The sequence below is a fragment of the Petromyzon marinus genome, chromosome 5, assembly GCF_048934315.1.
Source record: "Petromyzon marinus isolate PM22_M1 ecotype Great Lakes invasive population chromosome 5, UKy_Petmar_22M1.pri1.0, whole genome shotgun sequence".
NCBI classification, from domain to species: Eukaryota; Metazoa; Chordata; class Hyperoartia; order Petromyzontiformes; family Petromyzontidae; genus Petromyzon; species Petromyzon marinus.
In genome coordinates this window covers 16,550,229-16,672,124 of record NC_133671.1, presented here as the reverse complement: position 1 = coordinate 16,672,124, position 121,896 = coordinate 16,550,229, and the positions used below count along the sequence as shown (strand labels likewise).

The 121,896-nt window shown below is 41.5% G+C and overlaps 3 protein-coding genes across 7 annotated transcripts; 2 read left to right on the top strand and 1 right to left on the bottom strand.

Annotated features, from left to right (window-relative positions):
- Window positions 1-704: 704 nt before the first annotated feature.
- Window positions 705-29,483, top strand: ERCC6L (ERCC excision repair 6 like, spindle assembly checkpoint helicase). The gene is made up of 33 exons (XM_032947166.2): window positions 705-874; window positions 1,839-1,929; window positions 2,069-2,191; window positions 2,586-2,773; window positions 3,079-3,204; window positions 3,364-3,526; window positions 4,467-4,595; window positions 5,065-5,157; window positions 5,629-5,816; window positions 6,004-6,121; window positions 6,613-6,734; window positions 7,230-7,305; window positions 9,556-9,681; window positions 10,572-10,685; window positions 10,922-11,058; window positions 12,787-12,888; window positions 13,772-13,920; window positions 15,402-15,499; window positions 16,842-16,998; window positions 17,153-17,268; window positions 17,709-17,778; window positions 18,155-18,238; window positions 18,402-18,639; window positions 18,735-18,812; window positions 19,440-19,503; window positions 19,649-19,738; window positions 20,098-20,179; window positions 20,309-20,785; window positions 21,404-21,635; window positions 21,727-21,816; window positions 22,882-22,945; window positions 26,312-26,486; window positions 27,594-29,483. Exons 1-33 carry the CDS (start codon window positions 855-857, stop codon window positions 27,596-27,598), a joined length of 4,185 nt encoding a protein of 1,394 aa, XP_032803057.2. The 5' UTR covers window positions 705-854; the 3' UTR covers window positions 27,599-29,483.
- Window positions 29,484-36,584: 7,101 nt separating this feature from the next.
- Window positions 36,585-72,749, bottom strand: STK36 (serine/threonine kinase 36). 5 transcript variants are annotated; one of them, XM_032947160.2, is made up of 31 exons: window positions 72,652-72,749; window positions 69,894-70,122; window positions 69,539-69,679; window positions 68,783-68,860; window positions 68,552-68,682; window positions 67,872-68,121; window positions 67,640-67,733; window positions 60,814-60,980; window positions 60,499-60,701; window positions 60,045-60,183; window positions 58,459-58,602; window positions 57,874-58,053; window positions 57,434-57,531; window positions 57,004-57,109; window positions 56,641-56,788; window positions 55,689-55,795; window positions 55,050-55,157; window positions 52,043-52,141; window positions 51,238-51,332; window positions 50,175-50,238; window positions 49,723-49,833; window positions 49,298-49,372; window positions 48,829-49,000; window positions 47,698-47,842; window positions 46,838-47,009; window positions 46,299-46,510; window positions 45,606-45,684; window positions 44,421-44,708; window positions 43,663-43,863; window positions 42,838-43,009; window positions 36,585-41,483 (listed from the first exon to the last, which is right to left on the bottom strand). In XM_032947160.2, the coding sequence occupies exons 1-30, from the start codon at window positions 72,732-72,734 to the stop codon at window positions 42,851-42,853; spliced, it is 4,278 nt and encodes a 1,425-aa protein (XP_032803051.1). In that variant the 5' UTR covers window positions 72,735-72,749; the 3' UTR covers window positions 36,585-41,483; window positions 42,838-42,850. The 5 variants fall into 5 exon arrangements, with proteins under 5 accessions (XP_032803051.1, XP_032803053.1, XP_032803054.1 ...); XM_032947162.2 differs by lacking the exon at window positions 72,652-72,749 and adding an exon at window positions 72,522-72,650; XM_032947163.2 differs by lacking the exon at window positions 72,652-72,749 and adding an exon at window positions 72,448-72,645.
- Window positions 72,750-75,113: 2,364 nt separating this feature from the next.
- RSPH14 (radial spoke head 14 homolog) lies at window positions 75,114-90,714 on the top strand. The gene is made up of 6 exons (XM_032947159.2): window positions 75,114-75,574; window positions 76,738-76,840; window positions 77,173-77,291; window positions 86,400-86,625; window positions 88,399-88,535; window positions 90,193-90,714. Exons 1-6 carry the CDS (start codon window positions 75,373-75,375, stop codon window positions 90,429-90,431), a joined length of 1,026 nt encoding a protein of 341 aa, XP_032803050.1. The 5' UTR covers window positions 75,114-75,372; the 3' UTR covers window positions 90,432-90,714.
- The last annotated feature ends 31,182 nt before the right edge of the window (window positions 90,715-121,896 follow it).

The following is a 121,896-nucleotide window of genomic DNA, read 5'->3' as shown; positions in this document are numbered from 1 at the left end:
TATTGCTAAGAAAGCCCTGGATTTTTTTATACCATTTGTTACAACATATCTTTGTGAGCAATCCTTTTCGAGGATGCTGGACATAAAAACGAAGAAAAGGAACAGGCTTTGCTGTGAAAATGACATGAGAGTGGCACTTGCCAAGGTGAAGCCACGCATATCTGAACTGATCTCTCAAAGGCAACAGCAGAAGTCACATTGATTTCCAGGTATGTAATTTGTTGTGAGTTTATGCATTGTGTTGGTTTTATTCTTTGAACAAGGTAATGTTCATGCACGGCTCATTTTGTGTACCAGTAAAAAAACATATCTATGTCTTGAATTTGAAAAAAATCACATTTTATTTTTCACTAAAGAGGGGTTCGGTGAATGCGCATATGAAACTGGTGGGGTTCGGTACCTCCAACAAGGTTAAGAACCACTGGTCTGGAAGAATATATTTTTTCCGGGAAGTTGGGATTACAAATAAGGAATCGAAATCACAATCGATTCTTTCATCACGACTCCATACTGGAACCGACTCCAAGCGCAATGGAATCGCCCACCCCGAGTGCAGTTCTCAACGAGCCACGTCACGTGGGGGTGTCGGTGTCGTCCAATTAAATTCAAATGTTCGCCGCCCAACCCCCTCCTCCCCCCCATCAAGTATCGCGATAACTTGGGAGCCGCAGAGCAACGGGTGAAGTTCTCGCGAGATTTAGCGGGCAACGGGAGGAGGGAGGGCTCGCGAAAGGCGGCGTGACGAATTGGCTCCTTTTGTGCGAATGTTTGAATTCGTGAAGCGAGAGCGCGGCGTCTCGCTCGTCCGGCGACTTCGTTGCGAACCTTGCGCGGGAGAATTCCCTTGACCGGCAATGTCGACGAGCGACTCAAGGTACCGGTAGCTCCGTTTGAGCGCGGTATCGGCGACGTTGCGGTGCGAAATAAGAAGCGTGGCGATGAGGAGGAGGAGGACGACGTGGGGACGCCTCCGTTACATCGCCGTCGCCACCACCACCACTACTGGGGGAAGGAGGAAGGGGGTTTGGTGTGGTGTGAGGGGAGAGATGGAGCGATGAAATCGGTTTCGCGTGCAGGCGCTGAGGCGAATCGGCGGTAACTTGCTTGAGCGTCCAACAGTGGGGTGACCGCTGCCCGTCGTGTGGCCGGCGTCCAAAGCAAAGTTGGTTCGCTGCTTCATCGCGCGCTTTCAGAAGTCGCCTCCGATACGAGGAAGCCACTTGTGCGCAACTTTAAAAACAATCCCCATGGAAAACAAGTTGAAAGGGAAGAGGTGGGGGGGGAGGAGGAGGGGGCGGTGTTGACACTTTATAACGAGGAGAGAGCGATTCGACCGGCAACGATCGCGCACGACTCTTTCACACACACACACCAGCCGTAAGAACCGGCTCATCGTCACCTTCGGTGGTCGATAAATCGGGATACCTCGGCGCTGCGTGTGAGCATTTGACGGTAAATGGGACTTCCCCCCCCAAACCCATTGTTAATAGGGGAATTTACATCGCTAAGCCTCGGGTGGGTTTGGCGCTTCGAAATGCACTGCACCGGGGGGGGGGGGGAGTCGTGGTGTAAATAAAACATCGCGATAATACAGATGGGAAATATCACCATCACTGGGGGAAGAAGAAGAATAGAGACGTGGTTGCTTGCTTCCTTCATCACATCCACCCCCCCACCCGGTGCTTGCGCTGTGCCTCATAACCTTGTGGTCGGCGCTCGCTAACAACGGCAGAACTTTGTGGGCTTGTTCTAGACGTGTTTGTTGTTGAGATGTTGTGCGTGTTGTGATTCCTGGCCCTTTCCTCGCTTGTGTTGTGCCCTGCGTATTGTACGTGAAGCAATGGAAGGGAAAGGGACACGGGTCAGATGTCGTCTGGCCGTGAGATGGGAGAAGAAGAGGACAACCCAGACGTTGTGAAATACCGAAAGGTGTGGGGGAAACTATTTGCCCACAGGGGGCAGCACAGGGATGACAAATCCACACACGCGCGCACACGCAGCCCATTCAATTGATTAATAGGTTAGGTGTCTTGTTTTCAACGTTTGTGTGTGTGTGTTTTTTTGACAGTATGTCATGCGGTCCAAGGATGCTCTGCGAAGTGAAAACTTGAATGCCGCCGTGCATTACTTGAGGAAGGCATACAAGATCTATGCAAGCAAAAAGCTAGAGCTCAAGATAAAGGCGCTGGAGGTTGTGGCCGCATTTACATGCATCTTTAACGTCAGAAATGCAATCCAGCAGGCCATGTCTTTTTTTATATAATGTAATTTGCAACCGTGTTCACCCATTGTAATTATTTTGGTATTGCCTATAATATAACCATTTACGAGTTATTTATTTAACTTTTGTGCTGTTGCCTAAATATACCAAACTGTTGTTGACTCAACTATTTGCAGTCACGAAAGCTTTAAATCGAAATATTTAAACTATTTAGATGAATCTATAATTAGAATTTTACACATGCCAGTATTGGTGACAGGATATTACTTTCCTGCACATTGATGGATAGTGTTATTTGGTTATTTCCATGAATGCAGTGTTTGATGAAAGTTAAAAAAATCTGTGAAATGGCTTTACATTCCAGGAAGTGTTGAAAGCTGCTATCAGCAGTGATGATGAAGAAGATGAGTATATAAACGTCCTTGGCTCAGGATTTAATTTATACCATGAACTTCATAACCAGCTGTATTCACATCAGCTTGAGGGTGTTGCCTGGCTTTACAACTTATTCAAGAATAAGCGTAAAGGTGGTATACTTGCTGATGACATGGGGTAAGTGTACATCCAGTACACCTCCCGCAAACAAAAAAGTGACCATATTTACCGAATGAATCAAAGAATATGAATTCCTGCAGTCACGAAAGTTTTAAGTCTAAAGTGACCATTTTGTATAAATACAAGCAAGGTGTAGTGTAGGGAGTTTTTGGCGTTGAAGGTTAAGCTATCGTATGCATTGATCAAATTTGGTGGTTTTTAACGTTTGATTTATGCAAAAACATTAATTTCACTTCGTACGACATGAATACAATGTGGTAGATGGTATTCACTTGCTGGTGTTTTTTTTTGTTTTTTCTTAGGCTTGGCAAGACGATTCAAGTCATTTCTTTTCTTTCGGGCATGTTTGATGCTTCACTTTTTGGCCATGTTCTCCTGGTCATGCCCACCACTCTAATGAGCATTTGGATTTCTGAATTTGATAAGTGGTGAGTTTTTTTTAAGAATAGGCTTTTTTTTTAAATAACCGGCACGCTTTGTTACTGCTCTTAACAGTAATTGCATAATTTCAACAATTAATTTTGTTTCTTAGTGATTCGGTTAAAATAGTAATGAAGAAAACATGCTCTCTACTTTCTGCCTCACAGGGCACCAGGAATCACGATCCGAGAGTTCTATGGCACCAAAAGTGAGCGAACGAGAAACCTGCAAAAAGTTCAACGGACGCAGGGAGTTGTTATCACCTCATACCAGCTCCTTGTGAATAACTGGCATGAGCTGTCCACATACCAAGGACACGAGTTCATCTGGGTGAGCAGTTGTTAGCTTGTATTGTAATTTTGGCCTGGTTGTTTTTGGGTAATGTTTTGTTTTATATTACATCATTCATGAAAATTGCATCTTACATTCGCTGAGGAACTGTAGACCAATAAAACATCCCCAGGCAACGAGGCAGTGCCATCAATTACCCAAGTGATTCAGTCCTCTTGTTATATAAAACAATTTTGGCCAATTAATGAGTGTGTAGACATGTGTGATCAAACTGGAGCACCTGAAGAAACCCCACATCTGGGAGGGGGCAACACTTTTATCCCACACAGAAGGAACGGAAGATATTAGTCCGCACTATGCCGTACCACATTCTCCTGGAAAGCCAGGGTGTTATCACGGTGCCCACTAAAAGGGAGTTTAACAACATTTGTTTTATTTGCCAACCCTTTCCTCCACGGTTCTGGATTTCAGGCATGCTCCACCACTGCCTGGCTACTTAAAATCCATCGACAATGCAAAATTGAGATGTATTACCTCGTTTAAAGTGACCTCTGTGGCTAGCATATGGCTACTAGCTATTATTGATGGGATACGTGGCAGAAATGCAAGATGCATAAACGTGACATACTGGCAAATTTACTGTGCCTGAGTAAATGACATTCACAGGTGCAGTGTATTTCAGCTTGTCACAGTAAAATTATGTCAGTCACATGCATGTTATCTGAAGGGGTTTTTTCCCCATGGCCAGGACAATTTATACTGTTAACTTTGAAAATGTACTTTTGTAATGCACATTACATTGAACATAATTATATATATGTTTTTATCTGTTTAATTGTTATATTAAATCGGTGGTTTTATGTTTAAAATAATATGGTTTGAATACGTTGGTAAATTAGAATTCACTAAATATTACCTTGCCCTTTGTTCAATATTCTAATTATCCACATGTTTTTTTGCTCACGATGTCATTGTCTAGGATGCAATGATTCTGGACGAAGGGCATAAAATAAAGACATCATCTACCAAGACTGCCAAGAGTGCTCATGCCATTCCAGCACATTTTCGTATGATCTTGACAGGGACACCAGTGCAGAACAACTTAAAGGTTAGTGTGCAAGTGAAAAATAACTCGCTGTGTTCATCATTACTGCTGCCTTATATATTTAAAATCCAGGCCAACGTTTTGAACAATTGATTTTCAGAAAAATATTACAAGGCAGTTTTTATGACGAATGTGGTTTGTTTTTGTTTCTCAATTTTAATACCACTCCAAACACAATACACAGTATCTGTATTGTTTTATTTTAATCTGAATGTTTGTTTAAGGTATTCACTGCATGCACGTTTATTAGATATTAAACACGCCAGTCTTAACAAAACTCTATAATATAAGCAGCTGCATCTAATTATAATTCTACATTTGCAATAAAAAGGCTTCAATCGAGTCTTCAATAATTTGATCATGTTTTTGTAAATCCTCCAATTTTTAAACCAACATTTGACATTCGGCATGCAATTTATCGCTTTGCATTTGTTTTCTAACGTAATCTCTGTTTTAACCTTTACTTCTGTAGGAAATTTGGGCATTGTTTGACTTTGTGTGTGAGGGGTCACTGCTGGGCACATCCAAAACCTTTAAGATGGAATATGAAAACCCAATCACAAAGGTTTGTTTGATGTTTTCTGTGCAATGCTTAAATTACATGTTGTGTACAAATTGCAAAATTTAATTAACTGAACATTTTAATCTAGAACATGTCTGATCAAACTGTATAGTTATTAACTATATGAAATAGCCACTTGATGACTTTCCTTGTGGGATTGAGTTGTCATTTTGGGTTGCAATTAAGTTTATTTTTAGAATTGGGGTGAATGCAGCAGCCTGTAAATGGCTAGAAGGATCATTTGGACCTATTGAGTACAACATTGATTAATAAATAAAAGTATATGTGTATGCACATTATTTGGGGAATGCAATATGACGTTAAGAATTGATGTTCATGGATTAATGCACTGTTATGTAAAATGGTATATGTAAGACGGTCCTGGCTTTGTAATATTTTATTTCTGGACCGAATTGCCCTTACCCCATTACAGTTGAGCACATAGACACTGTTGAATGTGGCGTGTGGATTCAGGCACGCCAAAAGGATGCCACTGTTGGTGAGAAAGCACTGGGTACGAGAATGGCGGAAAACCTGCAAGAGCTCATTGGGCCCTATTTTCTTCGCCGAACAAAAGCTGAAGTGCAGTCGAAGGAACTTCATGCGAAGCAGCTCCGGGATAACAAAGAAAATGATCCTACAGTGGGCAACTTGGATCAGAGGTATTAATGTTTTCCTGTAGAAGTGTTTTTCTTGTAAAAATGTCATTGATATTTATGATCTTGAGATTTTTATAATTTAGTGCTATGAGAATTCATAAATTATTGCTTTGAAAAATGGATCTTGTTACCGAAACTATGAAAGCTGTATTCAATTGATTTTCCTTTTATATACATTTTTCGATGCCAGAATTCAAATAGAGATGCCGACCCTGACAAGAAAAAACGACCTGATTGTATGGGTTTACCTAAGCCCAGTGCAAGAACAAATCTATCGAGACTTCCAAAATCTGGACGACATCAAAGAAGTATGTAAGACCTGCCTGCCTTTTAGAACTAAAGTCCTTTAGAAATCCTTCAAGCAATGCACCAAGCAATTGTACAACATAACTTTTTTGTACCTTCATTTCTTGGAATTTCCCTTTGGACAAATAAAGCATTTACTTCAAGAAACACTGGTGGAGATCAGTTGCACAAAGTATGAAATCGATTTTGTATAAAATAAAAAAAAACATGAATGTGTTTTGGATACTGATATGCACATGGTTTTGAAGGAATGATACGTTTTTGTTTTGAAATGTCAAACTGATGCTTACATGGATGGAATTATAATGCATGCACTATAATATAAGATACATCTTTGCACTCGTGAAGCATAGTAACAATTAATTTCCATGCATTTGGCAATAGAGTAAAATAAACATTACAATACTAAAATTCCCTCTGGTTCACTGGCAGTCGAAAGTAAATTAATTGTTGCAGACCAGCATTACAGTTTGTTGTGGTGCTTGTCATTTAGCTGCTGGACTCCACACGCTCCCCACTTGTTGCACTTGGTATCCTCAAGAAGATTTGTGTTCACCCGCGTCTGCTGCCAGAAAGGGCCTGTGCTCAGCTGGGGCTCAATCAGCAGTTTGGCAGGTCAGTGTTTTAATATTTAACTGTTAGCAGTAATAAAATATAAATATTTTGCCACTTAAAGTAAAGAAATATGATCAGTCCTTACATAGTGAAGAAAGCTGGACGCAAGCAAAGTGACACATTGCATCACCATGCATACCATAAAAACAAAAATGAACAATGCCAATTTTGATCTGAAATCGTTTAAATGGTCATAGTTTTTGTTTTATTGGCAGTTGGGGTGGCCTGTCCATCAGTATGCGAGCCATTGGCACAATTTGCATGAGGTTTTCGTTGCAGTCTCATAGCTACCCAGTAATCTCTAAAAGGAATTCTTTGAAACGTCTTGGTTGTTTGACATTATGACATGCCACATTCTAGTATAGCAAAATAAAATATCTGAAAGATATAATTAACCAAACTAGCATTTTAACTTAATGCAATTGTTTTACTAATGTCTAAATGATCATTATTTGTAAAGCTTATTTTAAAAGTCACATGTGAATTTTTTTTCAGAATTGAATCAGAGGGTCTTCAAAGTAACTGGTTTTTATCCAGCATCAAGAATGTTCCTCCCAAGACCTTGATAGAGGTAAAGACCAAATGAGCTACATACAATACTTGACATTCGTAATAAAGGTTTTTTCTGGTTAGATCGCGATATTTAGAAATGTGTTGCAACCCTCCGCCACCTGACACGGCCAATCGGTAAAAAATGTCACGTTGACAAAAGACAAATATTTCACTTCTTTAGCGCACTGGTGTGTTGAGTGGATCCACAACATTTACAATTTGAGTGACGTTTCACTGGAAATTACATCCAGTATCTTAGGGCGATTTGCCAGAATAGTGAAACCATCCACCTGCTTCCGGTATTAAATAGTGCAGGATGATTGTTGAACCCCAGCAGGATTCGAGATCAGAGGCGGAGGAGGGGATATATGTAATTATGTAATAGATCAATAATCAGCCACTTAGCATGTGACTCACCTGTAAGGAATTGCAATATGTGTTGTATATTACTTAATAATATGCTTCTAGGCTACGCCGAGTCTATAGCTATCACAGCGATTACAATTATTTGAATTCTCAATTTCAATTGATTCTCTAACTAATCTTGGCCAGTAATAATTAGTTCTGCATAACACTTCAACGGTATCAAAATCAATTGAATGTCCTTGTTGGCAAGCATGCTCTGCCACTGCTGACAGCTGTGTTTGGGAGAATTTAATGTTCCTTTGGTGTTCTTTTAGTCTTGCGCTAATGTTATGCCCCATCTGTCCAATATAACACCGCATAAGCAATTGATCCGATATACACCTTCTGTTGATAACTTCGGTAATTCATCTTTAGTACAAGACACTAGTTTTTGAATTTTGTGTACCGTACCAAAAATCTCACTTTAATGTTTTGCTTTTGCAAAACTAGCCCGTGTTTTGCTTTTGCAAAACACGGGCTAGTTTGTCAGTAACTCCTGAGATATATGGTATTTTAATTGTTTTGATAATCTGATCACTTTTCAGCAGTATTGTTGTTCGATCTTGATTTGGCATTTAATGCTCTTAATTTGAGCATTATTATAGCCATCCAGTCTTAGTGCTTTAACATATTTGATCTCTTTCCCTAAACTTTCACTATCTGACACTGTCTTTGCCTGATGTATGAGTGTCTTGAGAGAGGATTTCTGTGCTGGGTGGTGATGTGGTGGATGGCTTCACTATTCTGGCAAATCGCCCGAAGATGCTGGATGTAATTTCCAGCGAAACGTCGTACTCAAATTGTAAATGTTGTGGATCCACTCTTCAACACACCAATGCGCTAAAGTAGTGAATATAATTGTCTTTTGTCTACGTGACGTATTTTTTAATGATTGGTCGTGTCAGGTGGTGGAGGGTTGTGACACATTGATAAATAACGTGATCTAACCCAAAAACCTTTATTATGAACTTGCTCTACTAGCCGGCTTCGCCCGGGACTTGGATCCACCACGCCTGGCCGCCTTTGTCTCCCCAGTGGCGATGTTCACACACCGCAGCAGTTAGTCGTTTGAGGCTGAGCCTACCTAGGGGACACCCAGGACCGGTTAAAATAATCGTCATCAGTGGTGACCATGAGCGGGAATCGAACTCGGGTCGCTGGGTTGATAGCGCAGCGCGCGAATCGCTACGCAGTCCCCTCCCACACACAGGAAAAAGACAAAACCCCCCCGTGTAGCCTGTAAGGAGGCAAGTGCTGTTAGCGAACACCTATGAAGGCCGGCACGGCACACGAGGGGGTGGGTGACAGCAGCACGCCCGGCCACCTTTTTCTCCCCAGTGGCAATGTTCACACACCATAGCAGTTACTCGTTTGAGGCTGAGTCGACCTCGGGGAGGCCCAGAAGCGGTTGAAATAATCGTCACCGGTGGTGGCCGTGAGTGGGAATCGAACTCGGGTCGCCGGGTTCGTAGCGCAGCGCGCTTACCGCTACCACTACAATGCGTTACGCTTCCACACAGACAGACACACACACACAGACACACACACAGACAGACACACAGACAGACAGACACACACACACAGACACACACGGACACACACAAACAGCGCGTTAACCGCTACACTACAATGCGTTCCGCTTCCACATGCGCGGGTCACGTGACAGATTTGACGTCACAGCTCACTTTCCGTGCAAAAAAATATATGTATTATTGAGCTCTCCCCCCAAAAGCCTACGTGTTAAATACTTGACATTAAACATAATTTTGTGATAACATATATCTGGGAACAGTTACATTGGAAGGCCTTTAGTAGTTTTGTACAAATGTGAATTGTGTACGTGTGATGTTCTCGTGAATTGCAGGAGTCTGGCAAGTTGACGTTTCTGATTGGACTACTTGAGCGTTTGCGCCAAGAGGGTCACCGAACGCTGGTGTTTTCTCAGTCACTCAAGATGCTGGATATAATCGATCACATCCTAAAACACCAGGTGAGATTGGGTAGTGGTATGACTATTAAAGCCTAATTTTTTTTATCGTACTGCTTTGGCAGTGGTGCAAGAACCACAACTGGCAAACTTTAACACATTGGAAAAATATTAAACAGTTGACGTTTAATGCCAATGTCCCGTAACTTGTAGAGACCAGAGCACATAGGAGGCCAATGTGCGAGATATCTCTGGCCTGTGTTATAAAGAAGGGCCATTGCCCAAAATATTGCCGATTGTCTTTTCCTTTTAAGGCAGTATTATTGATTAATGTGAGTTTTAAGTTGAAGCCAAATGTAATTTTGTGCATGCAGGATTCCCAGTGATACTTGTTCACAATAACTTGGTTACCGACATTTTATTGCAACCACCAATCTGATTTGCTCTCCAGGACTAGTTTAATTAATTCTTTGTTTTTAAATATTCGGATTAATAGTCGTCGTTCTTTTTGTAAGTTGCAGCACTTGTGGGGGAGGTTTCCATTTGAAGCTAACTTTGAGGTTGTAGATTAACTTCTATTGCCCAGTGGACAAAGTAATCTTAGGGTTTCTTTTTTCCATGGCTGGATCATAGAATCTAGTTTTCCAAGATGTGGCTAATATAATTTGTGCTATACTCTGAAGTATTCTATATCATAAATGTGCTTACAAGAAAATGTATTTTCTTCACTGTTGGTAATATTTATCAAACCCATTTTTTATAGAAGCTTTTTTTGTTAATGTATCACTTGTATCCCTTGGAATAAAATTAAATTTTGTTAACATGATTCATGTTTTGTTTACTGCAAGACTCAAAAAGCAATAACACGAATTAACATAATTTGGAATATATCACATTACCTTTCATCACTTTGCAGTGAATGCTTTTTAAAAATGTTCTGTTATGTTTTGAAGGGCTTTAAGGTGATGAGAATTGATGGAACAATAACGCATATCACTGAAAGAGAGAAGCGTGTCCAAACGTTTCAGAAGGACTCTGCATTCAATGTGTTTCTGCTCACTACACAGGTAAGTGGAGTGTTACGTGCCTTTTTTGTCGGATATACCCATAGTTGGCTTCACCTGTTTTCAAGGGCAATATCAATTCACAATTGGTGGTGGACGGTGGTGAACATCGGCCAAGGCAAATTAACATTTATTTCTTTGTTATTTGGTGGTGTTAGTGATTTGGCACTTATACTATTTAAAATCACTGAACTTTTCGATATTATTACGACTGATTCTGTACTATCTTTGCTCGCCAGGTGGGTGGAGTTGGGCTGACACTTACTGCTGCAAATCGTGTCGTGATTCTTGATCCGAGTTGGAACCCAGCAACTGATGCCCAAGCAGTGGATCGAGCATATCGCATTGGACAAACTGACAATGTCATCATCTACCGGTAGAGTAGAGTTTGAGGTCTTGTGCGAGAAAACTTAACATATGTAATCCAAGAATGTTTATTTCATATGGCTTGTGGAAAATAAATGTTTTTAAGCTGCAAAAATGTAGAATTTTAAAAATTTCTTAAGGGTAAGGGTTATTCTTGACACGTTGATCATTTATATATTTTTTATTGTGTAGCATTTTAGAGGGTAATGTCCAAGCCAAATTCATACATTTCCAGTATACTATACTCTTTGGTTCTTTCGGTCAAGTCACGTAGGTAAAAAAAATTATAGATCACGACGTTTCGATCGCAACACAAGCAATCGTCATTAGGTGAGACAACTACAGCAAGAAAAAACTGCTGAAGTAGGCGAGAGATCTTCCGTGGCATGAGGTTATATAGTAGGCCTCGGCAGTAGGGGGGGGGAAGGGGGGGGGGAAGGTGGCGGGGCAGAAAGTGGACCCCGCAGCAGCACCCTGGTCACTGGAGTAAAGTGGGCCACCACAGCAGTACTGGAGAGATCGGTTGCAGGGGGGGAGAGAGAAGGGGGGGGAGGAGGAGGCAGGGCAGAACGTATACTATTAATACATTATTAAGATAATCTAAATGGTACTTTATGTCGATCCTTGATTCTCTTGTCTACCCACCTTATCACTCAGTCTACTCAACCTGGCTCTGTATATTACTATCTTCGCCAATGCCTCTATCTCATCCGGTACCATTGTCTTAGCTCTGAAGACTGCTGTCACTGTAATCCTGAAAAAAATATACATATTTAATCCGGACATCTCTGTAATACTCTGTCTGATATCAAACCCCCCTTTACTTGGTGAGGTCCTCGATAGGGTTATTGTCTCCTTTGTAACCGAATGCCTGTTCTAACATTAATTTTCCCAGTTCAGTCTAGTTTCTGCCAGAGGTATTTACATGAAATTGCTCTCCTATGTGTGGTTGGTTAATTTTTTTTGGATTTGGATCATAGTCTTAATTATCCTCGGCCTTTGCTGCTTTTGGCACCATAAACGAACTCCCATTCTCCTTGATTGACTGAACTCATCTCTCTCGCGTCGTCGCTTTAAGATGTTCTCTTCATATTTTGTTTGTTGCAGTTGCACCCGACTCAAGAGCCACATGGCTCACAGGGCTATACCTAATAAATGAAACTTGAAAACTCTCGGCCTACCTCTCCCCTCTGATCTCATTCCACTCCAATCTATACATAGTTTACTCCAAGAACCAGACTTCCAAATCCCCCAGTCAACCTTCTCAGAGGGAGGACACTCTTTATTGTCTGCTGTTCACATAGTCTGCATTATAACTATTGCTTCCCCCAGCCATCTGTGATGTTGACTCCATTGATCAATTTCGATTTAAAGCTTTCGAGACTGCAGGGATTCATCTTCTTGGTTATTTCGGTAAAGTCACGTAGAGCTCTGTTTCTTCACCTGAGGACGGCTACTTGTGTTGTGGCGGAAACGTCGTGAGAATTTGATTTCATTATGTTTTATTTTTATTATTTTATTTTTTCCCTTCTACGTGACTTTGCCGAAAGAACCAAGAAGATGAATCCATTGATCAAGTTCAGGCTCATGCCCTTCATTTTCCCTTTGCGTATTGATGACTGTCTTTTCATAAATTAAATGTACCCATCAATGCAAACGTACCCAGTGTTTTGAAATCCAAATGGTATTGTACCCAGCATTTTATTGTGCTATAAGGTTGTTTATTCATTGTCTCTAGGCTGGTTACGTGTGGGACCATGGAAGAAAAGATCTACCGCCGCCAAATATTCAAGGAGTCTCTGATCAGGCAGACAACTGGCGATAAAAAGAATCCCTTCAGGTAACGGCTGTATTCCGTCACTAGTAGTACATCTACATCACTTTTGACCTAGAGTGTTTTTGTCACCTTGGTTGCCAAAGAATCTCCCATTTCATTTGTGATTTCTGTCTTGCCATTCAAATGAATCCAATTTTTTGACTGCTTAAAGATTGTCCAGTATACCACTTACATTTTGAATGGAATGCAATAATCACCATTTTCAATAAATATGAATTTTGTCACAATAGGACATCATCTATAGAATACCTATTAATTTCAAATGTAATTCCTGCATCTCCATTAAAATTATGTAACGATTGCCACTAGATGGCATGCTAACCCTTTTAGAATACTGTACCGTTTTATTGAATGGATAATCTTTTAATATTGCCTATAGAGGAATCAAGGTTCCTGTAAAAATATCCCACAGTAGAATCGTGGTAGAGTAGTAGGATTTCCGCAGGAATAGCTCGGCATAAGCTATTTCAAAGTTTTTTTAATCGAAGTTCTTAAAATTACAACTTTTTTGTAACACTGGTTAAAGGCCTATACGCAGATAAATGTATTGATTGTGTTGTGATGAGTACAGGGACTCGTCTACTTACGGATGTGTTAGGTTCCAAAGGTCTGTCGTAAGTCGATTTGTTCGTAAGTCCAACTTTACTCCTGTCGATTCCTCTTCACCTGAGTAAACCTTTCAGTGTTTGGGTCCTGAGACTCGAAACTTCCCGGTGCTTGACACCGAACAATCACTGCCATCTATTGTGTGGCGGTTGAACTTGCGACTCTCAGTCCGAGCAGGCAACTGGACCTACAGACCAGGTTTGTTCATACCTCTGAAAGGTCGTAAATCGAATGTTTGTAAGTAGAGGAATCCCTGTGTCTTGTTTTTGGCTGCTTTTAGGTATTTCTCCCAGCAGGAGCTCCGGGAGCTCTTCATTCTTGAAGATACAAAATCGTCCAAAACACAGATTCATCTTCAGGGCATGCATTCGGCACAGCGCAAGTCTGACACTACTCTGGACGAGCACATTGCCTACCTCCATACACTGGGTAAAACTGTCTTTGTTTACCTCTTCATAAAGTGACTTAATTCCACTTTAGATTTTTTTGCTATTTTCCTTGCAACAAATATCAAATTGTTAAAATGAGCAGATTTTGAGACGTTTATGTACATACTTTAACCAATTCTGATATTTGTGTAAGCCAAAGATGTATAAACAAACTAGCTAATTCTTTATAGATATATTTTTTTTACATGTGACCTTGAACATTCTCGCTTTGATATTGTATTGTGCATGAAAACGACTGGAGGAGCAGGGAACATTCAGAATCCACTTGGTTTGGCCTATCTTAGCAATGCTCGTTAGCGGCATGGTGTAAATTGTGGGAAAAATGTATGATCAAACGAATCCTTGACATTCACTACAGTTTATTCAGCACATATATAACTCGCAATAATGTGATACATTTACATTATTTCTAACAAAGGTTGCGATCCACAAGTGTTTTGTGAATATGCTATTTGTTTCCCTTACCTTTAACTCACATTGACGATATGTTTAAAAAAAAGTAAATGCTAAATAGGTTTTTCTCTAGAAATAAGCACTGCTTTCTTCCCAGGACTCCTTCATATTGTTGAAGCTACCATCCTACCTCTGCTTGTTTACTGCGATTTTAGCCTTCAGAAAATAGCTTCAAACACCCCTTAATACGTTAGTGTTTTTTCCTTCCATTCAGCTCTAAGAGTCCCCTTATATAACTCATCACGGAGCTATATGCTTCAGCTAATGTAACTAGTGGTTGCATAGATATCGACATTGGCTGATCTTCATCTAAAATGTTCTTAAATCCAGATCAGCTCATTGTGTTACTGACATTCTTCATCCATTAAAAACAAATCCTCTAAACATTAGATGCACTTGAATGCCTTTTGACCATTCCCACCCACATTGGAATGTCCTCAATCTTAATAATCTGCATATATCTTGAGCATATGTTAAGGCCCTGTTGCAGGTTTACCTCTGCCACAAGCCCCTGTCTGAGGCTTTATATTTACATACGTCTGGGACAAGATTTTTGACACTTAGATTTGTTTTAAAACGCTTGTTTGTTTTTGTTTGCATTAGATTTTGGCATTTCATGTACGTGTTTTTCGTTTTTGCTCTTGTTTGCACTTTTGGATTATGGTCGTCTTTGTAAAAATACTTGCTCAATGGGGCTCAGCAGCTGAAATAAAGTGAGATTTTATGTATTACAAGTAGCAAACTTTAAAAATTTATGAAATTCACTCATCTTTTTTTACAAGCATTAAATGCAAAATTTGGGACGGGAAAATGAACAATATTTATTCATTTTTTTGGACTCTATTAAACGAATATTTTATAAACTGGCTCTTGCAGCTTTGCTGCTGAATGCTGATTGAATAAGTAGGGTTTTTTACAATCATTAATGCCAGAAATCCCAAATATACTATTGGTTTTTGTTGGTGCTTTTTTTTAATCGCATGCTTTTTTCTTTTCTTTGTTTTAAAGACATGTTTGGGATCTCCGATCATGATCTTATGTACTCCTGTGAAGAAACGAATGCTGAGGATTTGGAGGAAGAAGGTGTGGACTACATTGAAAAACGGGTAAGGCTTGGTGCTTTCATCCCACTTGAAGTGAGGGAGGCCTTGTTGCTGTTTTGTGATGAAATAAAAAAGAATTTCTCTAAGTATCGGGTGAGAATATAATTTTCCTAAAATGGTAAATACAACGACTGTACATTTACCTATTCAAGGCAAACTACGAAACCATTTTTACAGGATTTGCAATTCTTCTATCAGATGTAAAAAGCAACATTTTCTCAGGTGGGATCGAGTTTTGATAGAAAGTCAAGAACATCATCGTATACAAAGTTAACTTTTGTAATAATGCGGGGAAATGTAATGCTTGGGGCAACTGTTAACGATATGTTCCATTGTTCGAGATTTGCCAAAAGTAGTGTGCTGATTGTCTTTTAATCGCCACTTTTGCATCACATGTTTACATCATCCATGGGAAGTCCTAATGCGATTTTAATTATTGCCTACTGCCGCTGGGATAGTGTGAAGCCAGGAGGTTCAGCCGAAGGATATTCAGTTTGGTTCTGATGCCAGCATGGCCTCTGCTGTTGTCCAGTGGTTGGCATGATTTTATCTTCGGTGGTGGCAGGCGGGCAAGGTCTTTGTGGATGGGGGGGTAGTGTTGTTTGTAATGGTCTTTTTGTATTCTTGCAACATGGCATTATCGCGTCTGTTCAGCTGCGTATCGATGAGATTCATGTGCAAGCTGTTTCCCCAAACTGCTGCGCAGTGCTTAGCTGGAGAGTATTTCAACTGAAGTGTTATATTTGCAGGTAAGGCCCACAGAGCTATATAGCTCTTTTTCAGAAGCGACCTGGCCACAAATCATAGCTCAACAAAGTGGCTTAACACGTGGGTGATCCTCTTCCCAGAGAAATGCACGTTTAGTGTGCTCTTTGGACATGGAACATGCAGTTGGACAGCATTGCCCTTTCTCGCATTTTCCGCTGCCAGTGCAGTAGTTGTGAGCGCTTCAGCAGGAGGCTTCTTTGCCAGACGGTGTCATAGTTGGCAGACAGGTCTGCACAGGTCACAGCCGTGTGTTTTAATTTCTGCTCGTAGCCTACTTCAACACGCAATGCGAAATGCAAACACTTTGTCACGGCATTTTTTATTTGGTTTGAACCCAGCCTTCTCGGTGGTATAACTCTCTCGTAGAGAGGGAGACACTTTTAAGAGCATGCATTGATTGCCATGTGGAATACACAGTGTGGATCTTTTTTTCAAAGGAGCCAATGGATTTGGCCGATTTTTTTTTTATAAAATGAAGTCTTAAAAAATAACGCAGTTGTGGAAGGGGGGCTCGTGTGACCTTATCGAATGCACTGTGGTGTGACTGTGTCGTTTGTTCATCTCGGTCACGGAACAGGTGCGCAAGGCACAGGAGATTGTGGCAGCAGAATCACAAGTGAACCAGCAGTTCCGCAAGCAAATTTTGGCCGGTACTGAACCGCCACGAGGCCTGCAGACACATCAAGGAACAAGCAGGGATAGTACCAGAAAAAACAAAACAAAACCTGAACCAGGTAATTCCTTGGTGGTTCTTGTCCGGTTGCACTATTGTCCAACACAATATTTTATTGCGGCTAAATGCTGTGATCTTAGTCCCCATGGGATGCACTACTGACAAACAGCTTTCATTTGAAATGTTATTAATGACACCTTATTTGATATTAACAGAGTTTGAGAATGAAATAGGATCTCATGAATCTCTGAAGGAGCCAAGCCACATTCAGGAAGAACATGACGTTCTTGTAATCAGCCAGGATATGATAGACTTGACTTTGGAGGATAAGGTAAGTAAACCAACAATGCAATCATGGATCCAGAGGTGTGCTGTAAGGGGCATAGTAACTAATATAACTTGAAGAATATTGCAGATGCATTTTATGAAAATGTAATTGGTTGGATAAAATGTTGGAAACTTAAAGACCTTTTATGCCTCATCAACTTTGTAAAGTAGTTGACAAAGATATATATTTCTTAAAGTAACATTTTTTTGTTTGACAAATGTGAATTTGTGTGTGTTAAGCTTATTTTGCATTGAATGTAGCCAACCGTGCTAATGGGACATTATTTCAATGCGCATTTTTATTTGCTTCAATGCAGAGCCAGTAAATAAAATACTATAAAAATCTTTTTTTGTAATTGTTTGGAATAATGTAGGGGTTTAAATAGATAATTTTGTTGTATTTATCAGTTAGAGACATCATTGAGCCTGTGTCTTGTCTGGCAGGCTGACCTGGCGAATCTGAGCATCTCAAATATCGGAGCACTTTCCAAAAAGTCCACTATGGAAGTTGAAGGTTTGTTGTGTGCTTCAAGTTAAACCTCATTTGTTGTCTGAAGTATTTATTATCTTGTATCGGGAGTACTACGGTCTCTCTTAACTATGGGTGTAATTGTGATGGTCTCATAAAAATTCGTTAAACACTTGTATTGGTTATGATACATGCTCATTGAAACCAATGCAATTTGATTATTTTTCAACCTGGGAACACGCTAAACTTTAACCAGGGTACTAATGTGAAAGTGCCAAAATAAACACGCAGCCCTAGACTTGTTTCTGCTTTTTGGAGGATGAGAATGAGTCCCCTTCTCAGTTAATGGGCCTGTACGTGAATAGGCTTGTTTTGGGACTTGATAGGAAAACGCCTAACAAGAGCTTATTTGCTTCCCCAGCAAGTGCATTTAACCTCGTCCTTGATAAAAGTGAGGAGGAGGAGGAGGAAGAGGAGGAGGAAAATGCTGTGGCTGTTTCTCCAGGTACAAATTATTACATGCTTTGTGTAAGATTACCTTATCTCTTCAGGAAGCTTATATCACGTAAAAATGATATTCAGAATGAATATTAATATAAAATAAACTTTTACTTGACATCTTATTACGAATATTTGAAACAATGTAATTCTCTTGCGTATTTTTTTAGCACATACCACTGGAAATGTTCATTGTGATATTGAAATCAACTCTATCTCCATGATGGAGGAGGAGTCCCAATCGGTGAAAAGCCATGCCAGCTCGCTGTCCCATGTGGAGAGTGACATCCAGAGTGCTACTTCGGAGCTGCGTTTGGCTGGACACAGCAAAGCGTCATTTAGTTCTGCATCCAGACATGAAGATGAAGATGACGAGAATATAGTATATGTTAAAAGAACACGAACAAGGTTGGAATTGTAATTTTTTTCTTTTGCATTAAAAAAATATGTTTGTCACCCTTAATATTTTTACATGTGCATTTAACCTTGCTTTTCTTTCACAGGATTCTGGAAAGTAGCGATGATGATGATGATGACGTACAAGAGGTTATGTCTGCATGCTTGAAAAATCATGAAAAAAGGTGCTCTTTTTAGATTTCCTTGGGTCAAACCATGTACAGCACTCGGTAGTTGCTGACAGATTGGATTTTTTTTTTTTGAAAAAGTTAAATTATAAGTTATTAAAATGGACCTTTTAAAATAATTCATGTGTCCAAGAAACATTAATATTGTACTGTTGTAGGGAAAGTCCTGCGTTTTCTCACATCTCCTTCATTTTCAAATACGGAAATAACAACCCCATGTCGTGTCATGTGGGTTATTGCCCATACTTCATGCCGGTCAGTAAAGGGTTACCAAAGGGGTTTGGCAGGGACAAGATTGGTTCAGGTATTACACCTTACTAATATTAGCTATGGCCGGTGATTGAACTTGAGTTTCTGTGTTATAAATGGAGTGTGCTGTTAAATACATAACAGTGCCAAAAAATAAAACGTCTTTTTTTTTTACTAAGTGTCGAAATGATATATGCATTTGAAATCATTGAGAAATTTGGTGTGCTTAATGTGAATGTCACTTTTATTCTTGCTCTAACATTTCTGTGCTTTTTTACATACAAATTTGAGATTTTTTTGCGTGTTTTAAATAAAACTAAACATTGTTTTGACTGCGGCTTGACCCGATGTTAAGGTACTTTTTTCCACTTACAGACGAAGCCATACTTCGACTCCCACACGAGCAACTGTTCATGGGAACTCTTCGCCTGCGTGCGAGGTTTGTTCAAACCAATAAGCCATTTCTTCGTAAACACATGGAATATCCAAAATCTCTGTGTATATTCATTCGTGGTGTAACAATGCCCTTAACACAATGACAACTATTGTATTATTTGCGTCATATTTTTAATGTTTTCATTCAGGTTTTGGCAGCTCAGGTTTCCTCCAAATTCAATCGACGTCGCTCGGTGTCATTTAATCTGTCCTTCGGCAAGATCTTAGCTTCTGACCAGGTACAATCTTTTACAGTGCCTATTTAGAAGAAGTGTAGAGATGCGTCAACTGAGATTAGCTTCCAAACGATGTAAATTAACAGCTCGCTCAATTAAATGTGTATTAACTTGAGTAGCATTTAGACAACTTATTGCTGATGCAATGTTGGCAATGGTGTAAAAGCACAAGTAATACAATTCAACATTTTTGTTAATAACATTGTCTGAAAGGAAAATGTATACTCTATTTAAATTTATAATCACTTGTCTGGAGAACACATGCGAGTTAATTAGCAATTTTAGTTGTCAGATTATTATAATTTGGAAGTGCATTTAGAAATGTGCATAGGTAATGCTTTTGTGTTAAATTATGTGTTTAGTTTGGCAAAGCTTTGGAAATCTCTGCTGAAGATGAAGATTCTCCAATAATGAAGATGCAGTTGTCAAACGATGTGTGCAAAGGTGACCATTTCTTTATTTTCATTTCCATCGGTCATGTCAACCAATGATTTTAAAGTAGTTGAAAGCATTAGTTTTATTAATTTATTTCACTAGGTCTATTAAATCCATGTTTGTGAATTCCCCTTCCAGATGAAAATAATCTCCACCCATGCCACCGAGGAAATGTGGTGGAATCACCAACTATTGACTCAAGTGCTGACGTCGTGAGCTATCAAGGCAAATACTTAGAATCTTCTGTCAGCGATTGCGAGTCTCGGAAAAATGGTTCCGCTACTACTGTTGATGATGAGCCGTGCTCATTAAAACCAATGCAATTAGATAAGAAATTTTCCACTGAGAAAACGCCAAACTTTAACCAGGGTTCCAACGTGAAAGCGCCAAAAGACACACGCAACCTTGGCCTTGTCTCTTCTTTGTTGGAGGATGAGGATGAGTCCCCTTCTCAGCAGCTAATGGGCCTGCAAGTGAACAGGCTTGTGTCTGAGACTCTGGAAAACACACCGCACAGCTCATTTTCTTCCTCGGCAAGTGCATTTAATCTTGTCCTTGATGAGAGTGAGGAGGAGGAGGAAGAAGAAGAGGCCAGTGCTGTGGATGTTTCTCCAGGTACAGATAAAAACATGCTTTGTGTAAGGTACATTTTCTGAGAATATTCTCGGGAGTCCTGAATTGATACATACATTAATTGATGGCAGTTTATTTTGCTCGCACTCTTCGAATGGTGTGTGTAAGAATCTGTTTCAATTTGTGTCATATGCTGTGCTTCCTGATAGCAGGTGCTATCATTAACCACGTTTTGACAATTCGTGAATTTACGAGGAGGAAAAATGTAATATATTGCTCGGTGCAGCATATTATTACTGCCAATTTAACGTGCATACCCATTTTCATGATCATTTGTTTACACCACACAACAAAGTAATGTTGTTTTAAGGTTAAAATCCTCCATAATCAACTGCTCGCTGAGGTCTCCTGTAAAATCGAGTATTCATTTGAACGTACTGCTATTGATAATAAAACCAAAAAATGTGAAACAAAGTTATTCGCTTAATATTCTAAGTACAACTAATCTATTGAAGATCAAGAATACCTCATATTTTCAGGGAGACTAATTCGCTTAATTTTTTTTTTATAAAATACTTACATCAATATAAAACAAACTTGTACTTGAGGTCTTGTTACTAATATTTGGAACGAAATGTTATTCTCACGTGTGTTTTTTAGAGCGTACCACTGGAGACGTCAATCAAGATACTGAAATCAACTCTGTGATGGAAAATTCCCAATCATTTTTGAAAAGCTTTACAAGTTCGCTGTCCCGTGTGGAGAATGACATTCAGAGTGTGTCTGCGGCTTCGGAGCTGCCTTTGTCTGTGCAGAGCCAAGGATCATTTAGTCCTGAATCCATAAATTATGATGAAGATAGCATAGTTATTGTCAAAAGGACCAAAACAAGGTTGGAATTGTTTTTTTTTTCTTTTGCATATCAACAGTATTTGACATTCTGAATATTTTCTGTGTGCGTTAACTTTGCTTTTACTTTACAGAAGGATTCTGGAAAGTGATGACGACGATGACGATTACAACGATGACGTAGAAGAGGCTATGTCTGCAATTTTGATAAGTCCAATAAAAAGGTGCTCTATTTAATATTACTCTAGGTCAGGGGTGGGCAACTAAAATAACGAGCCATTTTTTTAAAATAATTTTGAAAAAAAAAAACCCTTTCTATCTAGAGCTGGTGGTCCTTAATAAATAACATCATGAAGCAATCCTTAAAGAGCTGCATGCCGCTCCGGAGCAGAATGTTGCAGACCCACTGCCTTAAGTCAAAATCATGTACTGCATTATCCATATTCTTGGGTGTAAAGTCACGTAGATAAGTTCAAATAAAATTATAAAATGACAAAAAACGACGACGTTTCGATCGCAACACGCAATCGTCATGGTCAATAAACCGCATGGCATGGAGTTATGCTACAATATACGTGTCAGGGTATTACATTATTTACATGACGATTGCTTGTGTTGCGATCGAAACCTCGTAGTTTTTTGTTATTTTCATTGAACCTATCTACGTGACTTTACCGAAAGACCCAAAAATATGAATTCCTGCAGTCACGAAAGCTTTCAGTCAATGCATTATCCAAAATAGAGGTTTTTGGGGATATATTGGTCGCGAAAGCCTACATGTTTAAATATACTGCATTAGTAATGCTGACAGGTTGAATTCGGTTTTTATTAAACGTTAAATTATAAGTTATTAATGTTGATCATGTAATAATTATTTACCCTGACACATGTATATTGTAGCATAACTCCATGCCATGTCATGTGGTTTATGACCAAACTTTTTTCACCTCTGCCAGTCAGTGCAGGGTTCTTGAAAGGGGTTGGGGGAGGACCAGGATTGGTTCATGCTGTTAACCACGGTGCCACCGCTTTTCCCAGTGTTAAATATTTAACGCTGATTCACGTGTAGAGCACCAAAAACATACTTAATTTATTCAAGTGTCACTAATATATGGAGATGAAATTAATGAGAAACTTTGGTATGCTAAAAAGGTGAACGTCATGATTGTATTATTGATGGAATATGACGACTTTTATTTTTCACATCCATTGCATGTTTTTAATGAAATGGGAACAATGTTTTGACTGCACCTTGACCTTGTATTAAGGTACTTTTTTTCCATTTACAGACAAAGTAATGCTTCGACTCCCATACAAGCAATAGTTCATGGGAACTCTTTGTCTACAAACGAGGTTTGTTCAAGCCCTAAGCCACTTGTTTGTAAACACATGGGATATCCATAAGCTGTATATGCATCGGTGATGTAACAATGCCCCATATTCTATATTTGCACGTTCCTTCAGTGCTAATAGACATGTGGAGCAAATACCTTTTTGAAAACAGGTCATAGGATGAGTTTCCTTTGTTACGAAAAATATTTTGTTTCTTCCATCAGCACTTGCTGTGTGTTCTCACTTGTAAGAGCTGTTTATATGTTTGGATATTCTTGATTCTTTTTTTAAGTGAACACTTTCTCCAGGACAAAGAGCGCTATAACGAATTGGCATTGTATACAGGCAAAGCTTGCCTGTATACAATTGTAAAAAAAAAAACTTACTTCATTAATATTCTTGGTTATTTCGGTAAAGTCACATAGAAGGGATACGATAAAATAATAAAAATATAAAACAATACAATTACTTCATTAAGTTCAGTTTTCCAAAGAACTCCAACCTTCTGTCATGGGCCTCTTTATTAATTTAGTTTTTATATTCTTAGCTCTTTCGGTAAAGTCACGTTGAAGGGAAACAATAAAATAATAAAATATATAAACAATTTTATATATATTTTATTGTTACCCTTCAACGTGACTTTACCGAAAGAGCTAAGAATATGAATTACTGCAGTCACGAAAGCTTTAAATCAAAAATTAATTTAGTTTTCTCTACATTCAGGTGTTTATAAAAAAAATATTGTGTTTTCCAGTGATCCTTCTGACAGAAATCTCCAATTTATTGGCAAACTTTTATTTTGCTCATTTATCTTGAGCCCAGCTTCGCAATCTTTGTTAAATTCTTACATGTTTTCCTGTTACATTCTAACTGTTCATGACATTTTCCAGAAAATTTTAGATGGTTAATATTTTCCCAATTTATATGTATGCCTTCTACAATTTAATTTCCATAAAATATATTTTGTTCCTGACTTAACTTTCGTGACTGCAGGAATTCATATTCTTGGTTCTTTCGGTCAAGTCACGTAGATAGAAAATAAAAATAAAGTAATAAAATTAAAAATAATAAATTGAAAATAAGAAAAGCAAAAAAAACACAATAAAAATTAAAAAGGAAAAATTCAATTGAAAATAAAATGAAAATACAAGCAAAAAACCCAGGACGTTTCGATTGCAAAACAAGCGGTCTTCATCAGGCGGAGAAAAAAGAAGAAAAAAACATTCTTTTTTATTTTTGGTTTATTTTTTATTAATATTTAAATTTTATTTTCTATCTTCGTGACTTTACCGAAAGAACCAAGAATATATTTTGTTCCTGTAAATAACTTCAGCTGGTGTCTTCTTGTCTATCTCCCCGATAATATAATATTTTTGTAAGCATAAAGTTGTTTCAATTTTTATTTAAAGCTTTCGTGACTGCAGGGATTCATATTATTGGTTCTTTCGGTAAAGTCACGTAGAAGGGAAACAATAAAATAATTTAAAAAGGTGTTGAATTGTATTTTTTATGCTGGTAGTTATTGTGCATATATGCCATGTTTAAAGGTTATCTGCAGACTAATTTATAATGAAATATTCCTCTAATAGTATTATATTCCAGTAAACAAGTTAATCTCATACTCTTTGTGGTTATTTCGGTGGTAAAGTCACGTAGGTAGAAAGATAATAGATCACGACGTTTCGATCGCAACACAAGCAATCGTCATCAGGTGACACCAACACAGCAGGAGAACTGCTTCGTCAGCAGTCACGAAAGCTTCAAATCAAGTTAGTCTCAGTAAATATCTTCAGCACGAGTACCTAATTTAATATGTAATTACATTTATTAAAGTAGGTAGTGGGGAATATTGTCAATTTTAATTTATGAAATTAAAGTGAGATTTTGTGGCCGAGTGGCTCCAACGTCCAAATTTTCAGCTGACATTGAGATCCTGGATTGATATGTTGAGAGCTGCTCATGATTAAAACGGTATTCAGCTGTAGACGGTTGTCTCAGCCCAGTTGGCAATGACCTTTGTCGTCTTCCTTCCTCTGCTAAAGTGACCTGAACCTTTTGAGAGTTAAAACAAAACTCACTGACTTTCAACGACATTACACAGGAGACGCATCACTTTTCAAATGTGTTTGGAGTCATACCAGAATATGCATTTGTAAATTACGTTTTTATGTCCTAAATCTATGCATAAAATCATATAAATGTAAATGTGTGTCGTGAAATGAACTGCAGCCCACCTGTATTTTTTTTTCAAATTTTGAAATAACTTTTTTTCTGACATAAAAAAATACGTAATCAACATTTTATTGAATTAATGTTTCACATGTTTGCGCTTCAAAAAATGTGCTTTAAAAAAATCCGGACAGAGTAACGGACAAACTCACACTTGCTCCATTATTGTACGATTTTAAAATGGGTTCCATTCGAAGGGTAAATTAATCCAGAAGTAATTCAATTGCTCAGGTTTGATTGCTGTCTTGAAGAACATGTTCTTAATGAAAGCACTGTGATAGGTTCTCAATTTATTATCAGTCTAATATGAAAATTGAAAACTTAAATCATTCGCGTACAGCATCCAAGGTGCATCCATTCCATGTAATCTCCCTGAATACAAGTACTTGGAAACAAAGACGTTTGGGTGGAGTGCTGACCACACCATCCTCTCTCGCACTGTACCAGTCTTAATAGGTCCTAGCCAAAGGTATTTTGCCCCAGCAGTCTATCATGCTATGCAGGGGATCATTCCCTGTTGCTTATGGTATATATTTTGTTCCTGTAAATAACTTCAGCTCGTGTCTTCTTGTCTTAACTCCCCGATAATATAATATTTTTGTAAGCATAAAGGTGTTGAATTGTCATTTTTATGCTGATAGTTATTGGCATATATACCATGTTTAAAGGTTATCTGCAGACTAATTTATAATTAAATATTCCTCTGTAATAGCATTATATTCCAGTAAACAAGTTAATCTTATACTCTGTGGTTATTTCGGTAAAGTCACGTAGGTAGAAAGATAATAGATCACGACGTTTCGATCGCAACACGAGCAATCGTCATCAGGTGACACCAACACAGCAGGAGAACTCCTTTGTCAACATCCTCTTTGGTTCTTTCGGTAAAGTCACGTAGAATGAGAATAAAATAATAAAATAAAACAATAAAATTCTCACGACGTTTCTTTTGTCAACAGTGCTGTATATCTGTATATAATGCTCCTTTTTAAAGGTACCTGACCAAACATCCTCATTCAGAACTGTCTGAATCTAATGCTTTTTTTTTTTTAGAAATAAATACCATAATAGTTATGGTATTATCCTAAGCACCGTTTTATAACTTTATACAATATTTGAGAAATCGACTGTTACAAGAATACTTATTTTTTTTTACAGGAGACAGACGAGAGTAAACTTGAAGATCGTGTGAGTAAAGAGGCATTTTCAATTGGAGAATGTACAAAGATTGACCCTGAAAAGAATCGGACTGCAGAGTCTAAACATGCCGAGGCATTTGAGACTTTAAAAGACAGTGATTTGAACTTTGATTTATCAGACTTTTCTATCGAAGGTAAGCCAATTTTATTTTGATGTTGAAACTGTCATGGCTTTAGTATGACCACTTATGTGTTATTGCACCTGATTGGCAGTTTGCATTTCCCTTTGCTGGAGGGGTATGCATTTTTGCAGATTCATGTCTTGTATAGTGGACATTTTAATTGCTTTACTGGGTGTCATTAAGTCCATATTTTATTGAAATCAAAGCCATTTCGGGTAAATGATGCAATAATATGATCAGAGGTATATGTATTAATAACACTTAAGCATTGTATTCTACATGCGTACCGTCAATATCCCAGCACAGCTCATTTGTCAGCTGCATTGCGGAGTACAATTTGAGCATCTGTCGAGTTATTTTTGTAACTGTGCCACCCTTATCAGATCTTGCCGATCTGTTTGATACGCCTCTGACTTGATAAAGTTCCGTGCAACGCAATCCGAAGGGGGTTAAATCCGGAGATGGAGCTGTCCACGGCCAGTTGCCGCTGCGTCCAATCCAGAAATTTGGAAAGCGTTCATTAAGCTACTCCGGAAAAGTTTTACTCCTATTACGCGTTCTTGTTCATTCATATTCATAAGGTGCTGAAATGAAAGCTATACCATCGAAAATAGATAGGAACTTCATGGACACCCTGTATTCGTGTTTAAAAGTTGTCAGTACAATAGTAATATACAGTGAATAATAAACGATTATAATTTCTAGTAGCTGATTAAGCAGGGAAAAGTATTTGTATTTTGAAGTTGTGGAGTTGTGTTGTCATGGTAAAGAACAACACTTTAGCTTCACAAACTGCACAAGGTAATGCATTAATTGCTGGGTTTCTTCTACTTTTAATGAGTGCTTATTTCCTCTCAAGTAATGAGTATCAAAATGTTTTCTCTTCATTTAACGTTCTTCCATTAAGTGTGAATTGATATTTTACTGTTATAAAAGGAATATTGTACCTGTGTAAGTCGGTGATGGTGCCAGGTGTAATAATACAAATACAGTGTTAGCATTATTCCTTCAAGCATTAGCTGCTGTTTGCAGATAATTAAACACAAAATCACACGTACCCCTGGTGGCAGAGGTTGCGGTTAACCAATTGTTTGTTTATTATTATTATTTGTGTTTCAGGCTAGCGAGGGGAACAGGTGGAGGTTGCAAAAAAAAGACGACGATAGCTCTGCTGATTGTTCAACGGATGTCAGCATGTTACACATTTCATTTCTTGACTTATGCGTGGAATAATTCCCCCCTGCACTACACGATTAAGTATACCGTTGCTATTTAGAGGTCACGATTTGGAGTACTTAAAAGCGGACATTACGTCCAATTACTCTTCTTGATAATGTTCGGTTTACTACATTACTTAGATATTTTGTAGTGAAAGGTCTCTGACGACTTTGTCAAGTTTCGTTTGGCAACTTTCCACTGTAAGAAGGTGGCCACAATGGTGTGCATTTATTGAAACTCGGCACTGGCATGTTTGCCTTTTATTTTGAAGATTGTATTCTCCTTTATTGAAAAACTCAGAAATAAACAATCACATGACGGTGAGTAAAAAAAAAGAGCAGGACCGATGAAGCACATACTTGGCATTGTGAAGCAATGAAGTGAAAATACTGATGTACCAACAAATTTAGTGCAGCAAACCAACATAGTGGCAAGACTTAATCAAAATTCCTTTGCTCAAAGTAGAATAGACCTTTTTCTATTCATTACTGCTACATCCTCTGGCAAGGTTACCAAGAGGCATGTGCAGAAAAGGGTGTTACATCCGACTGACGGTAGCACCATATAACCCTGTGGTTTTAGTAGAAAACGACTTGTGCAATTTAAGCAATTGGCGGGACCCCGGGGTCCCATCACTGCCCCGGGGTGGGAAAACGCGTAGCGACACGAGTCTTGTTGCCTTACCGACAACAAAACTAGTGGTCAATCGATTGGCCTCGTCGAGAGCTACTCGGGGTACTAAGTTTCGTAAAAAGTTGAAAAATTATATAAACACGTTCAATTCCATGCCTGAAGGGGGGGGGCTCGCCTTGGCAAAGAAGCTGAGGATCGATGGCTGACCGGAGGGCGTTGTCGCCGCGCGCAACTGCAACGGACGCCCCCCGGGGCTCGCGTTTGGCCGGTGGGGTGGCGCCCATCGTGTCGATCGCCGCCTGCTGCTGCTGCTGCTGGCGCTTGTTGGCGCGAGTCTGGGCGGGCGGCGCGTTGCCGTCGGGATCACGACTGGGCGGACTGAACAATAATAATTGACCCGATTTTTGCGGGACCCCAGGGTCCCGCCAAATGATTCAATTGACAAAATTGTGTAAGCTAACACTTGACCTAACTGATTTACCGAGGGGAGCAAAAACACAAACTGCCTAAGTTAGGAGAGAACTTTGGTGGGGGGGGGGGGGTGTGATTGGGACCAGCCTTAAGTCTGTCATTACTCAGGGCCCACACACGCTCACACGCGCACTCTCGCAAGGACAGACGCATGCACAATTGCATACAAATATCCCACCCCGCTAGCACGCATTCATAGATACAAGCACACAAAACATGGTCTCATTCTCGTAAAGATATTCCCAATGTAAAGTAACGCACGATTTTGTCCAATTGCACAAATAAATGTACGTGAAATCATACATTTCTTAAGGCAGTCATTTGGAGAATTAATACTGGAGAACTGGCCGTTTACATATGGGTCCCAGTTCGATGCAAAATTATACAACTCAATGATCACGTGGAGAGGCATTGTCTGATAATTATTTTGTAATATTTACCACTTTCACACGTAGGCTTTCGCGACCAATATCCGTCGAGGTTTTTGGGTTAGATCGCGGTGTAGCGGGTTCAAAAACTTATATTTACGCGATCTAACCCAAAAACCACTTATGGATAATATTCACCACTCACGATTATTTTGAGTTGCGGATATAAGCACCGTACGTATTGCCTTGTTCTCAAGAGGTGTGCAACACATTGCCCTTGATTGTGGTTTTGCGATTAAATGTTGGATTGAGATAGTGATTGAACCGCGAAGCTGTTATATTGAGGGTGTCCCGTTAATACATTTTGGAGTACCCCGACCTTACCCCCCACGCCCCCAGGTTTTATGTTTTGTAAGTTATTTTACCCCACCCATATACAAATACTTCCTTTGTGGTGCGGCGAACCCACTTTCGTCCCCTGCTTTAAACCGAGATGCATCAAGTTCGGGACTGGAGTCCGTGGATTTCCTGTACCCCCCCCCACCGCGCACGGTTTGTATGGGATCTGGCAGCATCCACCTTCCTGTAGACACGCCCTTGGGAGGCTGGCTGATTTCATCCCGAGGATGCGTGAGAACTTGGAATGGCCAAACGAGTAATCTGCACTATAGGTAGGTGCAGTGGGGGGTGGAGTGTTTTGAATAATTTCACCTTTAGTCAGGAGGCTGTAAAATGACCAACTTTGTGTAAATACCGAACGCAATATATAAAAATTGTTCAATTAATGTTACGCCTGTATTAACCGTCGCTCGAGCACCCACCACGGACTGTCAATTGGATTAGAGGTGGCATCACAGTTTAGATTAAAAAATGATTTGAATTACATTGCCTGAATTAATATTCATCGGACACTTTTAAACACTCGCATGAATCGATTGTAACCTTCAATCGTGGTAGTTGCTATTAAACAATAAAATCAAACGTTTAAAACCCTTGAGCAAACCAAGCTCCCAGGTTTTCTCGAACCATTTTTCAGTTGCAGGTACAGCATTCTGGTTTAAGCGAGTCTACGGTGTTAAGTTCAAATATTAAATCCTACATCGAGCGTGTCAACGGTTGCTCAAGGAACAACACTAGTGTAATTCATTAAACGCATTTGGCTCGCGTGCAGACTAAAGCTTGTGCTGTGAGGAATTGCGTTAAGAGAATCTCATCAACCACACGGGTGCTGACGCCAGAGAATAAAATACTTATTTTCCAGAAAGTAATTTTAGAAAACAAATTGAATACGTCCAATGATGAACAAAGCGATGCATTTTCAAAACGGTTTCTGCTAGAATTTGTTTAGGCACTTGGAGGCGTGCTTTGTTATAAATTTGTCATACGAGTGGTAGTTACGTAAAAAAAGTCCATCTATGGTTATGTCTACCAAATTTAGAAAAAAAGAATTTGCTGGCTGGTCATGCTCCGCCCAGCGTGCGTAGTTTGAAATGTTTGCAAAATATTCGAACTAATAAATTCAAATGCAAATACATAGCAATTTACAGAATATAACGTTTTAAAATCGGGAAGCAATGTATAAGTAAATGTAAAGCATGCCTTTTGACATTTCTACATTGAAAATGGGACTTGTATAGCAATTGCCTTTGATAATGTCAAATGAAGTCAACTTTTGCCTTTTGGAATGACAACAGAAAATTGGGATTTTATTTTGAGGATCACTCGGGATAAAAGGATGCCGCTGTTTATAGGTTTTTTTCTGGCAACAAAACAGTTGTGTTAAGATGTTAAAACACCAAACTGAAACCTTTTGCAAGGAATCATGCCTGCATTAACCAAAATGCTTGTGGTCAGAATGCAAACAAAAATCATACTCTGATAATGTGCATTGTCTTTGAAACTGACTGGTCCACACCAGAGACGAACGGTGTTAGACGCCGTTTGAGGCGACGCTCACAAAAGAAAGCTGTCTCTGGTGTGGACCAATTAGTTTAAAGGACAATGCATATTTTCAGTGTTTTTTTGTTTTCATTCTGACCACAAGCAAAAGGGGAAAAACCTATGATCATATTTTGGTACTGGCAAAGGAGGTCCGATGATCCCGCTGTTGTCTTATAGTTAGCACGCTGCACTTGGAATCCAGATGTCACTGGTTCAATCTCCTGGCGTCGCAGTTGAAACTGAGAAGGTTTCTTAAAGCATGTCCACCCAGCAGTGTCAATGGGTGCAGCAGAGTCGATTGGCAGCTCCTGTGTGATGGGGTAAAGTGCGAGACATCCTACTTCCAAGCGGGCTGGATAGCGTGGAATCGTCGGCCAAAAAATCATTTAACGGTAGTAGCGTTTTTTAATCCCTACTTTTGGAGGTTCTGTCAGCTATTTTGAACAGAATTTTCAGGGCTGCATCTTTCCTTTTTGTCATTGAGGATGATACTGTCATCTTAAATATGCATGGTTTATCTTGGAACGTTATGGACATGCAGTTTAAGTCTTGATTTGAAGCTTTCGTGACTGCAGGAATCCATCCAAATAATATATCTACGTGACTTTACCGAAAGAAGCAGAGAATATGCAGTTTAAGATTTAAAATAGCAAAGATTAATAAGCCGTTCATATTCCCAAATGTTTTTGCATGCATTTTTAAAATCTTATAATTAAAGTTGGGTTCCATTTTGAGTCGCGCATATTTTAAACTGAGTGTTTCAATGTGCACATTTAAGTCTGTTTGAATATCCATAGTAGAGGTTTTTGGGTTAGATCGTGTAAATATATAAATGTGTTGAAACCCGCCACCACCCGACAGCCAACTAGTAAGGGTTGTCACGTAAACAGAACGTGGCCAATTCGTCACTAGTACAGCACACCGGTGTGTTGGAGATCTAAGCCACAACATTTACAATCTGAGTACGACGTTTCGCCAATAATTACAACTAGCTTCATCAGGCGACAGCCAGATTTGTGGAGAAGTCTTACTGTTTCGTTCCTTAACTAGAGGCGTAGATGTGGTGACCACGCGCAAAACACATTTACGCGATCTAACACAAAAACCTCTTACAGATGACATTGGTTGTGAAACCCTACGTGTTAAACAGCTTAAATATGTCTAATAGTATATATCATTAGCCATGATATATCCACTGCTAGATAAAGGACTCCCAAAGCCACCGCTATAGTCCAGTGATGTAATGATTCACTTGGCATCTGCACATGAACTGGTTTTATTGGTCTATATCTGCAGTAGACGCCCTCTTGGATGTGTTTCACTCCTCGGCTGCCACTCCTTTATTATTATTTGCCATTGGTCATCACATCTTGCGACATTTGCTGCCCAAACCCAATTTTCTGAACCAATTAAATTGTGCCATTTAACCTGCATATATTTTTTTACCATGTATTCCTCATGTCTGTGTATATATATACACAATTATATAACGTGGTGGTAGAATCACAAAGCTCAAAAGCACTCCAGTTCCCACAGATTCTGGGTTCATTTGATGGACTAAGAACCAACAACAACGTACGTCCTGGTAGCCAAATGGCTTATTGATTGCTTATTGTGTCTGGTCCTGTGCAAGCATTTACCCCTTTTGTCACGTTGATAAAACCCAGCAAATGTTGACTGTTTAGCCAATAGTGCACATACTGGGTGGATTGTTCGGTGCCGCCGTCCCACTGACGCTGGGAGAGGTGCTCTGGCATTGTTAGCAGTGCTGAAAGTGGCTTGGTGTTCGTCGTTGCACGACTGCTGCTAGTCATGCCTTGTAAACCTGAAAATGTCTCCGTGGCACTCTGCCACTCTTCTTTCTTGACAAGGCAAGGCTTTGGATTTAACTTCCATAGCGATGCGTTCTTTCATGTATGGTGCATGGGAAAATGCGGATCAATAATAACCACGCACTTATACATTTACTTACATTTTTTGATGGTCATTGAATCAAGTATCGTAAAAGGTTCATTACAAACGTCTGAAATGTAAAATTTCAATGCTGTATACAGTATTTTGTACAACACATTTGTTTAATGAATGTCATTATAATTTGGTGACCAAGCCACATTAGTTGAATCGTTCATTGTTGTCTCCTTTGGGTGGACCAGTGGCACAGTGGGTTAGCACAATGCGATGTGAACCCGGCCAGATACCCAAGTTCAATTACCAGCCACGGCTAACGTCAATGGCGAGTTACATCTGAACTGGTACGTTGACGAGCATGGTGAAAAGTATGGTGGGGAGAAAAAAAACAACACACTCGTGGTGTGGGAAGGCATACATCATCAAGCAGTGGATTGCAAATGACTACGCGATATATTGTTTCTTGCCTAATTTCATCATTGAGTTGTGATTGATTGTGAATGTGGCGGCGTGTATGGCGTCCATTTACATATAGAGCAAAAATGGGGGAATGTTGGGAATTAGATCCCACTGCGGTTTATAGAAAGATTAGATATTGCATGCAAACATTATCTTTCATATGGCCATTCTGCTATCACTGTTGTACTTCAATGAATATAAATTAATTTGCACTTCAAATGTACATAAGGGATGTGACCAATGATAAAAGTGTACACACTAAAGTTTTGAATAGTCCGCTCCCTCATAGTGTGCACAACCACATTAATTGAATGCGGTAGGCAGGTAAATGCAATGTACACATTAATTTTGCATGAACCCAGTTTTTTTTTTATTAATTACAGTACTGTACAGCGTTACATCGTTTTTCACGAACTTGCTATCCGCGATTTTGGCTATCACATCAGGAACTCTACACGACTGCATCGAGAGAGAAAGTGATGAGATGTTTGTTACAATGCATTTATGAAGGTAATTCAAAAGGCCAATATCGCCTGCGAAATGTGCTCATTACGAACATCTCGGGAACATGCCCATCGCGAATAACGAGGACCACCCACGTGTTTCTCGGACGCCACTGGCCACCTTCAGAACAGGTGTCCTTTCCTCCTGCACTTAACATTCCATCCTTGAGATTCGATTTATCCATCCTGCTTCACTTCACTTTTCTGCTGATGTACATTATACGCGTCCTTACATTCTTGAACATGTATTCGTTTCCTTGTCCTTTTAATTTAACGCCCCATATCGGTACGTATTTAGAAGAAATAAAGTGCCCAGATAAAAAAAAAAACTCCTTTACAGGCAACTTGACAAATGTTTTTAATTGGCTTATAATTTAAGTAACAATTGTATCACATTCTCTTATTGATTAAAATTACATTTTCAAAACCCTTGCAGTAGAAGTAACATTACATTTACATTTTAGGTTTTGTCTCGCACTGTGAAGTTTGGTGATAGAGGTGGTAGAAGCACTGCATAGTATACTCTTTGTTTTTTTCGGTAAAGTCACGTAATTATAAAATAAAATAAATCACGATTCGGGCGCAACACAAGCGTCTGTCATCAGGTGGGAAAGCATGGCCTGCTGCTGAGGCAGAGTGTTTTAAAAGGTTTGAAATGGGTGTAGCCCAAGGGTCATAAAGAAGTGGCCGGGGCTGGTGATGTTAATGTGAGAAATTAGTATGTAGCTGTAAGATCGGAGAGCGGCCTCCTCGACGAGGGCACGGAAGTGGCTATGTTAATGTGAGAGATTAGCATGATGTTAATGTAAAATCGAAGATTGGTGCAATCCAAAGGCATGAGTGCAACCCAATGGGTGAAATCCAAAGGGAATGTATGAGAGTGCAATCCAAAGGCATGAGTGCAATGCAAAGGACATGTGAGCATGAGAGATCTATGAGAGAGGCATAGAGAGAGACGCAGAGTCGGAAATAACAGCTGACATAGGCAGGTAGGATGGAAACATCACAGATAAGACTTTACCTGGTTAATAACGTCCTTCCAATGATTGCTCAGTTTGTACGCATCCTCGGTTGAAGTTGTGTCTGTGTTCATATATCTGGATGGCTTCATAAACAAATCTCGGAAGGTAGCCGGTAGGTTTGCAGAGTACCTCCGTCTTGGAAAAATCAATTTCGCTGTGAGCCTACAGTGTTGAAACATGATCGGCAACGGCAGAGGGATTGGTCCTATCGTGTTTCAGATCTGCGGATTGTACGGTTAGAGTATCTGTTCATCCTGAGGGCTTGGTGTACGTGCTCCAACTCACTGGCTAGGTGGTGCTGGTCGGAGATGCAACGGGTCCTATGGTGTAGTGTTTTGACGAGGGAATTATTCTGGGCTGGATGGTGGTGGGAGTCATGCTTTAGATAGGCATCCGTGTGGGTGGCTTTCCTGTAGACCGAATGTCCCAACGAGCCATCAGGTCTCTTCTCGATCAAAACATCCAGGAATGGTAGCTTGCCATCCTTTTTCACTTCCATGGTGAATTTGATAGACGGGTGTATGGAATTGATGTGGTTGAGAAATTGGTTCAGTGCTGGCAGGCCATGTGGCCAGATGACGAACGTGTCATCTACGTATCTCTTCCACAATGAAGGACGTAGGGTGGATGTCTGGATGGCATCTGTCTCAAATTTCTCCATAAAAACATTCGCTTCCACTGGCGATAAGGGAGAACCCATTGGGGTACCCTCATTTTGTTTGTTGAATGTACCATTCCAGGTGAAGTATGTGTTGGTAAGGCAGTGCCTTACCAAAGTTGGTACATCTGGATTCAGTCCTTGTTGGACCAAGTCTTCAATGATTGCAATGGTGTCAGATACAAGTACATTGGTGAACAGAGACGACATCGAAACTGACAAGCAAATAATCTGGAGACAGTGAGATGTCCTTCAGAAACCAAGTGAGCTGAATTTTGATTTAAAGCTTTCGTGACTGGAGTAATTCATATTCTTAGCTCTTTCGGTAGTCACGTTGACTTTACCGAAAGAGCTAAGAATACAAGTGAGCTAAGTACAGCTGAGGTGGACTTGCAAGGTCTCAGACAGAAATAGGTCCAGTTTGTAGGTGGGTGAGTTAATGGTGGAGACGATAGGATGGAGCGGGGTACCTACTTTGTGTAGTATGTTTGTTTCATAGCAAGTGCCACGTAATATATGAAATGTACTATTTAAATGTCTGAATTAGTACTTCGCGATCTTTAAAGTGAAGGCATTCCCATACTCCAACGAGTCTTAGGTTTAGTCTAATCTTGGTGACAATATTTTTGCAGAAATGTTTAATACTTGTTGCAGAAACCAGTTGGCCGGTTTCATAAAATGCCTCCATTGAAATTTCCCGTGAGTTCACACTGGTATACATTGCAAACTCCGGGGTATATAATCACGAAATATATTGAATAAAAATGACCACAGGTGTTTGTGGAATAGGCATGTATTCCTCAGATGTATTGATTCGTTGCAGATGAAGGGAGAAACAAAAATGCTTTAATCTGTTTTAAGCAATTCCACAGAAAACACGCTTTCAGTTTTCACCAAATAATATAAAAATGGCAAAAAAATGTTGACCATTCACATTGGTATTTAATATTTATTAAAATCGCCATGTAATGTACAACATTCAAATTGGAATTCTTAAATGCAAAAAATTGGCAATATTATTTTTTTTCCACAAACCTCACGAGAAAAAAATCTATACTGTATGTAGAATGTTTGCACATATGGTGTTGCGATAATTTATTTTGTTTCAACTGATCACCTCATTTGCTCTGTCTGGCACTGTTAACCATTGCATCAGTTGATGTGTATGGAAATTACAGATCTTAGGATATTTTAAAATATCACACATTAATGCTGCCTTGCAACGTAAAAACATATCAATTTGAAAATATAAAGTATTAGCCCTTAAGACATCACACGTTATAGTATTGTATCTTAACACAGGTGAAGGAAGTTGACGTGAACATTTTTAAAAAAGATCTAAGGTAAAAACGTAAAGATGCAGTCCTAGCATTCCTGCTTATGTCACTGCTGGCAGGCGGGCCTCCACTAGAGGGAGTTCTAGAGTGCTGATCTGAGGTCACTGGTCTACGCCTCAATCTAGATTTGAAGTTTTCGTGACTGCAGGGATCCATACTCTTTGGTTATTTCGGTAAAGTCACGTACGAAAGAACCAAAGAGTATGGTCTACGACTCCATCCTAAACAGACATGTTGCAAGAGATTTAAACAGAGTAGCAAACATCCAAGATGAAACAAGCTGGTGTAAACTGAAATTATGGACCAATTTGCATAATTATATAATGGGAAAGGGAAACAGTCATATTGCCAGAGTAGCAGAGGTATGTTATTGCCTTTGAGTCCACTGTTAAGCCACTTTGTAGATAAAACCACGAGCTAAAATAGGTAAGGCCCACAGATGGCGGCTGGCCACAAATGATAGCTCAACGAAGTGGCTTATGTGGAAATTTATAGCAGCCAAATACTCGAAACGCACGTCTAAATGTGGAGAGAAAAACCGGAGGACCTGGAGAAAAGTTCACACGACCACGGGGGGGGGGGGGGGGGGGACATGCAGACGTCGGGGTTGGGACGCCCTCCTGTATAACAAAATAAATGTTTCTACAATATCTATATTGGTAAAGCTTTACAGGTTAAATCCAGTGTATCTTTAAAACCATGCACATACATTATACCAATACAGGACAGGAAGAAAAAGAATTCAATTCAGTTCACCCACGTCATCTTAATTGAACATAGGCTCCTAAATTCCTCCTGGAAGTTCACGCCGACCTGCAGAGAATTAAGCCAAAAATACACACGCCCAAGCTCGTCACGTTAGATACAAAACTGAGACCGTTTCTAAAGCCATCGCATTACCTCTCTGTCGCTTAACTTGTTTGAGCCGTTTTAAAATAATTTTCTAAATTTATTCTCAAGTAATGAACCTGGATAATCTTAATAGCAGCCAATGTATTCACTTAACTTTTTCAGATGTTTTCCAACAGAGTGGGGTGGGGGGGGGGGGACGTGATACTCCTCACGAGTCTCCCGCTGCCAAATGTGTGTACAGGCACCTTCTCGCAGTCCCCCCTGATCATCACCGAGTCTTTACATGCGAACATCCGATGATATAACTGGCCAGGGAGCAGATGCTGTCCCCGTAGCTGCAGTGTGCTGGGCCCACCGGCGTGTGGACTTGTCGTGACGCTCAGCAACAGCTTCCTCTGCTCTGATGTTAAAGGAGCAGCTGGGTAGCCGGCTCAAGAGAACACATCAAGTCTCCCAGCTACCTACCCTGGCCTCCTGGCAAGAGACCAGAGGAATATAACTGCTAAGAATTCCCCACGAGTAACACTACCAAGTACGTGTTCATACCGCATCGCTCGTCGCGTGGGTTAATAAGGAGCACGCAGCCTGGTTTTTCACCGGCCAGCTTTGACAAGTGTGCTACGGTGGACAGGGACCGAAAACCTAAAACTACGCAAACCATCTCGCATCGGCACCTGGAACATCAGAACCCTCTGCCAACCAGGTGCAATACACACACGTCAAAGAACTTGAGAGGGCGAAAATCCGTATCATGGGCCTCCAGGAGGTACGTTGGTGTGGCGCTGTTGAAACCGCTGGAGGAAACCACCATCCTGTAGTCGGGGCCTTCTGATGGCTCCCCCTCTACTTGCTGGGGTGGCTATTGCCCTTGATCCGACAGCCAAGTCAGCCCTATTAGAATGGCACCCTGTCTATGACAGGCATAACCCTAGGCGATTTATCCATTGCCGTGGCATACGCACCAATGAACGAAGCACCCGACATCAAATTCCACTCCTACCAGTCTCTGGAACAGTCTGGGAACCTAACAAAACGACCGGACCTCATTATATACCTCAGATATTTCAATGCAGTCTAGCACTTTAGAGAAGGCTCCCAAACTGTGATCGGCCTACATGGCAGCGGCACCCCCAACGACAATTCTGAAAGGCTACATTTTTGCGCAGAAAATGGGCTTAGAATTTGTGGCTCCTGGTTCCAGCACCGTGACATTCACAGATTCACCTGGTTTTCAAACGACGGCTACACAGAAATAAATTGACCATATATTCATTAATTCCAGATGGAAAGCTATGCAAAATTGCAGAGCTTACTGGAGCTTGGAGTTCGACACATCATTGCCCAGTTATCGCAACCATCAGTATCAGACTCAAACGATCCCCGAGCAAGAAATTGCGAGTCTCCCCGATACATAAAAAAAAAACTGTCAGACCTGGCATTTGAACAGCAATTCAAGTGATTTTCCTAAATTTTTCTAGCAAGAGTCAAAAATAAACTTTCGGAAGTGTGCTGCATGGAACAGAGTGGCTTGACACCCAGATGTTCCACCATAGACTGCATCATCACATTGACCTCGCATACAAACAAGTAGAGTTTCGGTGTCCGTTCTGGGTAGCCTATGTATATCTCAAGGCTGCTTTTGAATCTGTCGACCGCAAAGCTCTTTGAATGTTTCTCACAAACATTGGATGAACGCAGATTGTGAATCTGAAGCTCTACACAAACACAATCAGTTGTGTTCGTGGAGACGGAGAGTTGTCCACGTGGTTCAGTATCCAAAGTGGTGAAAGGCAAGGCTGCACCTGGTTCCTTGCCCCACCGGATTGGATACTGGAGTGCATGGTCCACAAATGCCTGCTTGGAGTAACTGTAGGCAACGAGGCATTCACTGACCTGGACTATACAGATGACGTTGCCTTGCTAGCTGAAATGCTTAAAGTTTTACTCCTAGCCCTGGAGATCATGCATAGTGAAAGCCCTCCCATTTGGCCTTGAAATCAACCTGACTGTAACAAAAATACAGACCACTCATGAGCAGCCACACAACTTGCTTGAAGTGGCAATAGCAGGCAAAAATGTTGATTTGGTAAGATCGTTCCCCTATCTCGGCTGCACTATTCAACACACTGGAAGCAGCGAGATAGAAATTAAAAGGCGAATCTCAATTGCATGCGAGTGCATGAAATAGCTCCACAGACGCATCTGGCGCTCCAGTATTACAACAGCGGCAAAGATTCGACTACACAATGTATACATCCTCCCCGTACTACTGTATGCTCAGAGACATTGTCAAATGAGCAGGAAGCTGGATGCCTTCGACCAGTGGTGCCTGCGACGGTGCATCCACTTCAGTGAACACATTACCAATACCGAGGTCCGCCTTCACACAGGATGTCCGCCAGGGCATGCAACGGTTAAAGCCAGAAGACTTAGGTTCTTCAAACACATTGCCCAAGAGATCACGCCGGAGCCTTGTGCGCGATGGCCCACCATGGGACTGAATGCGCCCACGAGGCAGACCATAGCCGACATGGACACGCACGATTGAGGCCGATCTTCGACACTACGGCCTTGGCTAGTATTCACTGTGGCGGCTAGCGCAGGATAGGATTGCCTGGTGGCAGCTTGTGGGGACTGCTACGCCCCAAAGGGCATGCACATGATGCTATCAGCGTTGGAACCTAGATAGTCATACTTCTCCTTTGTGAACACAATCTTACCAGCCACATGTTATCTTAACGCTCGACATTTGTGGTTGGTTACAATGACATTCTTTATCCGCTTTTGTGCCATGCTTATGTACTGTGCTATTGGTGATTTACTTCTCAGACACTTGTGTGATTGAATATGTTAATTGATTGTTAGTGGTTTGTTGATTCCATATTTCAAGTTGGTTTGCCAACTGTTGTAACACGTTTCTTAGTCTTCCTGTATGGCAATGTATTAAAGATAAAGCTCAAGTTATTTGTTGTCAATCTCAGCGTGATTAAAAATGGGGTTTGTAAGGACCCCAGTTAAGGGGGGAGGTGTGCGATGAAGGATGCCTGTATCTTTTTGACGTACAATTATCTGCACGTTGGCACAGGCCAGGAGGAAGGAAAGCGCTATCCTATGTTCATTTTAGAAGGTTGTGTAGGAACTGACAATTCTTGGGGAAATACCATATTTATGTAAATACGAAATATTCAGTTCACCTAGCCCACCATAACATCTGCACAAAACAACTTTTCAATACAATATAAAAGGGCCTGGTAAAACTTTTTTGTGGAAAGTCTTACATCCACAGGAATTTGGCTGAGTTTCTAAAATGGGTCTCCCAAGGAATGGTTTCCTTCTAGATCAGTACATCATTGTCAGCAATCTGAAGGCCGTCCTGGAAGTTAAAATGTCTTTTAGTTACCCCATCACATTGGCTTTATTGTCCTCGTCTTCAGCATGAGTTCCTTCCAAAAAGAGTTTTGTGAAGCACGCTCACTGTGCAAGCTGTGAATTAACTTGGTTTCGGGGTTTGGATGGCAACTACCCCATTTAACACACATGTTATGTTGCATCATTGCTCCTTGTACATTATAACTCACAAGGTGCTTAATGCACAGACAGATCCTGCTTGTGCGATTGCCTTGCTTGAATTACTTGAATCTGTTTGCACACACAATTGCAGAAGGAGGAGTATGCATTATCGAAGGTCAATGACAACACGAAGCTCATTATGTCTTTAATTGTAATAAAGCAATTACGTAAACTCTATGAATAGAGCTTGTACTTGTACATACAGTAAATATAATGTGTATATGCTACACAAAGCATTCAAATGTGTAAGGAGGTGGGCAAGTGTATCCTGCATGTTGATGTATTTACGAGTTCCACAACAAAACTAAACGGTTTGCTTTGATTTAAAGCTTTCATGACTGCAGGGATTCGTATTCTTGGTTCTTTCGGTAAAGTCACGAAAGAACCGAGAATATAAATGGTTTGCTTTAGGCTCAGCAGTCTAAGTGCTTTAAGTAAATGTGAGACATATATGTGTGTGTGTATTCAACCCTGAAGGATGAAGACTACGCAGCTCCTCCGAGGCTCGTTTCTACCTCAAATCAGAGTTGACACCTCACATGTGACATGTCCGCGAGGCAAGCTGACCAGAGGTGTTGGGCAGAATGTGGCGAGTTGTATTGTTTGATCTGTGCTTGTACACCCGTGCGAATGCAGTAGCTCACATTTTCTGTGGTATTTTTGACAGCCATTTTGCATGGGCAACCATTGCTTTAAGGCAATGTCTAAGACAATGTATACAAACCGTACATATAGGTAAGTGGACATCCCATTGCCACTATCAACATTCCATTGCCATCACAGCTACCACTGTAAATACCAACACCACCATTATCACCTTTACCATTATATTCTTGGTTCTTTCGGTTAAGTCACGTAGATAGAAAATAAAGACCGCTTGTGTTGCGATCGAAACGTCGTGGGTTTTTTGCATTTATTTTCAATTTATAATTGTACTTTTTATTTTATTTTATATCTACGTGACTTTACCGAAACAACCAAGATTATCAATTCCTGCAGTCACGAAAGTTTTAAGTCAAAACTACCATTATCACAACCACCATAACTTATGTTGAATGTATTTTACACTGCACGTAGCCAACTGTGCTAATCAGAGGTGCAGGGGAAGGACAAACTAAACACAAAAATCAGTTCTTAAGAAATTAGTTTTCTATCTAGATTTAAAGATGCATCACTCCAGTGGCTTCCTAATATCGGATGCGATCATCACTGCAACCATCACCACCATCATTTCTATTTAGGATGGAAATGTGCATTGATTCATCGACGAATACCAATGCACGTACTGCATCAAGTGCGTAAGAATTGATGACGTTCCATTTGTGAATGTTGCATGTTTTGTCACGAGTTAATGTAATTAGAAGAACCTTGGAAGTCACAGATTGTGATGTCACCGGTATAATCTCAAGTTATGAACACTTACTTAAGAATCTCCTTCAGGCCTGCAGTACGTGGATGAGTTTGACACAGTGATGCGATACTGCGAGTGTACTGCTTTGGTCAGCGACAAAGCCACTAGCCGGTGCCCTGGTAATGGGCCGCATGCTGCCCATGGATGCAGAAAGTTTGTCTTGAGCTTTCATGTTCACCAGCACCTACAGTAAATGGGCGTGCAGTTACATTTAGTATCAAAACACACAAACATTTGGCGATTCATATTTAAGTATGGCCCATATTAAAGTGACTTGCAATTTTACACATCACAAATCTGTAAACTTTAGGATAATTAATGGCTTTTTATTATCACATTTAATTGATTTATTAATCCAGGATTTGTGCACAGTAGAGTTCTTACCTGTTCTATGGGATACGTTTGATGCATTTTCAGGTTATTGAATATACTATTCCGAATAATAATTTATAGCCCACTGCTAGATGAAGGCCTCCAGATGCTGTGTTAGCCATGGGGGTTGTCTGACTATACTTCACCACAATGGTCAGCAAGAGTTGGTAAAGAGATACAATTTATGTAAAGAGATACATTTCAGACTCTAAACAAGATAAAAAAAACTTACACTACTTTACCACCCTCATCAATGATGAAAACTGAAACGCAGAGGTTACATGCCTGTAATTTATGTACACGCAATATTATTCAAGGTTTAACTGGCCAGACACGTTTTCTCAATTGGACCCTCTTCTATATTTAAACATAAGTCAGTAATTCTCATTGGAAACGGCAAAGAAGAATAAGTAACTCCGGCTAAGGAAAATTTCCACAACCTGATAACGGTTCTTGAAAACAGACCTCTCGGAGCTTCTGGCTTCTGCTCATGCTGCGCAACGCAACGAGAGCAGCCTCCCGCACAGATAGGTGGACGTCATCACAGGCCACCGCCACCAACTGCTGGGGCGCCCGGCAGGACACCAGCTGTTCGCGCAGTCCCTCCACGGCTCCCAGATTCCCCAGCGCGGCTGCAGCATTGCAACGTATCCTCACCAGGGGGTCCTCGCACCGTCACACAGTGGACATGGACGTTAGCTTTTGCTTTCGTTTACAGACGTTAAAAGATGCAGTGTTAGAGAGGCCTTAGCTATATTATGTCCCGATGATATATAATGTCTGTCTGTCTATCCATCCATCCATCCATCGATTTCCCATGAACAGAATAACGACAAGGTTGTTGGGACACTGTATTAGCAACTGTGGTGGTGATCTCTCTCCATCTTGCCTTCAACCTCCGTCGTGGTTTAAGCCCATTCAGTCTCCTGTATGCTGAATCCAAGTCAGTCTCGGGTGTGATATTTTTATAGTCCCCTCAATGATGCCTTAGGGGATGGGTTTTGAATAGTTTTGCTGGCTCTATTCACATGCCCAAAAGCCCTTCAGTTTTCTTTGTTTAATGGCAGCAAGCTAAATCGTTCTGTCTGTCCTGATTCGGTGGTAATTATGCCAAATACACATTGTTAGTTGTGTGTGCTGTCTACGGGATTTATAGTAACATGACATATAATGTGCTATCACAAGGCTCAAAGATATGATATTTTTAAGTCTTGCCGAATCACCTGCAGCAGTCTGGTGATGTGGGGCACAGTTGGAGCCAGAGCTGACGCATCCAGCCCTGCTCCATGGTAAGCAGCATTCCCCAGTGCCAGGCTGGCCGAGCGCCGCACTCCATCCTCGCCGTCCGCCAGACAAGCCGTGAGCTGTGACAGGACCTCACTGCCGCCCACCGCCAGGCTCCCACACGGCGCCGCAGAGTGGCGCAGCAGGTTACCAACGAGGCCGCACGCTTGTGCACGCACTGTGCTCCTTTCGTGGCTCAGCACGCGGAGCAGCAAGCTGAAACCAGACTAAACAGCCATACGGTGACAACCTCTTACAGTCCCCGCATGATGATTTATGCACAGAGTGAAAGGTACATTGCTTGCTCAGGCCCCTGCATTGTAATTGCTTGTTCACATCCCTGGTGGTGGAAATGCCTCCAGGAGCTTCCCCTTTAGAGAGCACTTTGGCCTATGCTTCACCGCTGGCCAAACGTCTTGGATGAAGTTGGGAGTAACCATGCATTACTCCACCATACGTGACCTGCAGATTGAGGATCTGCGGTGTACCCATTTATACTGCTGGGTTGGCAGAGATGGGAGGTTTTAAGACATTTCTCATTGTGCCATTGTTATGCACAGAAAAGTGAACATAATTCTTCACACCTGGGAATTTATATTTACACAAAGCCAAGGCATATTTGACAATAGCATTCTAAAAAAAATAAACATTTATGGTACAAATCTGTGATTCAGGACGTGCAGTTGGTGGATTACACGGAGTATGAGTGTGTAAGACACCAGCGGGCATAAGTGGTGGGTTGCCTGTAAGAGACGGTATACAAAGACCCATCTGTGTAGAGACAGAGCCTAATATCCCAGGCTGTACCCTTCTGAAAAATAATCCTCAGACTGTGTAAAAATGCAATTACATATGGCAGCACAATCCACCAAATGTCATGTTCATCAAATATCAAAAACTGCAATGAACCAACAATTACTTAAATACCACATGCATATAAGTGTCATTGATATGTTTCTACCTTAAAGTGATATATTATCATCTGCACATTATTGCAAAATACGTTGTTATTTTTTTTAACAATCACAGATATATATTACGACACAGTGCTGAAATCGTTTTATTTCCTGTAAATTTACTGCATTAAGTTCATATTGAGTTTGTTAAGCCTTATGTTTTCTTACCATTTGTGACAAAGAACCGGTAGATAATTCATTTCCAGAAAACAATTTAAGGAGCTGGTCAACACACTCTGGTGTTGTTCTGTTAAAAAAACATTGCAGAAAAGGATTACAGAATCCTTCTAAATACCCACTTAAAATCATCACTGATATGCAACTATTTAAACCAATGTTTGATCTACTTTTTGTTATGCAATCATAATAAATGCTGTAACTCAAAAGTGGTAACTTTACCTCCCTATAAACGGATAAAGTATGTATAAGTTTACATGTAGGCTAAAAATATTAAATATACCTCACATTTCCCAAACCATTTATGAAAACATAAAAGCATTACCTCACGTCAGAAAATGTACATTTGTTAGTAACTTCAACAGTTAGTCTCGAATCTACTACCACATATCCGTTCACTCAAAAACAAAATTACGCAAACTAAACCCATCAATAAAATATTTACAAAAATTGTGATAAAAAAATACTCCAGGAGATTTCTGTTTGGTATTTGTTATGATTTTAAATAGTAATCAAAGAGAAAGCATTTTTGCTCTGTGCCAGTGTATACTGTCAAAAAAAAGTTATTCTTACTGCAAAGGGATATGTTTTTGCCCAATTTAAAACAAGTCGTTTAGTGATGTACAAAAATGTACACGTGTTCAAGTCGGCATCTTTGTGGGTTTCTAATAAGTGTGCCCTTACCGTGCAACATGACTGAATATTGAGAGGACGTCAACAAGCGTGGCAGGAGGGCAAGAAGGCGATGCCAGAAGGCGAGACAAATATTTTGCAGTCTCCTGTTCACTCATTAACCTCACAAACTCTGTCAAAAATTCAGCATTACTGAGCACAAGTCGAGACACTAGTCCTAGAGGAACCTCCAATTGCTTCTCTGACAGCTGGTGCATGCACACCTGCAATGGTTACAATGTTCAAGATTTGATTACATGAAATGCCTTACGGTGATTATAGTAAAACATTTAAGTTGAAGAAACTCTTCCAAATATGAAATCAACAAGCATCTGCTGCAGTTTGTAAATGCTGTGCTTTAAAAATAAACGCATCTTACAAATGAATATATTCCCACGATTTTGGCTAAGATTATTTTGTTACTACATTCGCAATTGTAAGGTAAGAAAATATATACACAAATAATATTTTTCTCAAAAACAATGGCAACAATGGAAGCTTAAAAAAAGTCACTGAAATATGCAAGACCAAATGTGATGTGAATGATGTACCTGCATCAGGCGGGTTAGAATTTGTGTGTCACGCAGCGTGGTCAGAACATCCGTGAGCATTGCGTCTTCCACGTCCATTGCAAAAGGGAAACAGAGGATTTGGCAGGTGAGCAGCACCACTGATCCAACAAGTGAGCTCAAACTCAGATCGTATTGGTCCTTTACTTCTGGGCTGAAGGGACAAATATGGAGAAAAAGCTGTTTAGTTCAGTCATTAATTTCACATATTAAGCCAGAGGATTGTATGGTCTGTTGTGTGAGAGTATGCTAATGCACCTTAAACATGTTTTTTAAATCTGCAAAGTACCTTCTGTTGTGCCAAGCCTACAACTTCAGTTAAATTTGAAATGTAATTTGCAGGTGAGGTCTGGCATGACTGTTAGGCATGGAGCAGTGATTGATTAATTGATTGAAATGTGTTAAAATTAATACATGCGTGGAACCACAAAAATAATATTAACATTTCGCATTTAGGCTGATGGGGAAAACAAACTATACAAAGGTGATAAAAAACACCAATAAATTAACATGAGATTTTTGTTTTTATAATTTGCATCGAATTGTGACCTCAAACGGTGGCAAGTCACTTAAATACTCGACAGGGGTGGTTAATTTCTACATGGTTATATACCTAATGGATATCGAGGCACGTGGTTCAATTAAACACATGAGCACATATGAATCAATGATGTACAATGAAATGTAAATTATATATTCTTCTTCATAAAATTATAATAAATCCTGTTTACTCCCCATAGCCTTAATATGATGTAATACATCGTCTATATCCTAAAACAACTTGGAAATGAGGCAGAGAATGATATAATTTGCATTGGCAAGCTAAGTGGTATAACACGTACCTGCTGAGATGAATAAGGAAATCCTGAGTAAGAAGCTTGAGCAGTACGGCCGCCACCACAGAATTGGACCGAGAGAGCAGGATAATGCAGTGCTGTGGCTCTTGAGCAAAAACAAACTGTGCCAAATTCAACAAGGCCAGTGTTCCTGAATGGCAGAAGTTAACACTGGTAAATGCAAGATTATTGAGAAACCCGGGGACGTCTGCATATTCACTGAGATAAAAATAAAATGAAAATTATGCATATTTCCATGAAAGTGAAAGAACAAAGACTGAACAAAATACAATTTATTTCAGAATTTTGACACAATGGGTAGATACTTGTTCATAATTTGCCTAACTTATATAAAACAAACCTTGCAAGATTAAAATATTAAACATAGGGTTTTTTTTAGATGGCAGATTTTTTTTTAGAAAGTGTCCATTTATACAAATATTTATTTAATATATGGAGAAGAGGATGACAAAGGATGCCAACCAAATGAGTTGTTCATATTTAAAAAGTACTTTAATCTGAGCACTAAACATATACATTATGGTATATTGCTTAATGGCATCCAGTGTTTTATTTCCTGTAAATAGTTGTTTATTTCCTCCGTTATAAAATTCTCCTCAAATATATTTCCAAAAAAGGAGAAAACCTTTTTAAAATGTACAATCTAGTTATATGGATACATGTTTACAACCAGTTTGTGGTATGTGTATTTTAACATCTCTGAAATTCATATTTTTCTCAATGATAGAAAACAAATAGTATCTCTGCATATTAGGTCTGTAAAATTTCCTCCCTCAAAGACACGATAAGGTAAAATAAACAGCCAGGATTGTGGAGAATATTCAACCATACTTCAACATGCTGATGAGTGCAGGTTGAAGTTGGGGAACACAGACGTGGAAGCACAAGAGTACAGAATAAAGGCCTTTGCTGCACTGCACTATGCTGACCACTACATAGCCACGCAGTAGCCTATGACAACCTCTGTGTGTGTGTGTGGTGGTCCCACCATCCAAGCACTATCAAGGTTTAACCGCGCTTAGCTTCCGAAATCTGAAGAGAATGGATGCAATTCCAGGTGATATGGTCATTGGCAGAAATATAATACAATGCATTAAGGTTAGTGCCATTGCATACCGATAGGAGAGATGAGGGTCCAGTCAGGAGCCAAGCCTGGGGCATCTGATCGTGGAGTGTCACCTTCCATCACAGGGCCACACACTGAGAGATGCAGACCGACTGCCAATTGGTGCCACATCAGATTCCACACTTCAGTTTCCGCAAAGCCCTGCACCAACTCCCTCTCACCCTGGAACAGAATACGTAAAACACTAAATAATTGCTAAACAATGCCATTTGTCCTCCAGATATCACACATGTATAAAACATTATAGATTACTTTCTCTCTTAAAAAAAAGAAGAAAAATATGACTGGATAATAGAACTCTCCCAATAATATATTATACATTCAATATTTTGCATACACTTTCAAGGGAAACCTAACAACACATATATAGCCAGACTGATTGCGCCAAAAATGTGTGGTTGTTTGCCAAGTGAAGCAAAGGCATGCACTCTTTTTCTAACGCCCTCGGTAATTTTTTACCTCACAAAGGAACTGCAAGAGGAGCTGGAGGAGGCCGTCGCAGACTCCAAATCCGTACGGGAACCGTATAAAAAGCTGAAAAAAATTAACTTTTAGCTTATCCATCTGTTCGAATTTAAGTAGTGTAAGCTGTAAGCAATATTGTTTCCTCGCCAAAAACTTTATTTTTAAAAGCATTCATTTTTAATGTAGAGTGGATTATTAACTTTAAAAAATAATAAATACCAACCTCATCCACTTTCTTTTTTGTCCAATGTTAAGCTTGTGCATTATAATACATTATAATATTCACAATCAAAAAGCAACATATCTACTAACTCCACCATAAAGCTCCTTAAGAATTACCAGGATACCAAAAGTATAATAAATGACTTGTGAGCTGCACATAAATATGTAGGAGATTGATCTCAAATCCCACCGTGTACCTCAATGTGGCTGGTTAGAGCAGCCTTGGAAGAGTTGAGTAAAACCTCAAAGTTGACTTCTGCAGCTGAGCCCAGGCTTGTCATCTGGGAAATTAGAATTCCTGTGGCACACTGTCAAATGTAGCACACCATGGTGTTGTGGTTTTAAAATACATCCACGTAATGTATTCCTACGTATGCAAGAAACAAACCAGTAACAGAGAATGTATGCCTGTGAAAGTTATTTTAAAAAGAAAACCAATGTATTTTGTAAGATACAATGTTAGGCATTTGTCAAAATTGTTACACATTCCTACACATTTAAGACGAAACCAAAATACGTGGGAAAAAGTTCCAATGTAAAATAAATTATAGTTTTAAAGAATAATCCAAAAATGTTACAATATTTGATTTACTTTAAGGTTATATTATCATTGCATTGTTAAAAGAATGAGAAATTAAATGTTTCTTACAATGTGGGTGATCAATTGTGAATCAACAAATATTGACCCAATATATTTCGCCATTTCTTCCAGCCTAAAAATCAACCAAAAGTGATTTTAAAACAACAACAATTCTGAAACAACTGGTTTATTTCACATCAATGGTTATGCGGTGAGGTATAAATTGTCCCCTATTTTATTCACTGTTGCCAGCATACAAAACCACTTACACCAGTTTGCATTGGTCTTAATGCACACGATAACTGCAAGCATTTAGAAAATTACTAATTACTATGCAATTTCAACATTTAATAGAGAAAGGTAGCTTTAATTGTTCATGACATCGCAAACAATAAGCTTATGATTGAGCACCAACAAGCTGAACATTTGTGTAGCTTTGGTCCCAATGCAATAATGCAGACATTACTGCCTCAATGCTTAACTAGCATGACTAACTAAATTGTATTTTTTTCTTTTAAGCACATTATAGTGAATTTTATGCAAACTAAAATGATCATTCATAATAAAGGTTTTTGGGTTAGATCACGTTATTTATAAATGTGTCGTAACACTCCACCACCCGACACGGCTAATCAGCAAAAAAAAGTGTCACGTTGACAAAAGACAAATAATTCACTACTTTAGCCCACCGGTGTGTTGAAGAGTGAATCCACAACATTTACAGTTTGAGTACGACGTTTCGCTGGTAAATACATCCAGCATCATCGATGATGCATCATCTTTTGTCAACGTGACACTTTTTTTGCTGATTGGCCGTGTCGGGTGGTGGAGGGTTACGACACATTTATAAATAACGCGATCTAACCCAAAAACCTTTATTATGAATAATATTGGTCGCGAAAGCCTACGTGTTAAACTAAAATGATAATACTAATCATGTGCAATTATACAAATTATGCTACAAGGCATTCCAAGGATTTGACTGCCATCTTGCCAGCTCTTATTCTGGCAGTCACTTGTGCTCTGTTGCAGAATATTTTTTGCCACGCTCAACCACTGTGCTTGCAATGCACCACCAAGTAATTGGCTTGCCACACACAGAGTTTGGGAACCTCTACACAGCGGTACTTACTCTGGGGGAACTTGGCCCAGCTGTACGAGCAGCACAGTGAACAGATGCAGCACCAGCTCAAACGCCTGGCTGCTAACAATGTCGGTCAGTTCCATCTGTGCACAGCAATTATTCATATTTGTACAACGGCAAAAAGAATAAATCTGTCGGCCAAATATTTAAAGTCAAAAGCAATAAAAAAAAAGGAACTTCAAAAGAGCTATTACCTCTCACTCAGCCCTCATCTGGTAACATGTAGAGATAATTTTATATTGATATTACAATGAGATTATTACACGCACAGAATTCACTCATTCTTGAAGAGAGAGAACGACTCAAGAGGCAAGAGGAACCACAGGCAAACAGGAAGGCAGTCACGTGGTGAGCAAGCACCAACAACTGCACAAGCATTGTGGGTCTTTATACAATGTGCTATTGGCCAATTAACGAGTGCTTACAAATGCAGTTTGTTATACAAATTATATTTTAAAATTACCGACCGCCATAACAGATCTAAAAAAGAACAAAGTCTACGTTTTTAACTATATATAAAAGTCAAATACACTGGAGGCGAAGGCTGAGGCGACAGATACGAGGAAGGAAGGACGATGCTGTCAGCGACATAAGTGTGGGTTGAAGCGACACAAAGAGCGTAGTGGTATTAATAAAGTGGCGACGTATTTGTGAAATGATGTAAAAGTGAGATATGTAAATCAGGGTACTACTGTATTACATAAAAAACATTTCCAAGTTATGATTAATAATCGAGTATTTTTAAACAAAGATAGTCTAAAATGATCAAAGGAGCTCAGCTGTTTAAGGGTACCTTTCCTTGCAGAATATGCAATGTGGAAATAAAGAATTTGGGTGTATCAGCCAGCACTTTACACATGGATCCACTCATTTGACAGCAAGAGTACAGCACCTAAGGAAGAGAGATCATAAAATATAAATGTAACAAATTCTCCTACAAACTGTATTATGATCTAATAATTCACTGTGTAACAATTTTATTTTTTTGTTCCTGGGTAGTAAGTGTTATTTCCTAATTGCGTATGCCTCAAAAGTACAGAAAATGGCTATTATTCCCCACAAACCTTGCTTTTTTGACCAGGTGAGTGAAATTTTGAAATGTACCTATTTTCCAGAACATTGCAGATATATTCAGTGGTGAGTAAACTTGGAGTAACTTCGAGAACATTCTAGAACTTTACAGTAATATAAATAGTAATAAAAATACAGGGGCCTTAAGCCCACCAACTCAGTTTAGTTACAACTGCCGAAGTAGATACATATCTGCATTTTTCTGAGATGGCATCAAGAGGCTGCAAACATCCGGAAGACACATTTTGCTATATCTGCGGCCAATTTATCATGACAAGAGCGAAACAGTACTCTGTGGAAGCATCTGCTAAGATGTGTGAGGCCAACAAGGCATATGTCGGCATGCCTGTCGGGGATCAAGACAAACCCTGGGCACCTCATTTCACCTGCGAGCAATGCAAACAAACTCTGGAAGGTAAGATGGACAATTGTGACTCGGAATTTTACGTCATAAAATTTGTAAAAAAAAATTGTAAAAGTTTTACATTTTCAAATGTTTTAGAGTTTTCAATGTTATTGAAAAAATATATCATATATTAAAACTATTGCTAGAATCTCTATCCCAAGAATTTGGCGGGAACCCACTAAACACTCAAGCAACTGCTACTTCTGCATGGTGGACCCTTCCAAACGTCGGACTGGCAAGAATGCACCTGCTATCATGTATCCGGACCTTCCTTCATCCATTGCCCCAGTGCCACACTGCCATGAGCTCCCCGTACCCACTCCTCCGGAGAGAAAGCAACCGTCTTTATAAGAGAGCAGCAAGTCAGAGAGCGAGGAAGACGTTGTAGATCCAGATGACAATTTCAGAGGTGGAGCTGAGGAGAGAAACCCATACTACCCCAACCAAAAATACCTCAACGACTTGATCAGAGATCTTGGTCTCACCAAGTCCAATGCCGAGTTTTTGACGTCAAGGCTCAAGCAGTGGAACTTGTTGGATGAAAGTGTGCAAGTCGCAGATCAGAGGAAGCGTCAACCTTTTTGCAGCTTCTTCACCCGCCAAGATGGGCTCTGCTTCTGCCAAAATGTGACCAGTCTGTTCGAGGCAATCGGAATTGCCTGTAACCAGAATGAGTGGCGCCTTTTCATTGACAGCTCATCCAGGAGTCTCAAAGCCATGCTGCTCCATAATGGTAATAAGTACCCGTCTCTTCCCCTGGCTCACTCAGTGCACCTCAAAGAGGATTACAACAGCATCAAGACCTTGCTGGACGCCTTGAAGTTTTTTGAGTACGGCTGGGAGGTCATCGGAGACTTAAAAATGGTGGCATTCCTGATGGGTCTCCAAGACAGATTTACCAAGTTTCCCTATCTTTGCCTTTGGGACAGCAGGGACACCAAGGCGCACTACCACAGGCGGGAACTGGCCACAGCGGACCGAGTTCTCTGTGGAGAGGAACAACGTCAAGTGGGAGCCACTGGTGGACCCCTGGAAGGTGCTGATGCCACCACTGCACATCAAATTGGGCCTCATTAAACAATATCAGAGCTGTAGATAAGCAGTCGGCAGCCTTCAAATACCTTCAAGACTTCTTCCCTAAGCTGTCTGAGGCAAAGGTCAAAGCCGGTGTCTTCGTTGGACCACAGATAAAGAAGATCTTGGAGTGCAATGAATTCCCCAAGAAGCTCACTAGTAAGGAGAAAGCAGCTTGGAACAGTTTTGTCGCAGTGGTTCTTGGCTTCCTGCGCAATCACAAGGCTGAAAACTATGTGGAGCTGTTCTAGATTTAAAGCTTTCGTGACTGCTAGGATCCATACTCTTTGGTTCTATTGGGTAAAGTCATGTAGGTGAAAATAAAATAACAGTGATTTTTTGTTATTTTATTTTCACCTACGTGACTTTACCCAATAGAACCAAAGAGTATGTGGAGCTGGTTGAGACCCTGGTGAAGAACTATGGCACAATGGGCTATAGGATGTCCCTAAAGTCCATATCCTTGATGCTCATCTTGATAAATTCAAGAACAGGGGAGCGTACTCGGAGAAGCAAGACGAGCACTTTCACCAGGATATACTGGACTTTTAACGCCGCTACCAAGGACAGTATAACGAGAACATGATGGGAGTACATTTGGGGGCTGATTCATGAAAGTGATTTCCAGTATAATCATAAAGCTCTAAAAACGACTCACTTTTAAATCTTTTGTAGTCATTTTTGTATTACTTTAGTATAAATATACATGTTAATTTTGATTCATGTGTTTTTTTCTGACTTTATGTGAACGAAAACACACACATTCGCCAGTTTTCTCATTGAAAATAGGTACATTTCAAAATATCACTGCCCTGGTCACGAAGGCAAAGTTGTGGGGAATAATAGCCATTTTCCATACTTTTTAGGATTAAGCAATTAGGAAATAACACTTACTACCGAGGAACTAAAATTGTGTTACATAGTGATATAGATAATGGACACCGATAGAAAATGGAGAGAAAAGCAAGTCTCTTTTTTCACACAAAATGAACAGAAGGATATCCAGAAGTCATCTTAAAATAACCATATCCTATGTAAAAAAAATTGTCTTTCAATGAAACAATTAATTTTATATTAAATAATGTCTAAATTCAACATTAGCATGTAATAAATCCAATTTCCATCCCATACAAATCATATGGAAATCAAACATCCTCTCTCTGGGTCTACCACCCTGGGTGGAACTGTACTTTAGAGGGTATTTATCAAAAGAGCAATTACAATGCTGGCAGTTTGGGATTGCACTAACCCGTAGAGCATTTGAGGCCTTCAGAGGATGGCTGAGGTCATTCACCAAGCCCTCTATCAGGTGATGCTGTGTTGGCTCCATCAGGCTCTCCACAATAAATTCTACCACCTGTTAAAGGAGATAGAAAAATGCATGCATAAACATTGCGCAGGCAGCCTATATAAGTGACTGAAATACAATGACATGCAAATTCTAGAAGGGAAAAAAAGACTGACAGCATTGATTGATTATTACAGGGCTCATATAGGATGCATTATAAACGGAAACCATTATAATACCACGTTGCCTCTACTGCCATCGACATATGCAATACAAATGTTTAATTTTGGACAGCATTTATTTAAAAGGTTGATTTTAAAAAAAGATGGTTAATAGGGTTTGATATATAATTTACTAAAAGAATAGGTTTCGATTGTAACTAAATTCATAGCCATTAAACATACATTGCATTTGCATCCTTCACCAATTCTTTCCAAGTCACTTGTATACATTTTTTAAGCCATTCAGAATAGTTGCGTAATAAAAACATTATTTGACAAAAAAACACACATCTATATCCATTAAATAAAACAAAGACTGTTGCAACCTATCAATCTAAAGCAGCACATTGAACAAGGGAATTTCGAAGGAATGTCCTACCTTGGTCTTGGCCACACAACATGGTTGGTTTTTAAGCGGAAAGTTCAGCAAAGCTGCCATAGCAGCCATAAAGGCACCAGAAACCTGGTCCAATCGAGCATGGGAAACTGCGGGTGCAGACGATTTATCAGGTCACCACAACGTAGCTGAGACACGTATCAATACTACTGTAATATACGTTGCCCTGAAAGCAATTCATCCTACTTTTTTCCTTCAATTACTTTTTATTGAACAGAAATAAAATGTGAGATATTCATTCATCGCAATGTCATGTCGTGAAACAAATGGCAAAAACCCTCTTTTCAACATGACAATGTCAGACCACGACAATACCAGGTCATACGTGGGTGTGCTGCCCTCGCTACTACAGTTTAAATCTGGCACTCTCAGATTTTTTATCTGATTGACCTTTTGAAGGATAGCCTATAAGAATAGCATTTCCAAATTACACTGAATTTCGAATGTTGTTCACAATTGATTGCGATGGTCGTGAACCCTTTCACAGTGATGCAATTCTACCTGTGGTCACACTGTTGACACAAGTGTACAGAAAAGGATAGCGGGCTTGCTGAAAAAAGCCAGATAATCATGATATTATAATGAATAACCAGTTAAGTAATTTTTTCATGTAATGAGAATACAAGACATTTATGTTTGTGCATCCCTCATATTTTAATAATACCCCTCGCATTTAATAACAAATCCATTCTTACTGCCACTCTGTCAACTTGTGCTGTGAAACTCGGCAATATACAAATTGGAGTTCAAATATTAATCCCACAACAACGGTATTTTTCAATATTTGGTTTAATACGTTTCTAATGCAGTGGCTGCATTGTAAAATACTAATAATATTTAGCATTCAAATTGCTGTTTATTGGAGATTTGGTTTGCGATTCTTTGGAATGTGTATATGTTTGTGTATATATTATATATATGTAAAATAGCAAACCTATTTTTTTCTGCACAGCTGGTTGAGTTTGAGTACCAAGCAGCAGAATCTGAATGAGAGCGGAGTTGTTGGAAAGCAAACTGGAGTAAAAATCTGCAGACACAGGTGATGAGTTTGCATCCATACTCTCGCACAGGTACACCAGGCACTATGTGGAGGGAGAAAAAAAATGTTTCAGAATTAGACGGGCAATTTTACTTACCGAATTACCTGCATTGTATTAGCCTATACACTATGCCCTTGAATCTTCAATTGAGTCAAGAGAATAATTATAGAGAAAGTCAATATAGATGCCTTTAAATCTATTTGACAGCAAAGAAAAGGCATATATCATATACAATTACAGAGTAGAAATATTCGTACTAGCATGGCTTGTTCTGTGAGGCGAAGATCAGTGTCGATGGACTGATTCATCAGCTTCTGCAATATTTTAATGTACTCTTCAGCAGACTTTCCAAATCTCTCATAACTGCAACATAAGAGGATATCACGGAGGTTGAGGGAAAACAATACAAGTTAACGATTGCAAATATAGCTTTAAATGTGCAAAATTAACGAGAGAACAAAAATCGTTTCTCCTTGACAAATCGAAAATAAGACATACAAAAATAGTATTCTTATTATCAACAAAGCATTTAACATACTTTAAAGATACTTTAATAGTACTTTGGGTCTCCAACAAATACATGACTGACAAGAAAACAATACAAACAGTTTACAATAAATGGAGCTCGTTCCAAATGACATGTGCAAAAAAGGTTGAAGTGATATGATATTTTTTTAAACGGCTTACCTCTCTGAACATATATTTGGATTAGTGTTGAAATCACTGGCAAAGTAAGCAATGAGTAATGCGATTAGGTCTAACAGGACAGCTAGACACCAGGGTTGCTGGAAGATGATAGAAAACCATACATGAACAAATGCACAAATACAACACATGCATACACTGTTCTTTAAATACTGCATGCATAAAACGGCAACTCATTCCTTGGACGTTGCAAGAGTTTAGATTGTTCACGTAAACACTGTATTTAAACAACGTAATTGTTTAGGGATAGGATATGACATTGTTGCAAGAGCAGCAGGCATCTAATCAAGAAATTTGTTAATATAATCACAGGGTCAATTAAGGCATCCATTTCTCTGGGATTTACGAAATTAGCATCATGCCGTCCATCACGACTGCTCAGCGAGTTACGTAAAAGCTGAAAGTGAAGATGCATTATGTACTTGTCGCACACTTGTACTGGCCAAGATCTGCTCCAGCAGCATGAGGGAGTGATGTGGAAGCTCGAGAGAGCAACAGAACGTGTACAGCAGCTCCGAGTCACACTTAGTGGCTAAAAGGTTTGTAATGACATGGAGCACAGGACGCAGTCTGGATGCTCCCTCCAGCATACCATCTAAAACCTGAACACAATCCAGCACAAATAATTAAAAATACAAAATAAATTTATGCACGTTTATATCTACTGCCTAATACGCCGTTACCTCGTTATTGTATACTGAGATTCATGCTGATATTCTAATTGCAATGCATTGGTGATGCTAACATGATGTAATAAACAAAGGTAAGGGCATAGTCAAATTAGTACAGTAAATATATTGCTTATATGTTAGTAGTAAAATCACCATCTGTATGTATCCAATATTTCAAAATATTTTTAAAAGTAAAACGTGACAGATATGATCTGCATAGACGCTTGAAAACCAAAACACATATATGAAACTAAATAATGTCATATTACTATTATGAACAGAGCTAACACGAATAAATAACAGCTCAACAAACTAATACACGTGTTGTTAAATTACCTGAGTGGATGAGTCTCTCAGCCTGGCTCGAATGCGAGTCAAAAACTCAGCATCTGACAAAAGTGTCATGGGAGTGGTCAACTGGAGGTTGGTAGGATCCGTCGCTTCAATGAAATGCTGCCACTCGTCATCGCTGTCCATCTCCTGTGAAAAGTCATTATAAGCACCTTTGTCCAAGAAGACAATAAGATACAAGAGACTGTGTGAAGAAATTAATAAAATGTGGTGGAATGTCCACTTTCTAGGTCTTTGCTTATTAAGCTCATATCTGTATTGTGTAAAGCAAAACCGTGCAATCCAAATAAAAACATTATAGCTTTAACGTATGAATCACAAAAAGTGATTCAATATGTTATTTGAATAATATTACACCACTGACTTGTTCACATGGATGTAGGATGTTTCAATATTTAAAATGGTCATATTAAACTGTGATGCCTATGCCATTATTAACATACTCCAATATCAACATAGCAGGGGTCAGAATAGGTCCTTACAAACATTACCTCAATTGTGTCAATGTTATTTTGAGCCATCCAGCCATCCAAAAACAATACATTCAAGGTGCTTCACACTGAGCCCAATCAAATTCAATTACCATCAACCAGGACTCAACACACTGCTTAATATGTATGTGAGAAAAAACACTAAAGTGTGCTGAACATGATTTTTGCCAATTTCCATAGTACCACAACTACAAGTCTGTGCACACAAAGCAATAATGTCATGGCTTAATTTAAAACATAGCTCTACATAGTCCCAATATTCGTGATTTTGCACAACATTGTGAAGGACAAGTGCTGTGTTTGTGGCCTATGGATTGGCACAAGATAACCTTATGTTTATTTTGAATCCATAAATTAATGTATTAATTGTATAACATATAAGTGTGTTGCGTCGTAGAAACCACGCGGAGACGTAACTTTTGTAAGAGCTTTCGCCATTTATTAACACGGTTTAAACACTCGGCTCACACCAGGGGTAGGTGTTCTCTATACTCGGTCCTTCCCATGGACCCCCACAGCAATGCTCGTCCTAACCTCGGCTATCCCTTGGGCTCCGTCACTAGGGCCGGGACGGGGGTTCATTCAACACCCAGCCTGGCCGAGGAGAGAAGAACCCCACTCACTCTCAGCCGATTCTCACAGACTTCTTCGAGCCCTACTCTCGGCCATCTCTTCGGCTTTCCCACTCGTGGACCCCGGACGGGGGTTCAGCCAACACCGTCCGGTCACGAGCGGGAGAGTCCTCTTTCAGCCGATCCACACTCCGGGCTTCCACAACGACCACGCCTTCGTCATGGGGTCCCCCTTAAGTACCCCTTGGGTGGCTCCTCCCCTTCACTCGGACCCGCCCCTGTTCTCGAAGGTGTCTCCTTACAGCGCTCATGACATGACGTCATCACACTACTCCTCTACAAGTGCATAGGTGTAATATGTTAGGCCTACTGCACAAACAAATATAACTTGTACGTGTTTAATAGGTTATTCTATGGAGTTGCAGATTATGTCAAATTTTCAAGAAATGTTTGCATTACGAATAAGGAAAAAAAGCAGTGTAACAAAGGTCTGCTTGTAACTGTGTACCTCATTGTCAAGGTCTACATTGTCGATGCTTCCGTTGGCACGTCCTGGCACGGCGCTGGGGTCCTGCCGCGTTAGGGTACGGCTTCCGACCTCCACCTCTGGAAATTCTTTTGCGTAATCAGCACCAATTCGATCTACCCTAGAAATGAAAAAAAAAGCGATTCATACTTTTTACATGACTACCTTTGAAAACAGATATACTTTTTTGCATGATCATCTTTAAAACAAATATCTTTGCAAATTTGCAAGTTAAAAATAACAAATTTCTTACATTTGAAACTGCAAAGCATGACTGTTGAATATCAATGATTTTGTCTGGATTTCACTTTTGCCAAGCACACTAGAATTGTTTTTAAATCGTTTAAAGACTGCTGATGATTCAAAATGTTAAACAAAAATAAATATTTATTCTGGAAACAAAACTTCTCAAGAAAATATCAATGTGTGCACTTACTTTGGTGTGGGTGGCCTATTTTCCATTTGCCAATCATCCTTTTTTGCATCACCAACCTGCTTCACAGCTAAAGTGTCAGCAGAACTTACAGCTTGTTTGGCCATTGATTTATGTTTAGAAGATAATGCACTGTGTGAAGAAGCCTTTTCCTCCAAAACACCTCGTTGTCTTTGAGGTGCGTTTCCACATTGATTATCTTTTTCCTGTTATTAGCATTATAAAAAGAAAAAATAAGTGTAACCATCAATTTCTTGAAATGATAACATTTTTCAAAAGTAACCATTTGGGGTGAGAAATGCATCCTAATTTAACCACCTTGTTCTTTGCTACTTCTGCCATCTTTTGCCGTGCCTTGCGTAGAATCTTTGACTGCCCACTGGTAGGTGCCAGTTCTGCTGCCTGTTTTTCTTTTTGTGCCTGAAGTTCAGGGCTGAGGTCCTCCGTCAGTGGATTTGTTTCTTCGGCAGAGATGTCATCCAACACTGCAATTTTATTAAACTTTAGTAAGAAAATGTTTGTCACATTAAGCAAATACTCAATTCCACACTCATAAGGGATACTTTATGGTGGTAGTGGAGAATAAAATAATATTGAATGGATAACCTTGAACTTAGATGAGCAATTGCCACTGAAATTATTATAAATTCTTTGTTAGACCATGCAGTACAATGAGGTACGAGCTGCATGCAAGATGCTGTATGGTATGATAAGTGCATGCGACTTTTGCAGAGCTGTATGCAGCCCACTGGATGTATAAGTTGCCTTAAAATAAATGTGGGGCAAGGATCAATGTTTTGACTCATTCAAACGAATAACAAAATAAATAAGCAGACAATATATCCAATTGATGTATGTTCCATATAAAAATATAAAAGTATTTTTTACACTTTCCCATAATCCACAAGGCCTTCTGGCAGAGGATAACTTCAGCAGCATTGATTCAAAACAAGCAAATTCTGGACCGGTTTCGACATTCGGTGCCTGCTTATCAGTCACGCTTGCTTGTGTGTTTCTGTGGGTCGCGCCAGCCAGTGCTGCAGGAGCACCGGGTGCCCCAATTGGACGAGTTAAGGACACGTGGCCGAAAGCGGTGCCTCGATTGGACGAGCTTAGGGCACGTGACCGGAAGTGGGCCTCAATTGGAGGAGTCAAGCGTACGTGACCTGAAGCGGTGTCTCGATTGTAGGAGTTAAGGACACGTGGCCGGAAGCGGGGGCGCCGTCCTTGATACAGCAAGGGGCGGGGCCGGGGCCAAGGGATAAAGGGGGAGCGCGAGAGGGATTCGGGGCTTGTTCGGGGATTAAGCTAGTTAACCCACGCGCACATAGTGAGCAGCCTAGGAAAGTTAGCCACACTTAGCAACACTTAGCAACAGAATCTGGTATATAGCGAATTGTTTAATAAACGCGTTGCCTCCTACAACAGTGTGTGTGCGCCTCAGTTGACATACACTACACTGGCAACCATCATTTCGGATATGGTTTTCGAAAGCTTGTCGCCAAAATCGTGCGCCATTTTACCCGTCGCAATTCCCTGTTTCGCCGCGAACGGGCAGTCCCTAGGAATTGTCGGTCAGATTTCGGCCACAATTGGCATTGGCGACATTCAGTTGTCGGGTCCGGTACTCATTTCCAAATCTTTAGCCGTACCCTGTCTGTTAGGGACCGATTTCCTTGGTGAATACCACTCAAAATCCTGGTGGATCTGGGCTGCATTGAGTTGCCGTCGGGCCGCCGCATGGCTTTCTTGTCATCACGAACTCTGTTTCGCACAGCGAACGTTTCGGTGCCTGCCATGGCAAACCAAATGGTTAAAATTCCCCCCGGTTTAAAAAGCAACTAGATTGCAAAACGGCTCTGCACGGGTTGTTGATGGTTCCCTCCACCAGGGCGGTTCACACACAAAATTTGGTTTATGCGCAGATTTTGGTTGCAAGCGACGGACAACCTTTTATTCACGTCCTGAATGTCGGTCCGGACGCGTCGGTGATTTAAGAGGGCACTGTCTTAGCTCACGCGTCGGCCGCAGGTGGCGTTCATAAACACGGTGGAAATATAGGTGTTTCAGCGGCTGCGGGGCAGGGTGAGGACGTTGACGAGGCATGGGTAAACACGCTCTGTTCCGAGAGCAAGGACCTGTCTGAAACACAGAGGTTCAAGCTGCGTGCGCTCTAATCGGAATTTGGCGATTTATTTAGCAAATCGAAATTCGACATTGGCTGCACGCCTTTATTGCGCCATCACATTGACACGGGAGATTCGGGTCCTATTCGTCAAAACCCGTATCGCCTGAGTCCCGCGGAGAAGGACCATGTGCGCTGCGCAGTGGATGAAATGCTGGCCGCAGACATTATCGTTCCCTCCAACAGTCCATGGGGTGTGCCCATCGTTCTTGTAAAGAAACAGGACGGTAGTTTGAGGTTCTGCATGGACTTCCACAGACTCAACAAAGTCTCCGTGGTGGATGCGTACCCGCTCCCGCGGACGGACGACTCGTTAGACGCGTTGTCAGGGGCGCGGTTTTTCTCCACGCTCGATTTGATGTCGGGATTTTGGCAGTTGCCCTTAGATGACAGCTCTTGGCCAAAGACTGCATTGCGCACGCCCCAGGGCTTTTTTTAGTTCAACCGGCTCCCGATGGGATTGCACTCAGCCCCGGCCACATTCCAACGGCTGATGGAGCTAGTGCTCGCTTGCCTACAATGGGATACGTGTTTGATTTATCTCGACGATGTCATCGTGTTTGGACGCACATTTCGAAGAGCACCTGCAGAGGTTGCGGGCTGTTTTCCTCAAAATGCGGGCTGCTAACTTGAAGTTTAAGCCGTAGAAGTGCTGCAGAGATCGGTCAAATACCTGCAGAGATCGGTCAAATACCTCGGCCATATTGTCGGCGAATCCGGGATTTCGACGGACCCTGACAAAACTGCGTGCGTTCGCACGTGGCCAACCCCCAAGTCGGCGGGTGAGGTACGTAGTTTTGTCGGGTTCGCCTCTTATTACCGATGCTTCGTCCCCGGGTTTGCCACGATCGTAAAGCCGCTCCATGTCCTCACGGCCAAAGGCCAAGAATTTCGGGCAGAGGAGGCCGCGTTTGCCGCGCTGCGCAAAAGCCTGGTCATCGCGCCTCCCCTTCGGTACCCCGATTTTTCTTTGCCTTTCGTCCTCGAGACTGATGCTAACAATACTGGTATTGGCGCCGTTTTGTCACAGGTGGTGGACGGAGTAGAGCGTGTGGTCGCATATGGCAGTAGGATGCTTTCTATGGCCGAGCAACGCGATTGCGTTACGCGCGTGAGTTGCTGGCGATTGTTTATTTCGTTCGGCAGTACTGGCTGTACCTCTATGGGCGGAAATTCCAGGTACGATCAGACCACGTGGCCTTGCAGTACACAATGCGTGTTGAGCAACCGTCCGGCCAGCTGTCTTGTTGGCTCGAGGTCCTTCAGGACTATGCATTCGAGGTCTCGTATAGAAAGGGCGTCCGCCACTCGAATGCTGACACGTTGTCACGTCTGCCAACCGGTGACGAGTGCGCATGCACATCGGGCGCGGGACGGTGCAAGCCTGCCAATTCAGCTCCGCCCCGGGAGATCGTCGCTGCGGCCGACGTCGTGTACACGGACGCAGCTGACGCATGTAACCACATGCTCAGTCTCTCCAACTCCGAGTGGGGGTGACTCCAGGCCGAGGATGCCTCATTGTTAGCCATCAGACGCCGGGTTCGTGACTCCGCAGAGGGCGACAGCCGACGACCGTTAGCCACGGTCATTCTGAGAGGGGGCCTCCTCATGCGCTGGGACGCAGAATTACTAAAGTATAACGTCGTAGTTCCCACCATCCTGCGGAGGAGGTTGGTTTGGGCAACGCACGGACGTCTTATGCATTTAGGGGTCTCGAAAACCCTGTCCACCCTCCGCCTGAACTTCTGGCCCGGCATGGTGGCGGACGTCCAAAATGTGCTTAGAGGATGCACCGCATGTGCCCGCCGGAAACCTCCACCGAAATTGGCATGCCCCCCTCTCCAATCCATTCGTGTATCGTGGATGAATGAACTCGTCGCGCTCGATATGCTGGGTCCGTTCCCCGCCATTCCGCGGGGTAACAAGTATTTGCACGTGAGGGTAGAGTATCTTTCTCGTTGGCCAATGGCCTGGCCGGTGCCAGACCAGTCGGCAGCCACCATTACGGATGCCTTTCTCCACGGGTACGTTCTGGATAAGGGGGCCCCAGAACGCCTCCTTACGAACCAGGGCAGAAATTTTTAATCAAAACTGCTTAAGGTGTGTGACCTATTGGGCACTAAAAAGATCTGCACCTCGCCCTATAATCCGCACACCGATGGCATGGTTGAGCGCCTGCATTGGACGCTCACATCCATGCTATGCCATCAGGTTAACGAACAACAGACCGACTAGGACTTGCATGTTCCAGGGGTCCTGGCCGCATATAGATTGTCCCACCATGCGTCTACAGGCTACTCACATTTTTTTCTTATGTATGGGAGGGAGCAAGATCCGCCCATTGACGCACAGCTAAATCCGGATCTGGCTCAAAAGAAACTGTCTGACCCCATACGGGTTCCCCTACAGCGCCTGTCAGAGGCTAGGGAGGCCTCCCGCGGGAACTCAGCCTTGAAGCAAGCTGCCAACGAGCGGGAATGGATGCCTGGGAAACTGGGACCAAATGGACAGTTGGGGATAGGGCGTGGCTTCATTGGCCCCGGGTTCCCGTAGGGACGTCCCCTAAGCTGTACAAACAATGGCGGGGGCCCGTGGAGATCGTCGAAGTAAAAAGCCCGCAAAGCATCCGCATACAATTCGGTCGAAGGCGCTGGTTTGTACATGCGTCACGCCTTAAACCATTTTGTCCGCCAGACGAAGCTCATTCATCATCTCAAATCCTTGGGGCCTGTGTGTCCGGTGTGCCCTGGGGAGCCGCCGACCTCGTAGCCGGTTTCGGCGCAAGTCAGGGGCGGACAACCATTGTCGGGTCTTCCTCTCCGGTCGGGCGGCTTCTTCCTTCGCCACCTGGAGAGGGGCCGCGGGCCTTGGGCCTCGGGCCAGCCTTGTCACACGCGCTCGAAAACTGGCCGCTTCCGTTAACTCTCGCCAGCACGCCGCCATTCACGCACACCATCGGTTGGCAGTCTCGCTCGCGAGCCGGTGGGGGCCCGGGGGCGGACCCGGCCCCACCCTGTACTCGTGGAGGGGGGAAGGCATGCGTGCAGCGGTGAGACAGGGCTGGCTGCCGGGAGGACGGATCACCCCTTAAGGTTGCCGTCCCTTCTTCTTTATCTCACGGCTCTTGTGTTGTGTTGTTGGAGCGCGTCGGTCGGGGCTATTGTTACACTTACCGTTCACATTACATTGGGGGCCGCGCATTTCTGTGAAATTGGCTGTGAGACGAGGAGTTTTTTTATTGGGTTGTTGGAAGTTTTTCTCCTCTACTCTTCCATTTGGGGTTTTACAGCCGGGTCGGCTGAAATTTTGTAAAGGGGGGGGGGTGGTGTAGAGACAGTCAGATGTCTCTGTGGGTCGCGCCAGCCAGTGCTGGAGGAGCGCCGGGTGCCCCGAATGGATGAGCTAAGGGCACGTGACCAGAAGTAGGCCTCGATTAGACTAGCTAAGGGCATATGACCGGAAGCGGGCCTCGATTGGACTAGTTAAGGGCACGTGACCGGAAGCGGTGCCCGATTGACGAGTTAAGGACACGTCGCCGAAAGTGGCGCCTCGACTGGACGAGCTAAGGGCACGTGACCAGAAGTGGGCCTCGATTAGAGGAGTCAAGGGCACGTGACCTGAAACGGTGTCTTGATTGGAGGAGTTAAGGACACGTGGCCGGGAGCGCTGTCCTTGATACAGCAAGGGATAAAGGGGGAGCGCGAGGGGGATTCGAGGCTCGTTCGGGGATCAAGCTAGTTAACACACATGCACATAGTGAGCAGCCTAGGGAAGTTAGCCACACTCAGCAACAGAATCCGGTGTATAGTGAATTATTTAATAAACGCATTGCCTCTGACAACAGTGTGTGTGCGCCTCAGTTGACATACACTACACTTGCACCAAAGCTGGTGAACTGCCAGACCCGCTCTTTGAGGTATGGATCCTAGTTTATAATAAATTCAAATATTTGTATTTGGAGAAAATTCACCAAGTCATATGACAACACTAATAGCAATTACATAAATTGAAAATTAAAATGCAGTTTTAAGTTTATTTTTTAAGTTAATTAAATACCTCTACAGTATTTTCTATGCAGTATTTACAATTCTTAGACCAATGAGTTGACCAGTTTCCTACATCATTTCGCATGTATTATTTATATTATGTATTACTTGTGGGCAGCCTCTCCTATTGGCGGGGTGACGTGACACTCACCTGAACCCTCGTCAGACTTTTACAAATTACCAATCGCCAGCCATTAACTCACCTGACCCTCACCACTTACCAGTTTAAATTAATATAGTAGAAAGCTAGTTGATTTTCAATAGCTCCCCATAAGCACACTCACCTCTTTCCAATGGAACACACCTATCGGTTTGTATGATTTTGAAATGTGGTTGTGGGGATCACATCATGTGCCGCACTCTTAAAAACGGCAGAGTGGATAAGCAGCGATGGGGCCAATAAGTCGACTTATGATGTAAAACAAAATAGCTTGCTGAATCTATAGATCACAAACCATCAAATGACACCTCATTCAGTGAATATGGTGGAGTGATATAGGATATTTTTTTCCAAAGATCAACACTTGCATACATACATACAGATTTGGCTCTTATTATACAGAATGTTTTCTAAAGCATGACCTGGCACTATGAGACCATCTCCACCACTTGTAATTGACCTTTATATTATGTTTGCATACAGTATATTGCATGCAGCATTAATTATGTAGCATATGGCATAGCAGGGTGAGTTACATGCAAATAAAGGAAGGGACATCACACACATCACAATGCATGCAGTTACTGATTCATGGCCCTGCAACATATAATAAGGCTTTGCGGTTATTTCTGACCAAAGTTTCATTATTGCTCATCTCAAACTGTTCAACTAAAGTATGAGGAAATGTTTAATTTAGTTCACAATAAACAAGTCCCTCATCTTATTTGCAAAAAATGTAAGCAGCAACCATACCAATAACTTTTCCAGCCACAAACGGGTGGTGAAGGAGTGCTGGCCAGGAAAGACGTAATTTCGGTTCCTTTGTCAGTAATCCCTGTAAGAAGTTCTGAAACAAACATTTAAGTTAATATCGTAAAACCAACACTATTAAAGCACGCCAATGTGTTTTTTAGCAACATGTGCCCTCTATACCACAGTGCCCAGATTTAATCAAAACATGATTTCAGAGTAAAAAATAACCTACCCTGAACTCTGAGCTCATGTTCTTAGGCCACTTGACAGGATCTTTGATGATGAGGCTGACCAGTTGAAAAATGCTGTTGGTGTAGAAGGGTGGCGTGCCAACAAAGAGCTCGTAGAGGATACAGCCCATGGACCAAAGGTCAGCTGTATGGTCATATGGCTTCTCCTCCACCAACTCAGGAGACATGTACAGTGGCGTTCCTTTAATGGAGGTCAGTACAAGGGTATTGATGCTCATGGCCCGGGCAAACCTGCCAAAACAGCAGAAACAGGTAAGATGAAATCTTTTTTCAATAACATGTCAGACCTCTCCAAAAAAATTGCTCAGATGCCATAAATGACCCATGAGCACTCTTGAGACTCCGAGTCTCTTAAGCCCTTCTGCAATAAATCAGGTAAGCACCAAGGAAACACAGTTCAGTGAGGCGGTGTGTATCATGCCTTTCCTCCTGATTGATATTCTGACTGACATGGATCACTTTTTATAAAAGACTTCTAAAGTGTTATTTGCCTTTGTCATTACGAGTAATATATGCTGCCTGTAAAGACCTGTACATCTAATGTCAGATACTATATTTTAAACAAAATGCTAGATTGCATACATAAATGTAATAATAGAAAAAATATATATTCTAGAAACACAGATGGCCACATAAATGTAGTAAAAGTTTTAATACTGACCCAAAATCACAGAGTTTGACAACCCCTCCTTTTCCGAGCAGTATGTTTTGAGGCTTCATGTCCCGATGAAGGATGCGATGAGAGTGTAGATAATATAATGCAGAGACCAGCTGACATGCAATCTCACGGACCTGCAAAATTAACTTGTATCATTAGGTCATCGAGACCATAACCAATGTGCAGTGCCAATAGATAATTCCCGTGATATTAGCATTACGACACTGATATTACCTGCTCTTCAGGAAGGTTTCCATCATCTTCCAAGATCTGAAATAGCTCTCCTTCTGCATAATCTGTTACAACCACCACCTACGGGAAACATACCATGCCAATGTACAATCACAACGTTTTCGGTCTTTGTCACACAACCATCACATACTTGTGTTGTGGCAGTTTTTTTTGTAATACACATCTACTTCATTAAAAAATGCACTGCTATACATCAGATATTTTTTCATGATGACAATGGTAAAAAGCCACTTTTACAGCAGCAACTAAAAGCGTTTATAAAAAGCCAAGGTGTCAATCACCACTTCCTCCAGTACGAACGAGAAAAACTAATTACGAAAATCAAACTTTAAAACGAAAACCACTGGTTGCTAAATTATTTGGAAAGCACAGATGTTGGTTGCATAATTTTGGCACAAAGAACCAAATGCACACCCAGGGTGAAAATGCAATTACACACTTGTTTTAAATTATAATTTTGTATCCAAAGCAATGTTTGAGATATACCCAGATTATTATCTAGTCTCTGCACAACCGCTTTGGGAACACTTTGACCAAAATTGCACTTTTGTTGTTGGGACTTGGTCACAAACTAAATTTATTTGGTTTCAACTTTTCTGATTAGTTCTAGAGTAGTATAAACACAGCCATTTGTGCAAACAATTACCACATATCCCATTTTAAAACACTGTCTTGAACACTCGCGGTGAATCGTTTCTGTTATTGTCAAGACAAAAAGTGGGTTCCACTGCATTTTACCTCCTTATCAGTCTCAAAGCTGTCCAGCATCTGGACGATGTTCGGGTGTTGAAGGCCTCGCATGATATCAATTTCCCGACGCAGGTTTCTCAGCTCCTTGTCTGAGCGACCAACCTTTGGGATGAACTTGAGGGCTACAACCTGAAATATTAAGGGTGTTTGCCTTACTGATCAAACACTACACAGCTTGAAACGTTATACATCAAATGTTTTGCATGACAAACTGGAATTCAATGTCAGAGAAAAGCATAAACTTTGTTGTAAATTGTTAAAATACAGTTCAGGTTTTTTTCTATCTGAAACAAACACCATGCTGGTTTATAATTATAACCCTGGGTCATTCAAAATTACTTACTTGGCCAGTATATCTTTTTCTTCCCTTGTATACCTTCCCAAATGATCCCTCTCCAATCATCTCCAGCACGTGGTACTTTTCCATGGTCCTTGGCCAGAAGTGCTCCCAGGTTTGTGAATTACTGCTGTTCTTAAAAGGTGCCGCTGTGATGTACTTCACACAACTGCGCGAAGGAAGTTTGCTTTCTGAAGATGAGACATCACAGTACCCGTGCCTGCATGGACAGTGCCTGGGGGTATAAACAAAGCTCATTTATGATTTTAAAAGACAGCCACCGATGTGATTTTGAGTATCAATTAACTTGATAACTTTTCCAGTTATATTTAACCTGTATAGGTTTTAATAAAGTTGAGAGATAAATCGTAGTTATTTGGTTTAGATCGCACAAGTGAACTTGAAAGGTGCATTGAAAAGTGTTGATGCTCCTGCTGATACTCCTGCTGTTATGGAGTGACTCATGCTGCCAGCTATGGCTACAAAGTTTGGTCGTACATGTTATGTATATCGTTTAATGTTAAATTTGAATAACAGTTCCTATGATCACTGTTACATTGTTTTTATAGCTTTATTTTGGTGATTTTGAAAACGTGTTTGTTGAAGTACGGAGTTAGCCTAACTTCATCTTGTCTTATGGTTATTGTTAGACTTGCATCCCATTGGGATTTTTGCACACAGCGTTTGTATACGGTGCTTTTTTCTGGAAGATTTTACTGTTTTTTTCCTGCATGTTTCTGTTGTTAGTCGTCACTTTAAGATGTTCTTTGTTCATGTTTTGTTTGTTGCAGTTGCACCCGAGTCAAGAGCGTCATGGCTCACAGGGGCTATACCTAATAAATGAAACTGAAGTAAATGCAAATGGTGTGTCATACAACCCTCCTCCACCTGACATGACCGAAAGCCTTCGTATATTTGATAAATGAAACTAAAACCATTTTCTTGTGTGAAGTATGTGCACTATATTCGTTTACTAAATATGTACCATGTATACTCTTTGGTTCTATTCGGTAAAGTCACTAGGTAAAAAAATAAAACAAAAATCACGACGTTTCGGCCACAACACAAGTGGCCTTTTTCAGGTGAAGGGACAGAACTGTCGGAACGACAGCACTTCAATGACCGCTGCTAAGATGCCTTTTAAGCTCGGTGGGAGGAGCAGGGCGCCTTGACAAAGGAGTTTACATATCAAAACTATCTGTGTTAAAGGTGTTTACATCCTTGCAGTCACGAAAGCTTCAAATCTGTACCATGTATCTTTGTGAATACTGTACATTTCAACCTTCAAAGCGTTGTGGAGACACTCCTAATGATTGACAAAGGTGCAAGGAGAGATTGTGATGGGCGGGCGACATTTGTGAGTCGAGCACCCGAACCACAGCACGATATCGTGCTGTGCTACACACAACAGTATTAGCTCAATCCAGTACAGCAGATTAAATCGGGATCGTATGCAGCAGGTTACATTTGTCCTTGATTTTTTTGTACACATTTACCGGACGACATTTTCCATCGGGCGCATGCGAAATCGCGTCGATTTTGTGCACGTATTCCTAGGCTAACAATGAAATGGTGCCAAATGCATGCGATAATACAATAATGTTGCTGTCGGTAACCGCTGGATTTAACACGGCAGGCAAACGCCACACCGTGCAAATGTTGAAACGTTGGCTCCGAGACTCAAAACCGCGGTCGTCTAGGCAACGCTAAGGGCCAACAACGAACGATTTCGTATTTGGCGACAGCTTTAGGCCTCGTTTATAATAAAACACATGGGAGTCTATAAGTACACGACGAGTGTGCGTGCACAACTTGTGGCCATACACACACACACTCTATAGATGATACACTATATTCACGCCCGCAAACACACACACATCTGATATAATAACGCAGTCGAGGCACCTCGCAGAAACAGACCAAAGCAACTTCGTAATTAGTACGTTCATTTTTGTTGTTTTGTGTATATTGTGTTGTTTCCCTTCAACGTGACTTTACCGAGAGAACCAAGAATACGAATATAGTACGTTCATTGCCGGCGGCGAATGCCGAGTCGCACGCGCGCAATGCTGTTTCACGCCTGACGAGCACAAGTCACAATCGAGGCACCTTGACGTCCCTCCTCTGAGAGTCACACGGCGCCTTCCCGATGCTAACTTCACTACACGTTCACAATTCTTAGGGTTCAATGCTACATTTGGCTAGGACTCGGTGGCAAATAACTGGCAGCCGCGTCGACGGATCGCCGCGACCTCGTGGCAAATCGCCTCACGCCTACAGAACCGAAGGCAACTTTTGCCATCCCCCCTCCTCTTCCTGCCAAAGATATCGGCGTTAACGGCACGAGGCTCGACGCGGGTCACCTCTGCGATCATTCTCGTAGCGCGAACGGCGAACTCGGCGATGGGATGGAGGAGTGGTGGGGTGGTGGGTGAGGTGGTGGGGGGGTGGGTGAGGTGGTGGGGGGTGGTGGGTGAGGTGGTGGGGGGTGGTGGGTGAGGTGGTGGGGGGTGGTGGTGGGTGAGGTGGTGGGGGGGTGGGTGACACACACTCCACACACTCGAGGCGCTTGCCCGCCCCAGCGAGAACGACAACCGGGCACCGGCGGGACGAACGCAGCGCGAACCACCGCACCTCTCGCGCCGATCACAATCAACGGCGTCAATTAGCAGTGTGCTGAACACACGTGTGTGTACTGTGTGTACTGTATCTATATATAAATGGGGCAGCGCGGAGGGGGGTTTGCTTGAGGGTTGTCGTTCACCGTTGCTCCGAAGCGGCGGCCGCGAGTTTCCTTCTCACCCCCTCCCCACTGCGCCCTTGGTGAAGAATCGCCGCCAAAACCATAGGTGTCCGAGGAGCGCCTGTCAAGATTTTTTTTAAACAAAAATTAAATTAAATATAACTCGCATCGTGAACTATTGTTGTTATTCTTGGTTCTTTCGGTAAAGTCACGTAGAAGGGAAACAATAAAATAATAAAAATATAAAACAATAAAAATGCTCACGACGTTTCGACTGCAACACAAGCAATCATCATCAGGTGTGAAAAACCACAGCAAGAACATTTGAAAAAAGTGGCGGGTTTTTTTTAACGTTAGCACCACGGAGAGAGATTTGACAGTTTGTTCAGATGGACGAGTCCATCTATGTTCGGAAAAGAGGAGGGGGGAGACGAAATAATAGATGCGGTCTGAAAGCCACCGTAAGCGTGAACAATCAATTAAGACCCAAAATGGTTGATCAAATCCTTCCAATGATTGCTAAGCCAGAATCCATCTTCTCGGTTTAAATTGTCTCTGTGTTTGTATATGTGGATATCCTCATGAACGAATCTCTCATGGTAGCCAGATTGCTTGCAAATAACCTCTGTCTTGGAGAAGTCAATGTCATGTGAGTCTATTGAATTATAACAGTGTTATAATTGTTGGTGTTGGTCCTACCGTGTTTTAGGTCTGCTTTGTGTTCACGAATGCGGTCCGAGACATTACCGAAAGAACCAAGAATATGAATCCCTGCAGTCACGAAAGCTTTAAATAAAAATTTATTGTTGTTGTTATTATTATTGTTCACAGGCTGCCAAAACGCGAAATATTATTTCGCACGCGTTGGGAAGCCACTGGAGCTATATGCACTTTTACGTCTGGATTGAAACGTTATTTATTTTGAACTTCTTTGTGTATTTTGGTTTGTTTTAATCCTTCCCCCCGTACCTCCGATGGGCAACGGTTGGCTACGTACGGTGCAAAAAAAGTCCAACACAAGGGACTCCTCTACTTATGAACGAGTTAAGTTCCAGAGGTCTGTTCGTAAGTCGATTTGTTCGTAAGTCCAACTTTACTCCCGTCGATTCCACTAAACACGGGGAATGGCTTTAAAAGTTGTACTGTCTGCTGTAGATGTAGATGCCACCGGTTATTCGTGTTCTGCAGATGTAGATGCCACCACCGCCATCTATTGCGCGGTGTTTGAACTTACGACTCTTGGTCCAAATAGGCAACTGTGCATACGGACAGGTTTGTTTGTTTCTCTGAAGGTTTGTAAGTCGAATGTTCGTAAGTAGAGGAGTCGCTGTAGATAACCCTGAAGAGAGATGATGGCTCAAAACTTCGCCTATATATACACCCACATACATTTCCATTTATGGTACAGTAGTAGTATTTCAGCATTTTTCATATTCTTCGTTCTTTCGGTAAAGTGACGTAGAAGGGAAATAATAACAGAGCTGTCGGAAAGACAGCGTCCTAACGAACAGAGCTGTCTTTCCGACAGCTCTGTTCTTCACCTGAGGACGGCTGCTTGCGTTGTGGCCGAAACGTCGTGATAATTTTATTTTGTTTGATTTTTATTATTTCCCCTCTACGTGACTTTACCGAAAGAACCAAGAATATGAATCCCTGCAGTCACGAAAGCTTTAAATCGAAATTTATTCCAGCATTGTTATTACTGAGGATTGTTTTGAGTTTGGACTTCACTGGATCCCACTTTACACAAATTAAACAATGCCTTAGCACCAGTTTGATTTGACTTTTCCACAGTTTTCCATGTCAAGCCAATGGCAAGATGTTTTTTTTTCTGTATATATTTTCAACTACGGTGTCTCCACCTATGTCAACGTTTACTCCGATGAGGAGTTACCGCTTAAAATGCTCACTTAAAGTATATTTATATATTTTTATGACAGAGATGTGGTGAGCTTTAGTATTCATTCCTAGCTTGTGTACCACTGTGCTTGCACTCTGCATTACCCTGTCACCATCATTCATGAGTCATGATCAATTCACTTGCAGGATGAGGGCCAGGGGTTGGATTGCATAAGACAACTTTAAGTGAAATCATCCATTCGGATGTTCCACTACAAACCAGTGTTAAGTAAGAGCCATTTCAACTTAAGTTCATAAAATGAAAACTTTCACAACAAAACTTTTTTTTATGGTTGGACTTATTGTGAATAACATTTGTCGATAAAGCCTACGTGTTAAATTCAGCTCAAGTTGTTTACGCCACCGGCAGCGGTTCCTTAAACACTTAAAAAACGACATGTTACCTTGAGTGAATTAGGCATCGCGGAAGGCACCTAAGCGCCGCAGAAGGGAGGGGTTGTAGTGTGGGGGAGGGGAGGGGGTGTGGGGGGTGCTCAATGCTGATTCGTTGGGGGTCAAGGGGAGGGGGCGGGAAAGGGAACTCAAGGACCCTCCCCTCCCCCAAACCTCTACCCCCACCCTTAGCCAGGACCCTTCGGTTGCCGTCGCAACGGAGCGTAAACAACGCGGAGCCGAACACACACACACGTGGAAGTGACGCTGGGGGGCAGAGCTGTCAATCTTTGTCGTTCTTGTTCTTTTAATGGTATATATTATTTTATATATATACAGATTTTAAAGTATACGATCCCCGGCCACGGTTGCTAAATACAATTCACAAAACGTCCATAAGTAGAGTGCAAAGTGTGGGCCGCGCGTGTGTGTGTGCGAGCTCCTAGCAATATGGCCTTATACGCGAGATCATCCGTTCAGTTGCCACCGGACGTGGACCCGACCAAGGCCACCTTGGCCTTCGGGGACAGGGCGCTGCCCAGGCTGTGCAGGGAGTTGCAGGGGCCCGAGCTGCTGACCCGGCAGCGAGCCCTCATGGCCCTGTGCGACTTGGTGCATGAGCCAGAGATGGCTTACGAGGCGGTGCGAGTCGGTAAGAGCCTCCTACTCCTCGCGGGTGATCGACCTGCCAGTATTTTATAGGTTTGCGTCGAACTCAGACCCAGCTTCGAATAGACATTGCCTTGACACATGGGGAAGTTCATCAGCAGTGACTTTAAGTAAGCCTGATTTTGCTGACGGGAAGATGAATGTCAATACCGATCGACAGTTTGTATTATTAAACCAAAGTTGACTGCAAAAAGATACACTTCCAGAAGGCGGTGTGGCTTATGGAATGTGTAAAGCATACCTTTTATCTGGAGAGAGATGTGGGAAGGAGCTATGTCTGATGGTTTATTTTGTTCCCATTAATGAGTCTGTAAGGGTTCGAGGTAGGGTTAATGTTGTACTGACAGAGGTTAGGTGAATACGCGAGGAGATGTAGTAACCTATGAAATCAGCTCGCGTGAAGGTGCTAGGTGGTGTTGGTGACGGCTTGGGGGAGGCATTCATCCATGACTGGAATGACCATGGCTGCTGAAGATCTAGAGGTCATAGGTTAACGCATAATATGGCATATCGCCAACGAGCCACCGGCAACTATAGGGCTGCCACGTTTTGATAATGCGCTTGCGTGAGACTCACCAAATGTTACTATTGCATTTAGTTATATGGAGTGAAGGCTGACTGAGGTTTGAAATTACAAATGAAAGGGTGTAAACTGTAGAGGCAAGGTTTCATCGTGCGTGGACACAGATTTTTTTGGTATTCTTATTTTTTACAAAAACACCACCACTGCTACCTGAACAATATGGTGCAATAGAACATTCACTTGCCTATATGCTCTCTTCTGTCTGTTTCAAAACAACCAAGTTTAAAACGTCTTATACGAAAGCGTTTGTTGGACAGACGAGACATTAAAGTGCTCATATAATGAGCCAGGGAAGGTCAGCCTTAGAGGGGGTAAATATGCTGAGCAGCAGGAAGACGTTGTAGGCCAAGGTAATGGAAACACTGAATAAAAAGCAACAGACACTTTCACGAGAAAGCCATCAGAGTGCAGCCTCATTTGCTCTCAGAACATCAACGTGAACAAAGTCTGCATCAAACATACTCTTAATGTTCCCCACACAGCGGTGCCGTATGTGGAAATAGAAAGCTAAACCATTAACCTGTGTTCTTGCTGTGGTGGGAATGAATGTGTTACGTTTACAGGTTGTCTAGAGTGTCTGAGGTCACTGCTGGTTGACGAAGATGCCACGGTTCGTTGTAAGACGACAGAGGCCCTATCCATTATGGTCTCGCACAGCATTGTCAGGTAACTTTGCATCATATGCATAAAATATTCAGCTGGGTGGAATATTGTTTTGAGTGTGTGGCTCACAGTGTGAAGGCTGTGAATTAAAATCCCGGTAGGGGGCCAACTAAGTTCTTCGTTGCACTCTGATTAATTACATTTGTAGGAAGACAACCATATTACTATGGTTAGACTCATTCTATAATTGTAACGTGTAAACAGATTATGAACACCATGTAATGTATGCTTTTCTGTCCTGCATAAAAATAATGGATGAAAATCAATATTAACCAATATTTACCATGTTTGTAATGTTTAACATGTCTTTTTGTCCATTCTTATGCTTCTAACAGGACGATGTTTTTGTCCATGGATTTGATTTTGCCGCTGTCTCACCTCTTTGACGATGATGTAGACATCTGTCGATTGAATACCCACAAGACCCTGGAAATGCTGTCTGAAATTCCTCACGGTACTGAAATGACTACACAGTGCAGCACTGTATGCACATGCATGCATACACACTTGTGAACACTCTTAAGCTTAATTAAACCTTCCTCCTGTTTGTTAAGTCAATATTTTCCAAATGTATATTATTCTTAAATAATATATACATATTTATGTACATCTTAAACCTGACACGTGTTTTATTACATAATTGATTAAATATTGCAGGCCCTACAGAGCAATATTGAATGCTTGTGTGTGTACTTACAGTGCATACCTTATTTATATAACGGCAAATCCATGTACAGTGTTTAAATTATCCACTTATCCATGATGCGCCTGTTATCTAGAGACATTCAGCATTGCTGCTGATGAATATTTACTGATGTAACACAATGGTGTGTGTGCTGCTCATACTGTGAAAGGGATTTCAAGTTCCTGGTAAATTGTATGTCACCACAGACCTGTGAACTCAAGTTGACTATGAGGTTAATAATTTAAGTTGAAAGGGGCAACCTTGCTTGTGGACATCCGTGATAGGGTGTCATCATCGCTGTTATGGACATATTTTGCATTATCTCTGCCATGCATTTCCAAGGGTGAGCACTGAATCTGTCAATACTTGCAAAGTGAAGGGATTCACTATGGTCCCACAGATGCCTATATTCCAAGTTATAATTAGATTTGAGCTATTGGATGAGTAAAGTAATTTGCGATACTAATTTTTGCTTCTATTACTTGACTAATCTAATAATACGAAAATAGTTGGGGGAAAAAGTCTCACGCCAGTTCCCACGTGTGACATTGAATTACAAGTAAATAGTTGCATAAGGTAACTACAAATGAATGTAAGGGAGAGTGTGTGATAGGAAAGTCAATTCTAAGTAAAACCTGGGCATGAGAGCAAGTATAAAATAATTGGTGCAGTTATGACAGCAAAGTAAAATTTCCCATGAAAGTAAATGAAAAATAATTTTGCAGTGTTTCATGACTTGAAAGTAAATCTCACATTAACAAAACTAAATTCCAAGCAAACTTGGAAATAAAAGTAAATCCTCTATGAAGCAATGATAGTGTATTTTTGCAAGAGGAAATCAAATTCAGTCATGCACGTATTATAATTCTTAATTGTTGTGTCTGTAGTGACATATGTGGGGTCACTACGGCGCGTGGCACCAGTTGCAGTTCCAAGGAGAACCAGGGTGTAAATGGTCCTCTCTGTCAGCGGCGTTTGCTGGGGCACCAAGGAGAGTCCATGAGGGACATGGCTCTGGTGAAAGCAGAGAGGGGGCATGGAAGGACGAAATAGTCTGGGTGAACCCGAGAGGGCATGTGACCGGACAGAAGAGGTAATGGGACACGTAGTGTAGGGTCTTCGTTCTGAAATGTTAATGTTTTATATGAAACTAGCAGGAAGTACCCTGCATTGCCCAGGTCTTTATTTTTTTTCAAAACTACTCTTTAAAATGTAACAGCAGTGCGTACTGACTGTGGTGGTACCGGCTATGATTACAGCAGTGCATGCTGTGGTGGTACCTGCTATGATTACAGCAGTGCATACTGTGGTGGTACCTGCTATGATTACAGCAGTGCATACTGACTGTGGTGGTACCTGCTATAACTACAGTAGTACATGCTGACTCTATAGCAGTATGTATGGACTCTATAACACAAAGTACTCACCTGACAGAGTGGCGTGGTGAGGCCTAGTCCCGTGCAGAGCCTCCGGCCTCACCTAGATTGTCCAGCCGGCCGAGGTGGCACCTTGGCAGGCTGGGGCTGGGCTGCTACCCCTGACACCCCCCCCCCCAGCCACGATCTCCCTGGCCGCTGTGCAGTAATACCTTCGGCCTACAGTGGTAGCATCTAGCGACTGTATAGTAGTAATAACTGCACGCATCGGGGTGGGGGGGACATCACACAGTGAAGAATTAACATCAGCGTTTAGTGTATTTTTATAACATTTTGAACGCGAAAGAAAATGTCCCCCTCACTTCCACCGAAGGCGTGCGACTTGGCATGGGCCGTCCCCCCCACCAAAGGTGCTTGAGTTGGTATGGTCGTGCTCGCGTCATAAATAAATAAATAAAAGGGAAGCACACAAAAAATCGCACTAAATCGCTAATTAAACTAATTTAAAGTTGACGGATCTGAATAAGGAATAGCGCTTGCTCAAGGCGGGGCTTACTGCATGGTACCTGGCTATTTTTATTTTACGTAAACCCCACCGTTGGAGAGCCAAGCGCGTGACCACACACAAACCCACACACAAACCCCACCACAAACCCACACACATGTTGACTTTTACATAGATAGATTTATTGAAATATATCCAATGTTGAAAATTCAAATCTCACAGATTATATATTTTTAGAGGCATGAAATAGTTGTGGATGTTATGGTGGCAGGGAAGGCCACTGTAGAGGATTCGGAACAGAATGTGTGGCAGTTTTACATTGTTATGGAGCTCCAGGCAGTGGGACTTCATCGGCTGGATGCTATAATCATGCTGCACGCTACCATTGGTCATGCTGAAGATGAAATAGCTCTGTTGGTCAGTCAATATTGCAATGAACATTTAGAATATCAATAATTCACTCTGCGCATATGCTACATAAAATCATATGGGTCACCTACCAGGGCATTAACACCTTTGTGAATGTTATTGGAAGAAACCCATCACGTTTCAAGTGCTTTTGTCTCATGGTCATTTTAAGGAAGGTTTTCTCCCAACATAAGTTTAAAGGTCTGGAAGTTAGGAGTCAGCATGGCAACAAAAGAGCGTGATTTAAAATAGGTGAGCAAGAGAAGTTAAATGTCAGCCAAGAGGGCAGTTTGGTTACTAGAGGGAATAGGCTCATGCACACACACATTACACCTTTTCTCATTTTGCAAACAAGCGTGCATTTTTTTGCCTTGTACAACATTTTCTCCAATTCTTCTTGCCTGTAGTATTCATCAATAAACTCACTTTTGAATTGTGGTTGAAATTCCACCAGTATCGTGAGTATACCAACTATAGTAACAGATGCTCAGAATATGCTGAAATGCCATAAAAAATTCGGTTAAATTATAGCGTTCTGCAATAAAAGAGAATTGATATTTAGAATGGAGATGGGGATGTTAATTTATTTAAGTAAATATTAACTGAACATTTTAATTTAACGGAGAATACAAATTGGATTATAGCAGACTGGGAAAAGAATGGATGAATACAGCCATATGCGTATTGCTTATTTATTATTAAACCATCCCAACATTATCATTCGGGTCCTAACTACAACATGCTAATACGAAACTGTTTTAAATAACCCATGCGCTGTAAGTTTTTGATGAAGACAATTTACATGAGAGCTTTGCTGAAAAAAACCCAATCCTGATTGCAGAATTTACATTGCAATCTTATATTACACCAAGTCTATTAACTCTTTGCTACACTATTAATTAAATTCCCATACAATTACTTGTACCTGTAGCTGTAACAACCTACACATGTGCATAGAAATTATCCTTGAGAAACAATATACGGTGAAAAATATGGAAAAAGTATGTGTTAGCTCGTCAATAAATGTTAACGTTGCTCATAACAGGAGCTGTTTATTGTCGTATATGTGGTATACTATGTTAGAAAAAGGGCTTGGGCAAGACACAACTTTAGAAGGGATGGTTATCGATCGTTGTGAATTGGTATGGTGTATTTAAGTTGAAAAAGAAATACTACAGCCTGCTCTCGGCCATGGCTTGATATTATTTTGATTCTCATCCCTTTTTTAACAACTGCCCTCGGTATACATACTCCCGTGTGTTGTCCAGTTGCATTCCTCCAACAGATTGTTTAGTCAACTGGTTGTACTTCGCTTTTTGCAGCTCATACTTATCTTGAGCCACACTTTCTAGCTTTGTTTATTAATGTCTTCTATAATTTCCTTTAGTTTATTTCCATTGGTTTTATAATGACTGTATCATCAGAAAATTTTAGATCGTATTTATTTTCTTCATGTATATTCATGCTTTTATTATAGGACCAAAAATTGCATTACCCTTTGGGAAATTAAAGCTTCCCCCCCCCCCATTTTTACTGATCAACAACATACTAATTTACGTGATCCAGTACGCTCACGACTCCACCACAAGTCTCTTTTAACTCTGCTGTGTTTAGAATAGGCTGAATGCCGCACCTGTTCATGGCTCCTTCCTCTTATTAGTGAATTGTGGATAAAAGGAAGGTCGATTTGCAAATAATTGGAAGAATTTCAGATAAATCAGACCGTATGGATATTTTGAATTTATAGTTTAGTTAAGATCTATGGGGAGGTCCTCCCCACATTGCCGTGGATTAATGGAGTTTGACTGCATTTTTATTTTATGTTCAAGCATGGTTATGACATTTCACTTGGTGTATATATTTTGAACACTCGCAAACAAACTCATATTTCTTTATATTCTTGGTTCTTTCCGTAAAGTCATGTTGAAGGGAAACAATAAAATGATAAAATATATATAAACCAAGAATATGAATCACTGCAGTCACGAAAGCTTTAAATCATATTTCTTTGTGAAGCACTTTGGGTTAGTATATTGAACAATAATATTTTTCAGGGTGTTTGTTATCGTGATAGTTCAGGCATACTCGATTACCTAATTGTGTACCGTATTTTCCCGCATATAGCCCGCATACGTATATAACCCGCATTCACATATACCCCGCAAAAATAGCGTTTTGTGTAAAACAAATTTCAGATAGCCCGCACCTCCATATACCCCGCATGCATTCATATCTTTAACGTCGTTACTGCAGCTTAATTCCATCATATTGATACAAAGTTTACATTTGTAATACATCCCACTATCAATTGTTAACATTAAAATCATAACGTGCACAAAGAAAACAAACTAATCGGAAACGAGTAAACTTAAAACAGTAAATAAGTAACAAAAGTAAATATCCAATAAATAAGTAGCACATAACTGGTAGATAAGTAAGTAAGCGTACTGTTAGGCTTACCAGCATTCGACCTCATCATATTACAGCTACTTGACTGGTAGTTACCCCTGTACAGTTTTAGCACTGGTAGATTGCACACTGCGCAGACAATAGCAGCACTACGGTAACGCCATTGCCTCCTGGCAACAAAGCCATTGGAAGTTTGAAACAAAGCTCATGTTTGCGACTGTATAGTGCTCAGCCAATAGCAGCGGCCTAAGGGACTCAGCAATTATTATTCCGCGTCTGTTAAACGCTTGTTAAGGCCCTTCCCATTGTGCAATCCATAGCCTGAGCTGAAACTTTCGCACCCCCCTACAGCCACTGAAAGTATTACGGTAAACAAAGTGCACCCACTTTAAACATTGTCGTTTCATTGTACAAACGATTCGAATAATTAAAAATGTGATAACATGTGCAATTTTAGTGTGAGTGATTTATTCAGCAGTGCTTTAGTCAAAGGTAAGTGTTGCATAGTGGATAGTCCTACCATGAAAAAATTAAACGAGTTATGACATGTCACACGTGTAAAATACTTTTGGGATAGCCCTCACCTCCATATACCCTGCAGGGGCTTGTTTTGTTTGTAAAAAGTGGTATACCCCGCGGGTTATATGCGGGAAAATACAATATATGCTTCTGGTAGCTTAGCAACCAGACTGCAGTTGCTATTACAATGGCAAAGAGTACACTTATGCTGTAATTGATATTCATTTACTTAGATGTTAACGCAACAACAACAAAATCCTGCGTATTTTTTTTTTCTCTGCGAGTTTATTTAATGATAAACATTTGCAAAATACCAGAGGCTGGACTGTGACATGTTATTTGCATGTTTTAATACAATTCACTGAAATATATCAAATATGCTGCAAGCATTACTTACACTGGGTTAGAGTTATTCATCTTAAGAGAAAATAAACAAATAAACTTCAGATAGGAAAGAGTATCTGAAAAGGTGTTCGGCCAATACCAATCTTAATATATTTATAACTAGCTTTACTACCCGGCTTCGTCCTACGTGGAGGGTGGGGGGGGGGATGCGTGACGTCAGCAGGCACACTGCGTGACGCTGCCGCATGCGGGTGACATCACAGATGTGACGTCACCGCTCACTTGCCGTGCAAAATATATCCATTATTGCGCCCCCCCCTCCCCAAATACAAAAGTCTATTTTTATATTAGATTTGAAGCTTTCATAGTTGCAGGAATCCATACTCTTTGGTTCTTTCGATAAAGTCACAGGTATAAAATAAATATATATTTTATACTTTTTGCATTGTGTACAGTCTGGAAGCTACCCACATGCCAAATTTCAAGTTTGTTGCATGTTGGGAAGTATTCTAAACATGTTGAACAGACACACATTCACAAATTTCCCTTTTATATATATAGTTGAACTGCAATAATCAACTACACCTCCTAACAATATTTAAATGAATGTATGCATAATCACATAATCAAATGCACCGGGTAGTTATGTACACACACTGTGAATTGTGTTTTTAGGAATAAATATTTACATTGTATTGATATCATGCATATTTAATTAAACTGTTATTATTGGCCATTTATATAATTAAAATAAAAAATTACAATATTGAATAATATGAAATCAAGTTTTGCACAGCCTGCCTGCACTGCAGGAAGCTACAACGTAAGTTGTTGAACAATTGTTCCGTTTCCATTACTATTACATGTTCATGAAGAAAGGGTTTCACCTCTTTGAGTGGCTTTTTATGCTCATGGGTTTTGAGAAATGTAGATTTAGACCAAGAAGCTCAATGCCTACTCTCATATACAATCCAGTACACATTAATCTGCTCTTCATGCTTGGGTGCAGTAGACAAAAGACTGAAAACAGCAGTTATCTTAACCTCCCTGAATTTCTCACCTTTTTACGCGTCCCATTCGAAGTACATTTTTCAATTATCATAAGGTTAGCCATGGTAAGGGTGTCTGTGTTGAGCATTCGCAATCTTCATTCTCAGCTTACGCATGCTGATTATTAATTGATTAATTCTGCCTGTGCTTACCAAGCAAACATTCTGGGCTTCAAATGCTTTACATAGGGCAGTGTGGAAATATATATCCTATTATTTATTTCATAATGCTTACATAACCGCCTCTGAGCTGCCCAAGAAGGTAATTCATGATTGACCATTCAACACATTTTTTGAATGCTGTCAACATCAACTCTTTGAAAGTGAACATTGTTGTTCTCCACTATATCCGTGGTTATATGGACTCAAGAATGTCAATGAACTTGAGGAATATAAGCTAATGCACCAATACAGTCAAAGGTCTTTGAGGTAGTCAGCTTTTGTCCAAATGATATTCACCGGAGCGCTGAAAGCTGTCCTGACTGCAAGGTCATTGCGCAGTCGTGTCATAATGGCCGGCAGACCAGGCAAGGTCTCTCCTTTGTTCTCTCTTCGCCTCCTATGAGCGCAGTCTGCCACGTGGGATTCTGAGGTTGCTAAAAAATTCCACAGCGAGCCTTTGGCGTACATGATGTTTATAACCGAGTCTGTGCCATTGGAAACGATGACGGGCCTGTGGTGGCACAATTCTTGGCTATACTGTGGACGATCACCATCTTTCTCTTCCACCGTACCCCTTGCTTGAGCCACTGGTATCCATGCGTGCGGCAAGCCTGGAGTCTTGCTGGTGCCTCTGGCTCTGAAGCGCAAAATAGAGACAAGTCAATTCGATGGGACCACTTGTAAAGCTCGTTATCTTTACTACTTTGCTTGCAGCATATACAATTTGATGACAGAAAATTGCGTGCAGAGATATATCACTTCACGTTTCTAATCTAAAAACTACCATCTTAAGTTTCCTGCAATACAATTCTAGGCTTACATATTGAGATCTAACGAAAATAAGTCTGTCAATTAATGTGTCAGCATTTGTAATGCACTTGCCAAGCTATCATAGACACCTATTATATTTGTCATCCATTGTATATGAAGAACTATTAACACGTCACATTTCCTTAATTTATGATTGACTTTGCAAAGTGACATTTGCTGCATATATGGGGATTTAAGCGTTGTATATTGTAAGCATCAACATTTACACGCGGATTCAGTTGATTTTATTTACGTATGATTCCTGAAACGTTGCAATTTCCAGCTTTGGGTGTGTTTTTATCGCTCCTTAAAAATGTTCATTTTTTTCCCTTTTCACTGCAGTTGGTGTATAGGCGAGGACGCTACACTAGGTTACAGAATGTTTTACCACAAGAGTCCCCACAACAAATTCCAGTCAGGAATGATAATTCTTTCTTTTCCTCCAACCTCTATGAATTTGACCATGACACCAATGTACGATGGTCTATCTATTATTGCAAAACATAAATCAAATTAAATGTAAAGAAGGAAGCGTACACAGCAGGATGATCAACATCCTTCTGCAGGATTGTGCACATAAGGCAATGTATCTTTAAGACATCAGCAGGACTGAGGTGAAATGTGCTTATTTCAACAAATTTTAGGCCTCAGAGGCTCGAGAAAACATGCTGTCGCCAAGCCCAACAGTAATCGAGAAACACAAAAAAATATATTCTCAGCATTCTTTGTTTCATTGTTTCCCTTGAGGCTTTAAAAAAAAACACCCAGTAAAGTAACTTCATGCGACGGTAGATGTGAGACTTATTTTTCTGAAGTCTGTCACGAAAAAAAAATTGAGAACCCTATTCATGCAGTGTAAGGTTATGGAGCGGCTGCAATTAAGTGTGCACAATGTTGAGATAATTAACAGTCGAGGGGCCTCATTGGATGCTGTAGCGTCGGTCACATATCGTGTTATAAAGCAAAACAATAAAATACTGTACCTTTAAATATTTACGAAAATTCAATGTTAGCTTTTCAATTGCTTAATTTAGTTTCGTTTTAAAGCACAGATTAATGTGAAACTGTGGCAGATATACACTGCCTATAATTAAGCTATCTTGTCATTCCTGGAGATTAATTGACTTGCTGCACAATATAGAACTCAAGAACTAATGCTGCTCTTGTAGATGCACTATAAAATTTAAATGAATTATTGTAATGAGTCTCTACTTCCCTCTCAGACAAGGTCTAGATGGAGGTAAGTGCAACCCCACATGTAGGTTAATGAAGACATCTTTTTTTTTGTTAACAGGCGCGCTTGGCATAGTTGAAGCTGGGTTGGTGCCTTGTTTGGTAAAGAAATTGCGCTCGGAGTTGAATGAAATCTGCGAGCTAATTCTGGACACGCTGAACTTCTGCTTGGCCGTGGATACGATGCAAGCGCTTGAAGTCGGTGCCGTAGATGTGCTCCTCACATTGCTTCTTCATGAGTCTGAGCGGATACGTGCCAAAGCAGCCCGTGCTACGATGAACATTACGTAAGTGCTGTGCAACAACGGTGTTTTATATTGCATTGAGAGCATATAAACCCTTTGCGTGCACGTGTGTCTGTGTGTATATATATATTTTCTAACGGTAAGGGCACCGCGTCTGCGAACTCAGCGACCCCAGTTCAATTCCTGCTCACGGCCAACACCAGGTGCCTCCCCTCGGTCGACTCAAATAAGTACCTGGTGTGGTGTGTGAACATCGTGAAATGTTTTTTTTTTTATAACAATGCTTGTAATGTGCACTAAATTGGCAAAGATAACAATTACGAATTAATTTACAATGGAGATGCTAACACCCACGTCAGGGAACGGTCGCAATATGCGTTCTGAAACTCAGTCTGGACAAGCACAACGTAAACTTGAGTTCACCCCATCTAATAGGTTTCATGTTTGTTGGTTACAGCCAAGTCACAGACGATTTCACAAAGAACTTGTCAGGAGTACAAGAGCAGTACAAAAATAGACTTGCGAAGCAGAAATAGCTGCTAATCCAGCAGCACATGGTTGTAAGATCAATGATGCATAGGCAGAAAGGTGCATGGATATATACACCATATGCGTACACAAAAGATGAATGATAATGCTGCATTTCAACCATATATATTTCATACTTGTGTTATGATGTGTAAATGTGATTTAATCAAACAAGTGGTAAGTGTTCTGAGCACTGAGCTGGCATTCAGGAGATTGCAGGAATCCAATCTACACAGCCACCTGTGATTAAACCGGTTTCTCAAGTGTAGCGAATTGATGGGCTCATCCAGTTACCAATCATTGCACGAAATTAAACAAATTGTAATGTAAAATTGGGATTTTCACGTAATTTGGCAAAATAAATTCTGGCGCAAGGAAACATTTTTTTCTTCTCAATTTGACTGCTATTGCAATGAATCTTTAGTGCAACTAATGGGGATATAAAGGTCTTTTTAAAGGATCTCAGAAGTAGTTATCTGAAGTCTGCTTCAATGGGTTGTTCTATAACACAGAATAATGCATTACTCTGCGAGAGATCTGAATGGATACCTTGTCTCATGACATAATACCAACAGCACACAATTGGAATAAAATAAAACAGGGCAAAATAGGCAGAAGCAGCCGTAATGAACATTTGTTTTTGTCCCAATGCAGGTTACGATAACTTATCAACTAATATAAAGCCTACTTGCCTGTACAATAAAGAACATACGAAATTAATATTGTAAATTAAACACCTACTAATTCGAGTATATTGGAAACATACACATTGTTCACTCTATGTCTGGTGTTGGCAGGGTAATTCTAGATTTAAAGCTGGGTAATTTGTTTTGGGGTACAAAATAGCAATGTATATGTACACAAGTATAACCCTTTGGAAGAAGGCCTTTGGAAAAGGGCTACGGGGTTAATTTACCATACTTCATCACACTGGGCAGTGAGGGTTCGTGAAGGTGGAGAGCATAGAAGTACAGTACAACAATGCATTTTGCTGCACTGTTCTCTCTCTCTCTCTGCTGTCCACCATGCAGATCCACATTTCATCACCGATAACACCGGTTATGCGTGGTTCAGACCTGCTTCGCTGCTGAAATCTGATGAGATTGGGTGAATTCTGGATTATTTGGTTGTAGTCTTTCAAATTACTATGTAGACATCATATGTAATGCATTTTACTGTCGTTATTACATATAAAATGCTCTCTATCATTACCAAAGCAATACCGATGAAATACTGTATCTGGATATGAAATAACAATATTTAACTATTGCTTTCTGTATTTCGCAGAGTGTCTCTAGAAGGCAAGAACCAAGCTTGTGATAAACAATTGGTGCCCGTACTCGTTGGACTTCTATCTGACTCTTCTACTGATGTGAGGGGAAATGCAGCTGGTGCTATCATGACCATAGCTGTCACAACTCAAGGTGACATATTTCTCATTGCTTGTTTTTGCCAGTGACAGCTTTCTCTTTTAAATTGTCATTGCACCGATGCAATTTGTGCTCATAATTTCCTCATCCGATTTTTGGTTCAGCCATTCAGTGGCACTGCCTTGAATCCCCAGTTCCTTATTATGATTGCAATTGCAAAATTGGTGTGGCTGCCATTGGTTCTAAACAAAAAAATATTTTGCGTCACGTGTATACTTATGCAGTATATCCTGTACAGTACAACGTTGCATATCCAAATCACTGGGAACTGAGGTCAACGTCTATAGAGAGTGACAATCCTACCAGGCACACATACTGAATTAGTTGTGGGAGGTTAATTGGTGAGGGTGCATTTGTGACGGTTAAAATGTGACATTGTAAAGCATATACATTTCCACAATGTGGAAACAACATTACTTCCCCTCATCCCACTTCCAAGGTTGCCACGGTGGTGAGATATTAACTACCTAACCTGGTATGCAGGAGGTTGTGGGTTCGATCCCAACCCTGACACCTGTATATCTGGAGTTTGCGTGTTCTCCCTGTGGTTGTGTGGATTTTTCTCTGGGTCCTCCGGTTTTCCCCTCCACATTTAGGAATATGCTTTTAGAGTGTTTAAAGTATTTGGCGACTAGAAATTTCCACACGATAAGCCACCTCGTTGAGTTATCGTTTGTGGCCAGGTCGCTTCTGAAAAAGGGCTATATAGCTCAGTGGGCCTTACCTGGTAAAATAAAATTAGTTTAGTTTTAGTTTGCATGTGAAACAGCTTGCGGTTTAGTGTATTGTCATTGAGGAAGCAGGTTTTAAAGCCCTTATGCCACACACCACTGCTGATAATCAAGGCTCCATTTTTCCTTCGAGCTTGTCACAGAGATATGGGTAAATCTTATAAATTTGGAAATATTGTGTAAGTACTAAATTATCTAATCAGTAACTTATGATACATGGTATTGGTATTAGTGGTCTCTGCCCTGTATGCTTGAATGTGTAATTGGCGTATATATGTTTCAATGAGATAACACTTAAACAGTGTAACATATGGTTGTTTCAATAAAAACAATGCAGTACTATTAGATTGAAAAAAATGTAACATGTCAACTGACACTACTTTAATACGGATAATATTCAACAGAAACTTTCAACTACACAAAAGTGCAGATGTGTTACCATATGTGTATAATTGCTTCCCATCTTACTAATTCCAAAATATACACACTGCATGTGTACAACTGTAATTTGCCCTTTGTTAACATCCACAACAATAATACATCATCATTTACATTCATGGTTCATAAATGCCAGACCTCATGCCACTTAATTTGTGCCATTGAATTTAAAATTGCATAAAAAATATTACACAACATATCTTTTTGTATTTGGATTGGTGGAATAGGGTAGGATTAGAAAGTATAAAGATGATCAGTTGGGATTAAAACAAGAGCAAATATAGATACAGCAAGCGAGTGGCGCCAGAGTTTAATACACACCACAGTTTTTTTTTTAACTCGCATGAAATTGTTGCGATAATACACCACAGTACGACTTTTCTCTTTTGCGATTAAGATTCAAGAGAGATACTACTTCTACACTCACATTTCTGATCCGGACGCGACGTGACTGGCCTGACTGACACGTTGTGTTGTTACAGGCAAGTATGCAGCCCTGGGGGCCGAAGCAGTGCATCCACTTGTGGAACTGGTGACAGATGGACGAAGTGAGGTGCGTCTCAATGCCATCAAAGCCATCACGGCCCTGGCAGAGGCCCCAGAGGGACGCGAGGCTCTGCTCCCCAGCGTGTCCTTGCTGGGAGGGTGCCGGAGCGACGCGAGTGCTGCCGTGGCGAACGCGGTCCACATTGCTCTTCAAGTCATCACCTGGAGGCCTTAGCTGGTGCCATATGATGGTGCCACGGATCCTTCGCTTTAACCTGTGATATTAAATTTAGCTTTGGTTTGTGAAGAAAAATAAATATTGCGTTGAAATTCTTAAGGGTTCAGACATTGTGTGGAAAATTAAGTGTTCGATTTGTTTAATTTTTTTTTGTCGGTGCAAGTCAGTAACTACTTTTTTTTTTCAAGTTAAAAAAAAATGGGGTTTTGGTTTGTTTACTTACATTTTTTGACAAGTGTTCCGTTTACCCTATGGTTACATTAAAATGTACAGGAATTACCGAGTCGTTCCCATTATTTATTGGATGCAACTGAAGATCAGAGTACAAAAATACATATAATTTAATGTCACAATTTGAGGCATAAAGAGTCTGCTGGCCTTCAGCGATTCACGCTCAAGACAGCAGTCAATGCAGTCAGAAATGCTTTTATACTAATTGCCTCATCAGCAGTCTGCACAAGCTTTATTTCTTTTAATGACTCACCCAGCCATGACGACCAGAGGAAATTGCTTGGCTATAGTGCAGATTGTGGAGGACAGTAAAAATAATCATGATTGGGCCAAGAGAGAACTGCACATTTTCATTGGCTCTTTGGACTGCTCATTCCTATGCAAGGACTTTGCTTTCTCTGCATGAAATGATGGCCAGGATGAGCACTTCGGAAATCTTGCGAACTCTTACAGAAATGCTGTATGTGAGTTGCATATCGGATGCATGAGAGCACATCGCTTCAGCAAGCCATCTGCTGCATTGCTTGTGAAAAACCAATGCTTTAATCGATTCAGCGAAATATCCACAAGCCATGCATAGCTGTAATATAAATTACTAATATATAGTAGCTTTCAACGTTGCTGTTTTTTTTAAATGCACCACCTGCAGCTTTACTATAGCTTTATATTATTTATTGAAATAATATTTTTGCTATTTTCTAGTGTTTTCATAAAAAAAAGGATAGGGTAGTTGGAGATTGAAAATACATTTTTTTGGCTCGCCTTAAGCCAGCCCAAGGCTATCAGTGTCCAAAGCATGGTGCTCCCTCTTGGGATAAAATTAAACAACACGGTACTTTTATGCGTTTTATTTTGATTCCTCTGAACCCACCATTCATATGATAATATACCTACAGTAGTTCATTGATTTAATTGGCACGTGTGTTAATGTTTTGTGTTTAAACTCTATAGGAATATTTAACGAACTTCCAAACATTAAATTACTCATGGAAAACAGAATAAAATTTAAGTTGGCAATATAACTATAACTAATTTATTCTTGTCTTACAGACATCTGTTAACAATCACTAATTACAGCCAAATTATATATTGCATATAAGGATTACAAAAACGACTCGTACAAACCATGCACTCAACTATTGTAAAAGTATGGTCGACAAATCACAATATAAAGTGTGACCTTAACAAGGTAAAAGGACAAATTGCTGTTCTCACCTGTGTCAGCATTGCAGGTACAAAGTTGTTTTGGGAATTATTGTTTTGAGGTATGGATTTTTTTCCTTCCAGTTTTTTTCCATAGCAAGTGATTATAAATCCATTCTAGAACGTCCTATAGCAACAGAATTGTGCCACACTCTCGGGAATTACCCCCCCCCCCCCCAAAAAAAAAAACTATGTGAGCACAATCTTCAAAAGTCTACATCCACTATATATCAACTGTGAGGGTGAGTAGTTCCTCCTGAGTTATTGTGACAGTATTAGAGGAGTATTTTGGAGCAATCATCGTTAGATGGGCTCAAACCATTCAAGGTAATACTAGCTCGAGTAGGTACGCAGGGCTTACTTCCCATAAATGTTAGGTCATAACTCTGACATGGACATTCGCCTTCCTAAGCCACCCAGCTACCTCATCTTTCGATGTTTAATATTGAGTCAATAGCTCATTGCTATTGATTGCTTGAAGGAATGCTGTGACATGTTACATGACATACTTTTTGAGATATTTTGGGCATGAAAAGTACATTATTCATTCGCGGTTTAGGTTGTATTATTGTAATACTGTTTAAAATTGCATCAGGCATGAAAAATTAATAGAACGGTGACATTTTTTATTTAAAAAAAGTCTTAGAAGAACCAAAATAGCATTTCTCGAATTCTCATTGAAGCCTCTAAAATACAGTGGCCATTGTACTGTATATATTTTTTTTTTATGTTTACTCACTCGAATATATGTAGTAAAGGATTTCTCCTTTTGGCGTGTATATTTGGTGGTGGGATTGTGTGCAAATTACAAGATGAACTGAATTGGAGGCGTAGCTTAATCTCATAAGGCTGTCTTAACACTTTGATGACGTTTGTAATAAAATAAGATTTTGCAGTTCAAGAAGCATTTGTTCTAGACGCAGATGGTGGCCTTCTGGCGAGTGTAAGCTACACAAATGTTAACATAAATAAAGCTATAACAGCTACAGCAACGACAACAGTTTTCATTAAGACTCCAAATGTAACTGAAACTCGAGACTGCACAAAGCAGAAGGGACACCAACTGTGGACAGAAACCATGGAACAAATGAGGGAAGCATGGGGGGAAAAAACAACGTGGTATCTGGCCAAGGGGATGCGGTGTAAGAGTGGGGACGCACGGCAACACAGGGTACGATGCAGGGTCAAACAACCCACAAATGAGTCCCAGAGGAGGCCACAGGGGCATCTGGATTGCCGGGGCACATAATCAACGAGTCCCAGGGGAAATTAGGGTCAGGGTGCAATACCAGTCCCAAATCCAGAATCATCGAGGCCTATCGAGTTCCAAGGAAGTCCAGGGGTGCCAGAGTCCGGCACCAACGAGACCAAATAGGAGTCCTTGTGTACCATGGTACTGTGTTAGTGAGCTCCAAGGGAACTTTGGTTGCCAGCTAGGGTTGCCCCAAAAATACAGCACATCATGCGAAGAAGAATATGACAAAAACGAGAGGGAGAGCCACATTTAAATGTAATTACATTGCCTTGAGTAATGTATTGTTCGGCAACTAACAAAAAACCGGCACTTTTAATATCCCCGGGAAGACTTCCCAGCACAGCTACCTCAAAAACAGAATTATCCTGGGAAAACCAGGACAAGTGACAGTGATAGTGTCATGGCCCAGGACCAAAACACCCCTGGAGAACAAGAGTGACACTTGGGATTGCAAACACCGATCGCAAATCTAGGGGGGAGTATCTGGGGAAGTTTGACTCAGCGGAAGTATATTTAGCTCGCAGCTATGTCAACCCAAATGGAAGTTGGGAGGAAACAGGCACAGCTAGAATGTGATAATCTTCCACCCCAATGTTTTTGAAACTGCGTCCGTGTATATTCTTTTGTGCGTGAGTTGGTGGTGTGAGTGTGTGCATGCATGCATGCGTGTGTGCATGAATGCATGCGTGTGAGAGCATGGTGGTGGTGTGAGAGTGGTCCTTGGATTTCCACTTATTGACCCTGAACTAAAAAATAAATCATTATACTTGTTACATGGCCGGGTGGTAATGAGGTTGGAGGACCTAACTCTCAATTGGAAATCTGTGAGTATAAATCCCACTCAGGGGTTTCCTTAGCCTACCATCCCTCTTTGGGAAGTGAACAGTGATTTTCCAAATGGGGGACTGACCCCCACCATGGGAATGTGGAATTTCCAACAATGGCTCATGGTCACCCATCGAGATGGGTGCTTCTCCATCGTTTTTGGTAAGTCGAATTGGATGCGATTCACATCGTTTGGTGAATGTTTGGAGGATCTGTAAAAACGTGGCCTACTCATTCCTATTTACCTCTTCAACTTGGAGCATCCTTGACAGATCCACCTGAGATTTTCCAAAGTAGTTTCAGCCAATGGGGTCGTGGACATCGGCACATCCCAGTGCCAAAACGAGCGCATTCAGGTGGGGCATGGAACATCCAATGGGGCAGGGCTTGTGCCTAACAAGGCTTTATATTGTCACATCCACCGTAGTCTCGATTGACACTAATAAAACACAATAGTGCCATATATTTAACCTGGAAAGGTTCAAAAGAGTGTCAGGACTTTTTGGACACAAAATTTCAAAGGAGTGTTTTTCCTGCTCTTGTGCATTTTAATTGTGCCTTAGTCTGGCTTGATGAGATCTGAAAAGTATTATGAGTGCTCTTGTCCTCCCTTCTACCTCATTGTCTGTGTTTTCTCCCGCAGCCTTTCTTCCTCTGCTATCACCGTGTGCTCTATGCATTTGTGCCTTTTTTTCCTCTATCACATAAACCCTAACTCTACCACTTTGCTACTGAATAGTGAGTTACACCTTGCCTGCTATTCAAGCTACAAATCCTCTAGCTAACGGCTGGAGGAATTCCAGGATGTAAATTGCGACTACATTAAAGTTGAATCATTCTGTCAGGTAAAGCCCCTTTTCGCGTAGTGACCTTTTATATATATTTTAAATCCAACAGCTTTAACTTGGGAGATGTAAATTAGGCACAGCTATTACATGCCCTTTGCCATGCCCTTTCCACACCCACCTTGACTGGTAGATCACAAACGAATTCTGCATCACCTTCTGCCGGCAGTTCTAGCCGATACATGAATTTGGCTTACATCCACCTGGTGGATATAATCCCAATTCACACCCTTACACCTGTGTTTGGCTGATTCATGCCAGAAAGGAGCGAGCTGCCAGATCTCTAGGGCCCTCTATAAACGTGTGAATAGTACCATTTGTCTTTGATTTGATTTATTTACAAATTGAGTAGCAACAATAAACACAACAATATGTACACCGGCTATCCATGCTGTTCTCGTAGCACAAGGCTGTCACGTAGGCGCTATGTTTCACAGATGGGTGTAATCTGTGCGAGATTTTTGCCAAGGACTTTTACCCCAGTGAAGTAATTTGTGGGTTATTTCAAATTTGGCATAATGTATACCCCATTCTCCCAGTATTGTAATCATAATAATAAAATGTATTATTTTAATTACCCCATTATGATATAAATAGAGAGATCCTGTATCAAGGATAATTTTTATATCACTGGAAGCACCCTTCCAATGTTCAGCAACTACATTTTTTTACTATATATAAGTTTAATTCATTTTAAAAGAATTCATATAAATGTATTATTCTAATCATGCTTGACTTAGAATGCTACTAAAGCCGTAGTATATGAGAAAAAGCCAGAAAACATTTCAAAAGTGGTGCTATTTTAAATCTGTCTTAAACAATAAAGCACAACATATTAAAATATAAAGTGTTATAATTGTATGATCTTAAAAAAAATAGAATTATATTCCATCTTAATTTAACCGAAAGTGGCAGAGTGAAAAAAAATCTACCTTTTCCATCATCACTATCTTACAACTGGAAAAGAAATATGAAGGACAGAAGTAGGAAGATAACGTTTGAGCCATTATCCCTTTTACTCTGATTACCATTCTGCTCGGAAGAACAGCTCTCCAAAATAGTGTCCTATTACTGCGTGTTGAATGTTTTTATTTTAGGCAGTGGTAATGACAAAGGTGTGGATTTTTTTTAATTTTCCTTCTGTACATTTTGTACAGTCTAAATATATATCTCAGAATATCATTCAATACCAAAGTTCCTTTCGCGATGCAAGCCATTGTGTGTATGCGGAATACTCGTGATTTAAAAAAAATATAGACTTTTGTTATAGTCCTTACCTATTGCTGTTATCTGGAAACAAGACATCTTCATACCAGTTGGCCTCAATTGCATGCCAGTATAGCCTCAATGTATTCAAGTCATTCACTCGAGGCTTCTTGCTTGGTTCATACGTACACATTTTTCCCACTAAGCCTGATGACACTGCAGTGTGCTGACAGGAGCAAGATGAGACTGCAACTGAAATCCTTTCTCTTTAATGTCACCTGCAAGGCGTGCTCGTATCTCATTCAAGCAGATAGTGTCACTGAAATTAATGCTGCATATAAAATTAGCAATTTAACAAGTAGATAATAAAAACGGCTGTAAATAAAAATATATACACGATGATTTTTAAATACTCTAATATCTGGATTTTTTAAGTAATGACTTGAAACCACTGAATTAATATTTTATGCATACCACATCACTGATCCCATGGCATTTCAGTAACAATGCACAATTTTGGACTTGTATGGATTTCATCGTCCACGATTAGGGAGGGGGCTGGGGGAGAAGTCGACTGTATCCACCATCCCTCCCGGGTAGATAAATTTAGTACTACTAGATGTATATGTGAAGTCAACACATTGGTTGTTATGTGCAGTGAATGGCCACGTCAGAGGAGTATTGCATTTCTACTCCTAGTTCGAGGGTGATGCCGTGGCGTTCATTGTCAGCACACCGGACGTTGCAATCCAGAGGTCGCCGGTTCGATCCCTGGGCGCGGCAGTTGAAGCAATGGGTCCGTCTCTTGATATCACCCTGCCTCCGTGTACCCAGCAGCATCAACAGGTGCACCAGAGTTAGTTGATTGTCAAGCCGCGTGTGGTTGCGGTCAAGTGTGGGTACTCCCATTTCTTCCGAGACATCTGGCCAGCGCGGAAGAATAGGTCAAATAGCCTTTCGAGCAGGGGGTGGTTACGAACTTCTTGGTGACGTAATGTTTGTGCGCATATATTCACATTGCATTGCGGCACCTTGAAATATTGATTTTTGTACCGAATTCGAAAAAAAAATATGGCTCCTCTTGTTATTTTGGTTGTCGAACCCTTACTCTCAAGGGTCTCTCGAGAAATGGTGTGAGCAGAAATGACAGGGGCTGCACCTTTAGCTGACCTTTAACCCGGACTCGGGGCAGAGCGCTTAAGTTGTGAGATGGCAAACGGATGAAGGGAGAGGAGTGGCCGGTGGGAGCGACTGGTTGTCCATCGCCGCGTGAGAGTTGATTGAAAGGACGGCGGCGAGGGTCCAGGGGAGGGTGTTTCGGTCTCGCGGATCCGATCGGGCCAGCTGTCAAGAGCAGATGGGTCGCTGTCATTCGCCTGCTGCTTGCACTCTCGGGTATCCCAGATCCAGGTGCGGACAATTTGTCTCTTGTATTGGGATAAGTGTGTGCGAGTTTCGTGCGTTAGCATGAGAGCACAGGAAAAAAGCCACAAATGCGTCGAAGCTCACACCAGATGCATGAGACGCATTGGCGCCTTCAGGGCAGCACTGCCCAATTCTCATTTGAGCAGTGCATGTAATATGCATAAGACATCCCAATGCATGACCTTCCTGGAATTTTTTTTATCGAAGCCTAAATGAGGCTTTCATGGATAAACAAGAACACTGCAGTGTTACAGTCGAAACGTCGTGAGAATTTTATTGTTTTATATATTATTATTTTATTGTTTCCCTTCAACGTGACTTTACCGAAAGAACCAAGAATATCAATCACTGCAGTCACGAAAGCTTTAAATCAAAATTTCACTGCAGTGTTGTTAATGTTAAATAAACCCCAAAATGAAATATATATTATTTTACGGGGAAAATACCTCGGTTTGTCTCATGCTGTGACGTGTGAGTTTTAAAACCTCGTTAATGAGCAAAACGAAGTTGAAAGTCAATGTCGTGTGATTTGCTATTCATGTTGGTACTATATCCGTGTCACGATGGGTGGTGCGTGTTGGGAATTATCTTTATCCAATGCGGGTCTGCACATGACAGGGTCTTTAGAGTCTTGTTCTGGTCCTGGTTAAACATGGGTTCAGAGGTGACTCACACAATTGCTTTAAGGCACAGATTTTACCTGCCACACTGCTGCGGTGGCTGGGTGGCTTAGAAGTCAGAACGCTGAGCTGGCAATCCTGGTTCAAATCTAGGCTGTCCCTTGTAATTAAACTAGGTTCTCAAGTGTTGTGAGTTGATGGTCTCGGTCTTGTTGCCAATAACTGCACACACACAAACAAAAATAAACACCACTTTAAATATTTGGCATCTATGCCGAATTTGGCCACATTTGATTTGAATGTTAAACTATTGTTTTGTCTGTCATGTGACGAACATTACTCTTATATGCAGAGCGGGTGGGCAATTGCTTGCCTCTACTGTGTAGTCCAGAGGTCACTTGAAGGAATCTCAGATGTAGTATCTCTTGCACTTGCATGGGCCATTCTCTGACACATCCGGGATACATTGCCCTGGAAGAGCTCTGAATGGATTATTTTGTCTCGTGATGCGACACTGATAGCAAATTGGGATACATTTGTGGGGGATATGACAAAAGTATAAAATTGCCGCAAAATACCGTGGATAGATGTTGTTTTGGTGAATCAATGCAATAGCATACAATTGTGTTATAAGTTTATGCCTCTGAGGTTAATTTACAAGTCCGGTTGAACTTTAAACGATTAGCTTTGTAAAAATAACAGAAAATGGGCAATTATGAAAACATTAATTCCCGTGCAATATTCATATCTCATTCTCAAAACCTTTTGTCTGCCTCTTGGAGATACAGCGCACTGATTTAGTATCCATAATCTATGACTTAACAAGCTACACAGTCAGTGGAGCTGCATTTCTAAGTCATCCCAAAGGTGTCTCAGTCAAAATTAACTATGTTAAAGCTAAATTAATACATGTAAATTCGCTTCGAATTTTGTGTGAGATGACAATAGGTGGCACTATGTTATTTAAATAATACATTGTATACATTGTATGGAGTGTTATTAATTTACAGCCCTTTGTCAATCCACTTCCAATAGAAGGCCTCCCTACATCACGTTTGTCATGAGGATCGCTCGACCACAGTTTATCACGCTGGTCAGTGCGAGTTGGTGGTTAAGGGGAGTGCTCAGAACCAGTTTCGATATAACTTGCCACTGATGTTAGCCGCTGCTGAGAATGTAACTGAGATCGCCAGTTTAATAGCACAGTGCGGTAGCCACTGTGCCAGCGCATTGTTTATCGAACGGTGTACATAAAATACATGGCAAAAAATATACTCTTTGGTTCTTTCGGTAAAGTCACGTGGGTATAAAAATAATAAAATAAAATAAATTAAATCACGACGTTTCGATCGCAACACAAGCAATCACAATTTGGTGGGAAAACCACAGCAAGAAAATGTTTTGCTGAAGTGGGAGAGAGATACCGTGGTAAGTGTTTATATAAGTAAGAGAGGGGGGAAGGGGAAGGGGAGCGTTGCGTGGACGCTATGAGAGGGAGACGTGAAAATGTTTTTCTTGCTGTGGTTTTCCCACCTGATGATGATTGCTTGTGTTGCGATCGAAACGTCGTGATTTTTTTTATACCTACGTGACTTTACCGAAAGAACCAAAGAGTATGGATCCCTGCAGCAGTCACGAAAACTTCAAATCTAGACAAAAAATATGTTTAAATCAAAATTCAATTCACTCAGATGACCACAAACACTTTGGGCTTGGATAATACAACACGCCGAAATGAAATCTCAGGAGAACATATATTCCAGTTTCCATCCATCTCCCTACTCTTTCGCCAACGAGACGGGCATTACAATCGATATTTGCGACGTGTCTCCGGTGAGACAAAGGTGGCACGCACAGAGCGGTCGACTCCCATGCCAAATAGGTATGCTGAAGGAAATGATGTCAACACCTTTTTTCAATCTCTGGCCTAATACTGCAAAGGCTGCCTAACTTGTATAGAAAAATATTTTTTTTACCTTGCCTGACATGATACTAAACTGGGAGTTGATTTCTTAAACCAAGCGGGTATAACATAACTGCGACAACTCGATGCATCCATATCTCCCTGACATTAAACACCTCATTTTGTTACCGGAGTCCACTCTGTTGTGTGAATATTTTGCATTTATTTACCATTATATGTGTGAAAGACCACTTTACATTTCCATCAATATTTAAGCAGTTATGTGTAAGCTTTCAACTGTAGAGGTTCATAGGTCTCTGCTAGAATTTCATGAGATTTCAAATGGTTTGGATAAGACCTCGCTGCCGAGCAAATCCTTTTTTATTGTAAATTTACTCAACTGCACAATTTTGTTTATTTTTCTTTGTAAATCTGGGATGACACAGTGGAGCCGAGGCCACGAAAGTGCCAATAAACTAATTCCACCACGATTTGAACCTCTGGACCGTGTCTAAATGTGTTCACACTCAGATTGTTGTGTGGAAAGCCTTGTTGCAAAAAAAAGCATGCTTCAATATGCTGTCAATTAAAATAAATGGGTGCTGCTGCTGCTCTTTTTTGGAAAGTATTTATTCTTTATTTACTTGCTTACGTATATCACATTTTGTTTCCTTAACCGTACTAAACAGGCCATATATATTTTTCTCCATTTTCTTAAGCAAACATTTGTATTGTCATATGTATTATGGTGGTATGCACATTTGAGCAGACTTTTTCATTGTGAGCAAAATATCGAAGCTAATGCACATTATTTAAGATAGGTCAGTACCACCACATATTTGTGTTACCATTTTAATAACTATTAGTGGTACGATTTTCATATTCATTTTGGATATAGTAACACTATATATAATTAGTTGTAAAAATCTTGGAAGATGCCCTTAATCATATTGTACCCTCATGGTTGAGTATATTCATACGTATCACTATGTAACACAATTTTTGTTCCTGGGTAGGAAGTGTTATTTCGTAATTGCTTATGCCTAAAAAGTATAGAAAATGGGTATTATTCCCCACAACCTTTGCTTTTGTGACCAGGACAGTGATATTTTTAAATTTACCTATGTTCAATGAGAAAATGGGCCAATTTTTGTCTTTTCGTTCACATAAAGTCAGAAAAAACAACAAATGAATACAAATTAACATGTATTTATACTAAAGTAATACAAAAATGACTACAAAAGATTTAGAAGTGAGTAGTTTTTCGAGATTTACGATTATACTGTAAATCACTTTCGCGAATCAGCCCCCAAATGTAGCGGCGTTCAACGTCCAGTATATCCTGGTGGAAGCGCTCGCCTTGCTCCTCCGAGTACGCTCCCATGTTCTCCTTGAATTTATCAAGATGAGCATCAAGGATATGGATTTTGAGGGACATCCTACAGCCCATTGTGCCGTAGTTCTTCACCAGAGTCTCAACCAGCTCCACATAGTTTTCGACCTAGTGATTGCCCAGGAAGCCACGAACCACTGCGACAAAACTGTTCCAAGCCGCTTTCTTCTTACTAGTGAGCTTCTTGGGGAATTCATTGTACTCCAGGATCTTCTTTATCTGTGGTCCGACGAAGACACCGGCTTTGACCTTTGCCTCAGACCGCTTAGGAAAGAAGTCTTGAAGGTATTTGAAGGCTGCCGACTGCTTATCTACAGCTCTGACATTATTTAATGAGGCCCAATTTGATGTGCAGTGGTGGCATCAGCACCTTCCGGGGGTTCACCAGTGGCTCCCACTTGACGTTGTTCCTCTCCACAGATAACTCGGTCCGCTGTGGCCAGTCCCGCCTGTGGTAGTGCGCCTTGGTGGCTAAATCTTTTGTATACATTTTATGTATTACTTTAGTATAAATACATGTAAATTTGGTATAATATGTGTTTTTTCTGACTTTATGTGAACGAAAATACACAAATTCGCCCGTTTTCTCATTGAAAATAGGTACATTTCAAAATATCACTGTCCTGGTCACAAAAGCAAAGTTTGTGGGGAATAATAGCCATTTTCTGTACTTTTGCGGAATAAACAATTAGGACATAACACTTACTACCCAGGATAAAAAAAAAACCATTGTTACACAGTGCCGTTTATACACTCACCAAATTATTTTCATTCAATGGAAAAGAAGCCAAAAAAACTTATTCCATTAAACTATACATAGTTAACGTAATTTTGAATAGATATTCAATCATATATTTTCTTACATCATTACAAAAAAACACATTTAGAGTAAGTGTTATCAGCAGCGGGCATATGCTAAATAACTTCCTTGAGTAATTAAAGATTTGAATATATGTCCTTATGGTGTGAAATTGACTGCACAGTGCACAGAGATGATTCTTGTGACAGCTGTCAATTGGAGACATTTGTCACACTACCACCCATGAATGCAGGTGTAATGCACATCCCGATCTTCGTAAGCACTTTGCATGACACGTATATTTTTTTGCTCATATCCCTGGATACATGAGGGAAAAAATCATCCATGTATACTTTTACTCAATATTTAAAACGAAGTGGCTTAGAAAGTAAGTTGCACTTGCAACTATCATGCAATTAAAATAATCAATCATTATAGGACCTCCTTTGCCAGTACCAAAATATGAGAATAGGTTTTCCCCCAAACTGAAACCTTTTACAAGGAATCATCTCTGCATTAACCACAATACTTGTGGTCAGAATGCAAACAAAAAACTTACTCTGATAATATATGCATTGTCTTTAAAACTGATTGGTCCACACCAGAGACAGCGTTCTTTTGAGCCTCGTCTCAAAACGGTGTTAGACCAGAGGACGCCAAAAGGCGTACACAGAAAGCTATGTGTGTCTCTCTCTGTATGTCTCTCTGTGAGTATCTCTCTGCTTGTGTGTCTGTCTATGTGTCTCCGTGTCTATGTTTTGTCTCTCTCAAATTGAGCAATCCTTGTAAGAACGTAATCAACCAGGTGGGGTGTTGACTCTTTTGTTGGCCGACTCTCTGTGTTGTATTGCATTATATTTCCAAGTTTACTATGTTTGAGTTCTCATTCATTTGTACCTGATGATGGTTGCTTGTGTTTCAATCGAAACGTCGTATTCTAGTATTATTTAATTTAATTTATTTCTACGTGACTTTACTGAAAGATCCAAAGAGTAATGCATTTCTTATCAGAGTATGTTTTTTGTTTGCATTCTCACCACAAGTATTGTGGTTAATGTAGACTTGTTTCCTTGTAAAAGGTTTCAGTTTGGTGTTCTAACATCTTAACACCTCTTCTGGGTTCTTAACACCTGTTTGTTGTCAGAAAAAAGGGGAAAACCTATTCTCATAATCAATGAATCTATAATTTTTTCGTTTTGATTCACCGAATGATTGAATAAAACGTGGACACTATTTGACGTGAATACTTCTACATATGAGCTTCAAAACACTATTAACGCTGTAACAACTGTAGCGCCAACAGCTAATTATCTCATGCGAATGACGACTATGCAGCGGAGTGGTGGTACAGCGGTTCACACACTGCACGAAATCAGTGACTCGGTTCATATCCCATGTATGCTTTCGGCGTCATATCATCAAACGAATAATGATTGCATCTCTCATAGAACAATCCAACACCCCACGTTGGAGAATGGCCCATTGGAAGTGGATATTGCAAAACTACTTCTGAGATACTTTCAAGCGACCTCTGATCCGCGCAGTAGGGGGAAGCAATTTTCTGCCTGCCTTGTCACAGAGCAATGATCTCTGCACAACAGCAAAAAACAATATTTTTAATTCTAAGAGTTGGAATTTAATCAATTAAGGATATAACCAAATGTTGCGCTAGTTGGTTATGTGTTTATTTATTGTATAATCAAGTAACCCATTTAGTAGCTTGATCGTTGCAAGCTCAAGTATTTTACATATGGCCTTCTTATCAAAATCATTTTGTTATTCGTACAGTTTATATCGGTCCTGTCGATTTAAAAATTTGTTCAACGATATTGGCAGAACTACTGAGGACAAGACCAGTGCACATATGCTGCTTTGTATGAGCAAACACGTACTTAAACTCTCTCCTGTACAATGATGCCATGTAATGATCATCACTACATGCCTCATTGCAAATATGCCGCTGTGTTAAAAGCAATTTAAAGCGTTGAGACGGAGAGGCATTTGTGTACATGAGTGGACCAATATTCACCAGTCAAGTGTCACCTTTTAATTTTTGTATTTTCGCCCTTAAGAACGAGTATATGTAAACGACAGTGAATTCCAATGAACATACGAAGCTATTTACACTTCGCTACCACTACCAATTTTTGAACCAAAAGTAATTGCAAAACCATATGAATTGCGTGCAAAAACAAAACCGTTCGCTTGTTCTATGATCAACATTGCAAGGCTCTAGTCATGTGTTGACAGAAACCAATTATCAACTAATGTTTAGTCGGAAAGTGGCTCCATTTGCAAGAACGGTATGAATATGATAAGCTGAAAGTTAATTGCATTGCGTGCCTCGGTAAATTGATGATACAAAGCAGAGCACCGACAGCATTTCGAATTAAAATTAAGTAACGTGGAAGTGTTGGTCAATATAAGAAGCCAAAAGGCTTAATCTATCAGACGTTGCAACGTCTTGAATAGTCAGCAGTAATGTCTCTTTTGCTTAATGGGACAGAGAGCTGAACTGTAACAAAGTAATGAGAAAAGAAGCTCTTGGCCTTTAAATATTAATGCATTTAGATGCGTTTTTTTTATTTGCTTCCACCCCCTCCCCTCTGCAGATAGCAGTGTATCACCCCGTGTCAGAGAACAGCCCCACAGAATATTACAGAACTACCTTTCAAGTCAGGTCAGTTAAACAATAGGCCTCTTTACCCACACCGCAGGTACATCTTTTAATTTTCTGCACAGAGTTTCGGTCTCAGAGCTGGATTTTTTTCCAAATCAGGTGAAAAAAATCCGACATTTAACGTGATGTTTGTGTGTGTGTGTGGCAGTTATCGCGCTGCGCTACGAACCAAGGCGACCCAGGCTCGATTCCCGCTCACGGCAAACACCAATGACGATTTTCTGAACCGGTCCTGGGCCTCTCCTATGTCGACTCAGCCTCAAATGAGTACTTGGTGCGATGTGTAAACATCGCCACTGGGGAGACAAAGGCGGCCGGGCGTGGTGTTGGCAACCCACCCCCTCGTGTGCCGTGCCGGCCTTTATAGGTGCTCGCTAACAGCACTTGCCCCTACAGTCTGTTAAGGCTATACGGGGGATATTTGTCTTTGTGTTCATTTACTGGTGATTAGGCTGATACCACCATCAACGCGCTGCACTTGAGGACTGTTTTATTCACGGATATCGACCCAAATTAGAACCAATAATCTTAGCGGTGCTGGCTCAATGCTCTGAGCCACTCGGCCACTTCTTTTCAATTTTCTTTAATTTCTTCATTTTGTATTTGTAATACGGTTACGTTAGAACTGTCATGGTAGGATAGGGTAAACAACTTAGATGTTCGTATGTATGTATGTATGTTGAACTTCTTTCGCACCGTACGTAGCCAACCATGCTAATCGAATGTAATGTAATGGGTTCGATTGAGGTGCACACTCAACTTGAAGGCAACACTATTTATTAACACGTAACAACCAACTTGAACACTGTACATAAGGTGGTGACCACCGTTCCTAATTTAACTAACACTCGGGGGAAATACTACGTAACGTGACCGGGGCAGGTTAACAGGCTGCCTGGTCACAGACGAAGATCGGAGACTCGAGGACCGCTGATGGCGTCTTCATCCCGGGGTTGAACAACCCAGTTCTCTCTTCACACCCCGCTTATAACTCACGTGGAGTGGCCGGCCCCGCCCTCGGCCACGCCCCCCTTGCCGATCCTTCGGGAAGGTCCGGGCCCCTTACCACGTGACCACCAAGCTCCCCCCTGGGGCCCCCAGCCCCCCTTTGTCCAGTCACATGCCCTGTCGGGTTCACACAGATTGTCACAGCCTGACGCGACCTCTGTGACACCCCGCCTACAGTACCCGTAGAGCCAACACAGTAGTAACGTCATATGTCACTACGCTCGTACAGTCCCGACACAGTAGTGACGTCATATGTCACTACATCACCCCCCCCCCCCCCTCCCGTGTAACACACAGCCCTTCTGGCTGTGATGTAACTGTGGAAGAATAGAAAGTGTGCCTCCCAAAAAGCAACATCAATAAATAACTGGCGACCAATAATAAATACCGCGTATAAAATATGTACACATTCCGAGAGGGGGGGGGGGGGGAAGGAAAGGAGAACGCATGGAAAGAGGGGGAATCAACAACAACAAATGTACATGATACTGGCTAACCTGCTTAATCCCCTGGCACAGCCTACCGTGTTAGAAATGATGCACGCACAGTACAATAAAAGGCCAGGTTCAGCCAATGGCCTCCTTTGACATGTGAGTGTGACAGCATGGTGTGTGAGAGTCATGTAATGCGTCCAGCCTTAGAACGAGTTCGCGTGGCTGGGCCCCGAGGCGAGGTGGGCCTGAGCTCCCTGGGAAGCTCGGGGGGGACTTGAATACGGGCGGACGGCTGCGGTCCTTCCATAAGAGATGACAGCGTCAGTGGAGAACGGCTGGTCAACGGTCGCTCCGCACCAAGCAGAGCGTCCGGAGCAGGAGCAGCCGGCGACGTCGAGGGCATCACGCACTCCATGCGTGTGGGCGGGACCGCAGAACCACCCTGAGGAACAACCTCAGCGGGTGTGCACCCCAGCTCGCCCGGCACACCCGACACTCGGCCCTCGTGAATTGGAGATGAAGGGATGTGACAGGGAGCAACAAAAGGCTTAAGGTGGGACGGATGCACGAACCAATTCCGGTGACCGAAGCGGATTTTAACACATTGTGGCCGGTTAGCCTGAATCACCTCAACCAGCCCACGCCAGGGTCTGTACAACTTGGGCACTTGATGACAATGGAGCCAAGCCCTGTCCCCCGGAGCCCACTGTTTACCAGACACCCGAAGCTCCCTTAGCTGCTCGTTGGCCGACTGCCGCAAGGCAGAATTTTCCTTAGAAGCATCGTGTGCCTCCGAGACCCATTGAAGAGTGAATCGCATGGGTTCCGAAATGGTGATCCTCGGCTTCCTCGGTGCCGTTTTCAGCTGGACGTCAATGGTGGGGGGGTTATGTTTCCTACCATACATTAAAAAGAAGGGTGAGTAGCCAGTGGAAGCGTGAGGGGTCATTCGATAGGCTGCAAGCACCCCTGGAACATGCAGGTCCCAGTCGCCCTGGGACTCCCCGACCCGCTGATTCAGCATGGAGGTCAAAGTTCTGTGGAGTCACTCCACCATCCTGTCTGTCTTGGGATGGTGGGGCGACGTGCGAACCTTTTTTGTGCCCAAAAGGTCGCAAACGTCCTGTAACAGTTTAGATGAATTTTTTTCCCTTGGTCAGTAAGGAGGCGTTCTGGGGCTCCCTTATCTAGCACGTATCCGTGAAGGAATGCATCGGCGATGGCCGCGGCTGATGGTTGGGGAGTGGCCAAGCCATTGGCCAGCGGGATAAATACTCCACGCCCACCAGGAAATATTTATTCCCTCGGGCTTTAACGGGAAAGGGCCCGAGGACGTCGAGTGTGACAAAAAAGGGTTTCCCCCTTTTTTCTGGCAACAAAACAGGTGTTAAGATAATAGGGGTTTTGCCCGTTTTTCTGGCAACAAAACTGAAACCTTTTTACAAGGATTCATCTCTGCATTAACCACAATACTTGCAGTCAAAATGCAAATAAAAAACATACTAGTCAAAATGCAAACAAAAACATACTATGATATTTGCATTTTGACTGCAAGTAGTGTGGTTAATACAGACATGAATCCTTGTAAAAAGGTTTCAGTTTTGTTGCCAGAAAAAAGGGGAAAAACTCTATTATTATATTTTGGTACTGACAAAGCAGGTCTAATGAGGTGTTAGGATGTTAAAACACCAAACTTAAACCTTTTACAAGGAATCATGTCTGCATTAATCACAATACTTGTGGTCAGAATGCAAACAAAAACCTACTCTGATAATATATGTATTTCTTTGAAACTAATTGGTCCACACCAGAGACAGCTTTCTTCATCTCAAAATGGTGTTAGACCAAGCTCGTTAATTCGCAATACTCGAATAGATTGCAAGGGCGGACAGAACTTAGTAGATGGCAGTTTTCGGCGAGAACATGGCACGCAGCCCTTATGTACGTTTTTGACATCCCCTGCCATTCCGGGCCAAAAAAACATCGAGTTTAAGGGTTGCCAAGGTCTTATGTACTCCAAGATGCATCAGTCGCTCATGTACAGCCAAAATTAATCTACCCCTGAGGCCCGTAGGCACCACAACACTGTAGCGACGCATGCCGCCGTCCCAACACATCAAAAGGCCATCCTTACAAATGACAGGGGCCACCCCGCACCGGCCTGACACTGACACGGCGCCGTAGCTTCAATAGGGAGGCGTCCTCCACCTGGAGGTACCCCTATTCCTCGTGGCTCAACCCAAGGGTGGCATCGCGTGCGACGAGATCGCCTGGGCTATCAGGAGTAGAAGCCCCAGCTGACGCTACAACCGAAGGGGGTACCACTGCGGTAGCCAATTTTCAGCGGCCTGAGCCAGAGGGGCACGCGCACTCGTCAGACGGAAGTAGCTGCAAATGCGCGTCCAACCATCCAGCCAGTGGGAGAGCTGGCTGGATGGTTGCTCAACGCGCAAAGTGTACTGGAGAGCGGCGTGGTCGGAATGTACCTCGAACCACCTGCCATAGAGATAGGACTGGTATTGCTGTATGAAAAAAACTATGGCAAATAATTCCCAACATGTAACGCAGTAACATTGCTCGGCCGGGGACAATACTCTGCTGCCATATGCCACGACCCCCTCCACCCCGTCCACAACCTGGGACAACACTGCGCCAATGCCGGTGTTGCTGGCGTCAGTGTCCAGGATGAAGAGGAACGAAAAATCTGGTTATCGGAGGGGAGTGGTGTCCACCAGACCGTTCCGGAGCGCAACAAATGTGGCCTTCTCCTCCGTTCAACATCGAAATTTTTGGCCTTTTGCCATCAGGGCATGGAGGGGTTTGGCAATAGTGGCGACCCCGGGCACAAAGCGGCGGTAGTAAGATGCAATTCCGATAAAACTGCCATGTGCGCACGCACACAGTTTTATCTGGATCTGTAGCAATTCCCGACTCACTGACGATATGCCCCAGGTATCAAACGGACGTCTGCAGCAGGTGGCATTTCTGGGGTTTAAATTTGAGGTTAGCCGCTTGCATTTTAAGAAAAACTGCGGGGAGCTGTACCAAATGCTCATCAAATGTTCGGCTAAACACGATAACATCGTCCAGGTATATCAGGCAGGAGTCCCATTGGAGTCCTGCCAGGACCAGCTCCATGAGCCTCTGGAACGTCACCGGGGCTGAGTGGAGGCCCATCGGGAGCTGGTTAAACTCAAATAAACCCTGCAGTGTACGAAAAGCAGTCTTAGGCTTGGAGCAATCATCTAGGGGCAATTGCCAGAATCCCGAGAGTAGGTCGAAAAAACGCGCCCCCGCCAAAGCATCCCACGAATCATCCATGCGGGGCAGGGGGTACGCGTCCGCCATGGATACTTTAAGTTTGCGGAAGTTGGTGCAGAAGCGCAAACTCCTGTCATGTTTCGTCACGAGAACAATCGGAGCACCCCATGGGCTGGTAGATAGAGAAATGACGTCGGCGGCCAACTTCTCGTTGACCGCCTGCCGCACATGCTCCTTTTCAGTAGGACTCAAGCGGTAAGGGTTTTGCCGAATGTGGGCAGATCCACCTGTGTCAATATGGTGGCTTAGGAGGGTCGTGCGGCCAATGTCAAATTTATCCTTGCTAAAAACATCCACAAACTCAAGCAACAGCACGCAGTGCGGACCTCTGGGCGTTGGACAAGTCCGAATTTTCGGAGCAGAGGGCATCCACCCAGCTGTCCTTGCTGACCTGCCCTTGGTCCGTGGCCGACGCGACCCCCACTTCCCCCACAATGTTACCGTCCTCCTTCGCGGCCAACGCGTGGGTGAGCACCATGCCCGCCTGTATAACTGACGTGTCCGGCCCGACATTGGGGATCTGAATGAACGGCTCTTGGTCCCTAGAGACCACCGTCTGAGCCCCCGTGAGCATCATCCCCCGGACCGTCCTGTTAGAGGGTCCTAACACGACCTCTCCCGCGGTGGCCTCCCAATCGAGCAGTTTTCGCAGCCGCAGGGGAACAAGCATTTGCGCTCCGGGGGGATCTTAACCTTGAAGCTAGCTAGTGCCTGGACAGTCGCGTTAGCCATGCACATTCGAGTGGGGGAAAACAAGAACGCGATGCGACGGCTTGAGGGCAATTCCAAACATCGTTGATCTGTCAAGATCTGCAAGGGCATTTTACTCAGGAAATCGGAAACCAGGACAGACCCTGCCCATTTTATGTCGCCGATGGACACCTCCGCCGATATCTTGCCTATAGGGGGCCGTCCATAAATGACGTCTCGCGATTTTGGCCGATTTTTGACCCCCCCTCCCCCCCTCGTCACACGGCGTCACAAAAAGTCAGACCCCCCTCAAATATGTCACAAAGCTCTGCCCCCCCCCTCCAAACCGTATTTCAATTTTGAAAATAAAACAAGCTTCAAATAACTTTAAACTATTGTCATTGTAATGCGTATTTAATGTGGCACTGTACTCTGATGTTGTAGGAGAAAACATTTATTAAAAAGGTGTTGGAAAGCTGAAATTTAGCATAAAATTCACTTGAAAATATTAATCGTCTAACTAAAATTGCAGATGTTCAGAATATTATTTTGAAATTATTTTATAATTACCAAATATTAAAAGTAATTATAACTATAAAAACACTTGAAACTTTGTAGTAGAACGAAGCAAAATGGAGAGTACAATTATAACAATCACATATTCATTCCACAGAATAAAAAGCCCTGGTAGAATGATTAGAATCAAAATGTTTAATAACAATCATTAAAAAAATGTACAAAATGTATGCTTCTCCATTCTCCCATGGAGAAGCATAATGCTCCTTTATGGAATAAATAGGGAGAACATGGATATCTTCATCCTGTGGAATGGATATTCATTTTAGATCAAGCTCTTTTTCGTCTATCCAATCTGCACTCTCTCCATTTTCTTCGTTCGCGATTACAACCATTAGTTCACGTTGCCGACGTGCAGCGACTCAATGTAGCCTGATGCGTTTGGGTGGAATAAGAATTGATTCCTGCTTGTGTGTTACAGAGTGGCTGCACAGCATGACTAACGACGCGAAGTATGTGTGACATGTCTTGCAAATCCTATCGCTAAGCACGAATCGTACTGACGGACAGTACAAGTCATATGGAATCGACCGATAAGGATTTGAAGAGTGAGGTTAAGTTCAGTCACTCATGGTTCATAGTAGGACAATGGCGAAAAGAAGCATGATGCCATTTTCTGGGTACAAAGAACTAACATTTCATGGAGAAATGATTAATCATAGTGGACGCGTTGGCTATGCTAAGCTTGCCGAATGACGTATATTTAGTAGGTACTCCATGATTAATTATCCCTCCATGCTCAAAAATGGCTGTTTGATATCTTTGTACCCAAAATCTTTTATCTAGATATTATTATAAATGTTATCGTAACATAATAATATTATACAAATGTAATGCTAATATTACAAATTTATATTTAATAAACAAATGTGTGTGATTTAACATTCTGTCGATTGATATGACAGGAATAATAGTACTTTTTAAAAATTCTGATTCGAAACTATCAAGCGTTTTTAATATAATGACTGCATAAAAAAAAAATTCCACTTCCTCTTCCTGACGAAGTATTATTCTCTATAAAAGTGTGACGTAGTTTGACTTCCAGTTCTTACGTTTAACATTATAATAGAATCTATACTAAATTTTGAATTCATATTCTTGGTTCTTTCGGTAAAGTCACGTAGAAGGGAAACAATGAAATAATAAAAATATAAAACAATAAAATTATCACGTTTCGACTGCAACACAAGCAATCATCACCAGGTGATGATGGCAGTCGGAGGGATGGTCTCTTTGTCGTCTTCATCGCCCGAGGACGTTTTGGTGGGTTGTCTGCGACGCGTAAACATACCGCCTCACTAATACTAAGCCTACAACTTAGAAATGTTTTTACCACTTCTGGCACCAATTGTAATGGGTTCGATTGAGGTGCACACTCAACTTGGAGGAAACACTATTTATTAACACGTAACAACCAACTTGAACACTATACATAAGGTGCTGACCACCGTTCCTAATTTAACTAACACTCGGGGGAAATACTACGTAACGTGACCGGGGCAGGTTGACAGGCTGCCTGGTCACGGACGAAGATCGGAGACTCGAGGACCGCTGATGGCGTCTTCATCCCGGGGTTGAACAGCCCAGCTCTCCCTTCACACCCCGCTTATAACTCGCGTGGAGTGGCCGGCCCCGCCCTCGGCCACGCCCCCCTTCCCGATCCTTCGGGAAGGTCCGGGCCCCTTACCACGTGACCACCAAGCTCCCCCCTGGGGCCCCCAGCCCCCCTTTGTCCAGTCACATGTCCTGTCGGGTTCACACAGATTGTCACGGCCTGACGCGACCTCTGTGACACCCCGCCTACAGTACCCGTAGAGCCAACACAGTAGTGACGTCATATGTCACTACGCTCGTACAGTCCCGACACAGTAGTGACGTCATATGTCACTACAATAATATAACATGGCAGGAAAGCATTGTAGGCATAATAAGGACGAGTAGGTTGTGATGGGTTGTGATCAGTGGACCATATGCGCCGTTTATGGGGGGGCGGGGCAGGTTTATGATCAGACATGAGATTGGGCACCCAGTGGGCAAGAGATCTTTACCAAGGTTAAGCCTTAAACCCAGGCAATAATGTAGAATACTAAATACCTAAACCCAGGTGTTACGCTAGTTCAAGAGGGTTTTAGCAGAAGGAAAAAAACACATCGGAGCAGCAGGGTGATAGAGTAGCACAACTTGTGCCTCACGGCAATAAGTGTGCTTGGGTTTGATACCCGACGAAGGCACATTTCAGCGCAGGGTTTGTGTGTTCTCGTTCTGTTCTCCATGGCTTTCCTCCAGGTGCTCTAGTTTCCTCCCATAGCTGAACAAACAAACAAAAGGCAAGTGAAACCATACAATGCTGCAAAATTACTTGCTGATTATTCCATTGTAAATTACACACGGAAAACTCTGTCGTCCACGGTGTAACCCCTGCCAGATGTAGCCGATCCGCCCTGTCCCTCTCCTCCCATCCTGAATCCTGACTACGGGGGACAGGTCGGCTAAATAGATAACAGCAACAACAACAATACAACAAAAAAACAAATTTCGGAGACGATGAGACGTAGACTCCGCTTTGTGGGCGGCTCCACAACAGCTGAGCAACAGGGTGTTGAGGGAGGGGGGGGTTGCGAAACGGCGAGATTTTATCTCGAAGTGTTCTTAAGAAGGGCAGTTTCGTTTCTGCAACAATGATCAGAAAAACCATCCCACGTCAAAACACCGCAAGCTCAATTCATCGGTACGGGATCCGCCCAAATATAAATTGGGGGATGCCCCCCGTACTCTCCAGTGCACGTAGGGCCTGAGGGTTCAATCCCTGGTCACCATTCAATTCACTTCGAATAAATAACAAGCACTTGGTTGGCTACCCGTAGCTACGAGCAGAGTGCACAATGTATGCGTATGACTAACTGCGGGTGAGCTCACACCGGCTACACCAGGACTCTCCTGAAAAAGAGCCTTAACAACAGTGGGTTGCAGTTGTATAAATGGTCATGTTTACTTCTAAATATTGATTATTTTTTTTATAACTGAACTGATAATTTTTCTGCATATCTATATTATAAAAGCTCGGCGTTCTATACATTTTCGACCCCCTCCCCCTACATACAATAGTCAGTAGTACCTGCACACATGGGGGGGGGGGGGAGAGGACATCAGTGGGGGCGATGGGCGAGATACGACGCGCCGAGAAGCCCTCTACAGCAGCTAGAATAATGTGGCCACAGCCCGCCGAAATTCTTGTGTCGTTATACTGCACGCTCTTTTTTCGTGTTTTTTTTATTCCTTACATTTATATTCCAATCGTGCTGCCTGCCTCGTCTCGTGAGATGAAGAAATTCAAATTCAGACATTTCCCAGCTATCTGTTTGCCACCTTATGTGAGACGGGTGCCCAATCAGTTAACATCACGTAACGTATTTTTCAAGTCACTTGAACAGACCCCTTTCGCGTACACTTGGGCAGATTTTTTTTTATTCACTCCATAAAGTGTGTACAACCGAAATTCTTGATTCTCAGAGAAATCGCAAAATGTACTTGTGTGTTTGTGCAAGCATTGGTAAACAGGACGGGACCATAAACTCACTGCATTTGCAAACCCAGCTTAATCATATGTGGTTGCTCATATTCGAACTCAGGATCTCACCAGTGTCAGCTTGGTCTACTGACATGGTACGAGGCTGCTCTGCTACACAGCCACCTCCTTTGTAAAAAATTTGGAACATGGAATCTAACCTGGCAGGAAGGCCATGTAGACATAAAACCATAATCCTATATTGATGAAATTAAAACATTGAGCAAATCTTGGCACAGTGACTATAACAACTGGAATAAACGACCAAAGATTTTGGGGATGCCCCCCCCCCCCCCCCCCCAAATGTTAGTCATGAAGATTGATGCAGGTTTTGACAAATTGATTTTACAAAAAGGAACATTCATGAAGTTGAGAGTCTCATGGGTGGGGTACATATGCATGATGAGGGAGGGGAACAGGATTCTGAGACAAACAGTGCATTGGACACCCACTTGAGTCAGAGACCACCGATCAAATTCCAGTTGTGCAGCAGTTGTAGAACTTGGCAAAAAGGAAGAGAACGAAAGTGACATTTTGGTGGCGTCAACAGTACAGGTCACGATGCCCTCTCGTAGTTTTTCACAAACTAAAAGTATTCAATTAGCATATTATACGTAGCTTTGAGAACCCATTTGATATGTTTCCGTTGCCTAATTGCAATTGAAAATATGTTTATCACACCCGGGTGATTTGATGTACCCAAGAGGCTGAGTGCTGTAGGAGCAGAGGGGCATAAGCAGTGACAGTGGGGAAAGGCATTGGTGGCACGGTCACGAGCAAAAACTTAGGGCTTCAAGCTTCTCAAAGGCTTCCAATTGATGACAAAAATATGAATGCACCAAACATCAGCTCAGATTTAGATCCATCTAAGCATTAAATATTTAATGATTATAATTTTTTTTTTATGTCATCTGTCTCGTGTGTGCAGCCCTCTTGTCTCATCTCACCACGTGGTCTCTTGCCTACATCTCTCACCTATCACGACTAGATTTCTGTCTGATCTGCATATATCTTCTCTCATCTCATGACACATCATCTGTCGTCCACATTTCTCATTTTGCTACATCTCTAGCTCTTGTGAATATCTCTTCTGTCATCTCGCTAGAATTTTACAAATTCATAGGAGATGGGGAGCAGGGGGTGAAAAAATTGTCTGCTAATGACACCCAATGGGCCAGCACCACCATTGGTTGGAAGGGTTGGTGTGGAGAAGGTGACAAACAGTGAGTGTGTGGTGGGGACCGAGGCCTCTATGTGAAAAAACATTTGGATACGTGCATTTTAAATGGAATATGCATTTAAATGTCATATTACATCATTGCCAGTCTGCACAAAATCACTTTCATCAATCTCTAGTTTTGATATATGATGTCCTTTGTTTCACTTTAAAGAGATTGTTTTAATGGCATCTGCATGTTGTGCTGCGCCTGATGTAATTTAAAATGTGTAAGGTGCAACCCCCCCCCCCCCCCCCCATGCCTATGCTGAACCCAATAAACCACAAAATGCATCGTGTGTTACGAGCCTGATGAATAATCCTTCACGTGTCGTTGGTACAAACATCCAGATGGACTCGAAGGTGATCACTTTGCTTCAACTCTGCCAGGAACATTGACTGAATGTAAATCACTTATTATTTATATTGATTAATATAAAACCCACACTTGCAACGTAATAAGAAAACAAAAATGAAGCCAAGCAGCTATACCCAAGGATACTGTTAACATAAACAGCAGGACTTAACATCACAGACTTCTTGTTTCCACATTTCGTCCTCATGTATAATCTCGGCCAATATATACTGTATGTATTTTTTTAAAATACGCTGATAGAAACTGTCACAGCGACATTGAGTGAATTATCTTTGGGAGATCAATGTAAACATTGGTTAGCGTGCTATCCACGTGGCGTTGGTGACGTTCATAAGCACCACAAGCCTTCTTGATCAGAGCAGACAGGCTGTGGTTAATGTGGTTAATGTCCTCGCATAAAACCCTCACGTTGGTCAGCTTGCCGTTTGTGTCAATGCTCTTCGATTCAGTGCATGTATCTAGAGCCTTAATAACAAATAACCAATATTAATTAGTCGAAAAACATTGATCGATGTATCGTCATACCGTTAGTCCTGATACTACTTCGAAAACACACACACTATGGTAATAATAATAAAAGTTTCATAAGCCAAAACAATGATGGCTATTTGGTTTTTTAGTTCGGCCATGCGGAGGTTTTATGCAAAAAAAACAACCCCCCAAATATGTATCACTATAATGTAAGAACAAAACTTTATGGAGTATGGCACTGGAGTGAGGTAAGTCATGCAAATGTTTCAACAGACGGTGCAAGGACGTACGTTTAACTTACGATGATCCGCATTGAATGCAACATTGGTTTCACCGTTACTTTTAGCCAATGTAGAATATGCCCGTTGTATAAGAATAATTTCTCCCGGGTCTCTGTACAATTGAAAAAAAAAGCACAGAGGCATTTGAGAGCTCCGTTGCATTGTGATGCATGATAACTACTTAGCACCCCCCCCCCCCCCCCCCGAGCAATTTATATTTATCTGAGTCACTCTTGCTTTTGAGAATATACCAGCCAACAGTAAACATCCATTAAATTCAAACACACGGTCGCTCGCAACATTGTTATACAAGTGTGACTCTTGCATTCTCCGTGTATTTTGTATAAAAAAGGCATATCAAAGCCCATGCATGCGGCACTTGCAATGCCAACAACTCTCGGGAGAGATTTGGATCAAAATTACGGAAGACCATGATTTATGGATGGACTTACATGTATACTGTTTGAACAAAAATATAAGGTAATTCATTTACGTATTAACCTGAACCCAGTGACGAGCAAGAACCTGTTTGCACTCAGAGCATAACGATGCATCGGTTCATCGGCTAATATAAATTCTTAGGGCTAGCTATACACCCGTAGAATTGCGTGCACAAGAATACATGTGTTTTTTTATTTAATGCAAGTTACTTGCAACACCCTCCTAGAGAGGTTCTCTGGAGCTCCCTCTATTGGGAGGCCCTTTCGCGAGCAGTGGCACAATTCCAAGGCTGCGCCTTTGTTACCTTAATGTCACGTATAGAGGTTAACGGAGCGAAAGATAAAGAGACAAAGACAAAATGAGTTGGCAAATGCGAGGCAACAAAAAAAAACCTATAGAAAATTCACTCAAATTACAGCGCTGAATCGCAACAATTATTCGGCTCATCGACGGGAGGTGAATTATCACCTCCAAAAAAAACATCTACAATTTGACACCGTGGCAAGACCAAGATGTGGCTTCGGCTTGAGGGATTTGCTTTCAAAAGCAGACGTACGCTGCCTGAGACCGGGCGTGACTGCTGCAGAGTCGACGAGAGGGAAGAGCTGCAGCTTCCCATTGTGCGCAAAGCCATCGTGAGCTGGCCCCTGAAACGCAGCACAATGTCATCCAGCAATCGCTAACACTCTCGCCGCAGACATTCGTGAAAGGTTTTTGACTACAAGGCTGCCAACTGTGCAATTGTACGCGAAAGAATGACAGCATGACAGGGTGCAGTCAATGACGTAGGAGTAGTCATAGTTTCATAGTTTAATTTATTTGGTATAGCCCTGTGAGCCATTCGGCTCTTGAATCGGGTGCAACCGCAACAAACAAAAAAAAAACAAAAAACATGAACAAGAAAACATCTTAAAGTGATTATGTGACTGTGCAAACAGAAAATCCAGGAAAAAACATCAAAATATTCCTAAAATAGCACCGTACACCAACGCTGTGTGCAAAAATCCCAGTGGGATGCAAGTCAAACAACAACAACAAGAAAATTTAGTAATAGGTTTTACCCTTTTAACTGGCACAAAAAACTGACACCTTTATTCAAGGCATCATGTCTGTTATTGTCTGCAATTATTATTGCAGACATGATGCCTTGAATAAAGGTGTCAGTTTTTGTGCTAGTTAAAAGGGTAAAACCTATTACTATATCTTGTTACTGGCAAAGGAGGTCTCATAATGTAAAAAAAAGAAAATTTAGATTAAGGCCATCAGTCTAACTCCGTACTACAATAAACAAAAACATGGCCAAACCAAAAAACTTGTAGAAATCAACAAAATAAAGCCATAAATGCAATTGAACAGTCGTAGTAATTATAATCTACAGCCCTTTGTCAAGGTCTCCCTGCGCCCTATCAGTTATGGAGGGGTTATTGTTGTTACCATACTTCACAGTGGTCAGTGCAGGTTGGTGAAGGGTCGGGGGGTGGGGAGGAGTTGGCAGGACCGGGTTCAGATGTCACTCACCACCGATGTTGTCCACGGCCAGGAATCTAACGGAGGTGGCCGGGTTGTGTATGTTGAACTTCTTTCGCACCGTACGTAGCACAACCGTGCTAAACGGAGGCGCGACAATTCGTAGCGCAGTGCGCTACCCACCGTTGTGCCGCCGCTGCACCCTGGGGTTGTCCGTAAACAATATTCTGTAGACATTCTTCTTCTCTCGTATGACATGGGGGGGGGAGGGGGTGGGGGGAAGCAACCGTGTTGTATAGCTGGTGTTATAGTTGAATGTTAAGGTCCTTCAACCAATACAAGGTGGCAGTAGACGCCGTGCAGATTTCAGCGATACCGCCAGGGTGTGCGCGCGCGGATGGCACAATCATCGGTGGCGCGCTTCATACTTTGGGCTTCACCACGGCCGCGGTTTGGCGATTATTTGATTTCCCATTTTACGGAACGACGTGTTCCGACGACGCGCATCTCCCCCGTGCTGCGTTCGAGCGCGGATCGGCGAGGTCCACAGCCGTCGTGAGACGAGAGAGAGAGACAGAGAGGATCCCGGTGGCAACGATTTTTTTTTCTGATCGTCTGATCGTCACGTTCGTAGCCGGCCACCATTCAGACCATCGGGTCTATAGTGTTGAGCGTATTAGAACAATCGCAGCACTTGGCTCATTAATTTTAATTGGTAAACTTTGAAACCCACACAATGTACATATAAGGGTACCTAAAACTACTTACCATATTCTTTATTTATATATCCGCAGCACTCCATTAATGTGACTTTTGTTGTTTGGTATATAGCGTTTGGTGTTTGTATAGAGTATCCTTTTTCCTATGAAAGGCGCCTTTATGCGATAAATATTTTCTCTGCTCTCGAACAACAATAAAATCGTTATTGTTACGGCTTGAAATTATTATTTTTCCCATTCTCATTCACCGCACTCGAGAACAAGTCAAACAAACCACAGAGTTTCAGTAATACTGAAAATTAGATTTCAGCTTGCTTTGTCAAGAAGGCAAGATATGATGTAGCCTGTTGAATTGACCGTAATAGCGACCGCCACTAATAGTACTTAGCGACTGCTCGGTTTGATTCCCACAACAAAGGGAAGCTGAAATAAATACACAATTTCTCCAGCATTTCAGTTGGATTTTTCTCTTCCTACATACAATCATGTATTTGTTTCACCTTGATACAATTAAAATAATATTTATACTTTGGATGGATGAGCACCATTTCATAACAGATTTTAAAAACCTCAATAAAATTGGTCAACAAACACTGCCTCAGAACAGAAATTAAAAGGTGAAGGTTCGAGCAATGACCCTTCTTCATAGCACATACAATGACCACTGCCCAAAACGTCACCGATTATAAATATTTCCTTTTAAGGCAGCGCTATTGACCAATGTGTTCAGCTTTGACGCAGCGTCACCGTACAATTTGTAGCAGATATAATGGATAGGCTGTGTATCTGTGTTGTGGGTAGGAGTGCAGAGTGCTGGAAAACAATCCATCGTGCAATTTGATCTCTACGCTCGCGCGTCTACGCACTCCGCCTTCAGCAGTCCGCACTGACCAGCGTGGTTGGTTTTTTGTTGAAATATTCCCCCCCCCCCCCCATGACTCACGTGGCACAGGGGAAACCCCTCATCTGGCATTTCCCATATTCCTTGGTTCTTTCGGTTAAGTCACGTAGATAGAAAAGTAATAATAATAAAGTGAATACAAACAAAAGTTATGAAAATAAACGAAAAACCACGACGTTTCGATCGCAACACAAGCGGTCGACCGCTTGTGTTTTTAAAATATTATTTTTATTCACTTTATTATATTTTTTCTATCTACGTGACTTTACCGAAAGAACTAAAGAATATAAATTCCTGCAGTCACGAAAGTTTTAAGGCATTTTCCATGTCAGGAAGACGTGCTCCTGCAAAATTGTGCAGGACATGGCCAGAGATGGGAGGTTGGGGTCTGAGGTATGTGGCAAACCATGACATGCTATTGATGTAAACCCAAGAATAATAATGTAACAGCTCTTTGTCAGTCCACCACTAGATGTAGGCCTCTGCTCAGTGTGTTGGTTGTGGCAGTTGTGTTCGACCATACTTGACCATGCTGGTCAGTGTGAGTTGGTGAAGGGGAGACAGCACTGTCGCAGATATCACCACTGATTGTCGAACGTGGCTGAGAATTGGACTCAGATTTCTGGGTTCATTGGCCTGTTCGCTTTAAAAAAAACAATATTTAGTACATTTTGGTATTCACTCCATTCTTATAGCACCAGGATATCACGAAATCACTGTTTCACAGACGAGTATAGACTGCCAGTAGGGGGTCATGTTCCTTTGTGGTTTTACCCGAAGTAATTTGTCGGTACATTTCAAATTTATCGAATTGATACCGTCACACCTGACCGCGTGGCCCACTATTTTTTAACGTCAAGGGATAAACGTAGCATCTACACACTCGGCAGCATTAACGAGGGGTGCCCACTGCAACTGTGAACAGAAAACCCCCACTGCCTACTACCGCAAGTCGCCGCCTATTGCAGAAAGTGATCGATACTACGAATAATAATAATAGGTGTGTGAACATGGGCAAGCGTGCATCTATGCCACATTGCTGCTTCCCATCTGAACACCATCCGCAGATGGTTGTCCAGCACTTACATGGGCAGACGTGCAGCTATGCCACATTGCCGCTCACCCTCTCAACGCGATCCGCCGAGGGTATCCCAGCACTGAGCAGAACAGCTCCCACGCATGACAAGAATGCACCCGACCCAGCGGTGGAGCCATTGACACACGCGTGCACAGGATGATGATGATGATGATGGTGCCTGCGCGTGATTGTTGCCGTTGTCTTGTCTGTGGGCGCGGATTACGCCATGCATCACGGCCGCTCGCAAGGTTGAATGGAACAACTTTTGTTCAAAGTGTCCACTCGCAGAACTTTCTTCTAAAGCCAGAAATCACTTCCCTTTCCAATTCTGTAGACGTCCATCATTCTTTGTTTTTTTGGGTTAAGGATTAACTGGCGAAATGATACAAAAACAGACTTCTCCGTTTCGAGTGCTTCTGGGATCAGTGTTGCCTTGTTGTGCCCATGTTCATCGTTTCTTTCTTGCTTCAAACAAACTAACGTGGTGTATTTCTGTACAACAATGCTGTGTATTTATGGAATTGTATTGTCAG

Bases quoted from the DNA above. Each gene is read 5' to 3' on its own strand.
- RSPH14 (XM_032947159.2), top strand. From the start codon at position 75,373: ATGGCCTTATACGCGAGATCATCCGTTCAGTTGCCACCGGACGTGGAC. The intron at 76,841-77,172 runs GTAACTTTGCAT...TGCTTCTAACAG, and splicing joins GTCTCGCACAGCATTGTCAG to GACGATGTTTTTGTCCATGG. The intron at 77,292-86,399 runs GTACTGAAATGA...TTTTGTTAACAG, and splicing joins GCTGTCTGAAATTCCTCACG to GCGCGCTTGGCATAGTTGAA.
- STK36 (XM_032947160.2), bottom strand. From the start codon at position 72,734: ATGGTTTTGGCGGCGATTCTTCACCAAGGGCGCAGTGGGGAGGGGGTG. The intron at 57,532-57,873 runs GTACATAATGCA...ATCATCTTCCAG, and splicing joins CCAGTACAAGTGTGCGACAA to CAACCCTGGTGTCTAGCTGT. The intron at 49,834-50,174 runs GTAAGAAACATT...TACATTTGACAG, and splicing joins CACAATTGATCACCCACATT to TGTGCCACAGGAATTCTAAT.
- ERCC6L (XM_032947166.2), top strand. From the start codon at position 855: ATGTCGACGAGCGACTCAAG. The intron at 4,596-5,064 runs GTTAGTGTGCAA...TTACTTCTGTAG, and splicing joins CAGTGCAGAACAACTTAAAG to GAAATTTGGGCATTGTTTGA. The intron at 6,122-6,612 runs GTATGTAAGACC...CTTGTCATTTAG, and splicing joins ATCTGGACGACATCAAAGAA to CTGCTGGACTCCACACGCTC.